Below are 136,150 nucleotides of genomic sequence, written 5' to 3' on the forward strand. Positions count from 1 at the left end.
AAAATTCACTATTTATGAACAAAATTTGTATGTAATTAAAGCAAAATAAATTAATAGCATACAAAAACAATCATAACAAAATTAAATATAAAAAGTTTGATACTTGTGATAATAACTAAAACAGTGTACAGCAATCGTAACATCGATTTTCTACGTTGTCGTCATATGTCTCAATGATTTTTGGTGTTGTACATAATATAATACAGGTCTTGAGATGTCAAAATTGATCGGGAACAAGTGTACCTAACCATCCCTATCTTTCATCAGCAAATGGTTCGCACTTATTATCATAATTATGTGTGAGTTGACTTCTATGGACTATTCATGATTTTCTAAGCATTTATTTTTCTAATACATTTTACATTAGAGATTTAGAGCTAAGTTGGCTTATTTTTTATTTATTTTTTGTTACATCATACATGCAAGTCTTGAATTTGCCAATAAACCAATGGGGTATATATATTTTCATTAGCAAATAGATAAACCTAAACTAAGGAAATAATTTCGTAGGCCAAGATCCTGCATATATCTTGTAGGAGTTATCACAAACTTCTTTGATGCTAGCAAACCCAGACAATGAATTACTACTTACTAGCAAGGATGGCCTCGTACGTCAATGTATAGTAAATGTGCCGTGAAATTAGAACCAACTGCCTTAATATTATCATTTATCTAAGTAATAATTTTCTTTTGATTTTTGTGAGAAAAATAATTAATAATATTCTTAAGATCTAAAGTAAACTATTTTAGCCCTTATGGTGGCCGTGTAAATTACTACTACTAATTAGTATTCCCTCGGTTCTCAATTATAATAAAAAAACACAATTTTTTATTTTAGGATAATTTAGAAAAAAATTAATTAAAAATAACACAATTTAATAAAATTAGCTATTTTTTTAATAAGTGTAATTTTTTTGCTTATAAAAAAGAAATGAGAGGATAGTAATTTGCAAACAAGAAATATTACATGGCGAAAACTAGGCAGAATTTAATGTCAAAAAGCTAAAAAAATATGTAAAGGGGCCTTATCCCAATTTAATGGCAGAATTAAATGACAGTATTTGATATACCACTTTAACGCCGTACACTCTTCATCATTTTATAAATAATTCATAATAAATCATATTTATAGATAAAATATGTAATTTTTTTTAAAAATAATACATACATAGTACTGTAAAATAACAATACTAACTTCCTTGAGTATTTAAAAAATACTATAATGACACTTCTTATACATTATACTAACTTTCTTAATTGTTTAAAAAAATATTACAACTTATACTTTAAAAGAAAAATTGTTCTATACGTTAAAAAAAGATAGAAATTATGTAGTATAATCTCAAAAAAAAAAAACTCAAGTTAATTTATTCTAGAAATGATACTCTTTTTATACCTTTTCTCCGTTCATAAATAAATTATTTTCTCCAAAAATGGAGGCTAGGCATGTGGCCATAATAATGGCCCAGCTAGAGCTAGCAATGCATTGAGAAGGTGAGGCACTCTATAAATAAATGCAACGTAGTTTGGTCTAAATGGTCACTTCAAAGTGGAGAAAAACACACACGGTTGGTTCATTCTCTCTCTTTTCTTTTTCCTCAAAAAGTTGAAAAAGAATAAAGGGGGAACAATCGAGTGAAGTTGTTGCTCTTCAATAGTAAACTTACCTATGGAAGAGGGAAGGGTTGTGAGTGAGTACACAAAAGATGGAACTGTGGATCTTAAAGGGAAACCCATTCTCAAATCCAAAAGTGGTGGTTGGAAAGCATGCTCCTTTGTTGTTGGTATCTCTCTCTCTCACTATAAATTTTATATGGTCATTTTCATCTTGTTTTGGACATTAATTTCAAAAGCAATTTCCCAAAACATTGGAAGCTTCATGATGTTTTGCTAACAAAAATCTTAATTTCCTCTGATCGAGAGACATTGTTCAATTCTTTGTGTTGTGTTGTCTCCTAGAACATGGGAAGAGACCTCAATCTTGGTCTTGTTTGCTTCTTGTAATGCTTATAGTATATATAGTATTTAAGTGTGTATGTATGTCTCCTTTATCATGAAACTGTTAAATACACACAAAATGTTTTAAAAAATTAATTTTTTTTAATAGTAGTCTTTGTTCTTACTTTTCTTTTACTTGTGTTCGTGAATAAACAGTAAGTGGTTCTTTATATTTTCGTAAAATATGAAAACTGTAAGGTATGATGAAGATATGTTTGAAAAAATAAAATGACCAGGGTTTATACGGTGAAACAATTTTTACACACATTATTTTTGCTACCTACCATATAATTAGAGTTTTGGTTCTGTGAAGAAATTCCAAAATATCTCTACAAACTGCTTAGGTCTTTTAAATTGGTTATAAGACTAATTCTAAGTTAAGAATTTAATCGCACTTTAATTTTTTTTCTCCTCCTTAACTATGTTTTATGTGAGAATGGACCATACATCATTCCCCCACAAACTCCACTTGTGTGTTGTTAATTGAACTATATATATCCCTTAAGTTTCCATGTTTTATTTGGTAGTAAAGCTTGCCCTTACAAATCCAAAATATTTGAACCACTAAATTAAATTAAACATGTCTTTTTTAATAATAAATCTGTTTCACTACAAATATGAACCATACACACGAACAGTCGAAATTAAAAGTTAATTAATAGTTACATAACCACTTTAAAAAAATGTGTGTTTTTATTTTTCAAATGGTGATAATATATATATATACTTGTATGTTCCAGATCTACGGTTCTCACACAATTAGTTACTAGTTATATGTAAAACATAATTTCAAAACTTTAGTTATGTTAGCTTTTGAAGCTTTTTACTTGAGGCGTTGAGCATATTCAACATGTTGTAGAGAAGTAGGTTTGATCTTATAATCATCCAGCTAGCTAGTAAATGGATTGTTGCAGAGGTAGTTGGAGGTGGTAGCCTTCCGTATAAAGACACCAATTTCTGTTCTTTTACGTACGTACATCGTATAAATGTAATATTTCACAGGTGGCTTCTCCAAGTAGTCATTATGAGATTTTCACATTGTCCGTACAATCTGTTTAATAGGTTGGAATGAAAATAATTGATGAGAGAAAGTTTTGAAATTTAAATTACTACTGAAATATAAGAAAAATAAATAAAATTTGAAAATTTTGTTTTTAGTAATTAACTTTTTCTTTATTTTTTCTTCCTTTTACTTTTTTTTCCTAATCTAATAAAAAATATACATCATTATTTATATTTTCTTTCTTTTCTATTTATTTTCATTTCAACCAAACATATTAGTAAATTTTACGAAGATTACAACTATCTATGTAAATGCAATATAAGCTACTACAAACAAATCTTAACTTTTTGTGTTAAACAATATTAAATTATATTTAAAAGATCAAATTGTATTTCAAATATGTTTGAGGTTATTTGTTAATTATTTAAATAAACTAAACCATTTACACAACCTCTTGTTCTTGTAACGATTTTATAGCTAGTAATTAATGTTTTGAAAGGTTTTTAAAATAATGAAACTACTTGATTTAGTGATAATAATCTCTATAACGTAAATTAGAGTTTAATTTTCATGTGCTAGTGCTTTTTTTTTTCACCAAAAGGACATTCTCAACCAATATAGGTTGAAACTAGTTTCTTAACAATATATACATAGTCTAGAATTGAATGCTTTACTACATGTTAAAAGAATTCAATTATACTTTCTATTAACTTTACTGAACCTTGTTTGTATTATTAATAATACGCTGACACATCATTCAAAAAGTTAAGCTTACTTCGCAGAGGATATAATTGTTAATTTCTTTAACAAACTAATTAAAAATTTTAATCATTAGGAGTAACAAAATGAATGAGACATGTGGAATTAACCTGCAAAAATGATAAGGTGGATCAAGTGATTCAATATAATCCATCAATTTGTCCCACCTAGTCCATCAATCTAGTGGATGAAGGTGAGATGAGGTGGGATCATTTGTCATATTGACTTACCTAAATCACTAGTCGGTCCATCAATATTTTAAAAAAAAAAAAAAATATATATATATATATACATATTTATGTAATTAAAAAATAAATAATATTTAAATGGATTCAAAATAAACCGAGTGATTTGTTAACAAGAAATCAACTAGTATTTAGGGTTGTAAATTAATCTTTCCTTAATGATTTCAGAGCGAAGATTTTATTGCAAACTTATCACCAAAAGCTGTGAAGAAAGATCCAAATGTGCATAATATCAAAATAACATATAGTAGTCTATTATTAATAGCCTGCAATAATAGGCTAATATAGTTGATTTTTTTTACAAAATAGTCGAGATTTCTTAATAATATAAGTATTTTGAACATTTTATTTTTAGAGAAAAATTATATAATTACAATAATATAAAATAATTTTACATTATCACCCAATCATAAATTATTATATATAATAAATTTGTTAAATTTATAATAATTATCTTAAATAATAATTTATAATTAAATAAATAATAATAATTTTATATTATCAGTAATCAATATTAAAACTTTTATTAATTAAATTACGAGTTCTGTTAGTTTGCAAATTAGACTTATTAAATAAGAGAATGAGACCAAAATATTAAATAAGACATACATCAATTTTACTTAATAAAAAAAGAGAGTAAAAAAATAATACGTTATTAATGTTTCTCTAACATGTAGAGCAGTATATTACCCATTTAACTTGTGTTGGCTTTGTTGATTAAATTAATTTGATATGCAATGCAGTGTACGAGATATTTGAAAGAATGGCTTATTATGGAATATCATCAAATTTGATACTGTATCTGACTAGGAAGCTTCACCAAGGCACTGTGACCTCTTCCAACAACGTCACCAATTGGGTTGGCACCATTTGGATAACTCCTATCTTAGGAGCCTACGTTGCCGATGCTCATCTTGGTCGCTTTTGGACTTTTCTCATTGCCTCAGTCATCTATTTATTGGTACCCCTTTCTGTCACTTTTGAATTCTCCCATTCATTACAAAAATATCGTATGATATGAATATCTCATATTGTTATACACAACTAAATCATCAACACATTATTAGATACTCCTTCCATAGTATAGGAATGTTATTTTTTTTATCAACCACTATTAGAATCACTCAGTTCGAGATTTAATCATACTCAACAATTTGTTATTTTTATCTTAACACTTTTAACATATTAAAAGTTAAAACCATAATAAATGTTCATTGTATTCTTCCCCAGCCCACAACGCATTCACTGTTCAACTACCAACTCCCAAATTCAACAATTCTTTAATATATCTGTGCATTGCATAGCAGTGTATAGTTTATTTAGAAGTCATAATTTTATAAATTGTAATAAGTTCTAATCAATAAAATAATTCGAATTAGAACAAATGTATATGAGAGAGTGAGTGTTTTACTAGCACTCTTCAATACTAAATTTCATCTTTTAAGTTTTTTTGGTTTGAGTGTTTGACCGGTATCCTTGCTCACGTATCTGTCTGTCTGGCTTGGTGATAATTAGATGAAGTCTTTCTACAATAACGGGGCATTACACCATTTGAGTCCATGAAAAGATAATTTTTTTTTAAAAAAGTGCTTTAAACCGCAATCGGTCGATCATTTTAGTCTAAAATTAAAAAAAGTCACATGACTTGAGTGATAATATTAGTTAATGTTTAGGATGAGTTATGTTGTTAAACTTTCATTAGTGTTGTTGAATGATTCATGTGCATTTTGGAATGGCAGGGTATGTCTCTACTTACGCTATCGGTGTCCCTTCCAAGCCTAAAGCCACCAGAGTGCCATGAATTGGATGTGACAAAATGTGAAAAAGCCTCCACACTACATCTAGCTGTGTTCTATGGTGCACTCTACACTCTTGCACTAGGAACCGGTGGAACCAAGCCAAACATTTCCACAATTGGTGCTGACCAATTTGATGACTTTGACTCCAAAGAGAAGAAGCTCAAGCTCTCCTTCTTCAATTGGTGGATGTTTAGCATCTTCATTGGGACCCTCTTTGCAAATTCTGTTCTGGTCTATATACAAGACAATGTGGGGTGGACTCTTGGGTATGCTCTTCCCACTCTTGGACTTGCAATATCAATCATCATATTCTTGGCAGGCACACCCTTTTATAGACACAAATTGCCCACGGGGAGTCCATTCACTAAGATGGCCAAGGTCATAGTGGCTGCTATAAGGAAATGGAAAGTGCATATTCCTAGTGACACTAAAGAACTTTATGAGCTTGATTTGGAAGAGTATGCCAAGAGAGGGAGAGTCAGAATTGATTCCACTCCAACCTTGAGGTCTAAATTCTACCTTAATTTCTCATCAACTTTATGTGTGATTTTTTAATATATGAATTATTGTTTATTTGTCATGAGGGTGTGGGTGTTTTAACACATGTATATGCTATTGGGGGAGGGGTATACACATTGGACAAAACTTAAATATAAGTATTTATACATTTCAATGTTATTTTCTAATTAGAATTGAAGTTTCATCTTATAATTGATGAATTAAAGGTTTGTACTAAATGTCGATATAAATTATTGAAGTAAAAATCTAATTCTGATTCAAGAATAATACCAAAGACCATTTTTTTAATATTATTATATGATTATTCTTTTGAATGCTCAATGATCTTATATCTTATATTTTCTGGTTCTACTTCCATATATATGTAGGTTCCTCAACAAGGCATGTGTCAACACCGATTCAAGTACTAGTGGATGGAAGCTAAGCCCTGTTACCCATGTGGAGGAGACCAAACAAATGCTAAGAATGATCCCAATCTTGGCTGCTACATTGATCCCTAGTGCAATGGTTGCACAAATAGGTACCCTTTTTGTGAAGCAAGGGATTACACTTGACAGAGGCATTGGCAGCTTCAATATACCCCCGGCAAGTTTAGCCACATTTGTGACTCTATCCATGCTTGTATGTGTGGTGCTCTATGACCGTTTCTTTGTCAAGATCATGCAAAGGTTTACCAAGAACCCTAGAGGGATAACCCTTCTCCAAAGGATTGGAATTGGCCTCATAATCCACATAGTGATTATGGTGATTGCATCTCTAACTGAAAGGTATAGACTTAGAGTGGCCAAAGAACATGGGCTATTAGAAAATGGAGGACAAGTTCCTTTGAGCATTTTCATCTTGCTTCCTCAATATGTTCTTATGGGAGCAGCTGATGCGTTTGTCGAGGTTGCCAAAATCGAGTTTTTCTATGACCAAGCCCCAGAAAGCATGAAGAGCCTTGGCACTTCCTATTCAATGACTACCTTAGGCATTGGGAATTTCCTAAGCACTTTTCTTCTCACAACAATTTCACATGTCACCAAGAAACATGGCCACCGAGGATGGGTTTTGAACAACTTGAATGCTTCTCATCTTGACTACTACTATGCACTTTTGGCCATACTAAACTTGGTGAACTTCGTATTCTTCATGGTTGTGACAAAGTTCTATGTGTATAGAGCTGAAATTTCAGATTCCATAAAAGTGCTTGAGGAAGAGCTCAAGGAAAAGACATCAAACCAGGTGATTCCAAGAGATTAATTAGATATTTGAAAGTAGAAGATGTGATATATGTCAGCCAAAATTTCAGAAACATGCATGATGCTTGGGATGGTTTAGATAATTTGAAGCCATTTTTTAGAAGAAATGGAGAATATATATGTCATGGGCGATAGGGTCTTTAATGTGTGATATAATTTGGACTTCACTCTTCAAGAAACGTCACGTTCATTGTGGAAAGAACAAAGTAGAAGTGAATATTTAATTTTTTTTATCAATGTGTAAACATGTAGGCTCGAATACCTATGTGATACCTATTATTGGTGGATATTTGTCTTAGCTAGTGTTTTTTTTAAATGAATATATATTTTTTTTCAAAAACTCTACTAGGAAACTGTTGAAAGATATTTCTTTTTCCTTTATAGTTGTACAACATAATCTCACCTAGTTGAGAAAAGTGCAAGACTATAAACAAAGTTTGAGAAAATATCGTGTGAGTTTATTTAAGCTTATTTTAAAAAAGATGCTTTTTTTTTAGTTTTTAATAAAATAAGTAATATTTTATTCCTTGAAAATAAGTTTATTTCTTAGCTTATATATAAAGAAGTTGTAAAAATATTTTCTGAGTCGATCATGAGGTGCACTTTTTTCCATAATAAGGAAAAGAAAAGAAAAGAATGAGAGGAATAGGGTTCTTGATGTGAAAAAGGATTTCAGCAATTAAGTGTGTGTGATTTAGACACGTCTCTGGACTTGATGATAACATATGAGTGAGAATTTGTTGTGTATGTGATGAGAGGAATCAGAAAAGCTGTGCCCTATATAGACAGATAGTGTGATGAAAGTGAAAAAGAAGAACAGAATTCCCCCAACGGATTTCCCACTCAATTTTATCTTAGTTGATGCTAGATTTATTTCTAAAAAGTTGGATGTCCAAATGATAATAATTAATTAAAGACTCCATATTATGTATTCTCATTTAAAAAAAAAAATGTATTCGCCAACCCACTAAAAAGAATTTAGGTAATATGCTCAAGATCTTAAATTGGTTTTTCAGTCAAAAAAAAAATCTTAAATTGGTTTCATAATACCCAAAAAAATGTTATGTGCTCTGACTCTCTGAAAATGTTATATTAATTCAGTAAATATGTAACACATGATACAATACAATCGTTTGGTTAATATATTATAAAATATTGAGATCATTATTATATATGTAAGTATTATGGATAGTTACTTATAACGCGTCAATTCTAGGCAAATGATGGATTGGCCACTTTATCCATTTTCATAATTAATTCAAAAACTATCAATTTTAATAATTTTATGAATTTGGTTTTCCTAATTTATTTTATCAAAAGTTTAATTCTCTAATTTAATTATTTGAGACAATGATAGTTTGATCGATGTATCTTATCTAATTTTTTTTAGATAAAAATACTCCTTTCAAAATATTAAAGGTCACGGCATCTTCAAGAACTTAACGTTGGATCATATTACTAGAGGGGATATGCGTATTCTACTCCCATGTGAAGCTGAATCAAAAGATTCAATGGAAAATGAAAAACGACCATAGAATAAAAAAATATTAAAAAAGACTATAGATTAAAGGGAAAGATAGAAAGATTACCAAGAAGCAAAGAGCATCCTTTCCAACCACCTCTTTTAGATTTGAGAACAGATTTTCCTTTGAGATCCACAGTTACATCTTGTAAATATATACTTACTCACAATCTTTCCTTTTTTCATAAAAAAAAAAATCTTTCTAAGGAACAATTATATGTGTTTGCTCCTTCGAAAGCCAAACACATATAATTGCTCCGCAGACATAAAGCCAAACATATAATTGTTCCTTTGAAAAAAAAAAAAATTTAATGGAAAAAGGAAAGATTATAAGTGAGTATGTCCGAGATGGAACCATGGATCTCAAAGAAAAATCTGTTCTCAAATCTAAAAGAAGTGGTTGGAAAGCATGCTCTTCGCTTCTTGAGACTATGTGTTGCAAACATTTTTCATATTTTGTATTATATAATTTTTTATTTATAGGAAAATATGGCATGCATAAAGAACTAAATGTTTTTTAATTACATAAATTTTTGTTTATAGGAAAATATGATATACATAAACAAGTAATAAGAAGAAAATTTAAATAAATGGAACAAATTTTAATTACTACAAATCTTAATATTACTATATTTGGAATAAATTCTAGTAATATGGTAAGATCCTCATCCTAATATAAAAAATAAATTAAAACATACATTAATTGATTAATCACAAATCCTAATTACATTTTCAAATATTAATTTTATATCTTAGGCAATGAAAGAAATAAAAAAAGTGTTAGCAAAACACTTTCTAATGCATTCCTTCTAGCACATAATTTATTATTAATTAAAATTTATTGAAAGAAAATGCATTAAAAGATTGTATATATATATATATATATATATATATATATATATATATATATATATATATATATATATATATATATTTCTAGCATTTCTCAAAAAATTCTATATTAACCGATTCAAGAAATAATAATTATCGCTCAAGAAATAACAAGAAAAAATATAGTTGGACACTCAAATTCTATTCAATAACTGGTACGTGAGAGAAAAACAAATAAAAGTATGATAAGACGAAATAGATCGAGAGAAATAGGAGACGTTAAGGAAGTGTTTAAAATAAAAGAATGTTAAAATAAGTAACAAATACCTGAAAATTAAAACGAGTAAGAAAAGGGGAGTGCAAGTTGCCTAAATCTGTTAGACCATATATAAAGAAATATTCCTTCTTGCACGTTCTGCTAATTAATTTGTACCAGTAGTTCGTAACATATATGGTATATATTCTTTATAGAATCCTTTAACAATGGAGATGATGATGAGTTATTGGGGTTGGTTGGCATTTGTTCATCATGATACTGTTGATATATGGCATGCAAGAAAATTTCTTACATAGATTCAAAGAAGGTGGTTTGGTTGGTGAAATTTCTGAGTCCATCATGAGGTGCACTTTTTTCCATAATAAGGAAAAGAAAAGAATGAGAAGAATTGGATTCTTGATTTGAAAAAGGATTTCAGCAATTAAGTGTGTGTGATTTAAACACGTCTCTGGACTTATGATAACATATGAGTGAGAATTTGAGAGGAGTCAGAAAAACTGCCCTATGTAGACAGATAGTGTGATGAAAGTGAAAAAGAAGAACAGAATTCCCACTCAATTTTATCTTAGTTAATGCTGGATTTATTTCTACAAAGTTGGATGTCCAAATGATAATAATTAATTACTTATTCTAGGCAAATGATGGATTGACCACTTTACCCATTTTCATAATTAATTCAAAAACTATCAATTTTAATAATTTTATTATAAAACTATGAATTTGGTTTTCCTAATTTATTTTATCAAAAGTTTAATTCTCTAATTTAATGATTTGGAACATGACCTTTATTTGCAACATATTTAACCGTTCTATAAATTAAAGAGAGTAAACCCTTTTGTCCAAAATACGGTGGGCGAGGTTCCCGAATATGATCATCCAATTTCCACCGTCAAATATGACTATGAGAGGCTTTTTTCTCACTTAAAGATTATTGTTTTTATAATTATAAGGACACAATTTCCCACTGAAGACGTTATGAATTTTGAAGAAACAAAAGTGAAAAGAATTAACTATATACGACGAATAAACGTAAATGCAATAATTTTTTTTTTTTGAGATTTAGAGCTTTAACTGCATTTATTGGTGGTCAAATTAAAAAATACTTTAGAGAAAAGAAGTTATTAATTACAAATTAAGAATTTTGTTTCTTTTTTCTTTAAATTACTTTATAGTGATATTTTATTTGGTGGGTAGACTACAAGGAAGAGAAAATTTTACCACAAACATGAAGTCTTCTCTGTAGTGGTTGGGTTCAAAGCTTTGAAAAAGTTAATTTTGTCCTGAATTTATATATAGGCAAACAGAGACTCCGCAGAGGCAAAGCCAAACACATATAATTGCTCCTTTGAAAGATTTTTTTTTCTATGGAAAAAGGAAAGACTGTGAGTAAATATGTACAAGATGGAACTGTAGATCTCAAAGGAAAACCTGTTCTCAAATCTAAAAGAGGTGGTTGGAAAGCATGCTCTTTGCTTCTTGGTAATCTTTCTATCTTTCCCATTAATCTATAGTCTTTTTTAATATTTTTTTATTCTATGGTCATTTTTAATATAAGATTTTATTTTATTTTTCATTTTCCATTGAATCTTTTGATTCAGCTTCACATGGGAGTAGAATACGCATATCTCCCTCTAGTAATATGATCCAATGTTAAGTTCTTGAAGATACCGTGAGACACAACAATATTTCCATCCATGTATCTTATCTAATTTATTTTAGATACAACGTACGTGTTTTTGTTGAGTATTTTAACAAGACTAATTATATTGAAATAGACGATAAATTTGCATATGCATTATCTAGCATTTGAACTCGAGATGTTTGATTAAGCCACACCAATTGATTCACCTCTTTGATAATTTTGTTGTGTAACTTAATAAAAAAATAAATAAAACGAAGAGTATATTAGAGGGATTGTATGTGGAAGGCAAGAGAATGGGAAGCGGTGTGAGGAAAGGGGTAAAATAGGAATTTTAATTGAAAAAAAAAAGAAAGAAAGAAAGATAGGATGTAAGAATGAGAAAGGGGTGAGAATAACAAAGCCCCTGTTAGAAATTAGTTTCCAACTTCCTTCCATTGACTTTGGTTTAGGCTGAATGTGAACATGTTTTGGCATATCTTATCCATAGAATTTAAATTGATTTATGTAAGTTCAAGTTGCAATTCAACTTGTTCTAAAATATATAACGTAGTGAAGGGGTATAGTTTGCTTAAGCAGAATACTTAAATTATAACAATTTATTGTAAACTAAATTTGATATTCTTTTTTATTTCCTTAGATAAATAATATATATATACATAACATAATTTATTAAAATATTCTATTAAAAAAATTAGACAAGAGTATATTAGAATTTTATGTATGTTATACTTTTTTAAAATTTAAATTACACAAATCTCTCCTTGATGAAATTACATAAATTTTTCTTCGATTTTCAATGCCTACAAAAAAAAACTTCTAAATACTCACCAAATGTTACATTGTGTCCCCACACTAATTGACGTCATTTAATGTATGAACAGAAAGGAGCCATGTACATCTCAAATGAGTTTTTTTTTTTCTCAAACAAAAATCTCAAATGAGTTTTAATGTATTTTTTCCCTAAATGACTTTTTCTTTATTTTCGTCGCCTGATGGCGTTGACGGAAGGGGCCGTAAAAGCAATGTGTGAAAACAAACTTAGAAAGATTTGTGTAATTTACTCTATCATATATAATAAATTCCTATTTAAAAATAATATTGTAGGTTCACGCATAATAATCATGAAGTTATTAAATATTAAATAGTCACTATAGTATAATCGGTAAGGTTTTAGTATTGGTAAAAATACTAATCAACTAATAGAGATAACGTATAGTCAATCTGATTTCTTTTCCCCGGCAGCAAAAAAAGTATAGTCAAATTGCATTGAAAAATAAAATATTGTTTGATAAAAAAATTGAACACTTGATCAATATTAGCTTAATTTTTAAAATAAAATAATATTAAGGGGAAATAAATCATGTAATGATGATAAGAAATAGTAGTAAACTAGTTTCCAAACAAATGAGAACAACGATGGGGCATGGGAGCAAAAATATCAATAAAGTAAAAAAGTTAAATAAATAATAGTATTTTTTATAGTAAACAAGTTAAAACAACTTGTTTTAGAGAAGTAAAATATTAGGATAAAATTTAAGTGTAAAATCATTAGTACTTTTGAAGATTTATTTAATAAAAATTTAGAGTTGCATATCAATAACTCGCACGTTAAGGATTGACATTAAAGTTTAGTATGGATCATTGAAATAAATGATATTGACCTCAAAGTTTTGTTCAAAAAATGGCTTCTCTTCTTTTCATGGTAAGATTGTGAAGCATTAATAATAATAATAATAATAAGCTTATTGATCGCCATAAATCGTTAGGAATTTTTCTTACTTTTATTTCTCCGCTTGGTGGACAATTTTTTCTGAAAATATTTTTTTGACACCTAGGAACTAATTGAGTTAGTGTAATTTGATAGAATTACTTATTGTTCAGAACTATATAATAATTTTCATGATAAGTCTATATTGACAACTCCATCTTGCCATTAGTACCTCTATCGAGTGGTATTGTGAACGTGTCCCCAATTGTACCACTTTTATTCACCCAAAATAAATTATATCTTAAAGTAAAACAAACACAAGGTGCTATATGTGCATTCTTTCATGCATAAAACAATGTCATATGTGTTACTCATAAGGTTGTAACATGTACAAATCTTATTGCCCAATGAATTGATTTGATTTGGTTGAATAAACTCATGAAATGTGACTTGCAGTGTATGAGGTATTCGAAAGAATGACTTATTATGGGATATCATCAAACTTGGTCCTGTATCTAACAAGGAAGCTTCACCAAGGCACTGTCACTGCTTCCAACAATGTAAACAATTGGGTTGGCACTACTTATATAACTCCCATATTAGGTGCCTATATTGCTGATGCTCACCTTGGCCGCTATTGGACTTTTGTCATTGCCTCTCTTATCTATCTATTGGTATGTTTTTCTACACACTTGAATTCACTTGTCACATTGGTAAGGATACATGCTGATATGCATATCAATATCATTATCAAGGTCAAAGCCAATCCTGCCATGACTAGATGAATTACTGTATGTCCAAATTTGTGAAAATTACACCAATCTTTTTTAGTGCATGTTAATTAGTTCTTCGCTGTTAAAATATAAAAATTATTTTATATGTGGTAGTTTTTGTGTTAGTATAAAATTATTTGCATAAATAGAAAATTGCAACTAAATTGAAAGAAAAAAAGTTATTTATCAATTATAATAAAGAGATGATTATGAGTCAACCAATCTTAGAATTGTGTTTAGATAAGCGCATGTCTGGATTAAAGTTTATAAACTTAAGTTTGAATAAACTTTCATTTGCAAAAGCAATATTTCCTTTTCTTCTATTTCAAACCAAGTTTAAAAGCAAGATTGAGACAAAACTCAGTTTACAAGCAACTCCAACTGAAAACCAAAGAAAATGCTGTTTTTAGTTTTACTTTTGAAACTTAAAAAACATAGCCTAAATTGTCATGCTAAATAGTTAATTCTTTTGGCTTGGTTGAAAAATTCATGTGTAATGGCATTGGCAGGGTATGTGTCTGCTTACACTATCAGTTTCCCTTAAAAGCCTACAGCCTCCTGAGTGCCATGAATTGGATCTGACAAAATGCAAGAAAGCCTCCACACTACAGTTAGCAGTGTTCTATGGTGCTCTATACATCTTATCAGTGGGAGCTGGTGGAACAAAGCCCAACATTTCAACCATTGGTGCTGACCAATTTGATGATTTTGACCCCAAAGAAAAGGCATATAAGCTCTCATTCTTCAACTGGTGGTTTTCCAGCATCTTCATTGGGACCCTTTTCTCATTCACAGTTCTAGTATACATACAAGACAATGTTGGGTGGGCTCTTGGTTATGGAATTCCAACTATAGCGCTTGCTATAGCATTCATCACATTCTTGGCAGGCACACCCCTCTATAGACATAGATTGGCCTCAGGGAGTTCCTTCACTAGAATTGCCAAGGTTATAGTGGCTGCTTTGAGGAAAAGTACTGTAGCTGTTCCTATTGACTCTACAGAACTATATGAGCTTGATGAGCAAGAGTATACAAATAAAGGGAAATTCAGGATTAGTTCCACTCCAACATTGAGGTACTAAGAGCCTCTTTGATTCTATTCTCAATTTTTTATTTATTTTAAAATCTGTTTTCTAAAACAATTTCACACTGCTCGACAATAAATTTCTCATCCAAAATCTATTAAAGTTTTATTGGATCGGTTGAAATTTTATATCATCTATTTGATGTGTGATTTTTTTACTATGAAATGTTGTTATGTTCACAAGTACACGTGCAGGTTCCTCAACAAGGCTTGTGCCAAAACTAGTTCAAGTACTAGTGAATGGATGCTATGCACAGTTACTCAAGTAGAGGAAACAAAACAAATCCTAAGGATGATCCCCATCTGGGTTGCTACATTTATTCCTAGTACGATGCTTGCTCAGACAAATACCCTTTTTGTAAAGCAAGGAGTTACTCTTGACAGACACATTGGCAGATTCAACATTCCCCCTGCAAGTTTGATTGCGTTTACATCTTTCACCATGCTTGTATGCGTTATACTCTATGACCGTGTCTTCGTCAAGATTATGCAAAGATTGACTAAGAACCCCCGAGGGATCACACTTCTTCAAAGAATGGGCATAGGAATCACGATTCACATAGTGACTATGATAGTTGCATCTATGACCGAAAGATATAGACTTAAAGTGGCCAAAGAACATGGACTAGTTGAAAACGGAGGACAAGTTCCTTTGAGCATACTCATTTTGGCTCCTCAATTCATACTTATGGGATTGGGTGAAGCCTTCTTAGAGGTTTCCAAAATTGAGTTCTTCTATGACCAAGCACCAGAAAGCATGAAGAGCCTTGGAACTTCATATTCCATTACTACAGTAGGCCTTGGGAGTTTCATTAGCACTTTTCTTCTTTCCACAGTTTCACACATCACTCAGAAACATGGCCACAAAGGATGGATTTTGAACAACCTGAATGCTTCTCATTTTGATTACTACTATGCATTTTTCGCAGTTCTAAACTTACTGAATTTGATCTTCTTCATGATTGTTACAAAGTACTTTGTTTATAGAGCTGAAATTTCAGATTCCATAGATGTACTTGCACAAGAACTGAAGGAGAAGACAGCTAATGCGTCAAACTAAGTGGTTCCAAGTGATTAGTTGATTGGACATTGATATATGGACATCTTAATATTCTAAATACCTATTTAAAGACCTACTATATTTATCGCTTTTCACTCTTCTATTTTTATCTCTCTCTCTAGGTGTAGATGAGATTTGGAGTGTCCACAAAATATTTCCCTAGTTGATTAGAAATTGGAAAGTGGGAGAGGACATAGTAACTGCTCTAAGTGTCAGAATTGATATAGAACTTAGGGATGGTTTGGTTATGTTCATTAAGTTGTTTGAGTGTGATCATTTTGCATTACATTGTTCACAATTGTAGAGATGTTACATTGAATATTTGACAGAAAAACAAAATTGGAGAAAGGAGTATAGCTAAATGAATGTCCATGAAATTTTGCATCTTCAACTACTGTGTAAAAGTTTAGTATTCTCCATCTGCTCCATGTAATAAAAACAATTAAATCAGTTTATGCGAGTTGCTTTTAGGACTAAATTGGTATCAAATCTGGCTTTTATAGGTTCAGAGAGAATGGAAAAAGTTTTTTGTCTGTGTATACATTAAAGATATAAAAAAATAGTAGAGAATAAAAAGCAAAAAAATACAAAGAAAGAACTAAAAAGTATAAGTAACTACTCAGGAGGACGTAACAGCACAATATAACTAAGTTTGTGATGAAGCCAACATTTCACTACAGGATGAGAAATGTCTTCGTAGCCAAACTCTTATCTGTAATGCTGGAATTCGCTAACCATTCAGCATAGCTCCATGAATGTCTATACTGAATCTCTTATCTCTAAGGAGATGTTTGTTTCAAGAAATCATCTTGCATCCTCGGAAATCACATCCTTAGAAATATTGTTACCGAAAATGTTATTCCTTACCATATATAAAAATGTGTTTGTTTAACTTTTAACATTGCTAGAAATATTTTTAAAGTTTTAAAATAAAAAATAAAGAGTAAAAATGGAAGTTATAGTGAAGTTAGAAAATAATTCCTTACATTCTCATGAGAATATAACTTTTTCACCCCATTGGCAGGAGAATAAAATATTTGTAAACATGGATATACAATTTTTGTGGGAATAAAAGATTCCGAAAAATATTTTCTGATAACCTCTTAAGTCTTAACAAATATGGAAGTAAACATTCTTACCTTCATATTCCCAGAGATACAAGATAATTTCGTGCAACAAACGCATCTAAGGAATCATTCAAATCAATTTATCATTAAGAATAGAATGCAAGAATGGTAAGAGTGACTGAAGAAAAAATATTCTGTCTATATTAATCTTTTCACCCATAAATACTACATACTTTTAAGTCTAAACACTTACTTGAATGGCGGTAAGTTCGAGTTTGACCTAATTTTAGTTTTAAATTTCAGGCACAAAATAACAAGGGATAGTTATACTACCAAATTATGTCAAAATTATTCCGACTCGTAATCTTACGAAATTGTAAAGTCGTCTTGGACATTAAATTGCAGCAAACATGTTACAAATAGAAGTATTTTTAGTAGCCTTGTAAAAATAACTTGCATTTATTCTCAATGTAAACTAGAGCAATTCACAAAATATTTCTCTCAATTTTCCTTTCCCATTAACCTATGAACTAGCATATAGCCCATCAGTTCAGTTATAAATATGTTTGGCGTAAATGAAATTCGATAATAAATTCTTAAGATTAGGTATCAAATCTTACAACATATTGATACACAAAAAAATTTACAATATAGCTTGTCAAAAGTTGCGTTTGCTTGACAATCTAAACGTTTAAACTGAGCATTGTGCGCTTGTTTTGGTTTAACAACAGGTATAGCCCAGACGTATAAATAACAACCACATAAGAGAATAATGTGGAAAAAAAAAAAAACAAAACTCATAATAAAAAATGGTCAATAATATGCTATCAGAACAAAAACACCTAAAGTTAGGTAGAATTTTGGCAGCTATTAGTATAAAGTGTAGTAAAATCACAACAAAGCAAATTGGATGAAGTATTCAAAGAAGGGCTGAGAAACACTAGTGGATTGGAAACACACTTAAGATCCTTGGAAGGGCATATATGCCTCTTGCATGGTAAAAGAAGGATTGACTATATTTTTAATCCCTTAACTTCTTTTTTGCTGGTCAATGTCCCTTAAAATCTTAGGAACAAGTCAAAAAAAAGTTCAGGGGACTAATAAAAACAGAAATCCTGGAAAGTTTAAGAACTAAAAAAATAGTAAAGCCGTAAAAGAAATAAGCAAATGACCTTGGTACCAAGATCATAAAACTAGCTGAAAATTATGAAGTATTGACATGTTTTAGGCTTTTAGCCCATGCATGGATCAACAGACTTCATACAAGCAAGTCGAGGATGGTTTTTGAACAATAACATGTCCTTCTAAAAAGTTATTCCAAATGAATAATTCAATCACAAATAAGTTAGGTTATCCAGTAGACATCATCCCTCATCATTCACTTGATAACATGCATATAATCATGAATTGTTTTTCAAAATTAATAACAGTATACAGATATTATTAACAAATTACACGAAAATGTGGGTACACAGTTTAAACTCGCCCAAATGGTTTCCCAGGTATGGTCCAGCCATAATTGCTGCAGCATAAAAGAAAACAGAAGTAGCGATAAAGCTGCAGTAACCTGAGCCACCTATCATTCCAAAATGACTGGCACTGTCTTATTCTGACTCTTGCTATCCACCAGTACAGTCACACCCCTACACAATCAGTAATGAAAATTTGGATGAAAATTTGCACATTTTCATGTTATTAATACCAGTACAGTTCATATGGAAAGAACAGTCAGACATACAATCAGACATCTTCCATTGCAAAGATGAAAATTTTCAGCATAGTTAATGAATTTAAGTATAAGTTTTTTTTCATATTTATATATTTAGATTTAGATGGAATCAATCTAAAGCAAAGTCAATGGCAAAGATGCTTGTCAACATTTAAAGATATGAACCTAGCATTATTTTCAGGTTAACCTTGCAGATCAACAAGCTGCTCAATCTCATATGTAAAAAAACTATACAACATAAACAGTAGCAAAAAAGAGGATAAAAGCAGCACCCATATCAAACTCTAGCACAGAAAAAAAAATTGAAATTTTAATGGGATTAGGCTGGTCTCTATGACAAAATGTGCAAAGTGATAGTGAGAAAGTAAAGGTATGTGTTCACTCTTGATACAAAGAGGGTTAAGTTTACAAGTGATTTGATACAAATTAAGGGTAGATAAACCTTTACTTTCTCACTCTATATATTTTCTTGCATTATGAGGCAAATCCATCATAATGTACTACAAATGTTATCCTCAAATAACTTTGAATATTAGAATTCATATTGATACTAAAGCATACCACACAAACATAATTCTTTTAGCAAATCAAAGCTAAGAAAAACAAAATCAAATGCAGCCATATATGACTTTAAATACTTGGATCATACATGCAAGTCGTAAGAAATCCAAGCCTCTAAATAAAGGAAATGTGTCACTGAATCAAAATGAGTTCATTGGAATTTCATGTTATAATATGCACCAATCAAAAACAGAACACAAAATTTAAAAGGTTAAGTACACTCCCCTATTCTAAGAGATGAAATGTACTACATTTAAGTCCATTTTAATGTAAACAGGCCACTCGGTAGTGGAAAGGAACAGTAAATGGGCCTCCTAGAGACAGTTCTCCATTCTCTACAACTTTCAATGTCATCATCAACTAATTGAAACATCCTTTTATTGATTTGAGGACTTTATAAATGAGATGACATTTTAAAAAACCCCTATATTATCAGCTTTAAGACTTTACCCAAAATTTTCATTTCACCTTCTAAAGTCCCAAAGATTTATCAAAATCTTCCATAAGCCTACTTACATTAAAATCTTCTAAAGTCCCAATAATATCAATATCAACAGACAGAAAAAAAATTCCATAAGTCTGCTTACATTAAAATGAACTAAAGTATAGCACAGATTTATCTCTCGAGGGAAGGGAGTGCAAGTTACTCAGAATAAAAAGTTCCAGGCACAACTTTCCACTCCTTTTGGCAAATCTTTGCTTTTAAGCATTCATTAGCAAGACACTTAAACTTTCTCTAAGCTAGTTAATTTAACAAGCAACATCCTTAAAAGAGGTTTCAACAATACCTAAATATTCAGCATCCACCATTTCGTTGGAATAACATACTACTAAAGTTCAACTAAAGTTCAGCTCTCAGACACCTGGTTATGCATTAATTTCATACTGGCTCTAAATAGTTATCTGATGCGTCTTTAGGCAGTTGTTTAGGATGTTACCTATCTGAATCATTTATGTTTGTGTAGTATTTGTGTCTTTAGGCAGTTAGCATTTGTGTGGCAGTATATGTACATGACATGACAGTTTCAGTATTCAGTAGGTAATTTTTATGGAGTGTGTTTGAGAGAGAAAAGCCTGTGTATTGTGTATTGAGAGCGGTTATTCTCAGTGAGGGGCTTTGTCCTGTGTTCTTCCTTTGTTGTCTGATCTCTGTTCTAACCTATTTTTCAGGTTTAATCCAGAAAATAAAAATATATAAATAAAACAATCTAGTTTGCATGTGCAATTCTCATGTCTAAGCATGTCTCTCGTACCTCTCCAAACATCTCCACTATATCAATTTGAGAGTAAAAATATTTGTTCATCTATTTACCCTTATGTTTATGTACCATTTTCAAGCCTGATTGAACAGCAAATAAGGAGAAGTTCAATAAATAAAGTTTTTTAAATGATTGAAATGGTAAAATAAGGGTGTAACTCTGTTAAGAAACAACCTTAGTAAACGCCTAGCCAGTGGCCTGCAGAAGCTCCCTTTCTGCATGCTCTCTAATCCTTCTCTCAAGCTCAGGCCTGAAATGCTTGATAAGACCCTGCACTGGCCATGCAGCAGCATCACCCAAGGCACAAATTGTATGCCCTTCAATTTGTTTAGTCAACTCCTGAAGCATATCAATTTCTTCTAACTTGGCATTCCCAACTTTCATTCTTTCCATGATCGTCCAAAGCCAACCAGTCCCCTCTCTGCATGGGGTGCACTGCCCACAGCTTTCATGCTTGTAGAAATAGGAAAGCCTTGCAATAGCATCCACAACATCCGTAGATTTATCCATCACAATTACAGCTGCAGTCCCCAACCCTGTCCCAACAGCCTTCAATGCATCATAATCCATCAAGATATCATCACATACATGCTTTGGAATCAGAGGAACGGATGATCCTCCTGGAATCACTGCAAGTAGATTATCCCATCCTCCTCGAATACCTCCACAGTGCCTCTCTATCAATTCCTTCAGTGGAATACTCATTTCCTCCTCAACAGTGCAAGGCTTGTTCACATGCCCTGACACACAAAACAACTTTGTCCCAGCATTGTTCTTCCTACCAAAACTGGCAAACCATTCAGGTCCACGCCTTAGAATGGTTGGAGACACAGCCACAGTTTCCACATTTGTGACAGTGGTAGGACATCCATACAACCCAGCATTGGCTGGGAAAGGCGGCTTCAATCTTGGTTTACCTTGTTTCCCTTCAAGGCTCTCCAAGAGGGCTGTTTCCTCACCACAAATATAAGCTCCAGCACCGTAGTGGATATGAACATCAAAATCATAGCCTGAGCCACAAGCATTCTTACCCAACAAACCAGCAGCATAAGCCTCTTCCCTAGCCTTTTCGAGATTCTTACGTTCATTGACATATTCACCCCTGATGTAGATGTAAGCGGCACTAGCCCTCATTCCCACTCCAGCAATCAAGCAACCTTCCAACAATTTATGCGGGTCATGCCGCATGATTTCCCTGTCTTTGCAAGTTCCAGGTTCACTTTCATCAGCATTAACAACAAGATATGAAGGGCGGCCGTCAGATACTTTTGGCATGAATGACCATTTGAGACCCGAAGGGAAACCAGCACCACCACGCCCACGGAGGCCAGACTTCTTCATTTCATTCACAATCCAATCAGTACCCTTAACTACCAAATCTTTCGTTCGATGCCAATCCCCACGTTTCATGGCACCTTTGAGAAAAGGATCATGCAGCCCATATAAGTTAGTAAATATCCTGTCCTCATCCTTAAGGCCGCCAAAATGGGTTTTCTCCGGCGGAGGAGGTGGTGGTGGCGGCTGTGGGGTACTAGCAGTGGAAGCACCCTGAGTGCTAAATACTCTGAAACCAAGGCCCAATTTCTCACTATGATGTTGAACCAAGGCTGTCCTTACGGAAAGAATGCCCCTCATGTTTGCCTTACCTGACAGTAATTCCAAATTTTAGAACAAATGATTTTGGGTTAATCAAAACTGTCCACAACTATACACCATCGAATAAAATTGGCTATTAACTTTGGGGCTAGCCAATAACATGAAAGCATATGAACTACTCGAGAGCATGATTTCAAATCACCAATTACAATTAGTCATAATCAAACCCTATTCAGCACAATCAAAACAAATATATACAAGGACAAAACATATGTACAATTGCATAGGTACTTTTGGAGTTGTTCTCCAATCTGAATTGCAGTTTTACCTCAGTAATCTATGTTGACCTTTAATACAAACTCTTCTTACTCAAATTATCAAGATAAAACTCTAACTTAGAGAACAGCACAAAAAATACACCTAAGGAACTGCATCTAAGTTTTGTCCAATAAACAAAAACACATCCAAAAAAATAAAAGAAACCCACAAAGAAAATTCAATTTTGCGCTCATCTTAATACTCATCGGCACAATAATTTCACAAAAAAAAAAAATTAAATGGCTTTCGGGAAAATTGTTGAACCCCCAGAAGGACTAATAAACGTGATGAGTCTTGTGCATCTGTGAAATCTGGGAAGAAGGAAAACAAGAATCAGATTGCACTGCACGCGAATCGAAACCAAGAGTGTGTTCGGAGCTGAAATCGGAGAGAAACAAACTAGGGCACAGATTTGAGGAGCTACGATATTGTTGGGTTTTGGAAGAAAAGGAATGAATGAGAAAAAAGAAAATGTAAGAGAACGTACCAGTGATGAACGCAAATTGAATTGATCACTGGGATCTGATGAGTGTTCTTGTGCTGCTTTTGTGGGTTGCTTCCGTTATTACTCTCAGGTTGCCTTCTCTTGTTCTGTTTTTTTTTTTTGTTTTTAATTTATTTTTATTTTTGGTGTTGGGTTAGATTTTGGACTTCTGTTTAGCCACGTTGCATTTTTTGGAAAAAGAGGGTTGATGGTAGAAACTAAAAAGAGGGGTGAGTTTTATGACGAAAACGAAATTCTACCAAACTCTATGCTTTTATTTCTTTTTTCTTTATGAAGATAAAATTATATTATTCGTATGGAGCAGTATTCTAAAAAATGAATTTTATTTATAATCTTTTATTATTACTATATATATATATATATATATATATATATAAACTCTAAATTATTTAAATTTTGATAAACAAATATGAATAGGTTTTATGTTTTAAAGTGAATACTCCAATTAATTTTTTTATGAGAAGATAGATTATGTATTTTCAGTTAAAATAATTATATATCATCATTTAATTATAATCTATACGATAAATATATTTACTTGTGACAATTGAATTTAAAATCAAGAGAAGTCAATACTAGAATAACAATCGAATAAATTTACCAAAATAACACAAAAAGGTATTTTATTGTCAATACTCATCTCATTAGATGATGTAAAGTAGCACAACACTAGATGATAACTTTATCATCATCCAATTCATATCATCAATGATATATAATTGGATGACATTGCAAAGTAACTTTATACCGCCACCATTAAACTTTTTTTATGTTGTCTGTTGAATAAAATTTAATAATTGATATTTTTATTTTTTATATTATTTGATGTTCATTGTTATGGAGTGGCTAGTTTTTAATGATCAACACAATTCACAACGGTTTAAAGAAAAAATCCAAAAATAAATTTTAGGAATTCTTTCAACTTTCCACCATAGGAGGAATGGTGAGAAGGAGGGATACTAAAAATAAAAGAACTTTCAACTCTATATTTAGATTCACATTTGGTTATACAAAATCACATTAAAACAACTAGTATAATTTTAGATAAATATTTATATTTTTTTTACAGATAAATATTCGTATATTTGATTTTAGATTGAGAAATTGATTCTCAATCTACAATTAATTTGAGTTAAAATAGTTTTTTTTTTCATTTACAAAAGAGTTAAAATAATGTTAGATAGCTTTTGTATTGGATAAAAAATTTATATTGGGTTACATTTTTAACTGATTTTTATAACAAATATAAATCACTATACTCAAAAATAACTTTTATATCTTTGTATTATGGATTGATGAATCCATAATATATATTTTTGTATTATGGATTGGTCAATTTGTATCGATTCAGAATACAAAAGATACATTACGGATTGAGCAATCCGTACTACAAATGTATTTCAAATTGATCAATATGTAATATATCACAAGCGGGTAATCAGAGGCATTGATATTAATGAACAATCCCAATCATCACTCTTGGTCAAGGGAATAGCATGAACGTGGAAAGTGTGGACGACCATGGTGGGGTTGCGGTAGGTGACAGGGTTGGCCTTTGGTGATGATCCTCACATTGCGGAATTTTTGGACGGTGACGGGTGGTGAGGAGTTGCCACTCTTCCAGGGAGGAGTCTTGATCAAGGTAAAGGATGTAGCAGTTGCAAGGGTGGTAGAAGGCAACGAGAAGGGCAATGACTTTGCCAAAGATAAGGTAGGCGAGACAAGGCACAAAGTGAGAAAGGAGATCGTAGATGACAACGCCATTGTTGTGCACGCGACAGAGGGCATGGATCTAAGACAAAGTGGTCGCGCGACTTGTGGTGATGGCGATCTTGGCTTGCAGTGGTTTCAAGGAAGCGATGGTGGTAAGCACAACTAATGGAGGTGGTGGGAGAAAGGAGGAAGAAGAATAAAAATGAAATATTAGAAAATTATAGGGTGTACCAAGCAAAAAATGGGATGCTATAAATAATTATTGTCAATCAATCAATATAGACAATCAAATCAATTTAGTGTCTCAATCAATTATGATAGTCAATGAGGCTAGCCACATTAGTTGATAACCTATTGAAATTAGTGAAATTGAGTTAAGCATCTTTTAAGTTTAGAATTATGACTCAAAGGTTCAAAAATACCCAAATCATGTGAATATGAGGTATAAGTCAAAGGAGAGTAATTTTCACTAATTCTACCAATTCATGACCAAGCAACCAATTTTTAACCCGTTCTTAAACTATCCAATTTTCAAAGTTATACTTACTAGTACTAGTCTCTTAACCTACACAAACATTGTATAAACATAATTGACAAATAATCCCACCCAAGCACGTAGCCATGGAATCAATCTCTAGGCTTGTATGTATGGGGGAAAAAACATTCATTAAAATAAGTTAATCTCTAAAATAGATCTTTGTAACTTGAGAAATTAATCATTGATTCTCAACCAAAAAATACCTTAGATTCATCGGGGGGAAAAAAAATCTTGACTGATTATAAGTTCAACGAATCAAATTGACTGATGCAATCAGATTTATTTTTTTTATGTGCAATCAGATTTTTTTAAACCATATAGAATGAGATATGACAAACCTTGATTTTTGCACAACTCACATCTTGAATTTAATTCTTAGGTCATAAGAAATCATCTTGATTTTATTTTCAGATTTTTTTAAACCAAAGAGATTTTAATTAGGAGTGTACACAAATCAAGTTGGATCGAGTTTAGGAAAAAGTAAAGTTAGAAAAAGTATAACCAGTACTACCTCTGATTTTTTTTTATTTTATAGAAAAACAAGTTATAGTGTAAAATACACTATTACTTGTTAATTTGTTATAATAAAGGACTGGAGGTATTACTAATCATAAAAATCTAGAGATTTTGGAAAAATAAAAGGCCCAAAAGCCTCTGGAACCGATTGCATGTTACTAAATAAAGACAGAAAAAAAGGCATAAACTCAAAGGCAGGATTTCAGTTGTAAAGTTTGGACCCTAATGTCACATAACAGAAAATGTTAACCTACAAACCGATCAATCTCTATATACTGTACAAAAATGTGTGAATTGCACATCCTTGTCAGCACTTCATCTTTCAACAGTAACTCAATTACAAGAGGAAAAAAAACTATGATATTTAACACATTGCAGTTTGATAGAAGGTGAATTGAAGAATATACACCTTAAAAGATTTTTCTACACGGAAAATATCCCAGTCAGCCAAAAAAATCAGTCATCCAAAAACCAGAAATTTCAGGGACCTGGCTTCCAAATCCATCAACTCCAATCTAACAAAAGAATGTGAGAAAAAGTATAACAATCAGTAGTCATCAACATTTGGTTGTGACCATGGCCATCAAGAAGTCCTGTAATATATTGGTGTGGATCATTGTGATTCACTTTTTTCAGGAACTTCCATTTGAGGAGGTAAGAGGTTTAAGAAGCTCCCTCTGACAGGTTGATTGGCAGCCGTAGCTGATTCATCATCTGTGTCATACAATGAAATTAATTCAAACAACCCAAACCACAAGATATACCAACATATGCTTCAATGTTCAGTGCCAAAAAGTAAGGGCAACTACATATGAGGAGATTCTCGTGAGTAATGAACTTCTGATGCCAATTTCATAATGATATTGGGGGTATGGCAGTTCCAAAAAGCAGGATACTGATGCAAGATTAGCATTTGTTTTATAAACACATTTTAAAGGGATATTAGTGCTACTGTTCATATGCTACCTCATATGACAAGTCCAACAAAAGCAAGCATATAGATTAGAATTTCCAAATAACTTTTTCTCTACTTTTCTTTGCAGAGAAATAGGAGGGATAAATAAAAGAAAAAGTTGCCTGCAATTAGACTTGTGCGTAATGTCACAGCCATAAAACCATGATATTTAGATAACACCCGAAGTCTATCTAAGTACAGGGCCATATATAAGCCATACACACTTGACAACCATTCTCTGTAACAGGTGAGGCATTGGAAATGAGACCTTTAGTATCCAAAATGCTAATAAAGGAAAAGTCCAAGTCATGACATAAAAACACCATATGAATTAGGAGATAGTTTGATAGGGACTTGGGTATTAGGGGGTGTCTAAGTCCCATATCAAGTATTATGGGGTGCTTGGTGAAGTACTTGTTGAGTGGCTTGGTTCTCACCCTTCACAGCTAGCTTTTAAGGGAGAGTTCCCCAAGTGTCCCCAAGTGCTTAGGTGTTTACCAATTGGAATCAGAGCTAGTTGTTAGTGTCTTGAAAAGGACTACTTACAAAGGGGCTGACCAAACAGGTTGATTGAAGTATTATATACAGTGTGGCCATCAGGCGTTGACTCTCAAGGATGGTGCTAATTGCTATGATAGGAACTTGGGTATTACGACAGGGTACCTAAGTCTTACTATGAGATGCTCAGTGGAGTACTTAAAGTGGCTTGGTTCCCCCTCTTGACAACTAGCTTTTAGGGAGAGTTTCCCAAGTGGTTGGATGCTTATCACAAATTCACAATTAGATTGTACACTGAAGGGATGCGGGAGTTGGCTACTGCCTAATTTTCTTATCATTTACAACTTGAGAGTAATTTGTATTGGATCTTTCTTTTATCAATAAACACCCTAATTCATCATCATTTCCCTTACCCCCCCCACCTCCTCCAAAAACAAAGTACTTATTATCTTCCTTAGGACCTTAACAACCCCTACCCCACCCACAAAATTTTTTAAAAAAATCCAATCTTCATCATATGGCTTTCTGGTTTGATGCGGAGCCTACATGGGAACAAGATATTTGTGCCTCTCTCCAACCCATCAACTCAGTGCAGTACCTTTGTCTTTCCCTTTATACTGACAAACTAGTATGCAGCATTCTTCCCTTGCCTTCGCACCCCCTATCTTCTAACTTGGCTATAGGAGGAAAATCTAAGGAAAAATTCAGAAGCCAAATGCCATCTAAGTGCTGTTTAAAGTAATAGCACACAGATAATCTAGCAGCATCGCATATTGCCACTAACCCTGTTTTCCATTAGAGGTCCAAACATATTGAGATAAGTTGTCATTTTGTCAGGGAGATCAAATTAAGAGACATCACCACTACCTTTGTCAACTCCAACAATCAATCAGCAGATGCCTTCACCAAATCCCTAAAAGGTCCTTGAATCAATTATCTATGTAACAAGCTTGGTGCATATGATTTATATGCTCAAACTTGATGAGGAGTGTTGAAAATCTGATTAGGATATAGGTAATTATTGTACAGTTTTATTTTATAGGCATATCATATCATGTATATAAAAATACAAACTCCTATATTTATGTGTATTTATTGCATTCAGCCTATATAAAATGGATTCCGTTGTGCTGTTGCTGTTGAGAGTTGAGTTGAGACATAGAGTTTCAACATCTAATGCCTCAGTTTTCTCCCTTTCAACAGGCCATAAATTCAGAGAGTTTATATATCCACATATCTTAGAAATTACAGAAAATGGGATTTAGGAGAGAAAAGGGGAGAAGGGAAAGTTTTGTTAGAAAATAGAAATCATATGGTCAAGGTTTACTTCCTGTTTTTTCCTCCTCTTTTTTCTTGTTTTTTAATCTATTTCATTTAAAGACGACATAAAATGTAATATAATATGCCAAAAGAAGCTACCCTGAGACACAAAGTAGAAGGAAGAAGTATGCGCAGTTCTAGAATGGAATCATTTGGTATCGCTACACACTACTCCTTAGTGAAGTGAGAACTATTGCATTTGCATCTAAAACATATCATCAATACTTTCATTGACTATATAGAAAGACAAATATCTCAAAGAATAGGAAAACAATGAGATATTCTTACCAAATAGTGACTTAATAGATGGTCTTTTAGGTTTTGTGCTCTTCTTCTTCAATTCAGCTGATAATGTACACAAAAATTACTTGTGAAGAGAAGTGCAATGATGAATCAAAAAGAGATGGTAAAAATGAAAAAAACGAAAAAAGGAAATGCTCTCTTTCAGACTATCCTGGTTCACCAGCATGATCTTTGGCAAAATATATGGCATATTGAAATTAAAATTACTCAATGCATCAGCATCTAAATTTAGTAACTAATATTTGTTTCTCAATTCTCATATAAGCAAAACTGTATATAACACAACCTTTTGAAAAAAATTTCCCTTTTTTCCCCCCCCCCCCCCCCCCCCCGAGACATGTTAATTTAAAGGGCACAGTAAAAATGGGCTCAAATAAACTGGCATCTGTTTAAGGAAACTGTAAAATTAGAAGCAACTTGAAAGATTTTAATTGCATGGCCATAAACATCTCAACAAAGAGTTAATCCATTGACATGTTCTGCCATGCAACACAATCTCAATTAAACAATTTTGGAATCAAATTAAATTGACAAGAGAATATAACATTGTATTACATTCAATGGTCAAAAGAATCTTTAAGTACACAATAAAAATATATATTAAACAGGAATATTTTTGTTTTGGAAAGAAAATGATGAAAAAGAGATGAAAACATTATATAGATAGAGATATATATAGAGAGAGATGTAATTACCAATTCCAGGTATTTCAGGATCATTCACGATTTCAAAATTCTTGTATGTGTAGCCGACGAAGTTAATATCTTTAGAAGGCAGCATCTGCACCAAATGACACAACAAAGAAACCCAGACTTCAACAATGTTCCTTGTAAATGCTGATGATCCATGATTTTCAAATCAAGAGGTGATTGTACTCAGGGTTACCATTAACATAATTTTTGTTAAATTCTAGTGTCATCCAAAGTAAATTTCATTTGCAAACCAAATACTTCTATTACTGGAAATTACTCAAACCAATTCAAACTTTGAAGCACCTTATTTTCTCAATTAAATAACAAATGGCCAAGATTTTTAGTGTTTCATCACAAGAGAAATCAATGGGAGATTAATGGTAGATAGATTACTGGATAGGTAATATATAAAATGCAAAAATATAGAGAGGAGCTCACGACAGCAGCTTTACTTGAATAAATAACCCAAAACAATCTGATTGTGTATAATTTAAGCTTCAAAGGAGGAGCAAAGGCCCATGATTGATGGACAACCCAAGAGTAGCCGCCTTGGTAAGGCACACTCCCGATAAACCTAGCCTCAAATATGTACACATTGGATGAAGGAAAATCCAAAATTCAATATCAAATATTAATCAAAAGCATCCTAAATCAAATGTTTATCCCTATTGGAAAAAAGCCAAATCAAAGCTATCAGTAAAGTACCGTGCAGCTAAGATTATCACAGAAAGTTTACAGGGTTTGGACATGACCATGGACCTAAAGCACAACCAATGTAATCATTGGGGATAGTTTTGTCCAAGCACAGTCATATTTCGACTAAATCATCGAATATACATACAAGATCTGGTTCAACACTCACCGGTACTTTACTGATAGTTTAAATAAATAATATAAAATGAGTGTGGACTTTAGTTGGTTTCAACGATTACAACTGATTAATGTATTGCAATTATTCTATGGGACAACCTATTAAACAGGCCACCCACCATACACACACCAAGCCCAAAAAGTGTTGGGCGTGATGGGATGTATTGGAAAAAACTCAAGTCTTACATCGGCTAGAGAAGAGGCCAAGATAGAGTAGTATATAAGTGAGGGTAATTTTCACCTTATGAGTTAGCTTCTGGGGTTAAGTTAGGTCCAAATTTACATTCTAAGAATCCCAAAGGTCAATTTATTGACCCAACATCCAAACACCCTAATAAGCTATTTCTATTCTAAGATGGAATAAGATAATCCAAACACCCTAATAAGATCCCTAAATAAAAACAACAATTAAATAATCCCTGATGAAAGACACTAATTGTGAAATCAAGAACCCTAAACAATGGCCCAATCTACATAAGTGATATTAAATGGTACAGTTACAGCAATTCTTGTAGACCAACTGCATACAAAATTTAAATAACAAGAACCAACCTTTCTCCACGGCCCTGCCTTTGAGGAAGGTACAGTTTGCTTGTCCGCCTACACATCATTAGTAAAACAAAATATCATGACATTCAATATCAAAAAAAATATCATGACACTGGTTCACAATGATAAAATGATTAGCTCTTCTATATCCATGAACAAAAAGATATATAATATACCTCTTCAAACTTCTCAAAATTTTGAGTATCTAATTCATCATTGACCTCAGGTATGAAAGCAGCTTTCATTTGGTATAATTTGTCCCATTCAACACCTTTGAACCATGGGTGAGCCTGGACACAAAAATGACCAACCACTTATTGGTTACTATACTAGTGTATTCCTGTATAAACTGTAGAACTTAAAAAAGAACACACCACAACACCTTTATTTCATCAGCTCCTTTGGTTCCAAGCCTCTGCTCCACATTACATAGGAGTCTACAAATAAGATCCTTTGCCTCTGCTGAAAGTTTAGCTTCTTCTGGAAACTTTAAAGTAGTTCTCCAGTTTACTATCTGCGTATTGAAGGTGAAGTAAAATAAGATCATAATTGATGAAGACAAAAAATGATACAATAAAAGGAATCCATTAAAGCAATCAACATGGACACATTATAAATAGTGGATAACTATGAAATGCCCTCTATTACTGTTGCTATTACTATAAAATATAAAATCCCAAAACCGGCAACAGAAGCATGATACAAAATCATTTACATGCAACAAGTAACCGGGGGGGGGGGGGGGGGGGGGGTGGAGTAAACAATATCACAAGAAAAAATCTGAACATCAGGAAACCAGAGTTTTTTTCTGAAACTTGTTTCTCATAAATCAATACTTAATAATTGCAGCCACCAAATAAATTCAACATTTCTAAGCCTTTCTGAACCAAGGGTAATGATGATATGGTCTAATAGATCCAGGAAAATATCAATGGCAAGGTGGTCAAGAAATACCAGTAATTTCAACCTAGCTATTTCTAAAATCCAATATGACAAGATGGCCTTTTCTAAGCACAGGAGTCTTGCAGAATTCAATGGACTCTAAGTCCTACACTGTAATTTCAACTCATACAAATGCATGATGCATTGGACAGGAATCCATTAACAGGGGGTCCACATGTTACCTTTCTACAAGTCAACATTGGTTCGTCTGAATAAAAGGGAGGATACCCCACAAGCATTTCATACATTATAGCTCCTAGAGACCACCTGGAAGCATTGACACAACATCAGAATGCATTGAAACATTAAGTTTATAAGGGGGGAGGGGTGGCCATGGGGAGACTTTTGAAACAGAAAAATAGAAAACACATTCTATATTACCAATCACATTCCACGCCATATCCTTTCTTCAGAAGAACTTCTGGAGCAATATAATCAGGTGTTCCAACTGTAGAATAGGCCTGCATTATTGCAAAGAAAGAAAAGCTTAAAATGCCATCAATCTATATAGTCATCGTACAGCCACAGGGGGAAAGAAAACTTGTCAAAACTGAGGCAAAAACTAGTGGTCACCAAATTTATATGTTATAATTATAAGGCTTAAAGGTAGGGAAGGAAGAAAAGAGAGAAAAGAGACTACAAATTACAAAAAAGTAGATTGATATATGCTGTGAATGATATTTTCTGAAGAACAGGTCACTAACCCCTATTTTATACTAGGACTTGGTTAAGTGCTAGACTTCTAACCCTAATCAAATAAGGGTACAAATGCACTTAGTCGCCCTATATAGTTTGTTTTTGGATCTGTGCCTATATTTTCAACTTTTTGGAGTTTGGTCCCAATCATTAAAATAGCAATCCCTATATATTAATAACATGTTTGGATTTTAGACCCTATAAATTAATTTCTAGTCATTAAGATATCAGTCCCTATTTTCTGTGAAAGGCAGGCCTCATAGTTTCAAATTATTAAGGTAATGGGACCACATTCAAATGAGTGGATCTATCAATATCCCCCAAAAAACTGCCTATAAAATAAATATATCAACATCCAAAAAAAGAAAAGAAAGGGGTATATATACATTTAGGGCCCTGAGATATTATACGTGTTCTTTGGTTCCCAAAAGCTTCTGCTTATACAAATTGGTTCCCAAATGGATGAACTTGTTAGGAAGTTGACAATTTCGGTAGGGTGAACTTGTTATCAAGTTGAAAGTTCAAGGATCAATTTGCATACACAGAAACTTACAAGGACCATAGGAACAAAAGAAATATCTTTCAAGAATTCAAGGTCTAAATGGTATTTTATTCCAAAAAATATAATATAGGGATAAAAAATCTAACTCAGGTGAAACTATAAGTAATTAAGAACTAATTGTTTATTTTGTCCTAAATATACAACCTGGAAATTAAGAAGGAATTAAATAATCATGTTTATGGATACTAATATTGAGAGGCTTACAAGCATTCGTCGATTTTTCTGCCAATGCTGCAGTTGTTCCTGTTGGGTTCGTTTAGGAGCCACAGGACGCCCATCACTTTGGAGGGCTCCACTTCTGTTCATTCCAACAGAGAAGTCCTTTTCTTGAAGGTTACTGCAGTCTAGCGGTTTACATAATCCAAAATCTGATAATTTCATGTGGCCATTTCTATCTAGCAGCAAGTTGTCAGGCTTGATATCTCTGGAATGCATTTAAAAATCAGATTATTGAAATTAAGTATTGATCCAGAAGAAGACCGCAATAAGTATCATTGATCCATGTCATAAAAGTATAGCAAAATTTACCATCATTTGACGTTATTTTTTACAGCTTTGAGCTTACCTATGAATATAATTATGTTTATGAATTGACTCTATGGCTAGGACAGTCTCCCCAACATAGAACCTGGCCTCATCTTCTGTGAGTATATCCTTCCGCATCAGCAATGTCATCATATCTCCACCAGGTAGATACTCCATTATGAGATATAAATACTCCTCATCTTGAAAGGAACAATAAAGTTTAACAATGCAATTGCTGTCAACTTCAGCAAGTAGATTTCTCTCAGCTTTGACATGTTCAACCTGAAAAAAGTGTATCCAATACATATAAGAAAACAATATTTACTCTAAGTCTCTAACAATGTGATAATTTCACCTGGCCTCTTCGTAGCATCTCTGATTTCTTAAGCTTCTTCATAGCATAAACATGGCCAGTGGCCTTCTCCCGGCAGATTCTAACCTATGAAAAGAAAGAATTGCAAAATTGCAACAAATCATCTGATAAATATCTTTATGAAAAATCAGAGTTATTTATGCAGCAAGATATGGGGGAAAAAATCATTACTAGCCAAAGAGGCTATGCAATATAAATACACTGTCTCCAAGCCAACTTCTTGATAAAACTCCACAGGCTACTGAATGGTGGAAACAGCTAATAAGCATAAGTACAAAACACAAACTGGAGTTTTCTTTGCAACTGGAATAATTCATAAAATTCATTGTTGTGATAAACAATTTAAACCAGCACAGCTCAAAATACTGATGGTAAAACTCCATTACTACAACTAATTTTGAAATATAAAGATCCACTGCAAACAACAATTTTAAAGGACAACTTCTCCCTGGCATAACCTAAGCTATATCCTTAATCTACAGTTTTCTAATGTATGTATAGAAACCAGTAGAATACACACCAGAGTTAAATAACTAATATGGGTGGGTGCTGCCATTACTCAATAGGATTAGCAATTTGACCTCTAAATATCAGGAACAGCCATGAAAAATAGAAAAGAACAAAAATGATATGAATGTCACAGAAAGCTAAGAAGAATTTGTGGTTTCAAATTTCAATCTATTGGGAAAAAGAAAAAGTCCTACATTGACTATAAATAGTGCCTGAATAGAGTATGTAAGTGGCAACCCTCAACCTATGAGCAAGTTTTTAGGGTTGAGTTAAGCCTAAATCAAAATTCTAAAATAATATCAAAGCCTATCCTAGATCCGTTTTGGGGCCACCTACCATTTTATCCATGCACCAAGCCCAACAGTGTTGGGTGTGAAGGGAGTATTGGGAAAAAATCAAGTCCTATAATAACTAGAGATAGTGCCTTAATAGTGAATAGTGTATATAAGTGAGGAGGGGGAACCCTCCCCCTATGAGTTAGCTTTTAGTGTCAAGTTGAGCCTGAACCCAAATTCGAAAGACAATCAACATCTTCAGTCTCCACACATACATATCAGTCAAGTCCTTTTAGTCACTGGAGGAAACAGTAATCAATGTTGTCAAACTCGATATTCTTCTACCTAGGATCGGGAAGAAGGGTAAAAGATAGTAACATGGATTGTAAGATCCTACCTAAGATGCCAAATTATACATATATACACATATATATAAAAAATAATATAGATACACAAAACAACCTCTAAATCACAACATTAAACTAACTAACTGAAATTGGAAAATCATAATCATAAATATTAATATATAGTAGCTGATAAATGTGAAAACAATCAACGTTTTTTTCCTTTCAATTGATAAAAACAGCACATTTACATTTGAAAAGCAGAAAAGAAAAATAAGGAATGTCAATTATGAAACATAAATCAGAAAACAGCAATTCATTCACAACGCACTCATTTGTTGTATGAACCCATTTCCGGTCAATTATTGTCATTTTCAGGTTTTTATTACATTTTTTACACTAAAGTAATGAGTCGTCAACTGTCATCTCTCCATATCCCCAATTCTAATAAAACTATAAAGAGAAGGGGGGGAGAAATTAAAAAAAAAATCTAAAATGAATTTATCCATATATCACTCCCACGACATTCAACCAGTAAGCCTTTTGCATCTACTGAGTACAACAAAGCCAACAAACAGCCCGACAGCCCTGATGCCAAAAGCAATGGCAACAACAACCTGAATGGTGATGACCACAGCAAAGTAATCAAGAATGAACACAACCGTTGCCATGGCAGCTGTCAAAGCTGGGTTCCAACACAACGCCGAAGGATAAAAGCTAGCAGCTCTCTCCAGCAAGCTGAGCAAGTCGAGTTCCTCCACCTTGGAAAACAAATGGTGAGAGACTAAACAGGAGAGACAAATGGCTTTGTTGCACTCGCAGAATAGAAGGGTTGAGACAAAAGGTGAAAGACGAATGTTTAGTGTTTTTGTAACCCTAAAAGAAGGGTAGTTCGTGTTTTCAAAACTGGGTCAGTCCAGGCTGACCCAGAAACCCACCTCAGCCCAGAAAGGAGAGGCTCTTCAGGATCATTGATCTTGCAATTCCACAACCAAGATCGTGATCTGGAAGTTATCTGACCAGGCTCCAATTCAGGCTTGGAGTTAGCTCGTTCCAGGGGCCAAAACTCGGAGGATCGTACAAGTCAACAAGGTAAGTCGCGATTTTAACAACAGACAGTAACATTATTGCAAAGATCTATTAATATAAAATTCATTAAGGTCAAACATAAAGACGGTTTTACTTGGAAGCATAAAGACGGTTTAACTTAGATGCATACAAAAATAAAGTATACCTCTCCAAATGCACCCTTCCCAATCATAGTCAGGGGCTCAAAGTCATCAGCCCCCATCTTATGTCTCTGAAGGCGCATGATTTCCCTCTCCTTTTTCTCCAAATGCTGAAGCAAGTTGTGTTGTTCTTCCTCAGAGACTTCAGCATCAGCCAACTTCTTTTCTAGCATATTACGTCTGCAAAAAAAAGAAATGACTTTAGGTCTTATTAAAGACTTAAAACAATTTCTGTTTCCATTAGGTATTTGCACACAATATATCACATCAGAGACAACAGAAAGACAATGTCATACAAAACTATATTCTAGTACGGAAGAAAACTTGTTTGGCAACAAAAAAGCAAGGTAATGAGGAAATCACTTATTTCAATCAGCTCAGAGATGACAATAAGCACGGCAAAACAACTACTTTATATGGAACAAAAATCTTAAATAACATTATATTAGATAGTCATCATGACCCAAAATACATAAATTGAAGTAAACATACCTTTCCTTCCTCTCCTGCAGGCTTTGCATCTGCTTCTTATAATGATTTTCGATATACTGCTTTGCAGCTTCAACCCTCTGTTTGGTTACATTTGAAGGTGCTTCTTCATTTGTTGGGGGTCTTGACCCTTCTTTTGTCACGCCTGTAGTTTCTTTGTTCTTTTCAGACTTCATTTTATCATTTGACTTGAACTTACTAAACCACCGTCTTGTAGTTTCCATTTTATTTCTTCACCTCTCAAGCTGCCGTTTTTATATTTCTACTTCACCAAACACTAAAGATCAAAAGTTTTGCCAAACAAGGATCTCGTTTTACCAGTCATGAAAATCAAGGTACTACTGTTTACCAGAAGAACCAAAGGCACAGTAACTGCTACTTCTGTTCAAACAGGAAAACAAACAACAAGAATCAGCTAACTTTAGCATCCTCCATACAGTTAATAGTTGATCAGAATTAAAAATACACACATTCAAGTATAGAAGAAGCATTCCAGAATCATTAAATAGGAAGCACTAATAAAAGAAAACAAAACAAAAATAATTCAAGGGCTCATTTGTTATGCAAATCAAGAATAAAACAGAAAAAAAGGTTGATCATAACTAATCCAACTTCAAGTAGAGGAACTGTCAGAGCAACTGCAGAACTGAGAGTAAAAACTAAACCTAAAACAAAGGATGTCAAACTAATGAGTCTAAGCAAACTTATGGAGCTTTCGTAGAATTGACTCGTAAACTCGGAAAAGTTTACTTACCTAATATAAAAATTCAAATTAAAAAAAAACCTATTAATGACATATATGCGTATCTTAATACTCTTAACACAACAGCAATTTAACATTTCAACTTCATAATAAAGCAAAGTAGTAAACCACAATAATAAAGTGAGATAGTACATAAGTACTAAATAAGATCAAACTACATAAATGACCATATCATATATAAATTCACAAAAACATAAGTTCCTAAAGTGAAAACATTTCAAAAAGAATTGTATTCTTCAAATCATTTGAGCCCTAGTAAAACACTGTCACTGTGGGACAAAAATTACATTTGATTTCAAGCTTGCTGACTTGCTTCTTGATTCGAGAGTTTGTGTGAATTTATACAAGTTTACCTGAGTTTATCACGAAAATAATTTGATGGCGACTTAACTCCTTTTCTCTAACTAGAATCATAAACGCATTAGAGTCTACAAATTAACTAAAGAATTTGACAGCCATGCTTAAAATGTTTCAAAAGTGGAACCATCAGCCACCAATTTCAGAAAACAGGAAGCAATGCCAAAGATCCTCATTTTACAATAAACCTTTAAAGCCTTTTGGTTTTCCATTTTAACAACACTTTCAGAATTTCTAGGTTTCTTCAAAAGCGTGCATGCACACACAAATGTATACAAAAACAATGAAATCAAAAGCCAGAAAACCTATCCAGCGCATTGCAGATCAACAATTTACAGTGCATATTAAAATAACTCTTCTGGGCAGCAAGGAAAATGATCAAAATGCAATCTTTTTGGACAATCACTAAAAAAACGATTTTTTTTCTTTCCCCACATGTTCAGACTGACCCAGTAACAAATTAAGACCCCCTCCAAAAAAGAGAAGATAAATAAACAAATAAACAAATAAAAAATAAGAATCAAAGTCAAAACTGATCAAGCAGCACTAGTACAAGTATTTTAACCTTAAAAACCTTTTGGTTTTCAACATTAACAACACTTTCAGAATTTCTAGGCTTCTTCAAAAGCGCATACACACACAAATGTATACAAAAACAACGCAATCAAAAGGCAGAACACCAATCCAGCGCATTCCAATTCAACAATTGACAGTGCATATTAAAATAAATCATCTGGGCAGCAAGGAAAATGGTCAAAATGCAATCTTTTTGGACAGTCACAAAAAAAAACCATTTTTTTCCTCTTTCCCCACATGTTCTCACTGACCCAGTAACAAAATTTAAACCCCCTCCAAAAAAAATAAGATAAATAAATGAAAATTATGAATCAAAGTCAAAACTGATCAAGCAACAACACTAGTAGTACAAGTAGAAATTTGGATTGAAGAAGGAAAAAGGGTACCTTGAATCTGGAAGTTGAGAGAGAGGGAGAGAGAGAGAGCGTAGAGAAGCAGTTAGCGTTGTTGGTGTTGGTGTTGTGGTTGATGATGGTGACAGTGATGTGAATGAGATGCAGCGATTCAATTTGCTGGTTTTAAGCTTTTTGTTGTTTTGTTCGAGTGAGTTGAAAGTTCATAGTTGAAAGTTCATATCGAAAGTTGTAAGGCACTTTTTAAAATAATATTTATTTATATTTATAATGTAATAAGGTTTGATGGGATGATAATGGATAAATAGTGGACGCGGAGTTTCTCTCTTCTTTCTTTCTATTACACCTTACCCAACTTGCGGCCAACACAATACGTTTCTTTGGTTCTTCCTTTCTCCATCATTATTACCACATATATACACATGGATTAATTATTTATTTATGTCAAAGATTGATGACCCAACACGGTTTAAATATACTTTTAATCTTATTAATGTTAATGTTTTATATTTTAAAACTTTTTCAAATAATTTTATCAGCATTAATTACATGATATATATATATATATATATATATATATATATATATTTATTTATTTAATGTTTAATATATATAATACTTAATACATTTAATGCTAGTATTTAATATATTAAATGCTAAATGTATTTAATATGTTGCATTTATTAAAATTTGGAACATTTGAAATAAAGGAGAATAGAGAGACGAGAAAGATGTTGGAAAGTGAACCTAATTATGAAAAGTATTTGTGAATTTTAGTTTCAATTTGGTTCAGATTAAATAAATAGAAAATTTTAAACTTTTGTGCGGGTCTCATCTTATTTTTCTACTTTAAATTAGATTTTTATTTTGTTTTTTTTTGTTTTCTCCAACCACAATTTTTTAATTTGCTATCTTATGTACCTTTATTGTGATAAGAGAGAGGAGTGGTGGATATAATCTCAAATCGAGTGAGATTTAATTTAAGTGATACTTATAAATTTTGAATAATCTTTACTTTACACACCGATTTGTGTAGGGTTTGGTTAAGTATTAGAACCAACTCCTAATAAGTGAATAATGGTAATTAAGGTTTTTCTATTATGACCATTAGTTATCAAAAGAAGTAAAGTGGAAGACAAAATTTAGATGTAATTTCTAAGGTGTGTTTGGCGTTGTTCTACAATTAGAATTGGAATTTTATCTTAGTAATTTATAAATTTGCATTAAAGGTCAACAAGTTCTTAAGTGAATCTCCAACTCTGATTGGAGAACAGACCAAAAGCACCTAAGGAATTGTATCTAAGTTTTATCATAAAATTGTTATATACAAAGTGGTACACTATATATGGCTTAGGATGTGGCCTTTAGCCTTGAACGGCGTAAGTGTGTGGAATCCTACGAGTGGGCTTGTAACCCACATGTTGGGATGAACAATTTCAGCTTACATATCTTGATAAATATTGAGTTATCTCTAATGGTACATAGGATATATCTCTTGCGGAGTTTCACCTGATTGGTTATGTGTAATGAGATGTTATTTATTAATATGGATATTGATGACTGACATGTTGATATTGGTGTCAGTATACCATGATTTTGGATTAGATATATACTTACTCGTCATCTCTTCCCAAAGGTTGATTTATGATTAGTGATTGATCAACCAAGAGTATGGATCCTTACAATGATGTTGATTTATGATTAGTGATTGATCAACTAAGAGTATGGATCCTTAGAATGAAACCCTAGGTTCCTTATAAGATAAACTATGTTTGTTTGTGTGTTGGAGTGAAAAAACATCTTGACTCTTTTCATAGAAAATGACATAAAAAACATTACCTCACTCCATATTTTTTTGTTCCATTTTTATGTCCTAATTGGTGAAGATGGATAAGACATTTTAGGATCTCAAAGTGGAGTCCAGCTCAATGGGCCATTGGATGTACTTTGTTGAGAAGAGGAAACACTACTATTGTAGTGATATCATTATACGCTTTCTACCCATACTTGGTGTACCATTGGCATCGACAAAGTTAACCTTCCATACACGACTATTCTACCACGTCGATTGGGAGTGATGCCATACTATTGATGTCGTTGAGGATGATGAGATTTTTTATGACATGCTATTATCACATGTCATTTGTGGAGATGATGAGAAATCTGACAATAAGGTTGTGGTTCCTATCATTGGGTCACCTTCTTTTGTAACTTCTATGTTGATGTCTTACACGCTAGAACCTATGTATTCAACTAAAATACTTGTCAAATTGTCATATTCTTCAGAATGGTTCATAGGATCGTAAGACTACACATCGTTGTCTACTAGTTTAATGAAACAATGAGGATCTTACTTATTTAGGTTCCTACAACGATGCTAGGATTATTTTGGGTACAATGAACTGAAGAACTACAATATTAGGAATTGTTATGCTAGATCAAGTGTTGTTATGTGGAGTTGATATGTAATAGCAATGGTAGTAGTAGCTTGATGTATTTTTTATGATTTTCTTATACTTCAATTTTTGATGTATTTGCACTCATGATGTATTGAAAGTTTTGATTAATGGTACTATGTTATGACATTTCTTTTCATTTACATTATTTATTTAATATCCAAAAAAAAATACACAATTTTTTATAATTTAATTAATAAAGATTTTTATTAAAATTAAAAATAAAGTATTGTATGTTGAGTTGGAGTCAATGTAACAAGGGTTATATTATTGCAAAAAAAATGTAACAAAGGTTGTTATATTTTTTATATGACACCATTCATTGATAAATTGTGACTAAACATATATATCATTTTGGAGTTTTACTTATGTAATATTCTTTTTAAGTTGTGATTAGCTTTGACATGACATTCTATTTGTATTTTGAAATTTTGATATTCCTAAAAACCTAACTGTAATTGTGGTAATGCATGCCAAGGTGTTGCATTAGTAATTCAAAAATCTTAAATAATTAATATTGATTAATAAAAATTCAAAAAAATGATTAAAGACTAATATTTAAATCAATGAAGTGTTATAGAGATGATTATGTAATTGAAAAGTTTTCATATGGTAGTAATTTTTAATAAATTTTATAAGAGTGTGCAAAAAGTAGCTTAAGTGAAACTAATTTTGACTAAAAAATACTAAATAAATTCTAAGAGGGATAATTATACATTTTACATTTTTTAGATTAATAAGTTGTTTTTCAAAGTAAATTCATCAATAATAAGCTTAATAATAAAATACTTAATATAATGAAAATAATTTATCTATAAATGAAAAAAATACAAGAGAGTAAAATTAATTGAAAAATAAAAATTACAACACCTTAAAATATTTTTTATTCATAAAATAAAATTAAAACTAGAATACCATATAAATATGTTTATTTATGTTAATTTATGTTATTAAACTACTTTGACATGTAATTTTATTAAATACTTATAAATTAATATATTAGCTTAACAAATTTTAGCTTTCGGCTAACTTTTTATTTTTTAGCTAGTTTTTCAATTAATTTTGTTAAACATAGTTTAACTCTTAAATTTATTCTTATAATTTGATTCATCCTCACACACACACACACACACACACACACACACACACACACACACACACATATATATATATATATATATATATATATATATATATATATATATCGTTTCAAATGTTAAACTTTTACAATGAGAACTTTTAATGATATCTCTTACATAATACTTTTAAAAAAAGTAATGGTTGAGATCAAAGTGCAATTATAAGAACCTCTTCTGAAATCATCATAATTATCATTATAGTTGCTACTAGATTTTGCCACCATAATTGCATACTATCATCACGGTTACGACTACCACCATCATGGCCACCATATCTAACATCACCTTAAAGTTGTAACTTGCAATGCATTAATATGAAGCATCAAGTGTTTACTTGTCATACATATCAATAGCTAATAATATTTTATATCATAAGAGATCGTGACTCACAATCTCAAGCATACACCAAAATACTCATATGTCATAACCTATCCTCCACTATGATCTCTTAACTATAGGAAATTGTGTTCAAAATGTCTAATTTTTCACAATTTATCCAATTATATGTTCATTGTAAGAGTCATACATTATAATTTTTAAATTATGAAAATCCATTATTGTGATGCCTTTGCACATCAATTTACTGGAAATATTATGGGAATTAATTTTCATCTTGTTTCAAATCATATATTCACCATGTTATATCTATCAAGCAACTCATCCACAAGTTCATTGATGTGAAATTTTATATTTAAATTAACTCTAATGTATTTTTCCTAGTTGATGAATCTACTTTATTCTTGAGAATTTAATATTGAAGTTAATAATATATTGCCTCAATTTATTTCTCATTTCAATTACTCAAAAGATGCGAATTTATCATTTCATATCATAATGTTTTCTTGTTCTAATGTTTCATTTCCTTATGAGACTTTTCATGCACAATATAAGTTATTTTCAAGTAGATAAGTTTTACCTGTCTAGTATGACAACAAAGCTCTAACTCCTTTAACCACCTTAATATTATTTCCTTTTGTAGATGTCTTTAATGCTGAATGAAATCATTTAATGTAGCATACAATTGAAGATGAAACTCAATTGCCCTTTCATAAGTGAAATGAATCTCAATATCAATCTAGGAACATTTGTATACCAGGAAAAAAAGTATAATACTACGTATAATACTTTGATAATTTCATAAAGTTAGGTTTGAGAGTGTTTTTTTTTATAGTATTAACATTTTGATCAATAACCATAAACTTTCTAATGTAGGTTATGTATCATTTTTTATGTTTGTGTGAGCATGCATTCTATTAAGACAAACAATTGAATAAAGTTATTAATTAAGTTTTTAAGTGAGTTTTCTAAGTATATTTATTGATAATAGTAAAGATCACTCAAGTAAACTAAGTGTTTGTTAAACTAGTGATGTATTTATTGATACAAAATTGTTTTTAAAATAAGAAAAAAAATATTAGTTTTCACTTTGACCTAGGGATTCATACTTTTGGTGTTGGGGTGGGTGGGTAACTATAGTTCTTATCAATATTTGTTAAAGGAAGGTCTAAGGTAGTTGTATGGTTCTTATCATTTGAATGCTCAATAACATACAATATATAATTAAGCCTTGAATCTACATCTTCTTGAACCATAAACATTTGTCTTGATACAAGATTTTTCAACAGGTGCCTACATTAAGATTATGCTCGACAAAACTATTTGAACAATTAGTTAAAAATTGAAAAATTATCTTATTAAATTAAAAGTGTTTGATAAAATTAGTTGTTAAAGTAGTTGAAAAGTGTAAATTGATAGACATAAATATATTTATGTTCTACTGTTTTATGTTACATTTTTCATGTTAAATATTCTACTAATAATCTTAAATTATTTCTTAAAATATTTGTAACCAAGTTTAAAATAATATAAAAAATACACTTAAGTGGACATTATACTTTTATTATGTTAATCAATGTAATAGCTAAAATAAAACCATCTAATATAAAATTATTCAAAAAATAATAGATAAAATATAGTGTTGAACTAATAAATTAAATATTAAAGTGGTATATGGTTAAAATAAATATTGTAACACGAGAAATGTACAATATATTAACAAAAAAATATAAATCTATCATCTATCATTATCAATGTCTTGTTTCATAATGCTAAATTAATAAAATAAATAGTATAATAGTTAAATTACGAATGTAATGTAAAAATATCCAAAATATAATATAAAAAATAAAATAAACTAGAGTAAACCTATGACTTATTATTCCATATTAAATTAGCAATATTGTTGTGCATTTCTTTCATCTCACTATATGTATCCTCTATATTTTCGTTGCCAATGACATCTACAAGTTCTTCATGGGGTATGTAATGTGGATATTACATGTGTCATTACTCATTCATATGGGAAAATTTCACAATCAAAATATTGTAAAAGAACCTATCAAAACATTAAATGAGAAGTGGAAAAAAAAAATTAAAAATACCATTACCTAGAGAAAAAGGGTTAGTGTGCACATTGTGAAACAAAATGAGGGGATATGCACCTTGATGGGAAAAAATAAGACGACAAACATATAAATGAGTAAAAAAAGAAAAACAATAAAATCTTGATTTATTTAAAAATGGTACATAGGAAATTTGATAAATACATAAAGGATAAAAAAGGAAAAAATGTAAGAAACTAGAAGGTCGAAGCTAACATTTTAAAAAACTCTACTTCATATAACATTTCAAAAAATGTTAAAAATTACTAAAAAGCTTACTTATCAAACAGTGAAATGAGTTTTTAAACTAGTAAATATAAGATAAAAACTAGCTAAAGTACTTTGTTGAACTTAGCCTAAGCAAGCAATTGGAAACCAAGTTTCAAGCCAAGAAACTCCCTGCTTCATTTTCCTTCAAAATAATGTTAATTGCATAAGGGTCATTTAGGTCTACATTACTAGTATTATCAATAGTACTACAAGACTCAATTGATTTAAGTAATCTTTTAATGTAATTATTAAGTTTTTTCATTGTTCTTGCTTAACACTTATAGAAATATTGATCCATCCTATTTTCTTTTCTTCTCACTTAAAGAATTGTTTGTAGAGTTACTCAATGTGAATTTTCTAAATCCAAAACTACCACAATTGTTATTACCACCACTACCTTTCCAATACTTACACCAACATTTGAGGATCCTTGACTTGACCTTGAACTATTGTGTGTTGCATGTGCGATACACCATTTAGTTTTCTATTATTTTTTGGAAGGTGATCTTAGTTAACCTCAATTATAAAAGTTGATAAAGGACAAAAAAAGTTACAAGAAAACTTTAAAGTGACGTCATCAATCTTAGAATATAAATATATGTAATTTGGGTCTTTGTTGAGTCTTTTAAATTTCTAAAAATGTCTCCTTTTAATTAAAAAAATAATAATGTTTCCTTTTTTAAGGCTTATTATGATTTGTTTTGGACCTTTTTATTTGTGTTGAGCCTTTTTACCAGTGATAGTATAAATAGGCCATTTAGATACATTTTATAAGAAGTTTTTGATGAATTTGAATTAGCTTAAGTGAGTGAATTGAAAATAAAAATATGATTAAATGATTATTTTGAATTAAACAATATTTATCATTAAAGATAGATATTTTTTAAAGTGATATATATATATATATATATATATATATATATATATATATATATATATATATATATAAATAAAAGAAAATCATAATTTTCAAATTCCAGGAAAAAAATTAATGCAATACAATTCAGAATAATATATTTCAATTTAATTTTTATTATCTTAAGGTTTTTTCCAAAACAATCTCACGGCTCTATACTAAAAAATATATTTAAATATGTTACACCATTTATTATTTAATAATAATAATAATAATTTAAATATATGTTATTTTATGGTTGAATAATATACTTTTAATATCTCCTCTTATATTATAAATTAGAATCTCTGAGGTGGAACTTAAAGAGTGAAACTTTCACCTTAAAGAATCTCTAATATACTTTTAAGATTTCCAAAAAAATAAAATCACAAAAAATTAAAATCAAATTTCCTCTTTGAAAAAAAAAAAAAAACAGTGTCACTGAAGTTAGCGCCGTAACTACAAAACACAACAGTCCCAAACATAAAAACCCTAAACCCCTCCACAAGCGCGGGTGCTGCATTTCTCTGTGCAAAATCCATGGCGAAATCATCAAAACGCAGCGTCGGAACCAGCAGCACCGACTCGAAGAAGAAGAAGAAGAACAAAAGGAGCAAGAAGTTCGGTCCAGAAGGCGTGGCCATGAAAGTGAAAGCCAACAACAACAACAATGGCACTGCCTCCAATCCCTTCGAGTCGATTTGGTCGCGGAGGAAATTCGAGGTGCTAGGGCAGAAGCGGAAGGGCGAGGCACGGCGCATGGGGCTGGCGCGCTCCCTGGCGATCCAGAAGCGCAACGACACGCTCCTCAAGGAGTACCACCAGAGCGCCAAGTCCTCCCTCTTCGTCGACAAGCGAATCGGGGAGAAAGATGAGGCGCTCGATGACTTCGGGAAAGCCATCTTGCGATCCCAACGCGAACGCCAGGTTGATTCCTTTTTTTAAAGGACAATGTTAGTTGTTAAATAAGAAGTGAGGGACTCCAAAAAAAATGTGATTTTCAATGAATTTTCAACCAATAACAGAGAAAGTATGTTTAAAAGAGTGTGCTAGAGATTGTGTTGTTAGCATTTGCTTTTAGCATACATGACCGGGTGACAGTGTAAAAAAGTTTTGAGGAGTGCTAGCAAGTAGCAACACTCTCTCTACTGTCAGTTAAAATTTACTGGATATTACATAATAATGTGTGAAACTTCTTAATGAGAAGTGAAACTCACCAAATTTTGTGATTTCCAATAAATCTCAGTCAATGAAGAAAACAAGAAGAATGTGTTCAAAAGAATATGCTAGAGAGTGTGTGCTAGCATTTCTCAATTTTTTTATACTTATCAGTATATTTAAAAGTGAATTTATTTTAGAATAAATAATGTATGATCTATGTAGCGATGATGTATTAGAATGTCATCCGATTACAAACTGCCATATGTTGTAAGTTTGCTGACTATGTAGTGATGATGTAAATTCTCTTTCTTTGGGTGTTTTTAGCTGAACATGAAGCTGAGCAAGAAAAGCAAGTATCACTTGTCTGATGGAGAGGAAGATGACTTTGAGGGAATTGATTCTCTTGGAAGAGATGATTTTGAGGATGAGATGCTTCCTGACGATGTTGATGCTGAGACTGATGGTATGTTAATGATGTGTGATAGTTAGATGGTTTTATGTAATGTACTTTGTTTTGTGACTGCTGAATTGATGGCTTATTTGTGAACATTCTGCTTCAACTGTAATGAATGGCTTAGTATGCTGCTTGTGTTATTTTTGTATCTTGGGTTTATGGTTAGTGCTGGATTTTGCAGAGAAATTAAATTTGGTTCAGCGGAGCATGCAGATTCCGGGGGAAATTAGTGCGGATGATGGGGAGGAAAATGTAAGGCCTGTTATGCCATTGATGTTGCTACCTTTATTTTTGTTTCATGTTATAATCACATTATGCATATACAATGTTATGTATCATGTATGGGTTGTGTAATCTGTGAGTGATTTTTCATGTTGTGATTATCTAAAATGTTAATATCCTATCCTTGCTAAATTTTTGCAATTGTTGTTGCTGGATTTTGAAATATTTTGAAGATGGTTCTTAAGGTTCTTAATTGTGACTTCTTATGCAGAGACATAAAAGCAAGAAGGAAGTGATGGAAGAAATTATCTCAAAAAGCAAATTTTACAAGGTGTGGAATATTTCTTGAATCAAGGCTATGGTAGTTTATTTGTCCCCTATTCTTTTTGCTCACATTTTTTTTTCACTCCAATATTTTCCAGGCTCAAAAGGCGAAAGACAAAGAAGAAAATGAAAACTTGGTGGAAGAATTGGACAAGGATTTCACTTCCTTGGTTCACTCTGAAGCCTTGTTATCTTTGACTGAACCCAACAAGATGAATGCTTTGAAGGCTCTGGTGAACAAAAGTATTTCAAATGAGCAAAGTAATAAGGACTGCATGTTTGCTACTCGGACAATGGGTAATTCTGTGCAGGTACTACTCATCCATGAGAGTTCTTATTGGCCTGATAACTTCATCCTATTATAAGAACATCCAACATTCCAACTTTCAATTTTTGGCAGGAAAAACCTGATGATTATGACAAACTTGTCAAACAAATGGGATTGGAAATGCGTGCTCGCCCTTCAGATAGGACAAAGACACCAGAAGAGATTGCTCAGGAGGAAAAAGAACGTCTAGAGGAATTGGAGGTATGTTTATGACTTTGCATGTCTTTTAAACATAAGTTTGTTATTATACAATTAATAAAAAAATTACCCATACATATAAAGGAGCATTTGCCCGCATTTCATTAGTTAAGCTCTGATGTTAGCTATATAGCTGTGCTACATTTTAAGATGGTTTAGACTGCTGTTATGGATGAAGTGGAGGGATGGTAATGAAGTCGGGACTGGTAAACTAAATTCATGATTGATTTTTGTATTTTAATAAGGTTGCTGCCATGTAACCCAGTGGTTGTGGATTCTAATCATGGACTATTTGCATGAGGTAAAGTTCTATACATCTTTATTTTAGAGAGTCAACTATAAATCCTTTTATTCATAATTTAAGGAAGAGCGGCAGAAGAGGATGGTTGCTGCTGAAGATTCAAGTGATGAAGACAGTGAAGATTCAGAAAAGCCATCTGAACAGAAACCAAGATCTATCTCTGGTGATGATCTTGGTGATTCCTTTTCTGTTAATAAACAAATTATGACCAAGAAGGGTTGGGTTGATGAGATTCTTAAAAGAAGAGATGAGAAAGATTCTGCTAGTGAAGATGATGATGGTGAAGATTCTGACAATTTGGGAAGCTCTGGAGATGCCGATGAAGGATCAGATGAAGATCTTGATGAACATGAGAAGGATCTTTCTTTAAAAGATTGGGAACAAAGTGATGATGATGATATTGGTGCAGATTTAGAAGATGAAGATGATAGTGATGAGGATATAGAAACAGCTTCAGAAGACCTTGATGAGGTAAAAGGATTGGATGCTGCAGTTCATATAAAAGCAAAAAGAAATGCTTCTGTTGAAAGTGTAAAAAAAGATAAGGATTCTTCAGATGCCAAGAAGATAGATGTTGGAGGAAAACAGTCAAAAGAGTTGGACATTCCTTATATAATTCAAGCTCCGAAGACTTTTGAAGAATTATGTTCACTGGTGGATAAACATTCAAATGACAACATTATTTTGATTATCAATCGGATTCGGAAAAGTAATCCAATCACACTCGCAGCAGAAAATCGAAAGAAAATGCAAGTATGAAACCTGTTCCTTTCTATTTACTTTTTGTTAAGACTTGGATCTTCTCTTCATGCATCTTGTATGTATGTGTACTGAATCCATGATTGCTTTATTAGCAAAACTGTTATCTCTTTGACATTTTCAACTTGAATATAGTGTTTTTGGCATTAACTTTGATGTTGTATTGACAATTTAGGAAAACCTATATCATGGTTCTTCACTTTAGTTCTTTTGTAGTCTAGTCCAGATCGCCCTAGCACTATTTCTGGATGTAACATTTGTCACACTATTACATTGTATTCCTAAATAGTTCATCAGGATATTGTGGTTTGTGATTATTATATGGCTTATTACATCGGAGGCATTTATATCTTCTCTTTTCAGGTATTCTATGGAGTATTGTTGCAATATTTTGCTGTTTTGGCAAATAAGGAACCTCTTAATGTTGAGCTACTCAATATGCTGGTGAAACCGTTGATAGAGATGAGTATGGAAATCCCATACTTTGCTGCAATATGTGCTCGTCGCAGAATAGAAACTACTAGAAAACAATTCATTGAGAGTATCAAACAATCAGGTTGAAAAGAAATGTTGTCGAACAGCTGCATTCTCTATGTTAACTATTGTGGAGAATTATGAATTTTTGGATATTTTGGTAACACCCTATCTGTAATCATTTTGTTGTCACAGAAAGTAGCAGTTGGCCTTCTTCAAAAACGTTGTGCCTCTTGCGTTTGTGGTCCATGATATTTCCATGCTCTGACTTTAGGCATCCAGTTATGACTCCTGTGATATTGTTGATGTGTGAATATCTGATGCGTTGCCCTATAGTATCTGGTCGGGATATTGCCATTGGCTCTTTCTTATGCTCTATGCTTCTCTCAGTAAGTATATCCTGAGGCTAGATTCTTTATTGAGTTTGTTCTGTCTAACTTTTACGCTATTTGTATGGCATCATCCATGATGAAATCTGAAGGAGACTATATTTGGATTCTATCATGAAATGGTGGCAACTGACCTAGGCTTCATGAAAAAACCCATTAGTGGTATTTGTTTCCAGAAATGAGTTTTGCTTTTGGATGATTTGCCTACTAAGATTTTTTTTTTTGAAGGGATTTACCTACTAAGATATTTACTGTATTGCTGAACTTCAATTTTTTCTTCTTTTTCACTTATTACATTTGCTTCTTGCTCATGTACTTAATATATAAAATACAGGTATTTAGACAGTCTCGGAAATTCTGTCCCGAAGCAATAATATTTCTTCGAACTTCGCTGTTGGCAGCTACTGAAAGTAAACATGTTTCAGATGAAGATTCCCAGGTATGACTACTTCATTTGACCCTCTGTATTTTGAATCATATTATGTGGTGGGTGAATGTGTGCTTGTATGTATTTTTATTTTTATTTATGTATGGGGGCTACTAACCTCATCATGTGTTATTAGCATCTTCCACTCTTTGAACGAGAAAACAATTTTAGATATTTTAGTTCTTTGCTAGAAAACCAAAGTCCTCAAAAGTATTGCTAATATTGTTGTCTACTCCTTTCCATTTAGACTGTACCCTCCTTTCCTTGTAAACAGTTTCTTTTGTACTTCAAAATCCACTTGAGAAAACAAGTGCATTGAAGCGGTTGCTGTACATTTTCTTGAACTTTCCTGCTGTTGCCCTATACTAATACCCTAACATTTTATCTTTTTCCAGTCTACAATTCTATGGCTAAATTTTGTGACTGTATTGCTCTTGACCATAAATAATATGGAACAGGGTCATTTTTCTTTTTCTTTTATTAGTTCAATACTATACTTTTAACATAATAAATAGATAGTAGAAGAACATTTAATGGAGGATTATTATGATATGCTAGCATTTGAGTTTATCCATAACCTAGTTAGACCCTGCATTTGGGGTACAATATTGAGAATGTGGTGCTGTACTTCATGGTTGTATTACAGTTTTATGTATGGACACTGAAATGGCCATATTTGTTTTATGCCAGTTATATCATCTTATGGAACTGAAAGCTCTCAAGCCTCTCCTATGCATACACGAGATAGTGAATGAGATTAGTCCTCTGAATTTCTTCAAGATAATAGACATGCCAGAAGACTCTTCTTTCTTCACTTCTGTTAGTTTCAGGTAACCAATAATTTGTTACGAGTTATGACCAGTTATCTAGAAAGAAAAAGGGTTACCTCCTTGTTGTTCTTATGTTGACTGTCTTGGTTTTGAATGGGGTCACTTTGTGTTTTTAAAACAGAAAAAAATGTTAGGCAGGCGTGCAGGGATGTGTACTTGAGTTGCATTATCAAGAGCTGGTCATCTAGATTTTGTGTTATAGCTATAGTCTTGTTAATTAATACTGATGCTCCTAATATTGAAGATTTCTATGTTCAGATCTTGATGATTCCTTTTTGAAGGTTTATGGTTTTTAATTTTTATTTATGTTGGCTAATTATGATTCTTTGATTACAGGGCTAGTGTATTAGTTGCAGTCGTTGAAACTCTACAAGGATACGTTAACGTCTATGAAGGCTTAAGTTCATTTCCTGAAATATTCCTACCAATTTTGAAATTATTAAATGAAATAGCAGAACAGAAAAATATGTCAAATGCATTACGAGATAAAATTAAAGATGTGGCTGAGCTCATTAAGTTGAAAGTGGACGAGCATCACACTTTGAGGCGACCACTTCAAATGCGGAAACAAAAGCCAGTACCAATCAAATTACTGAATCCCAAGTTTGAGGAGAAGTAAGTCCCTTCTTTTCCCTTGCTTACATTTGATAATATGTTTCCTTAGACATGCGAATCAGAAAAGGAACCCAAATTAAGCACTTAATATGTCATATTTGTTCTGCAGCTATGTCAAGGGCAGAGACTATGATCCTGACCGTGAACGAGCTGAACTGAGAAAATTGAAGAAACATTTGAAGCGTGAAGCTAAAGGGGCTGCACGAGAATTGCGTAAAGACAACTACTTCTTGCTGGAGGTGAAGGAAAAAGAGAGGTCTTTACAGGAAAAAGATAGAGCAGAGAAGTATGGAAGAGCTAAAGCTTTCCTTCAAGAGCAAGAACATGCCTTCAAATCTGGACAACTAGGAAAAGGTAGGAAGAGGAGGAGATAAAAACTTGTGTATTTTTCCCCATGAATTGTGCTGAAACACATAAGGCTTTACCTTCAGTCTTAATCAGCTCAAGGAGTCATTTTTGTGCAGCCTAGTCTATAGAGTGGATAAATCATGAACATGCTTGGAATGTTTATGGTGGTTGACTATAAGCTAGGTCTTCCTTTCCCCACTTACTATTAAAAAGTTGAAGCAAATGGTGGTGATAAATGGTATATTAATCTTCTGGGAAGGAATGCGTTACTCTTGTATTCAAGTTTGAGGAATAAGAGAATTGTAAGTTGATGCAACTTCATCTAAGTTGTCTCTCTGGAAACATTCATAGCCAGCTTGGTTGAACCAAGATAAAATTTTGCAAATGAATTTTCAATCTAATTTGTACTGAATTTCCCTTCTACAATTATATCGATTCAAATTCCAATGATGATATAAGGATTTTGTTAGGGAGCAATTTGTAAGGACCTCTACGAGTCCCAAAGTTTTGAGGCATATCTTAACCATGAACTTTTAGGATCTAAAAAGACTAAAGGATAAACTTTTGAATATAAGAAAATAATAAGAAAAAGATAACAACCTGTTAAAACTATTTTGATGTTTTTTTTGAAGTTTTTGATTAATTCTACGTAGTAGACATGCATATGTTAATGCAAGGATTCCTATATACAGAATTGCTAGAAAGTTGTTTTTTTTAAAAATAAAATAAAATATATTTGGTAGTGAAGCATTCGCTTCATTTATTTTTAAAGATGTTATTTAAGGCAATGATATAAATTAAGAAATATAGTTATTATTTTTATTTATTATAGGCAAATGCTAACGAATAAAAAGTTTATAAAAAAAGTTATCTTAAAAACACAAGTTATTTATTATTTGTTTTTTAAATAGACTTAAATATCTTTTTAGTTGTTATAATTTAATATTTTTTGTTTTTTGTTCTTATAAAGTTATTTTTTTAGTTTTTATAATTTATATTTATTTTCTTTTTAGTTTTTAAATTACTTTAAATAATGAAAAAAAGTATTATTTAAAGTATTATAAGAAAAAAAAATTAAATGGTATAAGAGCTAAACATATATTTAAACCTTTGAAATATATGAAAGTATCTTATTGAATGTATTAAATGCTCCTCAATCAACACTCTATAACTCAGCATGTTAACTAAATATTCTCTTTTAATTTCTTAGTATGGGATAAATTAAAGCTGGGTCGGGTCGGGCTATTCATAAATGTAGATGTAGAAACCTATTAAAGTTTAATATCATCATTTTTTTGTTGTATTTGCTCAGAGACAAGTTAATAGTGTAACTCATGTTATGTTAGAGTTGCACCATTCTTACCTGCTCTCTACACTTATCACTTATCATGTGATATCTTATATTAAAAGTTTGGTGATGAATGAAGCGAATTAAATGTGTTTCCGTAAAAAAACTTTTAAATATGCCTTTGTTAGAAGAGGTATCCGCATGGAACACAATTATTTCTAAAAAAGAATACACTAACACAGTAACACATGGGAAACAGAAAATAAAAAGATCAAAGAATCAATAAATATTTTTTTAATTGATAATTAAGGTGCGTTGAATTAGAAGAAATCACATTTATTAGGTTGCATTAGAAAATTACAAATACTTTTGCGTCAAAGAAGAAAATGAACGCTTACTATAAGAATTCATTTAAACTTATGAAAAAACTTATTTTTTTTCCTTTTACTAAAAATACTTTTAGATAAATTTATCCACACATGTCATATATCCAAACATTCCCTCATGAATTAATAAACAAGAAAAGCGTAACAAACAAAACCGTAAATTAAATTCATAACCGAACTGCATACACTTCAATCTCATCAAATACAAAATAGACTGTTATATTCTTAATCAAACTACACTTCAATCTCATCCATAGACATAGTGCAACACAAACAACAACATATTTGGATATTAAAACCACGTCTTTTTTTTTTTTTTTTCATTATTGATCGAAATACCAAACAGTTTATAATAATTGAAAAGAAAACAGCTCTAGACCTCCTTGATATTTGAAACCACGTCTTCAAACCACATCACGTGAAACATCACCATATACACAAACATAAGAAAGCTTTAATTTGTACCCGGCCATTCATTTTTTCATGACAATGTGGATGCAGAAGCTATGAGTTGTTTCTAATTTGACGTGGATTAACACGTTTGAGATTTCAAACCAATAGCATACGCTGATCACTGCGCAAAATACGAAAGTAGTTTCTAGGGCTACGTTCAAAGACATTTCTGTAAATGCGAATGTTCCTCCCTGGAGCCTTCATTGTCCTCCCTCTTTTACAACAACAGCAGAAAATCTTCCTAATCACTTTCCCAAGCCACAAAACAACACCAGAAATCAGCTTCCAAAGCAACCAAACAACTCCAGAAATTAGCTTCCAAAGCAACCAAACAACAGCAATAGCTGCTAGTGCCACACCAACAGCAATAGCAACATACAACAACCATCCTCCACCCATTGAAATTTCATCACATGATTCAGTCTTAACGTTAAATTGATGCCCTGTGATTTTTTCAAGTATTGGATTAATCTTTGTCCCTAAGCAACTTATCAGGGACACAAACCTGAAACATGGAATTCATGATATATAGTTAGAGTGAAACATAAGAAATTGGATTAACCCCCAAAAATGATATATTAGAGACTAATTCCTTCTTAGGCATATATATCGAATATATAGTGAGTTTTGTCTCTCTAAAAAATCTTTTTCAATACATATGATCTGAAATCGATCATTGACAACATGTTTAAAAAATCTCTCTCTATCCATATATATTAGTTGTGCTGAACCTTGTTAGTATCAATATGTTTTGTTCTAAGGATAGTCATCTTTAGACACTACTAAAACATTCTATCAACGCTGATCATGTTTTTTTTTTAAGTCTTTTTATCTATCACGTTATATCATCTGTATATTTATATTTCATTTTTCTCTTTTCTCTCAATCCATCTTTAGGTGTATTATATCATTGGGTCTCCATTTATTTTTTCCCGGTTCTAATAGCTCTGGTGGTGCTCATTTGGTCTGTATCATTAATGCACTATTTTCGTACAACAGCATCAGCTAACAACAAAGAAAGAAGAAAAAGATATTGATGCATAACAAAAAAAAAAGGCAGAAAATATGAGTATTGGCAAAATCATTGACATTTACCAAAAATGTATTCTCTGTTCATAACTATATGCAGCTACTCTACTCTATTTGTCTATGGCTGTGGCTTGATTCCTCAATTTAAAACGTTTGCTTCTACTGTGAACTTCTTTCAAAAGTTCCTTCAAGCACCAAACATAGTGGCAACGTGGGTAATTTAAAAGTTTACACTGGTTGTCAATTAAAATTTATTTTAGATAAACTTCTCCATAAATATATTTATCCCATAAAATAAAATGAATTTATATATAAGTTAAAATAATCTTTTGGAGAAGCTAACTTCTCTAAAAAAAAACTAATTTTAACTAGTGCGTAATATAATTTTAGTTCTTGCCGAAAAAATTATTTCATTTTTTCTTTTTATTCTATCCTCCTATATGTATTTATGAGAAAACTTATCTAAACGATAATTAAAAAAATCAACAAGCTTATAATTATAACACATAATAATTTGCAATTAGATGATACCTAAAAAAAACTTACATCATTAGACTCACTATATGAATTATTTATCATTTTTTATTTGACTACTACTTATTTTGTTAAAATTTTATAATACCTTAATCATAGTGCATCAATAAATATTTTGTACTCTCATCAATTTACGTATTTTTTTTATCCGTAAGAGTATTTGTACATGATATTGAGAGTTTATAATACTCATATGAGAGTTAGACCCCCTTGATTATTCATGCATAATTATATAAGATAAATTTATTATTTATTTTAGAACAAATGCTTTAAAAATGATATTTATGATGATCTTTGATTGATTCAAAGGATAAAAAACTTTATACTCCATGACAAATGAACTCGAGCTACCAGAAAATGTTTTTTACATAAAAAAAATACATTAACTGGATATCGGATATCTCAATCCCGTCTGATACCCAGTTCAAATTAGAAAAATATTTTTTTTTAAAAAAATATTAAACATTTGATTTTAAAAAAAATAAATTGATTGTTAAACATTTATTTTTAATTACTTATATGTCAATAAATTTATTATAGTGCATGCGTCTACAAAAATCGTTAAGAAAAGAATATTAAATTATGTAAAAATTTTAAAATAAAATTAACAAGTAATAAAAATTTTAGGACTTTTGATTAAATTAAAGAAAAATTCAAAAAAATTTAAGTGACGGGACAAGTCATGGTTCGGGATGGATGTAATAATCTCATACCCGTACGGTACCCGACTTTTGGTTACCGGGAAAAATCCGAACACAAACACATACTTGATCAATTCGGATATTTCTACCAAAGTCGAAACATATTGGGACGGATACTTACGGATACAAATTTTTTTTGTCATATCTATGCACGAGTGGTTTTTTTAGACTCTTGTAAGTTAGAAAAACTTTTTTTTAAAGTATATTTTTAATAGAAATTTTGAAAGGATCTAATTTCACCTAGGTTCAAAAAGATTGTTGAAATTAGTAAAATTATTTTGATCAAAAGTGTATTTGCAATAATTAACCTTCTATTTACATAATTCTTTCAGAGAAAAAAGAATGATATGTTGAAAAAGATTCAATGAAAAGCATCATGAAACAAGTACTTATGATAAATATCTTTAAAATGATACTTGCGATGATTTTTATTGATTCAAAGTATACAAATCTTCATGTACTGCATTGAAAATTAACTCCAGGAACAAAAATATCATTTGAAATTATCGATAAAGACATAATATTACCAATTGATGACAGGATCCATGATGGATTGAAACTCGAACTCTAATAGCGGAGACTCACGGAGAAGAAAGCGTGAACCCCTGAGGAAGAAGATCTCCATAGTGTTAAGTGAAGTAAACTCCGAAAGAAATATTAGCATGACAAAAAAAATACTCTCATCTTATAATCATACGAGATGCATTTTGGATCATTATATTATTCATTCAAAATGTTTACAGGAATTTGAGATCTTGTATTAGAGATCCAAGTTTAATTTTACTTCAATCTATAAAATGTTGATGTATGATAAATCAGTTGATTTTACTATAAATATCTTAAAAAAGAATACTCACGATCTTTGATAGTTATTTTATGATAAATATCTTAAAAAAGATACTCAGGATCTTTGAGGATGCTTTTTTATTTATAAGAATCGAAGATTGATATAAATTTTTTTATAACATTGAGAATGTTGAATCAACTGAATTAAATATTTTTGTTAGAATCTATGATTGATTCAAAGTGTAAAAATCCTTATAATACATGAAAATTAACAGGAGCAACAAAAAAATAATTTAAGAATAAAACATTAACTGGAAAATCAACGACGAAGGCGTGGTAATCTTACCTATGGCTGACACGATCCATGGTGAAGAATTAATTGAAGGAGAAGAAATATTGGTGAAGAAGAAGATCAAGTAAAAGTTGCATTTGTTTGTTTAATATATTGGCAAATGGAGCTGAAAGAGAAACAAAGGATTGGTTGAGATAAAGTGAGGGACCCACTACTCGAGCACAACAGCACAGTGAGTGAAGACGACTTGACTTGAGCAAGACTAAGTGTCGCGCAATCCTCAAAGGAAACAACCTTAGTCCATAGTCAAGTGAACAGTGTACTAAACTAAACTACTAGTGACCCGTGCTACATCACTTACATGCTTACGTGGCTGTCACACTCCCCCCCCCCCTTTTTTTTTGAACTATGCTATTCTTGATTCCAAAGTCAAAACTTTCATTTTTTTTTCACATGCACAACCAAATATTTCATTTCAAATGATAGATAACAACACTCGAATTTAAATTGAAAAAAAAAATCATAATCACAAGTATATCTTTCCATCATAAATTAATTAGGTTTCTTTATTTTTAAAATATTTAATTTAGCCTCTTAATTTTAAGACAAATTGACACTAACATTAATAGTCCAACAAAAGCACAACATAAAAAAAATTGTAAACAAAAAATATGTTTTTAGTCATTAAATTTTTAGTCAAATTTGATTTTGTTCCCTATAATTTTAAATTAATAAAATTAGTCCACAACTTTTAAAAATATGTAAACTAGTCCTTTTTCTAACTTTGTAACAGTAAAAACCACCCCTAAATGTTTAACTTAAAGAATATGTGATTAAGTTTAAGCGTTTTCAAAGGATCAAACTTATCCGTTTAAAAGTGCATGGACCAACACATGTGTGGAGAGGAGAAATAATTGATATTTTATTTTCTCGAGGAATTAATTTCATAGCTTTTAATGGATACCTTATTGTCAATAAAAACTACAAAGCCCACTACTAAAAAAAGCTGTTTTTACGACGCACACCGCCTTAGAATGTCCCTCAGTGGCATTTTTGTAAATAGCGGTAAGATAATTACGACGGTCTTTGAGACCCGTCTTTGTAGGACTTATTTCTACAATGGGTGTAAATAGAAAACCGCCTTTCTTCATTTTTAAAAAATAAAAAGCTTTTTTGATTAGGTTTTCGCATGCATCCTGCGCGCGACGTCGCGAAGCTCAGAACTCGAAGGACCTCGAAGCTGACATCCCCTATGCCGGATCAATGTTGTTGTAGTATTGTCGTGCCGTAGGCTACCCCGCCGTGGTTGCCAGCTGTGTCGTGAGAGTGAGAAGCAGAGGGTAACGAGGAAGGTGAAGTGGTTCGATGACCAGAAGGGAGTGGGTCGTGTCTACGATGTCAGCACTGGAAAATCCTTTTACGGCCCCGGCGGCCCCTACGCCATGTTCGCCGGCAAAGACACCAGCAGAGCCCTGGCGAAGATGAGCAAGAACAACGACGACATCTCCCCCTCCCTCGTTGACCTCTCTAACAAGGAGATCGGCGTTCTCAACGACTGGGAGAACAAATTCCAAGCTAAGTACCCTGTGGTTGCTCGTGTTCTCAATTAATCATATGATAACCTAAGTGTATTTTGTACTCTATCATGTGAGTGACATGATCTCTTACCAAACTCAATCACCATTAAATCCCTAATAATATTAATAAAATTCCTCTATCCAAATTCTGGACACGGGATTGGATTTCTCTTTCATGCATCTCATGTAGCTCCTCTAATTGATTTTAATTTCTTTTATTGCTTAAGAAAGGGATTTTTGTTGCATTTCCAATTTCACTTAAAGCTTAGGAACCTAAAGCACATTTTTTAATGAATATATCGATCACCATACCAATTTTCCGCCGATATAATTGATTGAACCGACTAGTCAAGTATGACTTTTAAAATAATGATTAAAATTGAAAAGTAATTATGAAAATAAACTTTAATTACCTTTAAAAATAATGACAGACAACAAATTGAATACTTAAAATATAAAAATAAAAATATAATGATCACAAAAGGCAGAATAAGGAATTATATAATAAAAGAAAATATTAAATAGGTATAAAAGAAAATTCAAATTTACCTAGATAGTAAAAAATAATACATTACTTAGATGAAAAGGTAATAAATAAGATGCTAAATTACTCTTCTAGTCCATTTTTTATTTAAATTATTTCTCAGAGGTTGCGGGTTCCAATCCTCTAAGTGACAGTTTTAATAAAACTAACACTTTGTTGATAAAAAAAAAACTTGTTTTTAGTATACTTATCAAGATTACATTTTCTAGTAAGTTCATGGAATAACCTACTCTTGCTCTCTACAATGTAGTGATTTAAAACTTGTCCTGAAATACTGATTTGATTCAGATAATGCCATGCTTTATTGAAGGAATCCTGTGTCGTTGGTTAGGTCAAACTAATGGTTTAATAATACAAGCCAGATGATGGATTTTGATATACATATTTTGTTTCGATGCAAGTGCCCGTGTGTCTATCTTCTGTTATAACTTTTAATTGTTCATTCATTTAGATTTAAATCTTTTGCTCTTGAAATCCATTCACTAAGATCAGTAAGATGTGCACTCTTTTTTTATTCCCCTTGGTAACATCCTGTGATTGAGCATTGAGTAGTTCATAGAAAAATAGAGAAGAATCGGCCAAGAGATAAATAAGTGTCTGTCATGAAGATCATCTGAACAATTAATCCCCTTTCTATAGGGTTAAAATCAAATTGAAAACAAATTCCAACCTTTCAAATTGATCTAATCCTAGTTTTCTTTATCAGCTTGGATAAAAAGTAAGTGGATGTTTGTAATAAAATATTAACTAAGAAAGTTACAATAGAATGGACTGTATGTAAGCTACGAAAATTGCACAATAAAGTACAATGGCATGAACACTGAACTGTAACTTAATCCTCCTCTCTTTTCGCAGTTAACTGCTACTGCACCAAAGATAGTTAGTCATGGTATTTTGTCTTGCCATTGATGTACATGTATGGAAAGGTTTAGTTTGTACATGTATGGAATGTGAGAGAAGAGAATATGTAAAACATATGGCAGATGATTGTTCTTGTTCTTTTGTAGTAGACCAGATCGCAATAGTACTATTTTTTAATGTAACATTTGACACTCACATTCTGTTTCTAAATATTTTATCAGGATATTGTGGTTTGTGATTATATGTCTAACTACATGGGAGTTATGTATAACGTATCTTCTCTTTTCAGGTATTCTATGGAATATTGTTGCAATATTTTAAAATATAAACCAATACTTTCTTTCTCTCCACAGCCAAATTCAAAGACCAAAATACGTGAAAACTAGCTACTTCGTGTTACTTCAAGTGGTTGTTCATGTTGGCAACATGTTTTGAAACATACAAATTGTGCTAAATTCATAACCGAACTACACCTTAATCTCATCAAATAAAATAGACATAGTAATGCACTAAGTAATAAGTAATAAATAGTACTTGATCTGCTTGTCTACTTGCGCAAGTTACGGAAGTAATTTGCAGGGTTAAGTTCAAAGTCTTTTCTGAACATGCGATAGTTTCTCCCTGGAGCCTTCATTGTCTTCCCTCCTTTACCACCACCGAAAATCGCCTTAATCACCTTCCAAAGCAACCTAACACCACCAGAAATCACCTTCCAAGGCAATGAAACAACAGGAGAAATCACCTTCCAAAGAAACCTAACAACAGGAGAAATCACTGTCCAAAGCAACCAACCAACAGCAGAAATCATCGTCCAAAGCAACCGGACAACAACAATAGTTGCCACTGCTACACCAACAGCACCAGCAACACGCAACAACAAATCTCCATTAATCTTTGTCACTAAACTTCTTATCAGGGACACCAACCTGAAACATGGAATTCATGTTAGCTAGAGTCAAACATATGAATTGGATTAATGGATCACCCCACCAAAAGTTATACATTATTGGCATAGTACTATGTTTTGTTCTTTGTTTGCACTAATACTATTTTCGGATCGATAGTCAAAGACTAATTCCAAGATAGAGATTACTAAAGTAATTTTTTTTTTTCAACAAAGTCTTTCCTTATACATGGTCAGGAATCAACAATATGTTTAAGGAATCCCACAATCTACCAGTTGTGTTAAACTTTGTTGGGGTTACTATGTTTTAATAGCTCAAATTGGGTCCTCATTTAACCTGTATCATTGCACGATTTTCGTACAACAACATTAGCAAACAACCAAAGGAGGAGGAAAAAGATATTGATGCATACACAGTGGATGTTTATATTTTATATATATAACAAATTTCAGTAAAAAAATGTGCATAAATCATTGACATTTACCAAAAAAAAAATTGTGTTGAGTTTAGACAAATTCATTGACTTAAAAAAATCTAAAACCGCTGTTCATAACTGTATGCAGCTACTCTATTTGCCTATGGCTTAACCCCTAAAACCTTTGCTTCTACTGTGAACTTTCCCATTCAAAAGTTCCTTCAAGCACAAAACATAGCGGCCACAATACGTGGTTTAAAATTAAGAAAAATATACAATTATAAAAAATTTAAACCGTTAGTCAATTAATGACAATTTTTTGTATGATTTTTAACAAGTTATTGGCCTTGTTTGGATAATTTCTCTATAAACACTCGTACGAAAAGAAAATACTAAAAAAAATATCTTAGTTAAAATGAACTTGCATAAATTAAAATCATCTTTTGGAAAAAATTAACTTCTCTAAAAAAAACTGATTTTAACAAGCTAATTTTAGTTTACGAGAAGAGTTCATTTTATTTTTTATTCTTATTTTATTGTCTTGTAAGTGTTTAGGAATCTTTTTTATCCTTGTAAGTGTTTAAGAAAATACTAAAAAAAATATCTTAGTTAAAATGAACTTGCATAAATTAAAATCATCTTTTGGAAAAAATTAACTTCTCTAAAAAAAACTGATTTTAACAAGCTAATTTTAGTTTACGAGAAGAGTTCATTTTATTTTTTATTCTTATTTTATTGTCTTGTAAGTGTTTAGGAATCTTTTTTATCCAAACAGGACAATTATAAAAATTAACTTATTATTATAATATAATATTTAGTGCATGAATTATTTATTCATTTTTTTTACTTGTGTATTAAGTTTTTGTTAATTTTTATAAATGAATACCTTAAAAACCATACATAAGATATTTTTTTATAAATTCAATTAGAATGCAGCTATTTGCTTATATAAGATGAATTTGTTATTGTTTATCATAAATACTTTAAAAATGATACTCAAAGTATAATAATCAACGACAAGGGCGTAATCTTACTCATTGACGACAGGATTCATGGTGTGTTGAAGATTGTGAAGAAAGCTTGAACCCCTGAAGAAGAAGAAGACGAAACTGTCAGTAGTGTTAAGTAAAGTAAATATTAAACCCCTAAAGAAATATTATTTTTCATGAATTTAATTAGAATGCACAAGTAAAGTTTCTTTAGACTCTCATCTAACGAGAGATAAATTTGGTAATTCTTATAATAAATATCTTAAAAATGATACTCATGATGATTTTTTTTATTAATTCAAAGTATAAAAATATCTATACTCAATGACAAATTAACTCAAATCAACGACAAGGACATAATCTTACCTGTTGATAACAAGATCCTTGGTGTGTTGAAGACTGTGAAGAAAGCTTGAACCCCTAAAGAAGAAGAATAAGCTGTCGGTAGTGTTAACTGTTAAGTAGTGTAAACCACTACGGAAATATTATGTTTTATGAATTTAATTAAAATGTAAAGTTTCTTTGGACTCTCATCTAACGATATTTAATTTGTATGATAAATATTTTTAAAATTTATACTCATGATGATTTTTTATTGATTCAAAGTATAACAAACTTTATACTTCATGGAACATTAAATTAAGGAACAAAATATTTTTTTTAAAAAAAATTTAAACTGGAATCAACTACAAGATATATAACAAGGGCATATAATCTTACCAATCAATGAGAAGGGCGTAATTTTCAACACTAGTGTTACTCATACCGCTAAATTTATGCCCAGTGAATTTTTCAACTATTAGATTAATCTTTGTCGCTAAACAACTTGTCTGGGACACAATCCTGAAACATGAAATTCATGTAAGAGTGAACGATAAGAATAAAACACTAATCTGATCCTTAAAGTATTATCCTTTCTTTTTAAATATTGATCCTTAAAATAAGATAAATTACTTACGTAGTTTTAAAAAGTTAAAAAAAATTCATATTATGTAATCTCTTAAGTATTAAAAAATTATTCAAACTAGTCCCTAAGTTTTACTGAAACGTATCAACTTGAAGACTAAACTGATGAATACTCAATACTTCATATATAATTTAAATAGTTTTATTATTTTAGGAACTGTTTGAGAGAGAGAGAGTAATAGTTCGAGAACAAAATTGGAAGTTTATTTAAAACTTATATATTATTGAAATAATAATATGTTTTGTTCTAAACTTTTAATAGCTCCATTAATTAGGATCCTCATTTGACCTGTATCTGTATCATTACTCAATTTTGTACAACAGCATCAGCAGAACAACAAAGGAAGAAGAAGAAAATACTGATGCATAATAGTGGCTGTCTAATATGAAAATTTTCGGCAAAATTTTTTGAGATTATAAAAGTTTTATACTATTAGTCGATCAAAAATTATCTTTCATATAATTTTTAAAATATACTAATAAAAACCAATAAATTTAGATTAGATGATAGTTTGTGAATGTGATTGAATGTTAGTAGTTTTCTTTTACACAGTTATAATACATATAAATCTTGTGTATTAAGTTTAAGTTTTTTAATTTTTATAATAAATAAATATCTTAAAATCATATTATCGGTCACCTTTGATTATAATTTTTTTTATAGTGCATGACAAATTAACTGGAACAACAAGAAGCAAGGGATAATCTACTCGGTATTTTTAAACAACTTCTCGGGTTTGAGATGAAATATAATTGGGAGGAGAGACTCTATCAAAATTAGTAGATTAAGTTTTTAACAAAAAATAATTATCAATAAAATTGATGATATTTTTTTACCAATAATGACAACAACAACAGCAACAAAAAGAAAAAAAAAACTATAAGGGCGTAACGTTACCCATTGACGATCCGATCGATAGTGGGTTGGAACTCTGACAGAGAAGACGCAAGGGAAATCCAATTGATGACATGATCCATGGCGGGTTGACGCACGAAGAAGAAGAAGACTAAGATTGTATATGGTCATCCAAAAGACGAAGAAGAAGAAACCCTTTATTGATAAAGCATTCTTCAGTTCTGACACAATTCCACTTTCGTTTCTTTATTGATTAAATGCACGAGAAAGAGAAATTAACCATTGGTTGAGATAAACGGTGAGATAAAAAGTAATAATTGTTACTAAATATTTGTTTTATAATTTAAAATTTATAAAAATATAGTAGTTATATTAATTTTATTTTTTATAAAATAAAATATTTTGTTTTAGAGTTTGGTAGTTAAAATTAGAATTCTGTTTTTTATATTGTATTGTTAATTCATGTCATATTTTGAAGTAATTTTTGTTTTCTTATTTAGTTCAAGATTTTATATATTTTTTCATTTATTTCTTTTATTAATTTTCTAATTAATCGTTTTAGAGAGAAAATTTACTTTTTTCTTTTTTATAGTCATACTACAATAGCATTCTCTTTTATTAAAATTTATGTCATGAATATGATTGAGTCCCTTTATAGTAAGTCTCATAATTAATTAATGGATGAAAACGTAATGTATTAAGCTTCATTAAAAATGTTTTTATTTTATTACTTCATTTATTTAAATTTTAAATTAATGAGAGATTATTAAAATATATTTTCTTATAATTTAAAATTTAGAATTAAAATATGTTTTCTTTATCAGTTATGTTTTGTAAAAATAAAATGCTCTTAGAATTAGTCTATGTGAAAATTAAGCATCTCATTATTTCTATTCATATCTTTTAGGGAGTGATTTTTTACTTGGTCATTGGAAGTTATCTTTTACTTGGTCAAATCTTTAAAATTATTAAGTTTGTTGTTTGGTTTTTATTTTTTGTTGTTTAATTTAGTACTACAAGTATTTTGTTGTTACACATTAGTAACTGGTTGTCTTTATACATATGTAGCTCCTTGCTAACAAAACAATAAACATGTGAAAATACAACACGCAAAGCAATAAAATGAACACTTGGGTGAAACTTTATATTCTACATGTCGTATTCTTAATAGAGTACCTTATACTTTTTTTTTGAAAAAACCCCTTATGAGCTATAGAGAAAAAAGAACCAAATCTGAAACATTGGGGTGTCTAGAAAAGATTAACATTCCTATTAATAAGAAAAGGAAAATTGTACCAAAAACGATTGATTGTGTTTTTGTTGGATATTATTTGCATAATACTACTTATAGATTTTTGGTTGTTAATTTAGAAGGGTCTCACATTTCTAATGATACTATTATGGAATCTAGAAATGTCACTTTCTTTGAAAATGTTTTTTCTTTGAAAAATAAATTGTCTAAATTTGTTTGTGATATTTCTTGTTCTAATTTATCTTCTTATAGTAATGTTAATAAGGACATTGTTTTTTAATCTAGGAAGAGTAAAAGATCTAAAAAAGTTAAGGATTTTGATTCTGAATTTTGATCTTTTCTATTTGAAGATGATCCTAACACTTATGGTGAAACCATGAGGTCCATTGATGCACCTTTTTGAAAAGAAACTATTAATGATGAAATGAGTTTTCTTAAAACTAATAAAACTTGATTTCTTACTTATTTTTCCCTGGTTGCAAAAGTGTAGGTTGTAAGTGGAATTTTCGAAAGAAATTAAGAACTAATGAATCTATAGAAAAGTTTAAGGCAAGACTTGTTGTAAATAAATAGAAGGTATATATTTCTTTGATACATATTATCTTGTTTCTAAAGTTACTACTATCAGAGTTTTAATTGCACTTGCTTGTGTTTTTAATTTAGAAATTCATCAAATGAATGTAAAAACTGCTTTTTTAAATGGTGAATTAGAAGAAAAAATTTATATGAGTCAACCTGAAGGTTTTGTAGAACTGGGTAAGGAAAAGAAAGTTTGCAAAATTGTTAAATCTTTATATGGTTTGAAACAAGCTCCAAAGTAATGACACAAAAAGTTTGATCAAGTTGTTCTTTTGTATGGTTTTTAAATCAATAATAGTGATAAATGTGTGTATGTGAAATAATTTGATGATACTGGTTGTGTCATTTTATGTTTGTATGTGAATGACATATTGATATTTGATAGTAATATGTATTTCATAAATGATGTGAAGTCTTTTTTGTCTAGTAATTTTGATATGAAAGACCTTGGTCTTGTAGATGTGATTTTGGGTATTAAGCTTATAAAAAAAATGATTGCATGGTTTTAATCCAATCACATTACGTTGAAAAGCTATTGAAGAAGTTTAATTATTTTAGTGTGAAATATGTTTCTACTCCTTATGACTCATCCATTAAGTTAAAGAAAAATTTGAGTAAAGGAATTTTCTCACATAAATATTCTCAAATTATTGGTTCTTTATTGTATTTGACAAATTTTTCTAAGCCTGAGATTGGATATGTAGGTGGTAGAGTAGAAATGTATACTAATAATCTTGATCATTCTCATTGGATTGTATTAGAAAGAGTTTTTAGATACTTAAAATGAACCATTATTTATGTCATTCATTATACATGTTTTCCTGTAGTAATTAAGGGGTTTAGTTATGCAAATTGGATTTTTAATTTTGATGAAACAAAATCGACAAGTGGCTATATCGTTACTTTAGCAGGTGGTGCAGTATCATGTAAATCACCAAACAAACTAATATTTCATGTTCTACCATGGAAGCAAAAATTATTTCTTTAGATACTGCTACTAGTGAGACTGAGTTTCTTAAAAATTTGTTATGTGATTTGCCATTGTTGAATGAGCCTATACCTCCAATTCCAATGCATTGTGATAGTTAGGTTGCTATATCTAAAGTTACTAGCAAAAAATTTTAATGAAAAAAGAAGACACTTAAAGAGTGAGATATAAGTCTATCAGAAATTTGATTTTTCATAGTATCATTTCTCTTGACTTTGTTAGGCCAGAAAATAATATTAAGGATTCGCTTACAAAAGGGTTGACACGCCAACAAGTACTTGAGTATTCAAGGGGAATAGGACTAGGACCCATTATTTAGTTACAACAAGTTCGTGTGATTGGTAATCCCATGAATGAAGTTCAACGGGTAACAACAAATTAATTGTTTGCTGACTAAAGTGCACCAAAATAAGATTTTGTGGAGTTGTTCCGTTTCTCATTCTTATGACCATGTGTATTATAAATTGTGGCAATATTAAGGTTGAAATATTTATATATGTGCCTTTTTTGGTAAAAAAAATACATCTTAATGAATCCGATGACAATTATTATAGGGGTGAGAGTCACAAACCACTCTTTGAGGATTTACCTATTGAGTGTGGTGGTGAGACTGTTACTGTGAGATACATGTTAATATCTAAGTGACACTCACGAAACAAGATATATGAACAAGGCCGTGTAACGCGTTACCATTTCTTAAAACCTAAATGAATGCCAATATTATAAGGGTTGTGTACTAAAATCCGGTTAAAGAAGGTATAGTTCAAGGCAATTAAGTCACTACATTTTTCTTGGGTGGAAGTTCATAAACATTAGGTATAAGACTCAAAACAAATTATATTTTTTTTATAAATATTTTAAAATTTTAAATTATGTGGGGGAATGTTAGTAAATGTTTGTTTTATAATTTAAAATTTATAAAAGTATATTACTTATATTAATTCTATTTTTATAAAATAAAATATTTGTTGTAGAATCTCATACATAAAATTAGATTCCTATCTTTTAAGATTTTGCTTTTAGTGGATTACATGATTGTTACATTTGTTTTGTTTTGTTCCGCACATATGTTTTCAACAATCATGTAATTTTACTTTGAGATTTTTTATTGTTGCATAAACGAGTTTATGCTTATATATATCTCTATTCTCCTATAACAAAAACACACAAACAGAAAAAAACAATTTGCTTTCTTTTTCTTCTAAATTTTTTATTTACCTTTTCTTATAAAGAAATTATAAGCAAAAAACATTGGTATTAAGAAGGTTTGAGGATCCTTTCGTCACACATGATTGAAACTAATAGGTTATCATATCTTAGAAGAAGAGCCCAATCAACTTTTTTTACCAGTATAATGATGCTGTTGTTTTATTATTTAGTTTAAGACTTTTGTATTTTCTTCTCATTTATTTTATCTTATTTTAATTTTCTAACAATAATAATAATACTCCACACTAAAGTGAAGTGGAAAGGGACTTGAGTAGTACAGTAATGTGGAAGATATAAAGTTCCATTGCCTTCACGGTTAAGAATACCAGTCAAGTGAACACCGTACGTACTTGTGTCGACCCGTGTTACATGCAACTTTACATAGATACCTAATTTATCCAAATAGATTAGATGAACGTATGCAATTATTCTGTATATCATTTTTTTCCTTCTTCTTATTCATTGGCTTCTTTGCGAAAAATGAATCCTAATTAATTCAAAATTCAATCTAAATAAAGTTTAATTAATAATTATTTCTCAATAACTTCACAAATAAAAGCCTGGCCATCCAAATAAAAAAGATAAAAAAGGCTGATACAAATTAAGCCATCTAGTTAGCTTTGATTTGTCGGCCATTCACTTAATACAATACCGAGTGAGTATTTTATCTCATAATGCGTTTGAACTGTTAAATAAAAATTGAAACTGGATTGTTTTTTTTTTCTTCAGAAAAACCTGGATTAAAAATTGTTTTGATTTTAGAGTAAATAGTTCGAGAATGTAAAGAATTTTTATTTAATTATAATTTTTTATGCGTGATTTTTTTAAATATTTGCTACGTGAGGTAAGTTTGTTAATTTTTATTATAATTATCTTAAAAATTCTAACAATAACATATATTTTTTGGTTTAAATATATGTTTGTTCATGGAATTTAGATTAATGTCATTTTCTTCTCCAAAATTTATATTTTTTTATTAATCTTTTAACTTCAAAAATATTTTTTAATCTCTTTAGTTAATTTTTGATAGTTTTTATTTATCAGAAAAGAATATTTTTTAATTGAGAGGTTAAAAAAATTTAAATTTAAAGGATAAAAACTATAGTAACCTAAATTTCTTAATCAAATATATTTTAACCTAATTTTTAATTAGTTTATTGTATATATCTATGAAAAAAAATATATGCACAAACAATGTAAAATTATCTGTGGAGTTATCTCGTATTAATATTATGAGCAATAAAAAAATATTAATTAATTATTATAACCATTAAATATTAAGAAAATGAATTATTTTTTAAAAAAAGTTATTCTTACCTTTTATTATCATCCTTCCTTAAAAAAAACTTTTATACAAATTTAATCAAAAAATTCATGTTCGATTTTTAACATTTTAAAATTATCTCAATTTAATAGTAAATTATGAACAAAATTAATTTCTGATCCAATTAGTTAAAAGATACCCTCTTATCCAAAAAAAACTTCTATAATAACCTCTAAAAAGTCTGATTTCTCCGGAAAAAAATTCTGATTTCTGATTAGTTAGTATAAAATCTTTTAAAGTGTAAAATTATTTTATACAGAAATTAAACTCGTGTTTTTACTTTTTTTTTTTACTAACAAATTTCTTTTAACGGAATCATGAAAAGGTAGTTTTATGCAAGTGTAGTAGGGACAGAGAGAGAGTACCTTAAATTTAACTACCTCAACACTGTGACACATATTCCCTTTTTCCTCTGTTGCTGTTCCCAAAATAGAAAATCTAAAGCGAAACACTGAAATCATTCCATATGATATAGCTTCTCTCTAAATCTGAGTTCTAACTTCCTCAGATTTGATCCCAAACCAGTAAGCTTTTTCTTCTCTTCACATTTTCTGCTGATTTTGCATCAAGTTTGCATTTTTTGCTGGATCTGGATCATTTTTCCGTCTGGGTTCGTTTGATTTGGCCTTTTTCAGTGCTCGTGGAAATGTTCGCTTTTGATATTGAATGCACCCCAGATTCCACTTTTTCGATTTTTTAGTTGTTATGTTGTTGCATTGAATGGTGATTGAATTATGAACTAGTCTTGCTCCTTTTGATGCTGATGCTGTTTTGCATTGTGCCGGATCTGGGAGTTCCATTTAATTCCATGGCTAATGGTTATCATCAATCTCATTCATTACTATTTGATTTGGATCCAATGATGTTTTTCAGAATCAGATTTGCCATTGCATATCATGCATTCAATTATCAGAATCATGGGGGTCTTTCTTTGTGGATCCATCATTTTCATTGGTTAGGTGTCAGTGGATTTGTGGTCATCGTTGCTTTCTTTCACCTCATTTTTTCGTAATCTTTATTGTTTTTCACTTCTATGGGACGATTAGTACACGCAATTTCGACTGAAAACTACGAGTGCTTCTTTTGGATGGAGTAGTTGGATTTGATTAAATTAGCTTGAGTTACTCTCCTATTGTGGTGAATTGTCCTTGGCCATTTGTTTCTTCTATGACCAAGTGTTACTAGGATTATTGGTGGGGTACACTATTCCTTTTGATTATGTTACCCATTATTGAATTCATCTCCTTCTATTTCTATTTTCTTTCTTCATACCTGCTTACATCTCATCAAACTCTGGTCACACTTGAAAAGAAACAAGTTTTAAACTGGTGTCTGTGTTTGGATCTGTTCTTTGTTTTTATTCTTTTTATAGCTCTATGATTTAATCAAGAAGAAAAATCAGTAATGAATATCTGTATCTATTTGCTGACTGCAGTTTCTTTCCTTGCTTGCAGGTTATTCTTTGAATCAGCTATCAGTGTATCAATTTCTACAAACTTTATGAGGAGCTGGATCATGCTATCTAGTTTGGAATATTGAGTTTGCTAGTTAAAGTGTTGTTTTGGATGGTAAATTTGGTGCTTCATGTCTGGTGAAACAAGATCTGAGTTGTGATCAGTTTTAGTCAATAACTAGGTAGTGAAAAAAGTATATTTGGATTTTTATTACTTTCAACTGATAAATGACGAGGGGAAGATATGATGGATCGCCAAAGAAGCATTTAGTTGCTTCCGTTTGTGGTGTGGCAGTCTTTCTTGGTTTGCTATATGTGTTCCAGCGATCCATCTTTGGTTCTCAGAATAGTGGTTCATCTGCGCTTGAATATGGCAGCAAGTCATTGAAAAGACTTGGGGCATCATATTTGGGTTCAGATGATGATGCTGATAGCAAGCAAGATGAATCTTCATCCAGTATTGCGCAGGGAGATGGTGAGGCTGATATTGTACCAAAGAGTTTCCCTGTAAGTTTATGTGCAACCTTAAACTCAAGGCACATTTCACTCTATTTCTTTATGAACACCTTTTTTTGTTTTGGTTCTAAGCTTGTACTTTATGACTCTGCTATTATATTTCATGAATAGTTATTTTGGTTCTATACATTAGTTGTTTTAGTTTAATTGCATACAGTTTATAAAAAATATTAATATATTTTGATAAGTATGTATGTAACTGCACACTTTATTTAGTCACTAATGAATAATGCATCTCCATCTGATAATGGGAAACCTGAACAAAACTAATAGCATATTCATAATTAATATCTAATTCAAGAAACAAGAGTCTTAATTGCATAATTAAAATAATTCTAAGTTTCATAAATATGCAAGAGACCAGAACATCACCATAGTGAAGGAGGAAAAGCTAAGAAAGATAATTAAATTTTTCATTATTTTCATCACCATATTCAGGTTCTCTTCCTCCTCTGGCTCAGTTGAAATAGATTCACCACCTGTACTGTGTCAATATCTTTTGATCCCCTATCTAGTTCAAGGTGGTGCATATCATATAGGCAAGGCTCTACTTTTGGAAATATCATCAATCTAATGGATTTTTTAATGCTTCTGTTTTTGAAGGTTTGTGATGATCGTCATTCAGAATTGATTCCCTGCTTAGACAGACATCTTATCTATCAAATGAGACTGAAGTTGGATCTTTCTTTGATGGAACACTATGAGAGACATTGTCCTCCTGCAGAAAGGAGATTCAATTGTTTGATTCCTCCACCGGCAGGATACAAGGTAAAGAATATGCCGAGACTAGATGCGATCTTAAACATCAACATATCCTCGTTAATACATTTGTATCATGTTCATCAGTGTCTAATAATTTCTGTTTCTATGGTGTTGCAGGTCCCTATTAAGTGGCCACAGAGCAGAGATGAGGTGTGGAAAGCAAATATTCCACACACACACCTTGCACATGAGAAGTCTGACCAGAACTGGATGATTGTAAAAGGTGAAAAGATAGTGTTTCCTGGAGGAGGGACACATTTTCACAAAGGAGCTGACAAGTACATTGCATCAATTGCAAATGTAAGAGGCTTACTGGTTACCTCTATAAAGCATAATGAAATGATATATGCATTCTGTTTTTCAATTGGTAGCATCATTGGACTTCATGTGTGTTATGCAGTATGCATGCATTTGATTGATGGAAATATGATTTATAACATCAGTTAATAGGATTTTCAAGACCATGTTTGACAGTGTTAGTTTTTTGGTGCATTCGGATTATTTAAATTCACTTTCATCTCATGGATCTCACAGTGAGTTTGTATTGCCAGATGCTCAATTTTTCAAACAACAATCTTAATAATGAAGGAAGACTGCGGACGGTTCTTGATGTTGGCTGTGGTGTTGCGAGTTTTGGAGCATATCTTCTTTCATCTGATATCATTGCAATGTCCTTGGCACCCAATGATGTGCATCAAAATCAAATTCAGTTTGCTCTAGAAAGAGGAATTCCTGCATATCTTGGTGTCTTGGGAACTAAGAGACTCCCTTATCCTAGCAGATCATTTGAACTTGCACACTGTTCTCGCTGCCGGATTGATTGGCTTCAGAGGGATGGAATACTACTCCTTGAGCTAGATCGGTTGCTTAGGCCAGGAGGTTACTTTGCATACTCATCTCCAGAAGCATATGCTCAGGATGAAGAGGATCAAAGGATATGGAGAGAGATGAGCGCCCTTGTGGGACGTATGTGTTGGAGAATTGCTGCAAAGAGGAACCAAACTGTCATCTGGCAAAAACCTCTAACAAATGAATGCTATATGGAGAGAGAACCCGGCACTCGCCCTCCTCTTTGCCAGTCTGATGATGACCCAGATGCAATTTGGGGAGTGAATATGGAAGCTTGCATAACACCTTACTCTGACCGTGAGTACCTTTATCTAATGTGCTATATAAAATGTTTGATGGCTTTTGCACTTTATTTCTATGCTTTGTCTACAAATTATAGTTATTTCTGTTTTACTAGCAATATATTGTTGCTTCTTTTCTTTTTAGTGTGTGTCTGCCAATTGTATATTTCTATTTCTATGGTGTCATGAGCAATAATGTAAATATGAGTTCTCTTTCTGTTATTGCTGTTGATTAGTTAATCTGCTAAATGAATGGAATGTCCCTGAGATGTAAGGGTTACTTGCCTGCTCAGATTCTGTCAATGAGCTGCCGCTTGGTAGGGTAATTTTAACTTACGGGAACTAATAGCAAGTCATAAACTCTGAATGACCATTTAGGTCAGTTGTGTCATCTTCATCTCCTCTATTTAGATTGAGGAATATTTCAGTTGATTGGCATGTAATTTGTTATGAAAAGAGAGGAAGGGAAAACATTGAATTGCAGGGCTGATTATTCTTAGAGAATGGCCATAGAAGAAACTATGATATTATGACAGTGTATTACATTACATAATCATGTAGACAAGCAATGGTAATCCCCCCCTCCCCCCCTCTATTGAAGAAGAAATATGTGTTTAGTTAGACAAACATATTCATCTTGATTGCATTTACAACACTCATTATTCAATCTTGTTAATTTTATTGTATTATCCATGAATTACCTGTTTTGAGCTGATTCTAAATGACCTAAACCATTAATGTTTTTTATTTGGATACTTCAGTTTTTACCATCATCTTACTGTTTATTGAAGTTATGCAATTGCGTTGAGTCCATGTGGCCTATATTCTAAGCTGCTAAACCTTGATTAAAAGTTTTTTGTTTAAGTTTTGATAAATTATGATGACAATTTTTATTTTTATTGAGGTTTAACCATTTACAATAAATGTGGATACAAGACTCCACCTGATGAAATTTTTGCTGATTTTATCAGACGACAACAGAGCCAAGGGTAGTGGATTGGCTCCATGGCCTGCAAGATTGACCACTCCTCCTCCTAGATTAGCAGACTTTGGCTATTCAAACGAAATGTTTGAAAAGGATACGGTAATTGGAATTTGCAATTTATTCTCTGGTTTGTTTTAATTAGGTTCTTGTTCTTGTAAGCATATAAAATTATTGAACTAACAAAGGTTGAATTAGATTAATAGGCTATAAGCCTAACTTTTGTTCTGCGGTATAGGAACTATGGCAAGGAAGAGTTGAGAATTACTGGAATCTGTTGGGTCCAAAAATCTCGTCGAACACAGTGAGGAATGTGCTGGATATGAAAGCCAATATGGGTTCATTTGCAGCTGCTCTTAGAGGCAAAGATGTTTGGGTGATGAATGTTGTACCTCGTGATGGACCTAACACACTAAAGCTTATATATGACAGAGGCCTCATAGGGTCTATCCATGACTGGTATTAAAACTTGATTTTCCTGAAGCATAAATTTATTGCATCTTTGATATCTTTTTATGCATTTGATTCATTTCACCTTTTTTGTCTCATTTGATGATATATATGATTTCAAGATCCATCTTAGTTGACTTCGCTGATTGTGAGAGAACTTGGTGATTTGACTAAATAAGCTATTGAGATTTGTTACTTCATTCTTTGAACCTGTTGTTTATCCTTGATTCAATTTGTTAGCTTCTTATTAGGGATCTGATTCCTCTAAAGTGCACTGATATTTGTTGAATAATTCTACAGTTTATTGCATATTTATTTAATTTTAGGATAAAATGTGTTTTAAGTCTCTCAAGATTTGGTCAAATTTGGTTTTAGCCCATACATTTAAAAAATGGTAGTTTTGGTCGTTGTATTTTTTAAACTGGTGGAATTTTGTTCCTAGTTATGTCAAAATGAAATATAGGGTAAGAGATGAAATCCACCTCATTTTTGAAAATTTGAGAACCAAAACCATCATTTATAAAATATATTTTCTAAAATCAAGTTTGACGAAATCTTGAGAGACCTAAAACACATCTTACCATGACTTCATCACTACTCTTAATTGTTGATTTTCTAATCTACAATTGCAAGTTGCAACTACATTTTACTACCTCCGTTCCTTTTTATCTGTCTTTTAAGATTGTTTTGTAGAAACCAAGAAATGCAATAAATTATCTTGATTATAATAAAATAAATATGAAGTTTTTTATTTCACCCATTTCTCTTTCCACTCTACAATAAATGCACGTGTAAACTAATTAAAGATAAAGAAACATGAGAGGGTATAAATGATAAAATTATAATTAATGTGATCTTGAGCTTTGCAGACGACACATAAATAGAAACAAAATTTCTTAAAAAATCCGACTATTAAAAAGGAAGAGAGGGAGTATTCTCTAAATTGCACTTCCTCACTTTAGAGGAACCAAATCCACATTTATTAGTAGCTCCTCCTTGTATTGTTCAGAATCAAAATCTGAGTATGGATGTGATTGACAAAAGTGATATTTACTGAAGGAATGAACATCTTTTAACAGGTGTGAAGCATATTCAACATACCCCCGGACTTATGATTTACTCCATGCATGGACTGTGTTTTCTGACATTGAAACGAGAGGGTGCAGTCCAGAGGATCTACTGATTGAGATAGACCGTTTGCTTAGGCCTACAGGTTTCATCATCATAAGAGATAAACAGCATGTGATTGATTTTGTCAAGAAGTACCTAACAGCAATGCACTGGGAAGCAGTTGCAACTGCTGATGCTAGTGCTGACTCTGACCAAGATGGCAATGAAGTTATTATTGTCATCCAGAAGAAATTGTGGCTCACCACTGAAAGCCTTAGGAATACAGAATAGGACAAAGACCATAACAACGACAACTACAACAACAACAACTATATGGCTTTTTCATTTCCACTTTCTTATATATTATTCTCTGCTGCTACAAGGGATCCCAAGCATGCATGCCCCCCAGTGTTGGAAGCATTGAACAATTGCATTTTGTAGTATTATTACATAATATTTATCAATTTCCTATTTTTTGTTCTATATTTTTGTGATTATGATGCAAGTTATTATTAAGCCATAGGCATTATTATGCTTCTATGGGCTATTCATTATTTTGCCCTTCATTTGGGTAATAATGTAAGCTACTTAATAATCAACACATAGTAGACTTTGTCTTGGTGATTAAAGGTTAGGACTTATCACACTAAAGTGTAATATTTATACAGGCATTTTTCTGCTTGGAATATATCATATAAGTTTCTTGCTTTCATGTTACAGTTTGTAGTGCCCAAGTTACCCCTTATATCAGGGAAGCTGTAACTTCCAAAATCAATGTATCCATTCAATGATTATAAGAATTAATAAATTAAATTAACACTAATTGTAGACTCTAACCTTTAATCGATCTTTGGAATGAGATGACACGTCAGATATATGTTGGCGTAAGCCCAAGAATGTTATTATGTGCTCATTTTCAAAGGAGTAACTTTGATTTCATATTATTCTAAGGGCTTGGATGTATTTAGCACAGGACTGCATGCTTTTTCTGGACATTTCCTTAATCACAAGTTATTGTTGTTTATGCTATCAATTTGTACTCTGATTTCCGGGTATCACAAGACAAAACCCTGATTTAAAATAATTTCATATTATTGTAAATGAATGAACCTTAATCACAAGTTAAGAAGATTTTGTCAAACTAATGATAATTTGAGGCTTACTCTAATGCATTCTAATTCATTCTTGTTGGATTATTTTTATTTTGAAGAACTAAATCTCCCTAAATCTTTGCCAGTTCAGGGATATAAAAGAAAATCTACCACCTTCATAATATTTGATATTTTAAAATTTTAAAATTTAATTAATAGTTTGTTTTCTTCTAAATATACCCTTATTTAATCTTCATTAAGAGTGGTGCAGGTCAAGATATTAAATAAGGACTTTAGTCCAAATGTATCAAATAAAAAAAATGGAATGGAGATATTACTTTATTGTTAAGTTAAATTATAATTTTAATCTTCTTATTTATAAATCAATACATTTAATTTCTCTTATTTATTAAAATAAGTAATTTTAATTTTTTGATATAGTAAAAAATTAAAGATGTCAAAACCTTTTATTCATAGACAAGATAATAAATTACTAATACATTTATTTTATTTAATTAATTATATTAACATTATTTTATGTGTATCCTTAGTCTAGAGTTATTAATTTATTTTCTTCAAATTATCAAAATTTATAAATTAAAAAATATTTAATATACAAATCTTTTTAATTTTATTTTATATGTTTTATTTTGAATAGTTTACATACTTTTAATTTTATTTTACCAATTTTTAATTAAATTTCATAAATTAATATGCAAATATTTACATGAATTTCATTGTAAATTGATTTTAATATAAAAATTATTTTTACTCTAATTACTTACATAAAATTATTTATAGACAACACAATAAAACACTTGTTTTGTTAAGTTAACTATGTTAACATTATTATTTTTCATACACTTGTTTTGTTAAGTTAACTATGTTAACATTATTATTTTTCATGTATCATTAATAAAAAGTTATTCATTTTTTTTAATTATCAAAGTTTATAAATATTTAACATATAAACATTTTTAATTTTATGTAAATAATTAGAGTAAAAATAATGTATATTAAAATCCATTTTAAAAAATTATATAAATAATTTAAATATTAATTTATTAGATTTAAAGAGAATTCTATATTAATTATTTATGCAAAAAAGATCATTTTAAAAAATTCTAATCCCCAATCCTATTTTTGGACGTATATACGCTACCAAAAGATATACACAATATATAGTAAAGCAATGCTGAAAAGGGACCACGATCAATAAGCAACGCGACGGTCAGAAACTACTGAATTGCTGCAAAATCTCGAATACTGACTAGCAACTCCTGAACCGAAAAAGGGGAAACATTCCATTTCTAAGTTTAAAATAACTACGAATAATCAAAGATCAAAATCGGTCCTTGTGGATTACGAGCTACCAAAATGAAGTAAAACCTCACATTTTAACTTGTAAATGCTCCCATATAAAATATAGAAAAATGGCAACCTCAATAATGTAAAAACAAGTGAATCTAGTTCATTCTTTGGGCTGCTTCCTTGGCAAGGAGCTTCTCCTTGGCCCTGGTCTTGGCTTGAGATTTGGAACCCATGATTCCACCACCCCACTTCTTTCTGTATTCATCATACTTGTCATTGAAGTTGGCCTGAAAAGAAAACAAGATAGGTTAGAAACCAAATAGATTCAGTTAATTTCATCCATTGAACAGGTACCAAACAAACAAAATACAATCTAAACTACCTTAATAGCTTCTAGGATTCTACTGAACTCCATCTTGTCTTCATTCTTGACAGTTGTCAAGCACAAAACTGAAGCAGTTTTCTTGTGGACAATCTGTCAAAAGGGACACATGAATCAACTGAATAACCATAAATCATTAGTTCTGAAAACGTTGTTTTGGTCAAATCAATTTATTACCGTTCCCAAGCGTGCTTTGCCCTTGACAATGCAGTATGGAATTTCCATCTTCCTGCACAATGCTGGAAGCCAGACCACCAGCTCAATTGGGTCCACGTCGTGAGCAATCACAACCAGTTGTGCCTTGTTCTGACAAAATAAATAAAAGAATCATCACTCAAATATCACAAGAGAATAATTGTTTATGCATATTCATTCATTCCCTTGCAATAATCAAATAAATAACAATGAAAAGGGAAAATATATTTAGTTTACAAAAGATTTTACTTGTATTTCTTTTCTCTTAAAGAGTTCCCTTGCACGGGTTTCTAAAAGATAAACTTGTTAGACTTTTGGGATTGATGAAAAGAGATGCAGTGGAACAGAACAGAATAATGAAAATAGACTCCGTAGTTTGAATTGTTTAAAGTACGATGGAGCAGAATGGCGAAGAAAAAAGATGAAATGCATTTTGTTTCCACCAATGACCCTCTTTTTCTTTCCTTCCCTCCACAGGGCTCAAGACAAACCACTCTGTTTTTCCGTTAACATCATAAGAATATCTAAGCTATACAAATGGTAACTTGGTTCCACCTATTATTCTTAGGTCATTCTTTATCAAATAGACAAAGCACAGGAAGTTTGACAATTTCAAACAACAGCAATATCCTCATCAGACTAAACTTAATAAAAAACCAAATTCTCCTATTATAATTATTCACCAAAGGCTAGGAACTCAACAATTCCAAATGACAAGAACAACACAACAAACATTTCACATGCAAATTGCGTATTTACACCACTACACCATGTTTTAAAACACAGTATAAAGTCTAAACCTACAACTTCAACCACATTATTGAGTTCTCCACAACCACAAATGCAGTCAACCATCCATAATTTCACACAATGTTAAGGATTGTAATAACCACAACCGCAATTTAAGACCTTGACACCACAATTAACAATAGCAACAACGACGACGAAAATCGCAACAATAAAAAAAAGAGAGAAAAAAAGACCTGCTCAATAAGGTAAGTAACATGGTTGAGACCGTATTTGACAACAATAGGCTTCTTGGCCTCAACAGGCTTCCCATCGGCCTCAGCCTGAGCCCTCTTCAAGAGCCGCTCCTTCTTCTCCGCCTTGTCCTCCGGCCTGTACTTGAGCAGCATCTTAAATAGATTCGTGGCTGCGAAAAATTCACACACTTGTTCTCAATTCATTCTATTATATTCTCGCATTCCTTAACATATTTAAATTATCTTTTACCGAGATTCTTGTCTAGGGTTTTGGTGAACTGGTTGAGTGCAGGAGGGACCTTGAGCCTCTGCTTGAGGATGCGCTTCTTGCGTTGGATTTGGACGTTCTTCGGCCACTTCACGAACCGCGTCAGGTCCCGCTTCGGCGGCAGCGCGCCTCCGATCCCGAACTGCTTCGGACGCTTCTCGAACAAAGGATTCGTCACCTTCTCCTGAACCTTCTTCTTCGCTGCTACAACGGAACCTTTCACACCTTTCTTCGGAGCCTGTTTGAAAGTTTCAATCAAAATGAAAATGAAAACGTTGCTGAAGAAACTGTGAGAGTATGATGAATTGAAGAAGAAGAAGCTGTGAAATGAGACTCACCATTGTTGTTGTGGCGACGGAGAATGTGTGGACGTTTTAGAACAACAACAACGAATCTAACCCTAAGGACTAAGAAGGCATTGGGAACTCAATTTAAAAGATTGGGTTGCCGGGTCAGGTTTGGGCCAGGCCCATCTATGTTGCACTGGGATTGATCCATGGGCTGTTACCCCCTGTACCTCAAGTTGCTTTCTACATCCTTTTCAGATTGATCATGGGGTGCATTCTGAAATGTATTTTTAGATGGGGCTATTCTAGATGCCATAAAGGAGGCACAGGAAGCAACTTTGAAAGTGCAGAAAGCAAAAGCCTGGTCCATGGTAGTGCATTAGGCCCAATTCAAGGAAACTATGCAATTTGCGTTGGAGATGCACAATTACGAACTAAGCTGAAAGAAATTTGGCAGAGGAATATTTTGATTAAAGAATTATTATATTACTACGGATGCGATTTGAGCAAATTCAATTTGAACTTCGTTCAACAGAAAAGGGTGTGCGAAACTGTAACATGATGAATAAAGAAGGGTGTGCAAAATTGGAATTACCTTTAGGTATCTTTCTCTTCCCCTTGCCGGCCACACGACATGAAGAAACTACCACGTGATAAAGAGAAGGGTAAAAAAACATTAAAAACACAAATTCTTTCAATAAAAACAAATAATTCATTTTTTAGATAAACGCAACAAAATCTTATATTAATGCATCAATCCTATGGGTTATAATAATGTATTATAGTCTAAATTTATTAGTTAAAAGTGTATTTTAAAATAAATTGTGTCAACAATAATGTTGTGTAGTGTATCCCTCCTTTCTTGGATATTTTTTTAATTCATTTAAAATTAATTTTTTATAACCTAAAATATTGATGTAGTGACATGAGTTTTCATTATATATTTATATGTGTGAAAATAATCGTATTTAATTCCCACTATATAAGTTGAAGAATATATGTGATCTCTAATCTAAGAAAAAGAATTAACTTGTTTATCAAAATAATAATAATTAATTATTAGATAAGGGTAGAGTGAAAAATACATAAAATTGAGGTTGAAAATTCTAAAGTTAGTTTTTCTTTTTTAAGTTTTGTTCTTGAAAAAGAAAATAAACATGTTTTAAATTTCTTTAAATTTTGTTAAATTTAATTTTTACCCTCTATTTTTTTTGTTTTTTTTAGTTTTGGTTTTATAAGTTTTAATTTTTTTTAAAATAATTTGTTGTTATTTATTGATAATATAATATGTATTTAATCATGTTACGTTAATAACGATTTTAAAGTAACATGAAGTGTGATGTATATACACTACATGGAACAAGTCTAGCAAATTATTATTTTAAAAAAATGTATGAAAATAGAAATTAATTTAAAATTCCTCAAAAACTAAAATTACACTTAGTGATATTTACAAGATTTTTTTGAGATAATATTTACAAAAATTAAAAATATATTTTATCTTCTACGAAATACTTTCAAAGTTTTCGTTTTTTTTTATTTTGATTTAATTTAATTTCTTCTTTTAAAAAGCAAAGTAATAAATAAAATAGTATCATATCATGGCATAACATCCAACGTTTAAACTTTTACCCATTATTAATCATTTTTTATAATTACTGTAATTAGAGTTTTAGTTTTCTAATGAGATCTCAAGTATTCTTACAAACTTATTTAATCATAAGATAAACAATATTGAAAAAAAAAATCTTCAGGAAGGGTAGAGTGAAAAATATATAAAACTGAGGAGAGGAGAATAAAAAAAAGGTGAAGGAAGGTAAGTACTAAGTAGTGTTTAGTTTTTTCAGTTTTACTTTTTAAAAATACATTTTCAACTGAAAAACCAAACACGCCCTTAGTTGGTGGACGTGGAGGCAGTTTAAGAAGCCCGCCAATATCTCATTCCCTTTCCTTTTACGTAACTTTCGCGTCTCTCTCTCAATTGCTGAATCCAATTTTGCTCAGAAACTCATCACACACATGTTGATGCAACTTTCACACACCCTTTTGCAAAATTCCAATCCTTTTGGCAGTGACATGAGAAATCTCCATCTAGGTCATTCTCTGATTCTGAATATACAGAACATATCCATGCACTAGTGCCATATCTGAGTTTAAGGGTTAATATTTTTCATTTTTTTAACATTGTCCAATTTCTGGAAGAAAAAAAAATTCCATCCTGAGGTTTTCGGAGACTTTGATGAGAGGCCTAAGTAGAAAGCATGACGCTTGAGCTTTGTCCTCTTCAGTGGTTTCCTTACAATTTCTTTCAGATGGAATGGCAGATCTTTCTAGCTACGGGAGTCATGAGCGCGATATTGAACAAGTTAGTTTCACCACAAAATTAAGCTTTTATCTAAAAAAGAAAAAAAATGTTTGGTTTGGTTTGTTTCATAGCCGAAAAAGATTAGAATTTTTTTCCATTAGGCACGATCATGCTTGTTTATTTCAAATTAGTAATAGTATTCATTTTCTAAATGAAAAGAAAGATCAAAATATTGAGGGGTCTTTTGATATGGTGTATTAATTATAGACTTAAGTTAAAATTTATCTGGGTGTTGGCAATTATGGCTGTTTGCCCTAGCTAGAAGAAGTATAATTGAAGATAAGGCATGCCCTTGCAGGCTAGAATTTGTTTGATTGCAGGGATGAAAGGTAGGGTAAAATAATGGTATGTAAAGTATTTTGTGAAAAGTATTCCATGTACGATATATTAAAAGTAGTCATGGTACTCTTGGTTACTATTTAGAAGGGGAACAATATCCTACTTGATGCAGGAGACAAGAGAAAGAAAGTAATGAAATGGATACTGATGGGCCTTGGTTTATATATACAAGCAATATGATAGGAAACTTGAATCATTACTTGAATGGAAATATATGGTATTCTAGGAGAGGCAAATTGAGTTAAAGCCATGGATGCATGGGGAGGGAAACTTTCACTGAACATGGTCATGATATTGTTCCTTTCTATGTGGTTTTTGATTGAGTAACAATCAAAACCACTTTATCTAAATGGGGAAAATACTTAACTTGGAAAAACATTTTTTTCTGCAATAGAAACTGTCACTAACTGATATGGTTTTCTAGAGATTATGTTGCTTAGGTGCTCCATTTAAATTTAATTTCTGTCTTATTTCTTTGTGAAGGCATTCATTACTTTGAAAAAGGGCACTCAGTTAGTAAAGTATAGTCGAAAAGGGAAGCCAAAACTCTGTACATTCAGGATCTCATCGGTGAGTTTTTATGCTGAAAGAAAAATTCATTCGTGTCCAAACAAACATATATGTGTATTATATATATATTAGTATGAATAATTTCATATTTAGCGGCATTAGCAGGATGAAACGAAACTGATTTGGATATCTCATGGAAGGGAAAAGAATCTAAAATTGTCTTCTGTTTCACGCATCATCCCAGGACAGAGAACAGTAAGTTAAATGCTTGGTCTTTGGAGGCTAGATTTATGGTTGGTTATATTAACACTCTGATAAAGATATCCTGTGTTTCCTTTTATTTGCAGGCTGTCTTTAGAAGATACTTGCGCCCTGAAAAGGATTATCTGTCATTTTCACTTATTTATAAAAAGGGGGAACGGTCACTTGATCTGGTTTGAATACACATCCATTTTGAATTTAAATTCGTCAATTTCATATAAATTTTGAATCTATTGCTTCCCCTTTTCATATTGCTAGATTTGCAAGAACCAAGCTGAGGTAGAGGTATGGTTTTCAAGCCTTAAGGCATTAATTTCCCCTGGAGAGCGTATTAGGCGTGGAACAAGTGATTTATCCAATGTGAGTTCTAATAGAAATTGCTTAATGCCTTAAATTTTCAACTTATCTTAGTTTACATGTTAAACAGTTGCTACTTCCTATTTGTTCCTTCAATTTGCCATAGATTAAATTCTAACTTTATACATTGAAGGATTGAGTTACCTCTAAGATCAGCAGAATCTCAAACTGTAGGAGCAATTGTTATCCTGGTGCATAAAAACTCAAGGATGTTCAGAATAATTTATTGTACAAATATATTTGAAGAATATGCAAAAATTAAAATTCTTATTGACATAGGATTAAATCTGTATATTCAAAACTCGTCAAAATATCTCAATGCTCAAGATGAGCTTTAGTTTCCATCGTGTAAACTTGTTTCAATAAATTACAAGAAGTTGAGGCAACAAATATCAAATTTTTAACTACTTACTTGGTCATGGAAATCATTAGGAATTACTGTTAAAGCTTAAGTTGTTATATATACTTTATTTCTAGAATCTATATTTTAGAACATTTCAACAAAGTAATTGTTTTGACTCTCTCTTACAGGATAGTGTTGACTTAATTCCAAATGATCGTCCTTATGCTGGAACACTAGAGTTTGCATCAAGCATTGCCCGTGGCAGGTTTTCTTTTGAATCAGTGTCTCATGAATCTACATCATCTTGGTCTAGATCAGAAACAAATATGCCAGTAAGGACAAGTTGTGGAGATGGTTCGCGTGTTAGTGTATCAAGTGTTAGTCACTCAAGTAGCGTAGGATCAGGACTAGATGACATAGAATCTCTAGGTGATGTTTATATATGGGGAGAGGTTTGGGCAGATGGCAATTCATTTGATGGATTGGGGAGTCAACTTCAAGCCTTTTGTAAGACAGATGTGCTGACTCCTAAACCGTTGGAGTCTGATGTTGTTCTTGATGTTCATCAGATTGGTCCTGGTGATCGTCACATTGCTCTAGTTACAAGGCAAGGAGAGGTTTTTACTTGGGGAGAGGATTCTGGTGGAAGACTTGGTCATGGATTTGAAAAAGATTTCGGTCGACCTCATCTTGTGGAATCCCTGGCAATTACCAATGTGACTTTTGTTGCGTGTGGCGAGTATCATTCTTGTGCTGTGTCCACATCTGGTGACCTATTCACCTGGGGTGATGGTACACATGGTGCAGGACTTCTTGGTCATGGCACTGATGTTAGCTACTGGATACCAAAAAGGGTTAGTGGCCCTTTAGAGGGACTTCAGGTTGTAGCTGTAGCATGTGGAACATGGCATTCAGCATTAGCAACCTCCAATGGTAAGTTGTTTACCTTTGGTGATGGAAGATTTGGTGTATTGGGCCATGGAAACCGAGCGAGTGTGGCATATCCAAAGGAGGTACAATTATTGAGTGGATACAAGGCTATTAAGGTTGCATGTGGAGTGTGGCACTCAGCAGCCATTATAGATGTTATGGATCTTTCTGGTTCAAAGGCTTCAGCCAAGAGGCTCTTCACGTGGGGTGATGGTGACCAATATCGTTTGGGTCATGCTAACAAGGAAACTTACCTTGAACCAACTTGTGTAGCTGCAGTTGCTGAATATAATTTTCACCAGGTTGCATGTGGGTACACTATGACTGTTGCACTCACTGCATCTGGTCATGTTTTTAGCATGGGAGGCACAACATATGGTCAACTAGGAAATCCAAATTCTGATGGAAAAGTGCCGATTCTAGTGCGAGATAAGTTAGTAGGAGAGTTTGTGGAGGAAATATCATGTGGTGCCAATCATGTTGCTGTGTTGACTTCAAGAAGTGAGCTATATACTTGGGGGAGAGGTGCCAATGGAAGACTAGGACATGGAGACACAGATGATAAGAAATCTCCAACATTGGTGGAAGCCTTGAAAGACAGGCATGTTAAGAACATCTCATGTGGCTCGACCTTTACATCTTGCATATGCTTACATAAATGGGTTTCTGGAGTTGACCAATCTGTTTGCTCTGATTGTCGACAACCATTTGGTTTCACCCGAAAAAGGCACAATTGCTATCATTGTGGGTTGGTATATTGCCATCCTTGTAGTTCAAAAAAGGCATCAAAAGCAGCACTGGCTCCAACACCTAGCAAACCACATCGTGTGTGTGATGCTTGTTATGCTAAGCTAAAAGGTTCTGATAGTGCTTCCGATTTTAATAGGGAAATTAGTCGTCCTTCTAGTTCCGTATATGGAAGGGAAAGTTTTCACCGGGGAGAGGTAAGGTCTTCAAGAGTTCTCTTGCCTCCTACCACAGAACCGGTAAAATACCTAGAGATTAGGACTAATAAGCCTGGAAATATGCATGACTTTTCTTCCATAGTCCGAGCTGCTCAAGTTCCTACCAGTTTACAATTGAAAGATGTTGCATTTCCAATTTCGTTGAGTTCTGCGCAGAATGTTTACAAACCTGTTATACAGCCAACTCCACCAACACCGGCTACTCCAATACCTATGTCACCATATGCTAGAAGACCACCCAGTCCACCGCGTTCTACCTCCCCTGGATTTTCAAGAAGCCTTATTGATAATTTAAGGAAGAAAAATGATCATTTGAATCAACAAGTCTCAAAATGGCAAAACAATGTATATTTCATAATTTATACCACTTTCAGATCTAGTAACTATGTTCTTTATTCAAAGAGCATAACATGTCTCAATTAATAAGATTTGAAAATATTTCTTTTCTTGCATATAGAATCAAAATTTGAAGCAGAAGAGTGACATGCAAGACATGAAGATTCGGGAGCTTCAGAAAAATATTGAAGAAGCCGTGTCACGAGTTGGAGAGGAATCTTCTAAGCTTAGAAAAGCAAAGGAATTAATTAAGTCCTTGACAGATAAGGTATCTGAATTCTATATTTTGACATCACAGTTAAACTCAATTTATTTAAATAAAATTTTCCTGCTTGAGCCTTGAAATAATCTTTCATTCAAAGTGATGAGAAACAGGAATGAAAAATCATACAAGTGGGGAGGGGGAAATCTTTGAAGCATTCCTAATTGTATCTTCACACACACACACACATTCAACGTAACTAATCACTAAGAAAATTCAAATCATGTTGATGAAATTGTTATTGGTTACAAGTGTCTTGTCTATGGGTAGTACTTAGGAATGAATTATGCACAATGATCTTCTGCCTTTGGTTTCCTCTTCTGACTTCTTTGTGGCTAAATCATATTCCCTCTAATAGATATTATTTTCATTATCCTAGCCGTGCAAGACTCTTATAAAAAGTTGTGAGCAACTTGAAATCTTCCTTTCATACCATCAGACGATTAACACCAATTTTGCCAAAAAGTTGTGCACAAGTTTCCTCTGTACCCCATACTGCATTATTGCCTATATAGAATTATATTTTTATATATGAGAACTCAATTAAATGAAGGATAAGCATTCATTTTGGAAACTTCAATAACTACGTGTGACTATTATGCATGAATAAATGAAGGAATATCATTATATTATCCAAGTGGATTCTACAATAAAATTGCTAGATTTTTGTATGGGACAAATATCAATGGATTATTGCGGTATTAAAAAAAATATTTTAAAAATAATAATGATTTGTACCAGAAAATTTGAGTTACTGTAAATGACATTTTCATCATTACTGTGCTGTGATTCATTGTCAAAACAAAATCTCAATCTAAACATTTAGCTTATTATTTTAAAGCTAACTGTACTGAATTTCAACAACAAAAAATGTTGATTTTAATGTGTCCAAAGTTCTTATTATCCTCAGATGACAATAAAAACTTCGTACCCCATTGCCCAGAGGCTCTTCGCTATGCGAAGGTATGGGGGAGGGATGTTGTACGCAGCCTTACCCTTACATATGCAAAGAGGCTGTTTCCGGATTTGAACCCATGACCAACAAGTCACCAAGACACAACTTTACCGCTGCACCAGGGCTCGCCCTCTATCCTCAGATGACAATAAAGAAAAAAAAGTATAAGTTTTAGAATTAGTCATATGATTGTACATAAAATTTGGCAAAACAAGCCTGCCTCAATATCTTATGATTAGGCAGATGTCCATGACAAACCTTTTAATGTTCCAAAGGCTTTCAGCAAGAAATAATTGATGCAACAAAATAGAAGACTATCTTCATTGAATCTCGACATTCCCTAAAACTGAACAAGGGAAGCAATCATTGAATTCATGGAGTCAACAGAGAAGTTTAAATTTAAGCTGAGATTTACAGATATATATTTATTGTTACACTTATTAAAACAATATTATTTGCATTTTTTATGTATTTGTGATAATTGTTATCTTCTCTGACTCCATAAAGGAGCAATAACTCTCAAGATAGTCAAGACATAAAGCTTAATCTTTCAATCTGAATAACTCTGAACACATATGAACCTTCATTAATTCTTTCATCAATGTACTCGCCTTGACTGCTAATGATCACTAAAGAGATATTGCATGTCATAATAAGCTAATATTTAAACCAGGTGGGAAAGAAAAGGAAGTTGATCAGGATATCTGGTTTATCATATTAAGGCCTATTTTGGATTAGCTTCTAGCTTATGAGAGCTTTTCAATTGGGATAAGTATTTGATTCCTAACATACAAAGAAGCCCTTGTAAGTTTATAGGTATTTATGGAGAAGTTAGCTATGAGAACGTATGAAAAGTTAAGATGCACAAGATGATTTTACCTTATGCAAGAAGTCTGATTCATTTTATGTGCTTGATTTATTTTATTTTATTTGCCATTCGTGCTTTGTTGAGAAGTTTATATCAAAATAGCTAAACTTGCTTCTACATTTGGTTTTATTTAGTTGAGGGAAGTGACTGAGAAGTTGCCACTTGAGATTCCGGACAACGAGACCTTGAGAACCATGCATGCTCAAGCTGAAGAATTTCTTCATGAAGAAAAAGATTTTGAATCTTCTTCCTCCCCACAGAGCCTTGAGTCTGAGCAACAAAGTGCACCTGATGTACCTGCCTCAGAAAGCGACTCTTCAAAACTCCAAGAGCAAAGAATGGAAGGAAATGATGATGCTTTTGGGGTTGTTCCATCTATAGATGGAGAAAATATTCTTGAAGAAAGCAGCAACTCATCTGTATCTGGTCCAGTAGTGACTTCGCCAAGCTCAGGAAATGGTTCAAAATTACGTGACACTGGTATACCTGTGACAGAAGGAGAAAAATCAGTCATTGAACAATTTGAGCATGGTGTTTATGTCACACTCGTAGTACTACCTCGTGGTTACAAAGTTTTCAAACGAATTAGATTCAGGTATATAAGAGCTACTTGCTAATCTAAAATTCCACCTATATATTTTCTTTGCATCAATATTTTTAAATAGTTTCTAACTTAATCTATTTCATAAAAATCTTGCTTCTCAATGTGGGGGTTGCATGTAACAATTTCTATGTGTGACTAAAACAATGTTGAAATTTTCTAGGATCTTCTATTCCTATTCAGACCACCAAACATTTAATTTGATGTCCATTAGCAATTATGGAGGTAGTGCTGTGTATTGATAGCTTCTCAACTGTTTTATCATTAGTTTCTACTTGATATTGATATAGATGCTTTTTCTTTTTATAGTATTGACATGTGGAAGACAAATGTTACCATTTGATTATATGAAAAGCTTCTATGTTAATTTTGTTTTTGATTTTTTTCTCCCCTACTTTTTGGTTTGATGGCAATTGGTTAGAACTTTGCAATATTATAATGTTATACCATTAATTTGAGTATTGGTTTTCTTATTTCAATTGTTTCTATCTTTAATACTATTCCTATCTCTTTAAAAGAAATCTGTTTTCTCTTTTCCTTTATTCTTTTCTTTTCTTATTTTTGCAGTAAACGGAGATTCAACGAGAAGCAAGCAGAAGAATGGTGGAACCAAAACAAAGATAAGGTGCATAGTAAATACAATTTACCAATCACAAAGAATGCAACTACTGGATCATCTATCATACCTCCACAAGCTGAAGAAAAATGTGAGGCATTACCTTCTTCCTAAACTTATTTCTCTGGTTTACCTAGACATACCATATTCTGATGGAATGATCTAGAGAATAGAGGCAGCATCAAACTATCAAGTGTAAAGAAATCTATATTAGGAAAACTAGTGTAAAAAACTTGGCAATATCTACAACAGTCTGGATATGACCTGCAATAGAGGATAGAATATGTAGTAAGGTTTAGAGGTAGGTAGTAAATTTACTTTTGATTAACATGCTTTGGATCTCACTCTTTCCTTTTAACTCTTCCTCCATAAATCCCTGTGTTTCTATTTTGGGTCTTCATACACAGAGCCCTTGCTATTGGTATTGTACATTGGTACATGTGTGTAATTTAATTCCTCTAACAAGTCTAGGGAAGCAACTAATATATGAATGATGAATAATGCTACAACCACACTTTTAACTAATATAACAGTAGCAATAATATTATTAATAATTCCATACTTGATGTTCTGTTAAATTTGATGTGTTAGGCTGTTGGTTCAACAGTGGAAGCAAGTGTGAGTGGTAAAATTAAAATCCTAAAGTAGTTGTTTCAGGCTGATGTTAATTTTACCACTAAGAGCATCTCCAATGAAAATGTTTACATGAATTGTTTAACTTTTACGTAGTGTTATTTAAGTTTTTTCCCTACTGGAGTATATGATACGGAGTTGTTTATATAAGCAACCGTTGTTTAATAATATTATATCACAAATAACATTATTTTAAGTATTATAGGATCCATAAAATTAATTTAAACACACACTTTAGCAATCTTAGCATTTAAGTGAATTTTTATTTAAAATGCTTAAATTTATATAAAATTATAAGGCTAAGCAACTTATATAAATAACTGTGCATTATAGATATTTTAAAAGGATATATTAAATAAAGTTTGAGTTTCCAGTCTCAACAGATAGGAAAAGGCTATCTTGTTTACACTTCATAGACTAAGACATGCAAATCCATTAAACACTTAACTCTTATTTGAATCAACTTCTTTATATACATTTATAAGAGAAGAAAATAAAAGTATAAAATAAATTTGAGTTTCTCTTCTAACCTAAAATTAATTTATACACTTAATTTTTATAAAAAAAATATCATTTAACTTATCTAAAAGCTAAAGTGCATTATTTAATTTAGAAAATAAGTTGAATTCATTTTACCTTCTTATTTTCTTTTCTTAAAAGTATTTTTAAAAACATTTACTCCCGTTGTTCCTATATATATAAAACTCAATTACCTAACTTATGAAGATTAAGAAAAATAATTAATTTAATTTATCGTAAATTTATAATTTTTTCAAAATTATCCTTATTATTAATATTTCTTTCTCTTCTAATGGTTTGTTAATATATTTTCTTTCTTCTTTTAACGGAAGGTATTTTAAATATAAAAATAATTAATACTAAAAATATTATAAATAAAAAAGAATAAACACAATTTTAAACTTAAATCATACACATAAGAACCGAGGGAGTATGTGTTTAACGTTAATGCCATCACGAAAAATGTGCAAACTATACTGTTTGTAGTTATCTCTTTCTAAGCAAAGTGGAGGGTGGTATGGTATTGGGGAGGGGGGGTTCACTAATCACTATTGACTGCCCAACATGGCCTAATCACAATGCTTCCAAATCAAATGGGGAAGGAGTGGTCTAAACTTTCAGTGCTTAGTGCTGGTCTATTTTCATTCGTCTAGTCTATTCAACAGGGTACATTCAAATTCTCCATGTCTTCTAGGGAAAATGAAAGCAGATGTGATAAAATGGTCATTTATCTCTAGATTGAAGTAGAGAAAAAGTTAGTACTACAACTTATCCAAACTTATTATTATAAATTGTTCATAATTACTTCAACTGAGACTCAAATTATTATAGAGGGGTGATTGGACTTAAAGTGTAGATAAATCGATTTTTGAGAAATCCGAAACTCAAATTATTAGAGAGAGTGATTAGACTTAGACTTACGTGTAGATAAAGTGATTTTAAGAAATTTTAAAATAAAGTGATTTGAGAGATTTTATCTCGAGATTTTAAGAAAGATTTATTATCATTTGAGTTATTATTTTTTTATTATGATATTAATATAAAATTATCTTCTTTTAGAAATAGTAATATATTTTTATAAGGAATCATGAGCATACATAATGTGATGAATATTCTTTTTTCAACAACATCTATGAGGATTCAAACCGTGGATTAATAAATTTTCATAATTCATTATAAAATTTATATCAATAACTTTACTCAAAACTTAATGGCAATGGCAATCTAATTATGAAATGAATAAAATGTCATTTCTTTCTTCTTTTTTTGCTATGGGGAGCGGGGTACTGGTCAGTGATCAACTTGCCTTTTACGTTAGAAAGAAAAAAGGAGCCCACAACCCAAAAGTTGCATATTGACACACCATATAACCTATAATATCGGTCTTTACAGAATTTAGTTTTCCTTATTATTCTCACTATTCTTAGCACCCAAGGTTGCTTCCATGCTGTCAAGTCTGCCGAAAGTGTTGAGCGATAGGAATAATGAGAATTTCACCTTTATGATTAAGATTTCATATTATTACAACTCTTGCCATCAATTATGACTCTATATATGTTCCATGTGTGTTCTTATAAAAATCAAAGCAATGGCACTTGTGTAATTCTATGGCAATTAATGTGCCAATTGGAGGGACCAAAAAAGATGGTAGCAGCTTGTAGAACAAATTGATTATATAAAAACTAAAATGGGGCATCATAGGTTCCTTCGTGAGATTAAGAATCATTTCTAATAGCCCTTCCCTTCATTTGGAGACACATTATTGTTCTTTCTTTTTTCAAGTCATTTCTCTCATCAAAGCAAAAACACCCTTCATTCAGTTTGTGACATGTCTCACAAGAGGCTAGGAAAAAAGCTTCAACCTGCCAAGAAGGCATGGAAGAGCTTCTCCAACACAGTCCAACACAAACTCCACAAACTCAACATTCCCAATTCCATGAAAACCACCCTTCAACGCCTCCTTCAATCCTTTTACTCCCTTGGCACTGTCATACACTCTAGACTTCATCGTTCATTCACCACCATAAGGCCACGTGGTGGTACTGCCACTTCTAATTACTACCATGTTCAATACAAGCACTGTGCAGCCATACACATAGATGACCTATTTGACAACAAGACTAATAATTCTGCAGTGTCCGTGCATGCCACCAACAAGACAAGTGCTCCTCATGCAACACAAGTGCAAGGGGAAACAACCAAAGGCAAAGAGATCAAAGGGAAAGAGAAAGAGGAGCCTGGTATTTACAAGGGTAATAATTTGGTTGGTCAGTGTCGCAACCAGAGTCGCAGTGGCGGCGGCGAGGGTAGTAGTAGTGGCTTGAACACTATAGAGGATGCATGGAAGGTTGTGGTTGCCAAGTCTCCACAACTACATGTGGATCAAAAGGCAGAAGAATTCATAAGCAAGTTTCGTCAAGATATGAGGCTTCAGAAAGAGAGGTCAATGCTTGAATTCCAGGAGATGCTAGCACGCAGTACCTGAATTGAGATAAATTTTTTTATCTCAATCACTATATTCATTTTCTAATTGGACATTTAGAGTAGTACAAGATTGATATATACATATGGGGCATGGTGGTTTAATATATATAATTTTTTTTTCTTTCATGAGCACATATATAATTGTTTTATAGTTGTGTGTGTGAAGATGTAAAGGAAATTAGGCTTTTGCGCTGCATTGAGGGATTCTTTTTCTTTTTTGAACATTATTTGTATTCATTTTTCTTGTGGTTGACAGAAGTGTCTCATCGATTGTGCATTGTTTTGTAATCTGACAATAATGAAGTGTGTAATGTATAGAATGTATTTGGAAGTGAGTTTTGTTAAGCTTTATTTTTTCTGGCTTATACACTTGCTTTAATTATTTGGCTTTGTCTAAATCAGTTTGTTTTGTTTGCTCTTGTCCAAGGTCCACATGCATCCATTTTCTCTTCCTAACTTCAATTATTTTCAATGACTTTGTTAGGTAACTAATAGTGATTTGTTGGGGGCATCATTAAACTAATGAACCTAAAGACCAGCTCACATGTCAGGAAAGTATCCCGACTTTAATAATGTTACTACCCTTAGTCATTCGGAAAATGCCTATATATATGGAGATTTTTCGACAGTAATTCAAAATGTTCCCGGTAGATTTTTAGTCTATTAGTAGTATATTAAAAGCTAATCAGGTTTGTATTTGTATGTTGTACGTAAAAGATAAATTGATTTTTTTTCCAATTTAAATACTTGAGTATTTCTTCAATTTCTAAATTAGGAACATGGGTATCAATCAATATAATAATAAATATTTATGATTATCAATAAATTTTCACACCAATACTACGTTTTTTTATAAAATAAAATTAATATTAGCAATAGTATTTTTTTCATTTAATTTTCACTTGATAAATTTGAAATATGTATTTTAAATAATTTGCTATCAATCTATTTTTCATTGTTTCATATATGATACATGATGTGACTAATATTTTTATTATTAATTCTAATGTAATTTAAATTTCAAAGATAAATATTTATCTTGTGAGAATAGTAAAATTTAAGTAAAAATTAAATATGTTAATATCTATATTATAGAGATAAGAATTTTCATAATTATGTGAGAGGAACATAATTAGGATAGGTTATTCTTGACAAATTAAATAAACTGGAAAGTTAGTTGAAAATTAAAAAATTAATTTTAAATTAGAAGTGTTAGTCAAGATGAGTTTTTGAAGTAGTTGAAAAGTATAATATAACAGAAAAATAATAAAATTATGATTTATTGAAAAAAATAACAAAGAAAATAAATAAATATATCGAAAATAAAAGTAAAAGAAAATATAAAAAGTTAAACGTTAACATTTAAAAAAAATATTACTTCAAAGCATAATTTCAAAAAACACTACAAGTTCCTGAAAGTTATTAAAAAAAACTAAAAATTAACAGAAATGATTTTTCAAACATAATCTTAATACATGATATTTTTTAAGTTATAGAATTAAATATATTTTTATCCTAAATTTTTTTAAAAAAAATTATTCTATATGTACGGTGAGTCCTTTAACATTTTTACTTACGGGACTAACAATTATCACATGGTGATGGTATGCACGTGGTCAATCATGTGAATGTCCCATGGCATCATAGGCTAATTTTATCTATTTTAAGAAATTCAAGGACTAAAACCATAATTTTAAAGAATATAAGAACTAATATCAATTTTGATCAAATCTTCAAGAATTAAAAATACATTTTTTACTTTATTTAATTATTATTATTATTATTATTATAATTAAAATTATTTAACTATTATATTAGTTAACTTACACATTTAATAATTTAAAAAAAAAAGAGTGTAAAAGGAAAGGAAAGGAGAAATACATAATATGAAAGAGTAAAAAATAAAGATGGATAATAACTTGATGTTAATTCCATTAATTCTTTTAGTTGCTCTTCCAAAGATTGCTATCTCAATTAAGAAAATAGAGAAATCTCCAAGAGAAGATGAGTTGATCGGTGTTGTGAAAAGTTTTTCTCTCAATGCATTCTGAGTAAAGGGCTTTGGAAAATGGTTATATACCATATAGTAGCTAGAATGAAACCAAATGCATTACATAGTCAATTATAGGTAACAAATATTGTAGTCACCAACATCCAATGTTGCCCAGGCATCTCAAATGGGTGTGTTTGTTTGTGTTTGGGAGACACAAAGTCCGTTCTTCTTGAACGCTAGACTAACATGTTTGACAATCTATTTTTACTTTGAGTTGGATGCGCATGTAAGAGAAACATCCGTTGAATTGAAAGCAACAATTGGGTTGCTTTTGCCTTAACGCTCATGGGTGTTGCTTTTCTCTGCAAAAAATTAAATTTCTTCAACCGTTATTACCCCTTTTACCTACCAGCATTGAAGAGTACTCTTAGATTTAGTGAATTGGGTGCTGATATGGGTTTCAAATTTTGTATTTATTCCCGTGGTTTTAGATTTGCATCTTGTTGCTCTGGTTCCAAGTTTTGCATATGTGACACTCTAGTGGGTGCTGACTAAAGAAAAAAATTACACCTAAAAGTTAGTGCTTGAATACAAATTTACTGAGATACAACCAATCTAAGTTATATAGGTTGACTGAAGTTAATACTTAAATATAAAATTCCTAAGATGCATCATGAACAATAGATCATACCACGGCCTGAAGCAAAATTATCTTGTTGTTACACCAAGAAATAGTGTTCCTTGAGAGTCATTAGTACTTGTGCTAGACAATTTAATCCATATGAAATTTCAATAAATACAACCAACATCAATATGATGAGTAAGCAATTATTATACATTATCATTATAGTAATATAGTCATTGGCTTGACTGTGAATGTCTTTTGGAGATACCTACTATTTACTTAAGGTGTCTTAATTATTTCAAAAAAGTCTATTGTTTTCTCCAATATTGATATGCTTAAGGAGTAGTGATATTTCATCAATATTTCTTATTTCTTTATTTTTTTTATATCGTATAACCTATTATTATATCTATAGTTTTGTGTCTTTTTTTATTCTTCCTAAGTGTCCGTTAACATATGGAACGTTTAACTGATGAGATAATTGATTGTGCATAGTATGCAAGTTATTATAAACCTCTCAATACATGTATTTAATTCTTACTGTTCAAAAAAATATGGAGTGTTTAAATATCTTTTTCTTATACTTAAAAACACACTTCAATCAATATCAACCAAAATTTAGCCTAAATCGTGAATCTCGTCTTAAACTCTTCAAACCTCACTCCTCACCTTAATCTCTTATAATTTACACAGAATTACATATCTCCTTTGAACTCATAGATGACGAAGATTAAATATTTCTCTTTTACTGATCTGATACTAATTTCGGTAAATAATTGTGAGTGAATTGATACTCTTTTCATAAACACTTTCATAGCTGATACCTCAGTGCCTATATCATCTAATTTAATTGCTTTTGCAATTATCTATGCTCAAATGTCAATGGGTATATAATATGAAGAAAACATATAAAAGAAAAATTCATTTATGAGGTTACGAGATAGGTTCTGAACTTTTGAAAAAGCTAAAAACTATGGTCCACTGATTCAATATATAATGTGGCTGATGATGCTTGATACAAATTGTACCATTGCGTGGACCCCACATCAGCGGATGCTCCGTGATCTTCACGTCGTTAAGCATCTGGGAAGAATATCCTTCCTCCGTTTCATATTTTATTATTTCATAAGTTTTACATGAAATTTATATTAGGAAGAGAGTATTAAAAAAATTACATTAGTAGTACTCCTCTAAACTTTTTGCACCCGGTTTCCACTTCTCAACCCAGACGAGGTGGTTTTTTGCACCTAAAAAGTTGCAACAAACCATTCATACTTTTTTTTTTCCCTTAAAACTATGCCACAGGTTTTTTTTGTAGGTTCCTTTTCTGTTTTGCCGTTAAAGTTAAACCTACCAAAGCGGCGTCGTTCCATTCAGTCCTAGCGTGGCAACACTCCACACAAATAAATACCCAAGTCCACCCTCATTTCACATTCTACACTCACTCTTTCACTCTTCTTCGTCTCAAACCTCTTCGTTCCTTCGATTCATTCCATTTCTTCCAAAATGGCCAAAGACCCAGTTCGCGTTCTCGTCACTGGAGCCGCAGGTATGGCTCTCATCGCCATAATCTCGTCTCTATCGTCCTTAATTTCTCAGATTCATCACGATTGCTTGATTTTATACCCTTTTGTGTTTTTAATCCGAGATCTGTGATCTGACCGTGTTTCTGGATTGGTTTGATGGTTTTGAATTCTGGGTCTGTGCCAAAATTATGTCTCTTGTTGTGTTTGAATCTTGATTTGCTTATGCTCCAGATCTGATGCTCTGATGAACGATGATGATGTTTTATGTGTGTGTGTTGTGATTGGTTTTGGTGTAGATTTGTTTGTCTGTGATTTGTTTTTTTTAACCTGGTTTGGCTTAGGATTCATATGTAATTGTTTAAGGCCGGTATTGTTATGATTATAGATAAAAAGGCTTGTGTTTTATGTTGTATTAGGGAGTAATAGTTGAAACTAGTGTAGTTTTGGGTCTTTCCTTACCTTTTCTTCTCATCCGATGACTCTTGTAATGTGTCTTCTCTGTGAATGAGTGTGGAAGGTTGACTTACTATTATGGGAAGGATGTAATCAGTTGTTTGTGTGTTTATCACTGTTCTTTAAGAAACGTTGTTGCAATGATTCACTTTCATTTAACTGTAAATAAAAGCCATGGTCAATTGCTTTTTTTTTCTTCTCCTTTATTCATATTGATCTATGTGTTGTTTTAAGCTTTTTATTTGATTTCCTCATATTACAATGTTTTCTGTTGAGTGTGTTTTTCTCACATCTGAGAAATGAGTTCTATGGTCGAACTGAATATGGCCTGCTTGTGGATGCATAAAAATTTGTTTCTTATCCTGTTTTGCTAATAAAATGTTTTTATCAATTGTAGGGCAAATTGGATATGCTCTTGTCCCTATGATTGCTAGGGGAGTGATGCTGGGTCCTGACCAGCCCGTGATCCTCCACATGCTTGACATTCCTCCAGCAGCAGAGTCGTTGAATGGGGTTAAAATGGAATTGGTGGATGCTGCATTCCCTCTTCTTAAAGGTTTGACTTACCTTTGTTGAAGGGACTGTTGCATAAACATTATGAATAACATTAGCAATTTTGATTTAACAGGTTTGTTTTAGTGACTTATATGATCCTCAAGATTATTAAATCCTAGGATATTATTTGCTTCAGGTGTTGTTGCTACAACCGATGTGGTTGAGGCATGCACTGGGGTCAATATTGCAGTGATGGTTGGTGGATTCCCTAGAAAAGAAGGTATGGAGAGGAAGGATGTGATGACTAAGAACGTCTCCATTTACAAGTCCCAGGCTTCTGCCCTTGAAAAGCATGCTGCTGCCAACTGCAAGGTAACCCCCTTTCATTTGAATCTTCAGACCCTTCTTATTTGACTATAATTTCTGCAGTTTTTTATGTCAAGTTTTTTTTCCTTTCTATTGTTGATGCTTGGGTCGAATTGCTTGGGACATGTTGGCTTACTTTTACAATTGAAAACTATTTATTTGTTGGTTTATATGAGATGGTTCTAGACATAAGACCAGTAAAATACAAGTGAATATGCTGATCTTATTTGTTGTTTTGGCCAATTAGGATATTTGCAGTTCAATGAATTTGTATCCTTGTGATTATGTCGTGTTTTTGTTCTCATTTGTCAAACATTGACAACTTTTAGGAGACAAATTTTCACATGAATTGGGTATTGTGGAAAAAACTCCAGCCAGTTCATATATATGCAAGTCTATCTATTTGTATGTTGAAGTCCTTGTGTTTCCATCATGATGGAATCTTACTCAATTCATGAAATCTGTACTGTTTTCTTTTTGTTGAAAACATGTTTTTTGGTTTCATGTGGTTGTTTTAGAATATTTTAAAGACTTTGCATTATCTTGCAGGTTCTTGTTGTTGCTAACCCAGCAAACACCAATGCATTGATCTTGAAAGAATTTGCTCCATCTATTCCCGAGAAAAACATTTCTTGTTTGACTAGATTGGACCACAATAGGGCACTGGGCCAAATTTCTGAGAGACTGAACATTCAGGTTTCTGATGTAAAGAATGTCATTATCTGGGGCAATCACTCATCAACCCAATATCCTGATGTTAACCATGCAACTGTTGGGGAGAAGCCCGTCCGCGAGCTTATAGCTGATGATGCCTGGTATGTGATGAAAACCGTGAATTATGACTTAGCAAATTATTATCATCATCATCTTGGGTTTATTAAAGCCTTGTTAATTTTCATTGTCAAGGTTGAATGGTGAATTCATTACTACTGTTCAACAACGTGGTGCTGCAATTATCAAAGCTAGAAAGCTTTCAAGTGCACTATCAGCTGCTAGTGCTGCTTGTGACCATATTAGAGATTGGGTTCTTGGAACTCCTCAGGTTAGTTAGGTTTTTGTTTGTTTTTTTAATTCAGGTTCTTTGTGTCTCCAGCTCAGCTTATTGTTTTTCTTTTCTTTCTCCATTGCTATTTTAGGGCACCTGGGTGTCAATGGGAGTATATTCTGATGGTTCCTACAATGTTCCAGCTGGACTGATCTATTCATTCCCTGTCACTTGTGCCAATGGGGAATGGACAATAGTTCAAGGTAAATGTTTTGTCACTAAATGGTATATTGATAATGTAAACTGTTTTTTTCTTGTATTGTTAATATTTTGTTTATCCATATTATCATCATCTTTGGTGTTAATGTTTCACTTGCTTAATTTGTCTGTTTTTTTTTTCTTTTTTATATTTGGAAAAGGTTATATCAGGATATATATATATATATATATATATATATATATATATATATATAGAGAGAGAGAGAGAGAGAGAGAGAGAGAGAGTTCTAACATAATTTCTCTAATTTTAACCCAGGACTTTCAATTTGATAAAAATGTTGCTGAAACAAGATTTACTTCAATAATCTCTTTCTTGGTGTGATGCTTGCTAATGCAACTATAATTATTGGTGGAAAAATGGTTATATATTAAAAATGTCTTTTTCTCGCTTACTCAAATGCTCCCTATATAGTTGTAAATTAGATCGATCATCAATGCATATGATCTGACAATTTCTTCTTTTTTTTAACACAGGACTTCCCATTGATGAGTTCTCAAGGAAGAAGTTGGACTTGACCGCAGAAGAGCTTTCTGAGGAGAAGGCATTGGCTTACTCATGCCTAAATTAGAGACCATCGCTCCTTCTTGGCTACTGTCCTTGTTAGTAGGTTCCCATGGTTTGCCCACAGAAGTGTAGCTTCAATTTTGAATAATGCTCCTTCTAAGATACCAAGGAACTATCACTCGAGAGAGTTTGTCTTTCATTGGAATTACTTGTATTTCAACATCTAATCCTTTTAGGAGGATAGTATATTTGAGCTTTACAGTTTTAGTCATGGAATTAGACCATGGGCCGCATATTGAATTTTGGATCAGTCCTCTAATTTTATGTGTTAGTGCCCCTTTTTTATGGCTAGAACTTTTTGCTGTGTTTGTGGTGGCTGTACAAGATTTCTTGATGTATGTGGGATGCACAAGCGTGCAAACTCATACGTAGAGTATTATGCACTGCTATTACGCAATAAGGTCATCATGGATTATTTTTAGCTCTAGCTTGCACTCGCTCAAACTCACCTTCTTCTTAGCAACATTTTCTCTAACAAACTTGTCAATTGTCAACATATATTTTCTCCTATTGCTTGAAATTTATAGAGTCTTAGAAATTTTAAAGTCTCATTCCTCATTCCTCATTAATGTTGTGTTTGGTTTAGAGGATAGAAATAGAAGAAAAATTTTTGAATTAAAGTAAGGGTAGAAAGTGTAAGATTCACATAAAATCAATATTATTTCTCCCATTTCTCCCTCCCTCCCCTCAAACAAATGCAGCCTAAGATTCATAAATATAACTTGTATATCTCCAGATATTTAGCCATTAGCAAAAATAGGGTATCCCGTTTATCAGCAGCAGTTGTATACAAACAGGTTTTACCAGGACAAATGATCTTTATTTTTTGTTGAACTTTCAAGGTATTTTCTAGCCAATACTCAGTAACTAATCTTTCTGGATATTGAAGGGACTGACCTCTTTCATAGTTATTTTTTCATACAGAGACTTGAGATTGAACTATTTGATAACATCCTTAAAAAGATATCCTATCATTTATTGTATTTCAAATTCAATTTTTATTTTCACTTTTTTTTTCCTTTTTCTCTTTTGGTTATATATCTTGTATATTTATTGTACAAGTATCATTTCTCTTGAATCAATTAAATTTCTTGATATAAATTAGTCATTATTAAGGTTAGTGAATACTTCACCCTTATATAATATGGGAACCGGAAAAGAGAAGCACATATTTGGTTTCTCACTGTAGAGGAAGCATGCCCCACTTGATGCAACTTGACGTGCAGTGTGCTTTTCTTTGGAATTACTTGTATTGCAATATGTGCTTAGTTTCTTAGGATACCCGTTTGGAGTTCATGCTTATCTCATGGTAATAAGGTAAAAAGGTTCCATATTAAACTAGATTGGGCCTAATTTTTTTATGCATGTTGATGCCATTATTTTGAGTTTAAATTTAAACTTTTTCGTGTGTTGGTGTTGATTGTACACGGATAATTTAAAAACGATATAATTTTAGTAAAAAACTATTTTTTAGCCAATAGTGAATTAATCTTTCAAATATCGACTTCTCATTAGTTATTTTTTCATATATACATATATAAATCAATCAACTGATGTGAGATTGTTCTAATTTAATCAACAGTCTCAAATTTAAATTTTAAATATATAGTTTTATTAAATATTAAAAAAAACTTTATCACCTAAGATAACCTATTTATTTTGATAAGCTCTTGTAAAAAAATACATGTGTTTGTAAAAAAAATACAATTTTACAACATGTCAATCGTGGGGCACAGTAATGTTGGCCTTTTTGAGTACAAGGTAACTTTGAATATGGAGTAGCTGGCCTCACCTCTACCAAGCAATGGTAATGCAAAAGCTGTGTTTTGTTTTCGGACGTTCCAATAATATAAACACCCAAATGATATATATATATATATATATATATATATATATATATATATATATTTTAAACTATCTTTTATTTTCATATCATATTATTTATCACAATTATAAATTTCTTCTTTTATACTTTATCTCTTTAAATGTAGACACCTCATTTTGTCTTGGCCAAACACTTAGCTAATGCAACATTTGTGAATGTGTTTTTTTATCAAGTAACATTACATATTGGTTTTTGATAGTGGAAAAATTCGAACCAACGATCTCTTTTTTTCTTTCTGTTTATCATTAAACCAACCTTATAAGTTATAATTCCACATATGTGAAGGTGTAACAACACAAATGAAGCGAGTTATTTAGTTGTTTATAGTGGTTATGACTAGTTTAATGAGGGGATCAATTATGTTAATGAGTACTCTTCAACAGTGTTGATAGACGACTCTATCAAAATTGGGCATGATTGGGCCTTGATTTTTGCAGAGGATGTATATGAGATTTGCATGGTGGTGCTTGGTTGGTTGATAGTAGTTTGAGTTGGAGGACAATTATGAAGGTTTAAGCTATAATAATGTTATAAAATTGTCAAACAATTTTAATTTTAATCTTTAAGGTGTTATTTTTATTTTTAATTATAAAAAAATTGTTTAGATAAAAAAAATCGAGTTAAACACTACTTAATAATGATCATGCATACATTCCTGTAAAAAAAAATGATCTTACATAAATGATCTCTAGCCAATTTATTCTTCTTGCGTTCGTAATATAATATTATTTTTGTGTGTGAATGTAATACAATATTCCTCTTCATAAAAAATAATATATTTCTTATTTAGTATTTGAAAAATAAATAATTAGAAGAATATCATAAAATAATTTAATTTTAAATTATTCAATACTGTACTTTGGTTGATCCATTTCAAGATAACGAGAAGCAGCCTTTTATACCGTAAAATAATTAGAAGAAACCCGAAATAATTATGCCAAGTATGTTATACAAATACGTTGTTTATCGCGCTTCTAATTTGTAGAAAATTTTCATTATTTTTGGGGAGAAGGGAAAAACAAACTACACACGGAGAAAAGACACCCCACACCTATATATATATATATATATATATATATATCTTAGTTTATAAAAATGTCCTTATAAATCAAATAATACATGCTTATAAAATGTTTGACAACTTTTGAAATAGTTAAAATACTATTTTTAAAACTTATATATAAAGATTAGATTCATTCAACTTTTTATTTAGTAATTTATGTTTTTCTCCTACAGATTTTTATTGATAAAATTATTCAAATAGCTTTGTTTAGTGTTAACTAAGAGGGCGGCAAGGTGGTCGGATATTTTTCCTACCATAACTTTAGTCTTTAAAATGTGAACAATTAGTTTTTTCTATTTATAATGATAACATTATTATTATGAACAATTGTATCAAATATTGCGCCAACACTAATGTCTCTCAAACAACATACATAAAAGAAGCTACAGAGATTCCTGCATGGAAATTGTGTTTATACTTTATGGACATATTTGTCACTTTTACTATCAGTCGTTTTTATCTTCTATGGTTTTGAAGGTCCCAAACATTTTTTGGGGACGTAACTTCGTCAAATTCATTTAACTTATCTTTATGCATTAACATGGCAAATTTACTCAACATCATCAAAAGAAAAAAAAAAGTGCTTAACAACAACCAATATTAAAATGAGTGTAGTATAGAAGTATTGAAGTCACTTAATTGGACCTTCTCTCTGTCGCTTTTTCTCACAACAAATTAACTTAATTTGTATCCGGAGGTATTGTTTTGCTCAAGAAGATACGTATGCTTTATGGAGTACTTTCAAGGGGACTGTGTTAGGAAGCAAATAATTCTTCTACTTCTACTCCTAATAATTTACCATTAAAGTTCTGGAGAAAGCTTCCGAGAATGTAAAATAAGATCAATATTTCTTCATTGATTATGGAGGATAAGGCACAACACAATTTTATAACTTAATTGCTATTAATGATGACCCTACATTAAGAAATTTAAAATAAAACTAAATAATATTTAAGGATAAAAATACTATCCTAAGTCTATTCAATATAATCTTTCAACCGTTTAATCTTCTTCCTTTTTGGGCTTCCTTCAGCCTAGCCTATCAAATTTAGAGTGAGAAATATCCCAAGGGTGGTAAAACGGTATTTTTTTTTTCCCTTTCTTTATAAAGGCTCTATCTGTGAAGAGTCAAAAGTGATTGCGATTATGACCTAACTAGAGAAACTTTTAGCACTGTTGAAGGTGTATTGAACACCATACCAAAAACATTTGAAGCCCATAATTTTCTGTTGAATTGTGTGTCACGTTGCATGCTACAATTGAATTGGAAATCATATTCAAACAAACACTATAAGTTGTAAACTCGTGTGTTGCTTCGATGCTTTTGAATTCTAAGCACGAGAAAAGGTACAAGCTTAATTGTTAAGATTTAAAATGTTGAAAGAACTTGGTTGTGGAAAGAACTCAGGTGTTTGATTTAGTTGAGAGAAATAAGATAGATAGAAATAAAAGGAGATAATTTAAAAGAGAGAGAAATAAAATGATATGTTGTGTTATTGTTTGAATTAAAAAAAAAAAAGGCGACAAATAATATTTTTCGTGTCAAAGTAAATTGATTTTTTGTGCTGGAAAAATTGATTTTACTATAGAATATTAAAAACAAATCCTTGGCGGCAAGGTGAAGAAACAGGAAAGAGAAAATCCTAAAAATGAAACTTTTTTTAAAAAAATTGTGGTAGTTGACAACTGTCAAAATCTTTTTTTGGTGTTTTACACCATCAATTTTAGTTTTAGATAATGAGAACTAAAATTGTTTAAAAATTGTAATAATGGGAACCTAAATGGAATGTATGTTGGTCTAGACTATAAATATTTTTTATTGGGTTGGATACGGTTATTATGTACAATAAAATTCTCTCTCTTTATGCATTAATCGATACAAGTGCTTACTTCGAACTCAAATCTAAGATGTCGGATTAAGCCAGAATAATTTCATACCAATTAATCCACCCACTTATTGATAAATTGGATGTTTTAATCTATAGAGACTAAAAAAAATTGTTGAGACAAAACAAAATTAAGCCACTATTTTTGTTTTAATCTAAACACAACCTTACACTACTAGTGCATACACTGTCTGCTCATTATTTATTCAACACTTCAAACGTAAAGTTTAATTTCTATGTATTGTGAATATAATTTTTTTTATATATTATCAACTAATAAAAAACCGTTGTTCATATAGCTCTAAAAGACTTATTATAAAATTCCATAAATTTATATTTCTATAAATAAAATTTTAATAAATGATCAAATTTTGTTTTAAGTATTTAATATATTTTTTTTAGTTATTTTGAGTTTTCAACATATTGAATTTTTTGTTTTGAGTTCATACCATCAATTAAATGATGATATATTATCTTACAAATTGATCTTCCCAATATTATTAACGGTTGTGATGATATCAACTATTGTGATAATATTATGTTATCACTTAAATTAGCGATAGAGACTTAAAATAAAAATTTTAATATATTATGAACTTTGAACAACAGAAAAATTTATTAGAAATTTAAAATAAAATTCAATTATTTATCATAGACCTTACAAATATTTAAGCCCACAATTTTTCATTTAATTATGAAATCCATGTTAATCAATAAACACAAATGTCTTTTCGCAATTTGCATTGAGGAACAGTAGGCATGACAACGGGTCCCGAATCCATGGGTCTGCCCCGATTTTGACGAAAAAAATCCGAGTTGACCGAGGTCGGGGTTGAGGTCGGGTTTTCCCCGATAATCAAAGTCAGGTTCGGGGATCGGAAATGAGATTATTAATACCTGCCAGAACCCGCCCCGCTAATAATTAATTTACAAAAATATTATTACATATATATAACACATTAAAACATAAAACTATTAGATTGAATTATAAATATTTACTCCCGTTGAATTTTGGGGGCAGAGCGGGGAAGGAAATGGGGAGTTGGGGCAGTAAGCAAAATCCGATCCCGACTCGCCCGGTTGACATGCCCAAGGAACAGCCAATAAGGTCGAGTGATTTCAACTTTCAAAGCACCCATGAGTGACAAAATTTACTTTTCAAAAGTAGCTAAAACGAAGGCAGCCTTGGTGGACCGATTCAAATTTAATAATCCAGTTGAGTGCAGTGATTCTCTCTCAGGATAAAACCAAACAAAACGGACAAGCATGCATAAAGAAAATAGTTCTCCTAAGCAATAAAACACGTGGAATGCAAAAATTGAATACTTCATTACATAATTAATTTATTGCTAATACAATTTGAACAACTCTATCCTATTGAAACATTTTTTAACAAAAAAAAATGTTAAACGGACATGAAGTATTCCACAATATACATAAACAAAGTCAGTATTTTCCCTTTTGGTCCTTCAGATTAGCTGGCATATTTTGCGCCCTCTTTTTCTTATATATTACATCATAACATAATTTTTCTTACCCTTTACAAATGTACCCTTAATTCCTTGTAGCAGTTAGATTCAATTTTGTAACATGCATGATTATTATTATTTATTTATTTTCTTAAAAAAATGTTTCGTATCTGCCAAATTTAATGATATAGCCTCAATGTGTTCATGAGAATTTCAGAACTCTGGCAATTCGATTGACTCTCCTGATTTGATGAATATGTCATACCAGAAATCCATGCCATCATCAAATTTTGAATCATTATAACCAACACTTTGCTGTTGAAAGGTTTCCACTGAATTAAATTGGTATTGAGGGGGTGCTAATTCATTAGAAATTGTCCAAGAATTTGATGATTGCATCATGGTGGAGCTTTCATAATCCACTGTTTCTTGTGGCCAAAAGCTTTCATCAATTGGAGGCTTTACTGTCTCCATAGACTCTATGTCTTCCCTCTTGATCATGTTGTCCATGTTTTTAGTCCCTTCACTAAATGATGAAAAATCACTAGAAGTAGTGCATCCTGATGATGATGTAGGTTCTGATTGAGTAAGTGTGCTGGAATTGGAATCAGATCGTTTGATTCTTGGCTTGGAAACCCTTTTGTTGGTATCTGAATTCATTAACCTCTTTTTCAAGTGGGTGTGCCACACATTTTTTATTTCATTGTCAGTTCTTCCTGGTAATTTTGCTGCAATTGCTGACCACCTGAAAACAAGGATCAAGACATCAATTTAATAATGTATGAGATATATATTTTTGCATCAGATTCTTGTTTTGGTTTCTAGGTTAAAGTGATTGAGAAAACAACAAAGTTGGATTATATTGATTATTACAGACATTAAATCTCATGCACTCATTGGAATATTATATTATTTATGTACATCTAGAGCATATGTTAATAGTTGCATGTGCTCTGAAATACTATGCTGTAATAATTAGTGCCTGCAAGGCAAATATAGTGACAGAATCTTGCTACCCCACCCACATGTTTCTAGTCTTTAATTAATACTAATATATCATAATTAAAATCGTTAATGAAAATATTATGTACTTCATTAAGATATGGTAAAAATATTTATCATACTTTAAGGGTGTTGATAATCAATGTTTTAAGGAACCAATAAATAATATTTTTACGAACATTAATTAAAAAGTGATAAAAGTCCATTAATGAATCAATCAATCCTAGACTTTCTAGCAGATTTAATGGTTTTTGCCTGGTATATTAATTATCAATGGACCCAATTCCTTTTCGATTTTATTATCAACATTAATGCCGCTTGCCCCCACCACTTAAACCATGTTTACTTTCTAGAGAAATCAAGAAAAAGAAAAGAAACATGAAATTGAAATGAAAACCCAAATCCACATTCATTAACAATTTCAGGCAAACTAATTAAAATGCTCATCTTATTCATGGTACTAAACTAGTACTAATATTCTTTTCGAACTTTCTATTATTAATTAAGACAAATAATTAATGCCATTAATCTGAAGAATAAATCAACGAATATATACCTGTTCCCCAGCAACTCATGCATCTTAATGATAATTTCCTCTTCTTCACTTGAGAAATTGCCTCTCTTGATATCAGGCCTTAGATAGTTAATCCACCTTAGTCTGCAGCTCTTTCCACACCTCAATAGTCCTAAGGAATGATACCAAAAGAACCCAGAATAAAATCAATAAACAAAACATCTCATGACTCTCCAAATCATAAAAAAAGTGAAATATATATGTCAATTACCAACTTTATTATATAAAAGGCTGAATGGAAATATATACTATTTATAATAAATTCAATGTGTTTCTTTGTTTGTAAATTGAGAAAGTTAAAGTACCTGCAAGCTTTGGGAGGGCACGCCAATTTCCATGGCCATGTTTTTGGATGTATGACATGAGGATTTGATCTTCCTCTGGGGTCCAAGGACCCTTTTTCAATCCCATCTTTTCACAACAAGGAGCTCTAACCATCTTCTTCAAAAATTGGTGTGGTTAATAGAAGAAGAATATTGTATAAATGTTTTTATTTTGGTCTTACTCTTGCGTGTAGCTCTAGATAGTTATATAGCTCCAGCTCTGGGATTGTTCAACTTTATGTCCCAATATATGCCTATTTATATCCTTGGATATTCCGCACGCCACTATGATGAGCAAGAATGGTCCAACACAAGACTTAATAAAACGCTTTCATATTCAAATCTTTTAGGCTTTAGCAGCTTCCGGGAAATGGATGAGCCCTCACTTTCTCTTTCTCTCTGTCTCTATAGATAAAGGCTTTTCTTTTTTAAAAAAATTTGCTATTTAAGTGAGACTAGGGAATGTACACACACAAAAAAAGTGACGAGACTAGGGAATTTGGAGATTTCATTATGTGTCATGTTTTGTCTATTATGAGTTGAATATTATTCTAAATTTCGTCAAGTTGAAAAATCTGGTTCGGTCTGACTGGTTGGACCAATTCAATTGGGACCTGATGGCTTAACCGAGTCGGCTTAGTTATTGGATCGGTCATTCATCTGAATTGGGATGATCCGGTCAAATCTGACCGATTTTGTGTAAACCTGATGACCCGATTGGTTTTTGAAATTCGGATTGGGTTTTTCGCCTAAAAAAACTCCAAAAAAAGCTCCAAATTGACAGTTGCAACAGCTTCTCCGCATGCCGCTTTGATGCCGAGGGAGCTTCCAACTCCGTCAACCTCTCGCCATGGCCTATTGCTGCTCACTTTAACTTCCCGCAGCCACAGGTAATGCTTCCCGTCATTGGCGGCAAAGACGTTGTCGTTTTGGATCACAAGTGTGACCTCGATTTGCCAGGTACTCTTTCTCTCCCTTCTATGCAAATAGTTTTTGTTGCCTTTTAACTGAGTGGTGATGTTGAATTTGAAGAGCAATTGCATTTTGCAAAAGTGAAAATGATGAAGGAGAGGTTTGCTAAGCTGTTTCTTGAAGAGGACATGTCTCTAGGTGGAAAGGGGTGTGTATTGCACTTGCAATCTCCAATGCAATAACCAATCTCTCTCTTTAGTGACTATCTCATGTGCTAATTAAGTAATTAATTTGCACAATGTTGTAGATACATTAGACCATAACCACTTGTAAAACAAGAAAAATAAGATGTTAAAATGATTTGATATTCCATTGGAACCTATAATTGACTTATAAACTTTGGCTTTTTTTACTTGTGTTTTCATTTCAAAACTTATTCATGGACTTATATAATTGTGTTATTGAATTATTATTTGTGAATTTGTTATCAACTTTAATACTTCAATTATTATTTTAAATTTTGGAGTATGAATGGATTTTTCTTTATCAAATAATGTTAGTTATATGTTTATATATAATAAATACATGTATAATTTTAATTTATTTAATATATCCTGAGTTAAATTGGATTAATTATTAGCCCACAAGTTGAATCACTAATCCACTACCTCATAAGAATAGTAACCAAATCGGATTTTTTATAACATTACCGTCATGGATAAGAAACAGTGGGTAATATATAGGTTTATATGATTGATTATATGTGACCTTTTTTGCGTGGATTCATTTAATCCTTTATGTCAACTAAAAATCTAAAACGGTGACTACAACTACATATATAAAATATATATAAGTGATAATATGTGATCACTCTCACTCAAAATATCCGGCTTTCAAATGTTCCTAGTTATTGCAAAAGTGTAATTTTAATTTGCTAGGTATATATACTATTGATTAAATGCGATTTTGTTTCATATGTTTTAGTGTTGTTTTAAAAGTTATTATTTCATATATACTCTCTCATGTCTTGAATATAAGTATAAAAAAATCTTAATTATACAATTCATTCTTTAATTATATTTTAAGGTTTAATTTGATCACTCAATTATTAAAAGGTTTGATTTGGTCACTCAATTGTTTAAAACATTTCAATTAGTTTGGTTCCTCAATTATTTGAAAGTTCAATTAGGCCGTTTAATTATTTAAAATATTACAATTAGTTCCTTTAATTTCTATAATAAAGTATAAGCTAAAATGCAATTTCTGTCCTATTTTCTCAAATTCAAGATTTTAGTTTCCCTATTTTCTAAGTGAGACATTTCATCCTCACTTTTAAAAAGTTTACAATTTTAGTCTCTCATTTTTTAATTGAAAAATTTTATCTTCTACTTTTAAAAAAATATGCAAGTTTAATCTTTGTGATCATTTTCAAATATTGATCTATGTACTTTATAAATATTGACTTACACATGTCTATTTATTATCCAAATGATAGATTTTTAAAATTAATTAATTGCTAACAACCTTAATTTATTAAAAAAGAATTAAAAAAAGTCTATAGTCAAGTCTCAATTTGACAATGGGGACTAAAGTCAAAAATTTTTTTAGAAGGGTGAGATGAAATGTACCAATTAAAAAATAGGATGACAAAAATCATAGATTTTAAAAAATAGAGGGACAAAATTTACATTTTAACCTAAAATATATAAATTTTGATTGATTTTTTTTAATAATTAGGGATCTAATTAAAATATTTTAAAAATTATTAAAGGATTTTATTGAATTTTTTAATAATTGAACGACCCAATTAAACTTTTTAAAATAATTAGAGAATCTTATTGAATATTTTAATCATTGAGAGACTCAATATAATTTTTATGTACAATTAAGAGATCAATTATATAAGTAAGTCTAAAAAAATCCTTATGTCTTAATCTCATATACAAATAAATCTCGATTAATTTTATCTTATTTAATGAGATTATTATTAAAATAATTTTTATTTAATTGGGGTTTTGTTTTCAATGTCTTTCTTTTATTCTTATATCAAGTTTCAAGAAAGTGTAGTTTATGAAAAGATTTATATTTTAAATAATAGAATTGGTATAATTAAATGATTCTTATCTAAAAATGCTCATCCGACCAGAACTGTTTAACAACCTAATTGTGACCCACAGACTAACAACATAATAACCTATTTATCTGACCAAAACTACCTAACAACCTAATTTTCTTTTCTTTCTCGATACATCGGACGAGTTTGTAACCCACCCCTTCTTTCTACAAAACTAAACAAGAAAGGAAATTTTCAACTTTTTTTTTTCCTTTTTTTTTCTTTCTTTTTATTTTCTTTCCAAAATCAAATATACAATTTTAAAACACCTTAACATACTTTTCATGGTTAACATGTTAATTTCATTATTTTCTCTAGTAAAAACTACATCATCGGCATATTGGAAAAAAAAAACTTGTTAATAATTGTTTGGCGTACAAGTAGTACAAATTGGTTGCACATAGATGCACTTGTTTTGGCAAAATCAATTTTTTAATTTCATGTCGGTTGAAAATTTTGTAATACATTTGTTCCTATTAAATTATTTTTGTTATGCATTCGGCCTACTAGTACTAAAACCTGTCTTTTTCCAGATCCCAGATAAATAGAAATCTTTTTTGTCAAAAAATCCGACAATTTAAAAAAAACAGAGGAAGCAACAAGTAAAAAAATTACATTTAAATAATTTGTAAGAAGAGAGAAAGACACCCTGACATGTAAGGATATCTTGAAAAAAACTAACTGAAAAATTAACAAAGTTAAAAAATTAACTTATTATAAATATTTGATAGTACTAACAGTTAAAAAATATAAAATAAAAAAATAACATAATTATAATTTATTTTAAAAAGATAAATATCAAATTTGATAAATATATTAAATATATAAAAAAATTAAAAATTAAAAACTAATATTTTAAAATATATTACTTTAAATATTGTTTAAAAAACATTAAAAATTACTTAAAAAATTTATTTATAAAAAATCAAATAAATCTTTTAAATAATAAAAAAATTAAAAATGAACTAAAATATGTCCAGCATATGCAAGTGGCCTATTTGCAAGTTGCAGTCTCTTTCAGACCAAATCTTATCCAAAGATGACAAGATAAACAAATAGAGTACTCTTGAACATTTCTAAGTAAAAGATTGAAATGGTAAATGTTTGTTAGTAAATTTGCGCCGTTAGAGTACTTTTACGACCGTGGGGGTGGCTATGAATTTATTAGTATTGTTCTATGTCGACAATTGAGAATGGTATCAACTTGTTGAACTATTAAACTCTGCTTCTATTACAATGCTTGTATAGTTTAAAATTAATTTGTAATCTTATTAAAAAATGTGATTGTGGAGAAACAAACTATGATTATAATATTCGTTAAAGAAAACAAAGATGTGATTGTGGAGAAAAATAGGATTTCTTCCTCTTATTCGGTTGAAAAAATGATTTTTTTTTCCCCACAATTTTTTTATTCAATTAATCACAAAAAAGTGCAAAAAATAAAATAAGAGAGAGAATGCATTAGACAAAAAGAATTTGAAAGAATAATAGATTAAACAAGAATGGAATTGAATTTAATCTGTGTTGATATCAACTTTGAAAAGATTCTTTTTAATCATGTAATTTTATAACTGAAAAAAATATACTCTATTTCTATATATAATACTCAATTATCTAATTCATTAAGATTAAAAAAATTGATTAATTTAATTTATAATAATAAATTTATCTTAAATTTATAACTTTTTCAAAATTATCATTATCATTAATACTCTTCTCTCTTCTAATTATTTTTTAATATTTTATCTCTTTTCTTTTAATAAATAATATTTCTAGTATAAAAATAATAAATGTAAAAAACATTTTACATTATGTCTTATAAAAAACAACAACCATTATTTCAAAAGGTTGGATATTATGAATAGGAAGGTAGGAGTATTTTTATATGCAGTAGTTTGAACATATCAATTTTGAAAGAGTAATAGATTAAGCAAGAATGGAATTTAAATCCGTATAAATAGTAAACCAGATCGATATCAAATTTGGAAACATATTTCTTTTATTGCATAAGCTTAAATTGAATGTAAAATAATCCTTTAAATGAGTATTTGTTAATAGTTTCAATATGTTATTCGAGTTTTGAATAAAAAAAGGTTAAATTATAATTTTTGTTTTTTTAATTTATAATTCCTAATTGAAGATTTTGACCCTCTCGTAATTTTGATCTTTCTATTTAAATATCTTTAACTTTGCATATGCTTTTTTATAATTAATTGAGCATTAGACCTGATAAATTAACTTAAAATACCATAAAAATAATTTGATTAATTAAAATATAAAAATAAAATAAATAAATCTGTAAAATTAAAAATTTGATCAAATTGTGAATTTTTAAAAATAGGAAAACAAAGATAAAAAATAAGAAGACCAAAATGATGATTAAAATTTATAGGGAAATTAAAATTAAAATTTAGTTTAAAAAATGCTATTAACTCGTTTGTGTTTACTGTTTTGTAGTATTGAAGTGTCTATATGTTCTAGTACTTTCATTATAAAAAAAAGAATGCTCAAAATCAATTGTGCTACCTCCTGCTGTATTTTGAGGCATCGAACATATTATTAAGCCAGCAAAGATAAGATGTCATGATAGATTCTTGATGAGGGGTCCCTAATATGTTATGTGTCCCTAGCTATATATGCAAGCTTTTGAGTATATGCCTATAGGGTAGCCTTTGAGTTTTAATTTCTTTTTACTTTCTCCACGACCCTCCCTATATCTATGGCTAATGACATAAGACTTTGAATTCTTTGGTTTCTAAAAGCTCCAAGTAAAATCAATGCCTTGATATAGAATTTGGCCATCAATTAGCTGTATACGTGTAAGTTTAGAAGCTGTAATTAGAGTAATGGAAAATCAAACATGGATTGATGCATATTTTGATTGGCAGTAATATTGCAAAATAATTTACGACAACCTTTGTATCTTCAGAAAAGATAAAATAAAGTGGATGGAATAAATTTAAAATTTAAAATATAAATAGAATAATATTATATTTTTAATGTTCATACTTTAATGTTGATATTAAAATCTGTGATGAGACATGTACATATTATCTAAATTCTCTACAACTAAGTCAATCATAATAAGTTAATCCATTTGAAGTTCGATCTTTGTAATACTTATTTTTATATATTGGATGTCGGGAAAATTTATACTCTGTTTAAATTAAAAATGAAAATGAAAAATAGGCTTTAAAGTACTTATTCTATCCATTTTTATTTTTGATTAAATTATTTATATATTTGTTCATTTATGAATATATATAAGTAAAATTAAATGCAAAACAATCTTTATATAAAGTAACAGATGTCAAACCCAAATTCTTTATAGCTGCGATCGTCTTTAATTATGACGGCTAAGTTAAAATACTTAAAAAGGAAATTCAATTGTTCATTAGACACTGGGCATGCATACTGCTATGTTGTCCTTTTCCGAACTTGAGAGAACTTTTTTCTTCTAATTAATTTGATAACTTTTTAGAACAAATAAGTGTAAGAATAAATTAATATAAATTTAATGTCACAAATTTTTTATTTACTAGATTTGAACCTGAGAGAAATAATTAAATTCCTTAGTACATTGAATGAACCTATGTTGTTTGCAAAGATAAGATAATTAATGGCTTGTATGTATCGATGACAGAAAAATCTATTTAAATAACAACAAAAATCGAAATTAAATTATTCAATTATGTACAATCAAAATCAGGCAGCCATATATATATAAGGCATAGTTCTTATAACGCTAAAGAGATTTATCATAGCATATTGTCTATATATTAATGTTATGTATCATTACCTTCGGTCAATTCTCACTATAAAATATGTTTGTCATGGTGCATGCATGCATGCATGATATAAAACTGTAAATCATGAGAAGTGCTCTGCTCAAACAATTAACTGATACAAAAAAAAAAGAGTGATATAAGATGCATGAATGATACGTACGATGAAAATTAATGTTTTGAATTTGTTATAAGTATATATAGCATCATTCTTAAATTACACGTTGAAAACTTCGTTTCTGATAAAAAAAAATATATATATATGCACATTTTAAACAATTATTGATATATACTTTGTTTGAACTTAAAAAATAATGCAGTTTTTTAACATGACGTGATCTTGTCTCACGGGCATGTATATCCATCCACAGAAGAAGACCGCAGCTGCCAAGGCAAGGCAGCCGTAATAATATATATATATATATATATATATATTATAATTTAGCATCTTCATTGTATCGGGAGATCGAACTTAAGCCATACAAATGCAGCCGATGTTATTTGATCGTTATTCTTTTTATATGATTTATATATAGCAAAAAAAAAAGAACGTTAATTTACACATTTTTATTGTAGGATAAATAGTCATTTTTTGTCTCTAAATATGTAGAACATTGATAAATTTATCCCCAAAAAATAAAAATTCATATTTTAGTTTCCAAAAGTGAGAAAAGTACCACAAATCTATATATTTGTTAACTTCCGTATGTTATAGTAAATAAAAGAGTTTACTTGACACATTTAAGGATAAATTTGTTAGCACTCTATACTCTTTTTTAATCATTTCAAGTATAACATTACAATAAACACTTAAAAAAAAGAAAAATAAACCTAAGTTAAAACAAACATGATAACAAATATAACAATGATTAATAAAATAATCTATCTATTGCTCTGAAATTTTTAATGTAACAGTATTATGCTTATTATTATATTTGTTTTAACTTATGCTTGTTTTCCTATTTTTTAATGTATTTATTGTAATGTTACGTTTGCAACGATTAAAAATGAGAGAAGATGAAGATTAAATTATGTTTTAGGTAAATAATCATTTTCATCTCTGAAGGTGTATAATGCTGATAAATTCGTCTTTGAATGTGTTATGTAGACTCTTTCATTAATGATAACGAAGTTAACGAATGAATGAATTTGTTGTACTTTTTTTATTTCCGGAGACTCAAATTTAAATTTTCATATACATTCAAGGATAAAAATGATTATTTATCCTTCTTTTTATGCTATAAAGGGGAATTTTCTTTCTTTCTTTCACACAAAAATAAATAAAAGTATGTTATCGATAGAGTTTAAAGTTAATGGAACAAGAAATGTGAATTATTGTAAATTCATTGATACTCGTGTTTGATTCCTAAGGATAATAATAATAATAATAAAATTTATGGATATAATATACTCGGAGGCACTCCTTGTGTTGTGCCTATGAATTTAGTATAGTACTTGTTCATATTCTATATATAAAGATCTGGAAGTTTTTAAGTTTTTTATTTTGAAACGTAGAAATTTTAAGTTGATAGTATATCTGTATAAATTTGTATAGTTAATAATATAATATGCTAACGTGCTGTATCTCATTAGAACTATAAATATAATTTTTTTAATACTATCAAAATTTTCTGTTTGTATATTTGTAAGTTGTAACCTAACAACAATTAAACTATTTATCTCCTATATGATTTTGCGTTAAATTCTTTATGATATTCATAACAAGAAAAAGCTCTTTTATAAAAATATGATTTAATTATATTTTAAGGTTAAAAATTTGATCCCTCAATTATAAAAAAATTCAATTTCAATTTTCAATTGTTTAAAATAAAACAATTATACATTTTTCGTTAGATAAGTTAATTATTTGACAAAAATCTACATTTTACGATTATTGTTGACATAACTGAGTTAACACGTTATTTTTTAAATTAGTTGCTTGAAAATTAATGTAAAAAATATTGATTTTCGTCAAATTATTAACGAATCTAATGGAAAGGGTATAATTTTTTATTTTAAATAATTGAGAGACAAAATTAAATTTTTTAATAATTAAGAGATTAAATTTAACCTTAAGAGACCAATTAATTGTATAATTAAACCTAAAAATATTCAACAACAAAAGTAAAGTATGGACCATTTAATTTTGTAATAGTCTTTTTTGAATGTTTTCTAGTTATTTTTTTTATGCGTGGGATGTAATTATTATATTCATTATTTATTACATTTGAAGATATATCCAATAAATATTATTACTTAAATGTTATACATGTTGTGTAACAATTAATTTGAAAATTTTGTAACTAAAATATACAATAGTAACAAAAACAAATTCATGAACAAACATAGAATATGTTTGAAAATCCGTACAAAGCATTGAACAGATCTTTTCTGTATTTCAATGCAAAAACGTAAAAGAAAGAGAAGGGTTTAGTGGTGTTAAATTCAACCATTTTTAGTTATAGTTTGCTAACATATTTATATTAAAAAATAAGTGAGTATATTAGTAAATATGTTAATAAATCTCGCTCATTAGTATTTACTAATGCACACATACTTATTTTTTTAATATGAATGTGTCAATAAATTATTAGTATATTTTAAGATAACCCTTAATTATAACTTGCTAATACATACTAAAAAAATTAAATGTGTGTACATTGGTAAATCCTTAAATAATAATAGTAATAGAAGGTATAAAAACTAATGCGCGTGCTAAAATTTCCTACTGCAATATCATGTTGTGCAAATTGATTGTGGTAAAACTAATCGGAAGCCCAATTTAGCTTTTCTTCAATAAAAAATTGTATACAGTCATTGAAAAGAAAAAAGGAAACATTATCAAATAACTTTGTTGGTGATGTAGGAAGGAAATTAAGTCTTGACGCAATATAGTTCAAGTCAATAACTAGTGATTAGGAGATCATAGATTCGATTCGAGTCATCAAATATGCCTTTTTGATGACAACAGGCCTATATATAGTAGATCTAACCTTTTCCTTAGTAAATTTCGTCATACTTAAGAGTAGAAATGGGGCCTACGGTCTAACTTATTTAAAATTTTATTTAATATTATTCAATATAAAGGTTAATTATATTCAGATTTTTTTATAAATAAAACAGTTTTTTTAGGGTAAATAAAAAAAAGAAACAAATTACACACTAATAATATAAAAGGTTATATATCGTCATTTAATGATAATTTATTATGCATAATAAATTTATTGACTTTTATAATAATTATTTTAAAAGTAATATTAATGATGAAAATAGATAAATGAGTTAGATTGTGAATTTTTTAAAGTGTATTTTAATTTATAAATTATCGTGCACTATTACTGTATATTCTATTTGCATTTAAATATAAATAATGTTCAAAATGTTAAAAATGTTTTTCTCTTAAATTTTATTCAAAAATAAAGTGTCTATTTGCTCAATATTTGTCTCAATGTGAAACATTTAAAAGAAAAGAAAATTTAAGGCGTGCCAACTTCTTATTTTCCTTAGAAAGAATCTCATAGTAATTAACAGGTTTATAAAGATGAATGGCTTTGTCAAAAAAGAAGAAGAAGAAGATGAATGACGTTTTAATATCCCTATATATATATATATATATATATATATATATATATATATATATATATATATATATATTATGCACGTTTATTTTATGTTAAATTTGTGCTTATAATAATCCAAATGCTAAATTAAGAACATTGCTCTTTAAAATTTTATTTTCTAGTGCAAAAGAAAAAAAGAGAAGATTGAATCAATTTTTTCCATCTTTTCCCATATTTGAAAACAATACTCAAAATAGCTTTCATTCAACAACAAAAAAGAAGAAGCTGTTCTTTGAAACAATTAATCTTTTGTCGCTAGGTTTTATTAATTCTGATGTACGTGCATGTCGGGGTGCTCATAAAAATATTTTATTTCAAGAATTCTTTAGACGACGACCACTTGTGGTTTAAAAGAAAAATTAAAAAAAATATTTCATTAAAACAAATGTTAGCGCGTGCGTCTTTTTTACTTTTTTTTTTTAATTTGTCTGCTTGAGATTTTTGAGTTTCCCAACAATAACAAAACCTGAAGCTATATAACTATTACAGGGCAAGGCACCTAAGGATATTTTACCTGCTAATATATAAATAAGCCTTCACAAAAAAATCTAATAAACACTTCATTGTCTATGAAAAAAATAATAATACTATAATTAATAAGGTCTTGTAGCCGTGAAAGACTTTGGCGTGCCATTGTTAATTTGTTTGTCATTTTGGACGTGCATGCATGTGTGCTTGATTTGTCCCTTTTATATGTGCATGCATGTAAATTTCTTGTGAACATGCAACAGTGACTGACTTTGGTCATATATATATATATATATATATATATATATATATATATATATATATATATATATATATATATATATATATATATATTCCAATTGAATATTATTGCTATGTTAATTGTGACTAGTGTCACGGTCAACTTCTTCGTTGGCGGTGTGGATCAGTCTTTTCAACAAATATACGCGAATTGCTATATTCTTGTGATGTGTAATTTGCACTAAGAAAAAATTGCTTATATCCCACCTTGCCTTTAAATGCCAACTAGTTTATAATGCATTCAAAATTTCAAATAATGCAGCCGAATTTACAAGGCTGAACCAGGGAAAACCTGCATGTCAATAGCAAAACCAGGGAACAAGCTAGACATTAATTAATTTAGGGTTGTTTGAGGTGGTTACAAGTTTTGGTTTTTAAATGTAATTTTTAAAATAAAATAAATTTAGAAAAAAATTGAATTAAAACAATTTTTAACTTAATTTTAAAATAATTTTACATTCCATTTTAAAATCAATACAAAAGAATGTGAGATTAGTTTGTAATTTTGAAAAACATTTTTTTTATATTTGATAATAATTCATATAATCTTCACCAACATTAATATTATTATCATCATTATCACCATCGTGATAAACTCATAATCACATATATAATATAATCATATTATTATTATTCTTGTCGTTACGATTATTATTAGCATCATAGACAATCCATGCCCATGTCACCAATGATATGTATGGCTGTCCCCTAATTGTTATTATTATCACACAAACATACATTTAAACTAATTTTAATAGAATAATTTTTTTTTAAATAAGTTTATTTTGAAATTAAAAATTGGAGAAAGAAACTAAAATTAAATTTTAAAAACTAAAAGGTAGTTGTTGTTTTTAAATTTTTTTAAAACTTACAACTACAAACCATCCAAATGGTCCCTTAAAGATTTAGGAGTTATATTTTGTAGTAAAGATATGGAAAAGAAAAATATAAAACGATTTTTTTAAAATTTTTATTTTAATAAATATTTTTAATTTTAAAATAAAAATCATTTTTTATTTTTTTAATATAAATATAATATAAAAGTTACCTTGTAGTTTGAACAATAGTATTGCTTTATGTAAAGTTTTCATATACGTATTTTGCGAATATTTATTCACATAATTTAACAGTAATATGTTTCAATGTAATGTTTTATTATATTATATTATGTATAATTTTAAACTTCTTTAAATATTCCCTTTGAAGAAAAAACTTCTTTAAATATCAGGTGTTTTTCTCTCCAAAGTTTTAACGTAAGTTAAACAAATTACAGTGTAATTTCAGTTTAATTTTTAATTAAGGAAATATTATTGATGATAAAAAAAACGAGTAAAGACTTTTTAATGACTTAGCGTTTTTTTTACAGCTTAAACGTTCTTACAATGAGTAACTTTAATTTTGAATGGATAATAGAATATTATAATAAAAAACTTTAGAGATGCATAAAACTGTTCAAAGTGAAAGATAGTTAGAAATGTCAATATTTGGAGGAAGAAAATCATATGAAAATCCATTGTGACATTTAGCAATTCGTCCTGAAATTAGCTCCTGAGAGGAAAAAATGTACCATTGTTATAGGGATGAAGCATGCATCTATAACCTGGTTGTCCCTCATTTATATTTACTTAATTACAACCAAGTGATTAGCAATAATTTTTCTGTTACTGTCGTGGATCACAGGGCAAGATTTTGACTTTTTAGTTTTGGTTGGATTCCATAAATTAACTCAACGAAAACATATTGAATTACTTAACAACCAAGGTTATTGTTTTTGCAAGATGCAAGACATCCTTCTTCTCCTAGACAAAGTGAATGCGTTCAACGAATTAGTGAGCTCCTTTGAAAAGAATGTCAACTACTCGTAATTGTCAAGGTATTAAACTCTAATGTTTATTGTATATAAAATCTCGTGTAAGTATTAAACTCTAATGTTTAACGGTGTTAGTTTTGAGGGATTCAGTTATAAAATGTTAAGATTTAAAGGATTTAGTTTAGATTTTTAAATTACAGGAATTTGATTAAAATCTTGATGAAACTATAAGGAATAGATTAATTTAATCTAATTAAAATTAATGATGCATTTTACAAAAACATAATCAGAACAAATTAATCAATTACATCATGCATGGCAACATGAAAAATTATACTAATATAGTTACTAGAAACAGCCCAAGTGGAATTTGTTTGACGCATTAACAAGTAGTTAAGTATACATGATGAAAATGGTGCCTTTCATGATGTTGAAACCTGAGTTGAAACTGGAAAAGATGATTGAACATACAAAGAATAAGCTGCAAATAGAAACTGCAGCCTTAATATTTTCAGCAGCAAGACCAAACTCTAGAAAAAGCAAAACGGCTGATACAATTTTAGAGTGAGTTGTTTTCTATAAATTTATCTCAACATTTAAACAGATGCGCATGCTTGTTGTTGTTTTATCAACTTGCTTCCCTTTCATTTGATTTAACCTTTATCAGGTTTTTGATTTCAGACATTTATCCGTCCATCCTTACGATCTTTTTTTTATGATTCTTAGTATAAATAGTTTTTTCACTTTGAGTTTTTTTTTCCCAATGATTTATAGGAGAACTGAGTAGGAAGTTCCCAAGATTTTGTAACTTGATGGTATAAGTAATGATTTAGAGATTCTAAATGATGGGTAAAATATGTTCTCGTTAAGGACAAATATACCCTACACAGTAACAATAGTGAAATCAAAAGTTCGGATGGATATCGTATCTCAGAAACTAGTTATGTTCTCAACTAATTTAAATCGCATAAATTAAATAATTTTGGATTTTTATCTTGAGTCAGAGATTATTTGTGTTTGCGTTCAAGAAAATAAAAATAAAGTTTTCTTGTCAATGCTGGCTGCAGAGGCAACAAATGTCTCTTGAAGGGACTATGTGATATATGTTTTTGAGAAATGAAAGCAGGACAAGAGGAAACTTGACTTTGGTAATACTATGGTGCAAGTAATCACAAATTTCTTGCAAGGGCTTACTGATATGTAGTACTAAGACAACATACAAATATGCAAGATTGCAAGTCCCAGAAACACACTTTCAAAAGATTTTTTTAAAACAAATGATTTTGTGACTTCAGGCTGGCCATCAAATAGAATTATTTCCTATTACTTTACGACTACAGTTTATTGTCCATTATCCTTCTCTGCACTGACACCTGCAAGAATTTGGAAAATGGTATCTGCAGCAAGTAAAGCCCTTCTAAATTTACTCTTTACCTCACTAATCTTCTGGAAGGGCTTGGACTCTGACAACTAGTAGATGGTGCACGACCTTCATGTGTTAAGTGCTCATATGCATCATGTCCTTTGATTACCCTGAGTAGGACATTTTCACCTAATAAGAAAAGGTGGAAACTGTTGAATAGATGAGTTTGAATGCATCAGCTAAGTCTTATAATAAATCTTTATACCAGATCATATCACATGGTCTACTATTACAGCCAACCTTGAAAATATCACAATGATAATAGGAACAAATAAATCAACATCTTTAGGAATGAGATTTACTTTTACATAGGTACCAATGATTCTCTCATCTACTAGCAACAAAGGAGAAATAGAGGACAATAAAAGAGAATAGTGACAACAATATCATGCTAATCAGATTAGTGAATGCTTTCATCTGAGGTATGTTTGTGTTTGGAATAGGGAAATCCTAGAAAAACAAACAATAGACTAGTGCAGAAAATTATACTAGTATATGTTGAATTATTTTACATATATAGTCCTCATCAATCATCATATTTAATGATACAGTTATCTGAATGCATAATAAAGAAAGAAATATAGGACTTCTAAAATCAAAACATAGAAGGGAATAAATCATGACACAGAAGTATCTTTCCACTTCTGAAACCAATCATTAGATTTTCTTTGTAGCGTGGTGTTGAGGAAGTCAAGGTTGAGCAACACTTGTCTTGCCAGGCCATTTTTACAATAAATTAGAATTTGACATGAAGACATATTAACAATACAATGTAATGTGTGGATCAATATTCACAAGAATGCCAGGGCAAAGGAAAAGTTTCATAGCTCAAGCAATTCTGTATGAGTAAAAGAAAAAAAGGAAAAAAGTTTAAGAATACTGCATTTCAATAATTGGTAAAGAAGGTTGTTGTGACATGTGAGAGGGAAGTTGGAGAATGAGTGATTCTTTGCTTAACTATCGAGATACCGAGAGGAATCCTTTGTATAGAGGCTTCTTGGTAAGAAAAGCCATTGAGGTTGCTTCAATACCATGTTGGATGCCACGTGGCCGAGTAGGTTTGGGTGTTGGCTTAAACCCGGTGTGGCTGAAGTAGTATCTTGCAGTATCTCTAGTAGAATATCAAGATTTGTGTTCTTAATTAACTTTTTGGTAGACTCTGTAATTCTATATTATTCTAAAGATTTCTTTAATTTTTTTTAATAGAAAATTAACTATTATGATCTTAGATCATTTTTTAGATCGTACTATGGACTCACCTTCTAATATTTATTTATAATTTATTTTAAAATAAATTAAAAATAATTAATTATATAACTTTTAATGATGAAAAAAATTAATTCAAAAATAGAAATTTTTTAATAATTAAAATATGGTTAAAATATGTTTCTAGGATACAATATAAAAAACAAATCATAACAGGTTTTTATCGTGTAGGATATAATATAGATTTTTATCGTGTAGGATATAATATAGAAAAAAAAAATTCTTCATCGCAATACAATGTAGAATTTTTTTTATTCACATGTTAATCTTGGAATGTTCTTCTACAAGAACAACCTTGCCATGCTGGATCAAGTCCCTCCCTCCAATACCAGATCTTAACAAGATCAGTTCTTACATCTAAGATTATGGTGTAAGAACACCTATTGAAAGTGTTTTGTTAAGAGCTGAGGTTGGCGTGACCTCCGGAACAAAGGTGATGCTGAAGGAAAGACCTTCTTTCTTTACTACTTCCTTGCAAAATTTGAGATAACACTGTTAAGATCAATGCTCAGTTTTAGAATATATGTTCATTTAAATTAATGTTTCGTGGGAATTTCTTAAAAAAATTGTATACCAAAGATGGGAGTGTAACATTTTTTATAAGAAACTAAAAAATTTCACCCTCAAATGCCACTTTAAGAGAAAGATTTCATTATAAACCACAGTAAGAAGATACCTCCGATGATGCGAAGCAGAACACGGTTCCATTTGTTTAATGAAATTGAGGCATTGGGTCGCGCAATTCCATTTGTTGAATGAAACTGTTATATGATGAGGTGCTTATTGGGCTGACCCCAAATCCTTTAAAAGACTCCTGCACCTGTACATGGTAATCAAAGATTTGTGCCCCCATTGTAACCTGAATTTTAAACCTTGTTAGATTTTGGTTTTTCTATTTAGGAATTCCTAACATCTTTGGTCGTACACCACACACACTGATACATGATCTGATTCTCATGATGATTCTAACACCATTGAGTCTTCCCAAAATCGATCCACGTACATGCTGACACTGTCCCTTTTACCTTCATCCTCACATTCACTTATAGTGATGTTAAATTCATGTCTTGTAAATTTGTACACGTTGATTTGTGCATTCAACCCGATAGTCACCAGAGAATTGTTTATGGGTCTTCAGTTATATAGTGTTCAACCTTCCCAATGAAATTTCTTTTGACATCTTTGTGGGCATTGGCATGCTGCTAATCATTAACAATTGCAATGCAGGAGCTATAAGATGACATGGAAACTTCGAAAAACTTGGAAAGCAGGTTTATGGCATTGGGCAATATTAATTAGAGGCATTACTCAGACTCCTGTAGCATTAACATGAGATGGAAAGTTAATGTCATTCTACTGTTCCCATTTGCTTGTTCTGTGAAATTTCTAATTTAAAAAAAAAAAACTGCTTCTTGCTTCTAATTTCTTTTTCCATACCCGATAAATCTTGTGAAAAGGCACTACCTTAGCAACCAAGTTTGGTTGATCAGAAACTTTAACAGGGTATCATGTAATTATAAAGTTTTACTTTACTGTTTTTGATTCATAATACTTGAGAGACAAGCTATTAGCTATGGTTCTCCAAACTAAACTTATGTTGTAACTTGTAAGCACAAAAGCTATTTACTATAAAGGGATCATTCAAAATATCATAATTTTTTAAGGCAAATATTTTTTGTTTACTATTTACTATATCCACAATCCAACGCAATCGCCTCTCCTCCATCCTCTTCAGGGGCCCACCCAGCATCGGTAAGACCACACAGCTTCTAACTCTTGCCGCTTTGTCTCCTTATCTGTCGTGAGCTTGGAGATGACGAGGGAGAAGGAGAGAGGAAATATTGGATCTACAAGTGTTGTATTTTCAGTTGGCAGATATCAGACACAGGTTTAAATTTGTACAAACCTAATTCCAATCAGAAGTTATCTTTAATATAACTCTTAATATAATTATGATTAGATAACAGTATAATAAAGCTTTTTACACTGTTAGGTAAATATTCTTATTACAATTAACAAATAAAAGTACAACTAAAAGGTATCTATTTCAAACAAACGACACCAAAAGAAAGAACGAAAAGCATAGAAACTGTAATTGCATTAAAGCACCAGCACCCTGAACCATGCAACTACTACATCATTGGTGTAAACACATCACAACCAAAACCAAGTATTTAAATGTACAAATATCACAATTAATTCGAACCACTTTGTTGAACACAAACTTAACTTGAATCAAACAGGAACTGTCCTAGCAGACACTGCATGTTCAGCATCATTTTCATTATTCTCCCCACTCAACTCCTCCAGTGATTTCCCCTTTGCTTCAGGAACCAGCAAGGTGAATAGCATCCCAATGAAGTTGATCACACCAAGCATAATGAGTGAGTTCTTAATCCCAATACCAGTAGGGTACCCTGCATCAGTCTTGGAAGGGTCCTTGCTTTGTGCAGCATATAGGAACCCAAATGCACCCACAATTGCACCAGCTTTTCCTGCAGCAGCAGAGATTCCATGGCAAGTGGACCTTAGCCTTGCAGGGAAAATTTCTGCTGGCACAACAAATGTGGTGGCATTTGGACCAAAATTGGCAAAGAAAAAGGTGAAAGAGTACATCACCACAAACCCAATTCTGTTGTCTTTCTCACTCCAGTGATGATATGGTATAGCCAAAGCAAACATGAACACGGTCATGAAGAAGAACCCCATCAATTGGATGGCGAAACGGCCCATGTAATCAATTAATGCCACTGTGAACCAGTAACCTGGCACAGTACTGCACAGTGCTATAAGTGTTTGTGCTCTTGCAATCTTATACACCTGCAAGAAAAATTAAAAATCAGTGATAGAATAGTTTTACAATGTCAACCAATCAAAAATCATAATTGGTATGACTTTTAAAATAGTTATGATAAAAGTTAACAAACTTATCATACACATTGGTTTGTGAATAGATCCAAGTGCATAGTCTTTTTTCTATAATGTTTTGTATGTATTTTTTTTTTTAAAATGTCACTAAAATTTTTGTGACTTCAAAGGAAGAAAACAATTTTCATCACTAAATTTGATTACTAATTCATTGAGTTTTTGTAGTACCTCGTGGATTGCATTCATTTCCTTTGCTGGAGGGATCCACCCAATTGCACTGAAAATGTCCTTTTGGAAAAGATTTTGGCTGTAGAATGCTATGTCCAACAAGAACCAAGTGGTGGTGGTTCCCAACAAATGCAGGCCATGGCGTTTCGCAAATTCCTTGGTGAACAAACCATACTTGTTACTCTCATTCTCTGTCAATTTCATCACCTTTTCCTCTTCAGCTTCAAGTTCCACTTGCAACACCTTAGACATGTCTGCAGCAGCTTGTTTTGCATTCTTGGCCACAAGGGCTGTGTAACGTGCTGTCTCTGGCATCTTCATGCGCCAGTAGTAGGTGAGTGCAGCTGGAATTGCACCAAACATCAAAACTATTCTCCAAACATAGTCAAATGAAGGATCCAAGGATGCTTCTGGATTCTGTGCATAACTAGGAAGCTTGTACTTTTGATCATATGCATATGAGACAATCAATGCCACCACTCCACCAGCCAGGATTCCAAATCCTTGCATTGCAAACACAGCGGCTATGAATGCGCCACGTGTCTTCTTGTTTGCATATTCAGACATAATTGTGGCAGAAAGAGGGTAGTCACCACCAATCCCAAAGCCTAGCCAGAACCTGAAGAAGCAAAGTGTGGCCATGACACCCTCTGCAGTTGACCCAAAGGAGAGTCCTGAGGCAAGGGAGCTGACTACCATGAGAATAAGAGTTAGTCCATAGACTTTTTTTCTCCCCATTTTGTCACCAAGCCAACCAAAGAATAGTTGGCCAGCTAATGTGCCACACAGTGCAACACCAGTCACAGAAGCTTGAACTCTTGGAGGAAGAGTTCCCGGCTTTGGTGCACCTGGTTCTGTGTAATATAGCCTCCCTAGTAGCTTGGTGACTAGGGAAATGCAGAAGAGATCATAGGCATCAGTAAAGAAACCCATTCCAGCTATCACAATTGCAGTGAAGTGGTACCATTGTGTCTTTGCCACATCAAGTGCATTCAGCACTCCAAGTTCTCCAGCCATTACTTACCAAATTCCTGCACAAATACAAAAGATAAGTTTAACAACATTTGACTATATATACACCTACCATGCCAATGATCATAACATATTAAGCTTCATGAAAACCAACACCCTAATGATGAAATCACTTTGTGCTGAACTGGTGAAGAAATTAGAGAAAGGAAACACAGAAATGAAATGAAATTATAGACAAAAAGATAAAGTAACTAGAGACCATTTCTTTTGTTTGATTGTTTGAATACATTTATTTCACTTCAAGGAGAACTATATATACTAGTAGCAGGCAGGCAAAATAGTGTAACATGATCACTGATGCAAAGTCTAGAGACCAGAACAATGTGTTGTGGTGAATGCATGGAAAAGAAAATTCATGAAAATGGCATCCTCAGATTGCTGAAAATAACCCCAGAATTCAATGGTGGAATGATTTTAAGTTTGTTACTATTACTATAACCAGAGAGTACTATGTGCTGCTCTCTGATATATCTAAAACAGTGGTGCCTCCCAGTCTCACACTGAGATTGGAACTCTCTTTTAGGTTCATACATAACCAAAAAGCACAACAGAATTTTCCAAATAACCAAGCTGAGAGAGACAGAGAGAGAGCCCAAACCTGCTTGTCAAACCACACTGAAGGAATATAGCATGGCATTGTGTGCAACTACACACACATATATATAACATAATCTCAACCATCCCAAGAATTAATGCATCCAAAGTCAAAAGAATAAACTTTTGGCATCTACAGAATATGCTCAATCTTGAGCTTTCATAACCTTTCATGTCAACGCTTCACGAATTAACAGACACTGAAATAATGTTAGTTTATAATTGTCAACCAGGGCAATAGAACTATCAGACCCCTTGTATTAGTTGCAACTTGCAAACCAGTATTCAACAAACAACAATGTTACCACTTACCTGTATATATTTACTGGTTATCTCAAATTTATAAAAAAAAAATATTTGTTTGTTAGGTTAAGCTCTAAGGACAATCATTCGATACTCGTAAATTAAAATGACTTTGACTAGAGGGAGAGATTATCATATGAAAAATATCACATTTAAGGGGGAGATTGTTAGAATACAAGTGTGAGATAAAGTCTCGCATCGATAAAAATTATATAAGGGAGAATAAGACTCATAAACTTGAGTATTAATGTTTTATGTAAATCTCTTAAGTAATTTTGTGTGTTTGTTTTATTAAAGCAATTCTATAAAAATAGGTTGTAAAATTATGTACATAAACATTAAACTCCTACCATTTTATAGTTTTTGGTGCACATTTTAATGTAAAAAATATTCAACATATACTTAATTTTTCTCCCATCTCATTTTTATTTAATCTCCTATATTTTTATTTTTCATTGTATTTTTTATTAATATGTACTATTTTTTTCTTTCTACCTATTATCTTTTTTCTTCCTTTTTTGAGTCCAAATCATATATTTTTCACTGAACAATTATGTTGAATTTGAATAAGACCAATATGAGCTACAAATTCTCCCTCTAACTATATATTCTTTTTTTATTTTTATTTTCATCGCATTTGATTACTCTTCGATTTCAACCTATTTTTCATGTCTCTATAAGTTTGTTGAGTTAATTTACTTTACATTTTTTCTTTGCATGGTTACATTACATCATTAAGATGTGTAGTTTTTTTTTTCACATATATATTTTTTATGGAGATAATTTTGTTAACGATACCACACCATGACACATGCAATGATGCAACGGCCCGATATTTTTGTGCATTGCTAACACCGGATTTAATAAAGTGAAACAGCTCACGTTTATGGCTTGCCACATTAGCAACTTGCAATTAAACTAAGATGATACGCGAGATTAGAAGGTGATAATTTATAAGTCAAGTCATACAATATAATTCGTGATTTTATTTTAATTCCTTTGACATAATTCACATCCAATTATTCATCAATTCTATTTCAGAGTAAGATAATTCCTTCTTTTTATAGTAGAGTAAGATAATTGTTAACAAGGTTTAGTTTAAAAGGTAATTAATTTAGAGTGTATTTGGGAACACTTAATTAATTTTTAAATTTTTTTTTTATAAATAAACATATATATATATATATATATATATATATATATATATATATATATATATAAGCTATACTTTATTTTTATAATAAATAATTTATATTCTGATAGTAAGATAATTTTAGTTATTGATCAATTCTTTAAAAAATATATTAAAATATAAATTAGAAATAAAAAATTTAAAAATAGATTGAAATATATATGAAGTTAAGAAAAAAAATCTTAAAATACACTCTCTTTGAAGAAAAACTTCTAAACTCATTAATGTTAAAGAATATAGCTTCAAGAGATAACTAAAAACATTTCTAACATGCGTGTTTACATGAATTGTTTAATTTTAAGTAATATTGTTTAATTTTTTTTTACAAATGACATGACATTGTTAATATAAACACGTAACTTAACAAATTTATACCATAGATAATATATTTTTAAGCATTGTAAGACCCGCAAAATTAAATTAAATACTCATTTTAATAATTTCAGTATTAAATTGAACTTTCTTATAAAATGTTTAAAACTATGTAGAATTGAAAGATTCACAAAATTAAGATAAACTATTTGTCTAATCAATTACGCATTACAGATGCTCTAATAACCCTAATTGAATCGTGATCAAACTTTGAAATTGATATTTATTAACAAAAACTAACAATTTAATAATTAACATTTATCAATAAAAAATATCAAACTCAAAATTTAAGATTATGAGACTATGGAAATATAAAAGAAAAATAAATATAAGTATAATGAGCAAATCAATTAAGTCTAGTTCAAGTTTTGAAGAAAAAAATAGTTTACTTCAATTTTCACAATAATAACTGAAAATCACAATAAAAAAAATATGTTTTAGGTTTTTTTTTAATCGGTTTAACCTTTTTTTCTGATCGGTTTAACCATTTTAAATAGTTTGATTCAGGTTTAAATATCCCTAAGGTATATATTATACCTATTTTTGTTTTTTTTATAAGAAACAGCTGTACTATAGAAATTCGTTCTACAGTCAAAAAATAAAAAAGAAATTAGTTCTTGAAATTGTTAACTTGTTAATCAGTTTTTTTAATGAACTTATATTGATAAACATTTATAGAGATTATAATAACACAAATAATAACTTTTAGCTAGTGACGAATTTTATATTGCTAAATAGTACTGCCCACATACTAAATTAAAAAAAAATATTCACAAAAAGAGAGAGCCTAATTAACAAATCAAGATAAAGTACAAAACGTACAAGTTTCAAACACAGGCTTGCTTTTGACAAATGGGGCCACAGGTAGCACATATAAAAATAATTTTACCAATATACAAGTCATACAAGTCGAAAACATTATTTCTTTAATTATTTATTGTACTCATCAACTTTAAGCTTATATCATTATTCGAGTCAAATCACGCGCGCACATTTTAATGCCGATAAATTTTCTTTTTTCTTTTTGGTAGTTGGCAACAAATTATCTTAACGCTTATGTAACATGTATAAAACAAAATTATTTGCTGCAACAATGAATAAAAAGTAACATTTGATGGAAATATTTCATAGACTTAAATACGTTTTTAATAGGTATAAGTAGAATAGATTTAGTTTTTTTTTTTCTGAAAAAATTTACTTGTAATCTTTTATTGGTGTGAATTTTGTGATTGATTAGCCATGAAAATATCTGATCGGTAATAGGCATGATAATGAAATCTTTATACATGGTATCTGCTGTAATGATAAATACACAGTAATAAATTTATTGATATATAAGTAATTAAAAATAAATATGTAATAATTAATTTATTTTTTTTAAATCAAACTTTTAATATATTTTTTTTAATTTTTTTTTTACATATCTAAATTGAGGATGAAAGATCAAGGACGGAATGAAAACGAAAATACTAATAGAGAACGGGAATACTCGATATCCAACGTGAGATGAGATTCTTCTTCCCCGTCTTTTCCAAAAGGCTTTAACACTTCATTTTTAAGTTCAAATCATTTAAATTTTTAGTAAAATAGGTTTATTTTTTTATCGGTCGACAGAGTAGAATAGTTTCATAAATATAAGAAGAACCTATAAAAATATATATAAGAAGAAGAAAAATAATAATAATAATAATGTGAAAATGAAAAAACCAACAAATACAACAAAAAAGCTTTGAAAAATAAAATAATACAAAAATGAAAGAAACTAAATAATTTCAAACAGAGTTTTTTTAGTAAATAAATAAGAATAAAAAATTAAAAATAAGGCAATATGAAAATACAAAAATCTAAAAAAATAGAATTAAAACATGATAAAAAAAAAGTCAATTATTAGTTATACAAGAATTTAATGCAAACTTATTTTTTAAAAATAATTAGAAAATGGTAGAAAGTCTGTAATTAATATTTTAGTGTATTTTCTTGCAGAGTATTTTCTTAGTATATTTAAATCATACTTGATGCACATCATTTTATTAAAAAAACATATAAATAGCTTAATTGATATCGGATGTCCCTGAATTGATTTGGTATTTATAATTTGACAAATGCTAATATACTTTCTAACACATTATTTTTAATACTTTTTTCACTTTTGATTAAAATTTATTGAAAGTTATAAGAGTACAAGTGGAGTTTATTAAATAATAAGTGAGACATTTTTTTTATTTTAATAAATTTAACTAATAAAAAATATTGAAAAATGTATTACTACCACTTCTCTTATAATTTACACGACTCCTAAAAATAAATTTAGAGCTACATTTTTTTTAGACTATACGTATAACCTAAAATAATCCTGCGTTAGTTCATTCAGGTGCCATGTGGGTGGCAATTTAAAGCTGAAATTGATAATATTAAAATGAATAAGAATAAGGGTCTTCACAATTAGAATTTTTAAGACATTAGTTAAATAATTAAAATAAAAAAATATTTATTATAAAAATAAAAAGAAAACATAAAAAAAATTATAAATGGTATAATTTTACACGTCCTAATAAAAAAAAGTCTTTTTTGTTTAATTCCTTAAACAGTGTTGTAAGAGCCAAAAAGTAATTAGAAAGCAAGTCGAAAAGTATGCTGCCATTTATAATACAACAGGAGATATGAAAAGGAGAATTGCATAACTGTCTCTCACATCAAAAAGC

The 136,150-nt window shown here is 30.9% G+C and overlaps 16 protein-coding genes across 19 annotated transcripts in view; 8 read left to right on the forward strand and 8 right to left on the reverse strand.

Moving 5' to 3' along the window:
* Nucleotides 1-1,509: 1,509 nt before the first annotated feature.
* Nucleotides 1,510-8,010, forward strand: LOC100813385 (protein NRT1/ PTR FAMILY 5.2). Its single transcript, XM_003535158.4, has 4 exons — nucleotides 1,510-1,784; nucleotides 4,749-4,966; nucleotides 5,745-6,310; nucleotides 6,692-8,010. Exons 1-4 carry the CDS (start codon nucleotides 1,670-1,672, stop codon nucleotides 7,563-7,565), a joined length of 1,773 nt encoding a protein of 590 aa, XP_003535206.1. The 5' UTR covers nucleotides 1,510-1,669; the 3' UTR covers nucleotides 7,566-8,010.
* A 3,423-nt stretch (nucleotides 8,011-11,433) lies between these two features.
* Nucleotides 11,434-16,926, forward strand: LOC100811610 (protein NRT1/ PTR FAMILY 5.2). Its single transcript, XM_003536792.5, has 4 exons — nucleotides 11,434-11,673; nucleotides 14,001-14,218; nucleotides 14,827-15,392; nucleotides 15,597-16,926. The coding sequence occupies exons 1-4, from the start codon at nucleotides 11,559-11,561 to the stop codon at nucleotides 16,459-16,461; spliced, it is 1,764 nt and encodes a 587-aa protein (XP_003536840.1). The 5' UTR covers nucleotides 11,434-11,558; the 3' UTR covers nucleotides 16,462-16,926.
* Nucleotides 16,927-18,899: 1,973 nt separating this feature from the next.
* On the reverse strand, nucleotides 18,900-23,659 carry LOC100810522 (NADH dehydrogenase [ubiquinone] flavoprotein 1, mitochondrial). Its single transcript, XM_003535191.5, has 3 exons — nucleotides 23,479-23,659; nucleotides 21,252-22,723; nucleotides 18,900-19,171 (listed from the first exon to the last, which is right to left on the reverse strand). The coding sequence occupies exon 2, from the start codon at nucleotides 22,710-22,712 to the stop codon at nucleotides 21,264-21,266; it is 1,449 nt and encodes a 482-aa protein (XP_003535239.1). The 5' UTR covers nucleotides 22,713-22,723; nucleotides 23,479-23,659; the 3' UTR covers nucleotides 18,900-19,171; nucleotides 21,252-21,263.
* A 2,804-nt stretch (nucleotides 23,660-26,463) lies between these two features.
* On the reverse strand, nucleotides 26,464-39,698 carry LOC100795087 (serine/threonine-protein kinase tricornered). Its single transcript, XM_014762870.3, has 15 exons — nucleotides 39,478-39,698; nucleotides 37,745-37,776; nucleotides 37,399-37,657; nucleotides 36,912-37,086; nucleotides 34,531-34,614; nucleotides 34,216-34,457; nucleotides 33,855-34,074; nucleotides 32,774-32,853; nucleotides 32,575-32,659; nucleotides 31,833-31,964; nucleotides 31,627-31,740; nucleotides 31,454-31,501; nucleotides 30,035-30,119; nucleotides 29,325-29,381; nucleotides 26,464-26,977 (listed from the first exon to the last, which is right to left on the reverse strand). The coding sequence occupies exons 3-15, from the start codon at nucleotides 37,617-37,619 to the stop codon at nucleotides 26,877-26,879; spliced, it is 1,644 nt and encodes a 547-aa protein (XP_014618356.1). The 5' UTR covers nucleotides 37,620-37,657; nucleotides 37,745-37,776; nucleotides 39,478-39,698; the 3' UTR covers nucleotides 26,464-26,876.
* A 7,401-nt stretch (nucleotides 39,699-47,099) lies between these two features.
* On the forward strand, nucleotides 47,100-53,791 carry LOC100802524 (nucleolar protein 14). Its single transcript, XM_006588483.4, has 13 exons — nucleotides 47,100-47,572; nucleotides 48,131-48,269; nucleotides 48,442-48,512; nucleotides 48,754-48,813; nucleotides 48,905-49,117; nucleotides 49,207-49,335; nucleotides 49,697-50,386; nucleotides 50,756-50,948; nucleotides 51,062-51,255; nucleotides 51,590-51,694; nucleotides 52,373-52,512; nucleotides 52,849-53,127; nucleotides 53,237-53,791. The coding sequence occupies exons 1-13, from the start codon at nucleotides 47,186-47,188 to the stop codon at nucleotides 53,499-53,501; spliced, it is 2,865 nt and encodes a 954-aa protein (XP_006588546.1). The 5' UTR covers nucleotides 47,100-47,185; the 3' UTR covers nucleotides 53,502-53,791.
* A 1,679-nt stretch (nucleotides 53,792-55,470) lies between these two features.
* Nucleotides 55,471-59,066, reverse strand: LOC100527111 (uncharacterized). The gene is given in 3 exon segments (NM_001248133.2): nucleotides 55,471-56,107; nucleotides 58,394-58,471; nucleotides 58,999-59,066. Coding segments are annotated over 3 exon segments (507 nt in total). The 5' UTR covers nucleotides 59,019-59,066; the 3' UTR covers nucleotides 55,471-55,698.
* A 912-nt stretch (nucleotides 59,067-59,978) lies between these two features.
* LOC100812140 (probable steroid-binding protein 3) lies at nucleotides 59,979-60,554 on the forward strand. Its single transcript, XM_003536793.2, has 2 exons — nucleotides 59,979-60,009; nucleotides 60,220-60,554. Exons 1-2 carry the CDS (start codon nucleotides 59,979-59,981, stop codon nucleotides 60,552-60,554), a joined length of 366 nt encoding a protein of 121 aa, XP_003536841.2.
* A 1,744-nt stretch (nucleotides 60,555-62,298) lies between these two features.
* Nucleotides 62,299-66,303, reverse strand: LOC100820488 (uncharacterized). Of its 4 annotated transcripts, none has more exons than XM_014762579.3 (6): nucleotides 66,100-66,303; nucleotides 65,016-65,078; nucleotides 64,956-64,985; nucleotides 64,602-64,673; nucleotides 64,281-64,334; nucleotides 62,299-62,852 (listed from the first exon to the last, which is right to left on the reverse strand). In XM_014762579.3, exons 1-6 carry the CDS (start codon nucleotides 66,177-66,179, stop codon nucleotides 62,474-62,476), a joined length of 678 nt encoding a protein of 225 aa, XP_014618065.1. In that variant the 5' UTR covers nucleotides 66,180-66,303; the 3' UTR covers nucleotides 62,299-62,473. The 4 variants fall into 4 exon arrangements, with proteins under 4 accessions (XP_014618065.1, XP_014618066.1, XP_006588500.1 ...); XM_014762580.3 differs by having other exon boundaries at nucleotides 64,602-64,655; nucleotides 66,100-66,301; XM_006588437.4 differs by having other exon boundaries at nucleotides 64,956-65,078; nucleotides 66,100-66,301.
* A 5,464-nt stretch (nucleotides 66,304-71,767) lies between these two features.
* LOC100806600 (probable methyltransferase PMT3) lies at nucleotides 71,768-78,531 on the forward strand. The gene is made up of 8 exons (XM_003535341.4): nucleotides 71,768-71,933; nucleotides 72,864-73,369; nucleotides 73,982-74,146; nucleotides 74,258-74,440; nucleotides 74,692-75,286; nucleotides 76,242-76,354; nucleotides 76,491-76,711; nucleotides 77,782-78,531. The coding sequence occupies exons 2-8, from the start codon at nucleotides 73,091-73,093 to the stop codon at nucleotides 78,101-78,103; spliced, it is 1,878 nt and encodes a 625-aa protein (XP_003535389.1). The 5' UTR covers nucleotides 71,768-71,933; nucleotides 72,864-73,090; the 3' UTR covers nucleotides 78,104-78,531.
* A 1,472-nt stretch (nucleotides 78,532-80,003) lies between these two features.
* Nucleotides 80,004-82,447, reverse strand: LOC100797399 (60S ribosomal protein L7a-like). The gene is made up of 6 exons (NM_001254487.3): nucleotides 82,381-82,447; nucleotides 82,025-82,280; nucleotides 81,775-81,944; nucleotides 80,774-80,902; nucleotides 80,597-80,689; nucleotides 80,004-80,501 (listed from the first exon to the last, which is right to left on the reverse strand). Exons 1-6 carry the CDS (start codon nucleotides 82,381-82,383, stop codon nucleotides 80,370-80,372), a joined length of 783 nt encoding a protein of 260 aa, NP_001241416.1. The 5' UTR covers nucleotides 82,384-82,447; the 3' UTR covers nucleotides 80,004-80,369.
* A 1,931-nt stretch (nucleotides 82,448-84,378) lies between these two features.
* On the forward strand, nucleotides 84,379-92,475 carry LOC100812689 (PH, RCC1 and FYVE domains-containing protein 1). The gene is made up of 9 exons (XM_003536794.4): nucleotides 84,379-84,694; nucleotides 85,517-85,603; nucleotides 85,709-85,798; nucleotides 85,891-85,977; nucleotides 86,063-86,164; nucleotides 86,693-88,744; nucleotides 88,857-89,003; nucleotides 90,955-91,415; nucleotides 91,989-92,475. Exons 1-9 carry the CDS (start codon nucleotides 84,647-84,649, stop codon nucleotides 92,149-92,151), a joined length of 3,237 nt encoding a protein of 1,078 aa, XP_003536842.1. The 5' UTR covers nucleotides 84,379-84,646; the 3' UTR covers nucleotides 92,152-92,475.
* A 2,413-nt stretch (nucleotides 92,476-94,888) lies between these two features.
* On the forward strand, nucleotides 94,889-95,997 carry LOC100813226 (uncharacterized). The gene has a single exon (XM_003536795.5). The coding sequence runs from the start codon at nucleotides 95,018-95,020 to the stop codon at nucleotides 95,672-95,674; it is 657 nt and encodes a 218-aa protein (XP_003536843.1). The 5' UTR covers nucleotides 94,889-95,017; the 3' UTR covers nucleotides 95,675-95,997.
* A 3,800-nt stretch (nucleotides 95,998-99,797) lies between these two features.
* On the forward strand, nucleotides 99,798-102,964 carry LOC100811402 (malate dehydrogenase, cytoplasmic-like). The gene is made up of 7 exons (NM_001256362.1): nucleotides 99,798-99,840; nucleotides 100,668-100,826; nucleotides 100,962-101,137; nucleotides 101,681-101,946; nucleotides 102,038-102,173; nucleotides 102,268-102,379; nucleotides 102,870-102,964. Exons 1-7 carry the CDS (start codon nucleotides 99,798-99,800, stop codon nucleotides 102,962-102,964), a joined length of 987 nt encoding a protein of 328 aa, NP_001243291.1.
* Nucleotides 102,965-109,122: 6,158 nt separating this feature from the next.
* Nucleotides 109,123-111,402, reverse strand: LOC100806975 (transcription factor MYB4). The gene is made up of 3 exons (XM_003535645.5): nucleotides 111,145-111,402; nucleotides 110,822-110,951; nucleotides 109,123-110,008 (listed from the first exon to the last, which is right to left on the reverse strand). The coding sequence occupies exons 1-3, from the start codon at nucleotides 111,275-111,277 to the stop codon at nucleotides 109,477-109,479; spliced, it is 795 nt and encodes a 264-aa protein (XP_003535693.1). The 5' UTR covers nucleotides 111,278-111,402; the 3' UTR covers nucleotides 109,123-109,476.
* A 17,416-nt stretch (nucleotides 111,403-128,818) lies between these two features.
* Nucleotides 128,819-131,619, reverse strand: PHT1-3 (inorganic phosphate transporter 1-3). The gene is made up of 3 exons (NM_001354467.1): nucleotides 131,586-131,619; nucleotides 129,956-130,986; nucleotides 128,819-129,679 (listed from the first exon to the last, which is right to left on the reverse strand). The coding sequence occupies exons 2-3, from the start codon at nucleotides 130,970-130,972 to the stop codon at nucleotides 129,095-129,097; spliced, it is 1,602 nt and encodes a 533-aa protein (NP_001341396.1). The 5' UTR covers nucleotides 130,973-130,986; nucleotides 131,586-131,619; the 3' UTR covers nucleotides 128,819-129,094.
* Nucleotides 131,620-135,997: 4,378 nt separating this feature from the next.
* LOC100813763 (serine/threonine-protein phosphatase PP1-like) overlaps nucleotides 135,998-136,150 on the reverse strand; it is a gene marked incomplete in the record, with an annotated part of 5,353 nt that continues 5,200 nt past the window's right edge. The window contains 1 exon segment of the mRNA NM_001255736.1: nucleotides 135,998-136,150.

The sequence above is a fragment of the Glycine max genome, chromosome 10 (genome assembly GCF_000004515.6).
Source record: "Glycine max cultivar Williams 82 chromosome 10, Glycine_max_v4.0, whole genome shotgun sequence".
Classification (NCBI taxonomy): domain Eukaryota; kingdom Viridiplantae; phylum Streptophyta; class Magnoliopsida; order Fabales; family Fabaceae; genus Glycine; species Glycine max.

Coding starts and splice junctions, on each gene's coding strand:
- LOC100811402 (NM_001256362.1), top strand. CDS start 99,798: ATGGCCAAAGACCCAGTTCGCGTTCTCGTCACTGGAGCCGCAG. Junction 99,841..100,667: donor TCTCGTCACTGGAGCCGCAG/GTATGGCTCTCA, acceptor TATCAATTGTAG/GGCAAATTGGATATGCTCTT. Junction 100,827..100,961: donor TGCATTCCCTCTTCTTAAAG/GTTTGACTTACC, acceptor TATTTGCTTCAG/GTGTTGTTGCTACAACCGAT.
- LOC100797399 (NM_001254487.3), bottom strand. Junction 81,945..82,024: donor AACCCTAGACAAGAATCTCG/GTAAAAGATAAT, acceptor AATTTTTCGCAG/CCACGAATCTATTTAAGATG. Junction 80,690..80,773: donor GCAAAGCACGCTTGGGAACG/GTAATAAATTGA, acceptor CCCTTTTGACAG/ATTGTCCACAAGAAAACTGC.
- LOC100802524 (XM_006588483.4), top strand. CDS start 47,186: ATGGCGAAATCATCAAAACGCAGCGTCGGAACCAGCAGCACCGACTCG. Junction 48,270..48,441: donor TGTTGATGCTGAGACTGATG/GTATGTTAATGA, acceptor TGGATTTTGCAG/AGAAATTAAATTTGGTTCAG. Junction 48,513..48,753: donor CGGATGATGGGGAGGAAAAT/GTAAGGCCTGTT, acceptor CTTCTTATGCAG/AGACATAAAAGCAAGAAGGA.
- LOC100806600 (XM_003535341.4), top strand. CDS start 73,091: ATGACGAGGGGAAGATATGATGGATCGCCAAAGAAGCATTTAGTTGCT. Junction 75,287..76,241: donor CATAACACCTTACTCTGACC/GTGAGTACCTTT, acceptor TGATTTTATCAG/ACGACAACAGAGCCAAGGGT. Junction 76,712..77,781: donor ATAGGGTCTATCCATGACTG/GTATTAAAACTT, acceptor ATCTTTTAACAG/GTGTGAAGCATATTCAACAT.
- LOC100795087 (XM_014762870.3), bottom strand. CDS start 37,619: ATGGAAACTACAAGACGGTGGTTTAGTAAGTTCAAGTCAAATGATAAA. Junction 31,741..31,832: donor AAGGAGCTGATGAAATAAAG/GTGTTGTGGTGT, acceptor TTTTGTGTCCAG/GCTCACCCATGGTTCAAAGG. Junction 31,502..31,626: donor ATTTTGAGAAGTTTGAAGAG/GTATATTATATA, acceptor AATGATGTGTAG/GCGGACAAGCAAACTGTACC.
- LOC100820488 (XM_006588437.4), bottom strand. CDS start 66,179: ATGGATCATGTCATCAATTGGATTTCCCTTGCGTCTTCTCTGTCAGAG. Junction 64,674..64,955: donor TACGCCCTTCTCATTGATTG/GTAAGATTATAT, acceptor CACTACCGACAG/CTTATTCTTCTTCTTTAGGG. Junction 62,853..64,280: donor ATGAATCCTGTCGTCAATGA/GTAAGATTACGC, acceptor TCCATGTTTCAG/GTTGGTGTCCCTGATAAGAA.
- LOC100813385 (XM_003535158.4), top strand. CDS start 1,670: ATGGAAGAGGGAAGGGTTGTGAGTGAGTACACAAAAGATGGAACTGTG. Junction 1,785..4,748: donor AGCATGCTCCTTTGTTGTTG/GTATCTCTCTCT, acceptor TATGCAATGCAG/TGTACGAGATATTTGAAAGA. Junction 4,967..5,744: donor CCTCAGTCATCTATTTATTG/GTACCCCTTTCT, acceptor TTGGAATGGCAG/GGTATGTCTCTACTTACGCT.
- LOC100812689 (XM_003536794.4), top strand. CDS start 84,647: ATGGCAGATCTTTCTAGCTACGGGAGTCATGAGCGCGATATTGAACAA. Junction 84,695..85,516: donor ATGAGCGCGATATTGAACAA/GTTAGTTTCACC, acceptor TTCTTTGTGAAG/GCATTCATTACTTTGAAAAA. Junction 88,745..88,856: donor TCTCAAAATGGCAAAACAAT/GTATATTTCATA, acceptor TCTTGCATATAG/AATCAAAATTTGAAGCAGAA.
- LOC100812140 (XM_003536793.2), top strand. CDS start 59,979: ATGTCCCTCAGTGGCATTTTTGTAAATAGCG. Junction 60,010..60,219: donor TGGCATTTTTGTAAATAGCG/GTAAGATAATTA, acceptor ATGTTGTTGTAG/TATTGTCGTGCCGTAGGCTA.
- LOC100806975 (XM_003535645.5), bottom strand. CDS start 111,277: ATGGTTAGAGCTCCTTGTTGTGAAAAGATGGGATTGAAAAAGGGTCCT. Junction 110,952..111,144: donor TGCCCTCCCAAAGCTTGCAG/GTACTTTAACTT, acceptor ATCATTCCTTAG/GACTATTGAGGTGTGGAAAG. Junction 110,009..110,821: donor CATGAGTTGCTGGGGAACAG/GTATATATTCGT, acceptor CCTTGTTTTCAG/GTGGTCAGCAATTGCAGCAA.
- PHT1-3 (NM_001354467.1), bottom strand. CDS start 130,972: ATGGCTGGAGAACTTGGAGTGCTGAATGCACTTGATGTGGCAAAGACA. Junction 129,680..129,955: donor AAATGAATGCAATCCACGAG/GTACTACAAAAA, acceptor TTTTTCTTGCAG/GTGTATAAGATTGCAAGAGC.
- LOC100811610 (XM_003536792.5), top strand. CDS start 11,559: ATGGAAAAAGGAAAGACTGTGAGTAAATATGTACAAGATGGAACTGTA. Junction 11,674..14,000: donor AGCATGCTCTTTGCTTCTTG/GTAATCTTTCTA, acceptor TGTGACTTGCAG/TGTATGAGGTATTCGAAAGA. Junction 14,219..14,826: donor CCTCTCTTATCTATCTATTG/GTATGTTTTTCT, acceptor TGGCATTGGCAG/GGTATGTGTCTGCTTACACT.
- LOC100810522 (XM_003535191.5), bottom strand. CDS start 22,712: ATGAGGGGCATTCTTTCCGTAAGGACAGCCTTGGTTCAACATCATAGT.
- LOC100813226 (XM_003536795.5), top strand. CDS start 95,018: ATGTCTCACAAGAGGCTAGGAAAAAAGCTTCAACCTGCCAAGAAGGCA.